Source organism: Pseudophryne corroboree, chromosome 8 (assembly GCF_028390025.1).
Source record: "Pseudophryne corroboree isolate aPseCor3 chromosome 8, aPseCor3.hap2, whole genome shotgun sequence".
Lineage (NCBI taxonomy): Eukaryota > Metazoa > Chordata > Amphibia > Anura > Myobatrachidae > Pseudophryne > Pseudophryne corroboree.
Window position 1 is genome coordinate 342,321,338 of NC_086451.1, and position 144,179 is coordinate 342,465,516.

Here is a 144,179-nt window from a genome sequence, read left to right on the forward strand (position 1 = left end):
GCACTGACACCTGTTTTGGTTTTAATAGATTCCTGACCAGTGTCATGAGCTCCTGAGCTCTCCTATCGGGAGATAAACCCTTTTCTGGTCTGTGTCTAGGATCGTGCCTAGGAGAGGCAGATGAGCTGTAGGAACCAACTGCGACTTTGGAATATATAGAATCCAGCCGTGTTGCCGTTACACTTCCAGAGAAAGTGATACGCTGTTCAGCAACTGCTCTCTTGATCTAGCTTTTATGAGATCGTCCCAGTACGTGATAATAGTGACACCGTGCTTCCGCAGGAGCACAATCATATCCGCCATTACCATGGTGAATATTCTCGGGGCCGTGGAGAGACCAAACTGCAACATCTGAAATTGGTAATGACAATCCCGTACCGCAATTCTGAGGTACGCCTAATGAGCTGGATAAATGGGGACCTGAAGGTATGCATCCCTTATGTCCCGATTCACAATAAAGTCTCCCCCTTTTGAGGCTTGCACTGACCGTTCTTAGCGATTCCATCTTGAACTTGAACCTTCTCAGGTATATGTTCAGTGATTTTTAATTCAATATGGGTCTGACCGAACCGTCTGGTTTCGGGATTATAACATGGTCGAATAATAACACCCTCTTGTTGAAGGAGGGGACCCTTGACCACCACCTGTTAAAGATACAATTTGTGAATTGCAGTTAACACTGGCTCCCTCTCTTGGGGGGAAGCCCGCAGGGCCGTCGGTGAGGGGGCCTCTTCTCACAGTCCAGCTTGTATCCCTGAGACACAATATCTATTGCCCAGGGATCGAACAGGGAGTGAACCCACTTGTGGCTGAACGTACGAAGGCGTGTCCTCACAGGGCCTAGCTCCGCCTGTGGAGCCCCAGCGACATTGGTGGATTTTTGTAGGGGCCGGGGAGGACTTCTGTTCCTGGGAACTAGCTGCCCGGCTCTGACAAGAAAGGACGCACCTCAGACTTTCTTGTTTCTTTATTCGAAAGGCTGCATTTAATAATGTCGTGCTTTCTTAGGCTGTGCAGGAATATAAGGCAAACTAGCAGAATTACCAGCTATAGCTGTGGAGACCAGGCCCGAGAACCCTTCTCCACACAATCCTCAGCCTTCCATATGCCTCTTAAGTCGGCATCATCTGTCCAATGCATATTCAACAGGACACGTCAAGCAGAGATCGACATAGCTTTGACTCTAGGACCCAGTATACTCATGTCTCTTTGGGCATGCTTTATAACTATATATCTATCACTTAAGACAGCATCTTTAATATATTTATATTGCATACTAGGGTCTCATCTCTGCTGATAAGGTACCTGTCCACGCTGCCACAGCGCTATAAACCCATGCTGACACAATCGCCGGTCTGGGTAGTATACTAGAATGTGCACGCTATCTGCAGGATCCCTGAGAATAGCAAGTGCTACCATCTGTGCAAACAGGACACCCTAGGGGAAGATTCGCAACATATCCTGGCCCTAGTGGGGAAAGGATACAGCCTGAGAATTCTCTTGTGGGAAGCTGCCGTCTCTTGTCTAGAGATTCCCGCTCTTTTTCCTCATGAGAGGAGGGAAATTTACCTCAGCATTCTTCCCCTTAAACATGTGTACTCTCGTGTCAGGAACAGATGAGTCATCAGTGATATACAAATCATCTTTTATTTCAATAATCATATATTGAATACCTTATAGCCATCTTGGCTGTAACTTTGCATTATCGTAATCGACAGTGGAGTTAAACTCCATGTCGATACCAGTGTTTGTTATTATGGATAGTGAGCATTGTGAGACTCTGAAGGTCTCTGTGACATAGGAAATCTACCCATGTCTGTCCCTGTCTGTTCCCTAACCTTTTGTGCAATAAAATAAGATTTTACTTACCGATAAATCTATTTCTCGTAGTCCGTAGTGGATGCTGGGGACTCCGTCAGGACCATGGGGATTAGCGGCTCCGCAGGAGACAGGGCACAAAACTAAAGCTTTAGGATCAGGTGGTGTGTACTGGCTCCTCCCCCTATGACCCTCCTCCAAGCCTCAGTTAGGATACTGTGCCCGGACGAGCGTACACAATAAGGAAGGATATTGAATCCCGGGTAAGACTCATACCAGCTACACCAATCACACCGTATAACTTGTGATCTAAACCCAGTTAACAGTATGACAAACGTAGGAGCCTCTGAACAGACGGCTCACAACAATAACAACCCGATTTTTTTTTTTTTTTTTTTTTGTAACAATAACTATGTACAAGTATTGCAGACAATCCGCACTTGGGATGGGCGCCCAGCATCCACTACGGACTACGAGAAATAGATTTATCGGTAAGTAAAATCTTATTTTCTCTGACGTCCTAAGTGGATGCTGGGGACTCCGTCAGGACCATGGGGATTATACCAAAGCTCCCAAACGGGCGGGAAAGTGCGGATGACTCTGCAGCACCGAGTGAGAGAACTCCAGGTCCTCCTCAGCCAGGGTGTGCCCCTGACCAAGTAGCAGCTCGGCAAAGTTGTAAAGCCGAGACCCCTCGGGCAGTTGCCCAAGATGAGCCCCCTTCCTTGTGGAATGGGCATTTATATATTTTGGCTGTGGCAGTCCTGCCACAGAATGTGCAAGCTGAATTGTACTACACATTCAACTAGCAATCGTCTGCTTAGAAGCAAGAGCACCCAGTTTTTTGGGTGCATACAGGATAACAGCAAGTCAGTTTTCCTGACTCCAGCCGTCCTGGAAATCTATATTTTCAGGGCCCTGACAACATCTAGCAACTTGGAGTCCTCCAAGTCTCTAGTAGCCGCAGGTACCACAATAAGCTGGTTCAGATGAAACGCTGACACCACCTTAGTGAGAAACTGGGGACAAGTCCGCAGCTCTGCCCTGTCCGAATGGACAATCAGATATGGGCTTTTGTGAGACAAAGCCGCCAATTCTGACACTCGCCTGGCCGAGGCCAGGGCCAACATCATGGTTACTTTCCATGTGAGATATTTCAAATCCACAGATTTGAGCGGTTTAAACCAACGTGATTTGAGGAATCCCAGGACTACGTTGAGATCCCACAGTGCCACTGGAGGCACAAAAGGGGGTTGTATATGCAGTACTCCCTTGTCAAATTTCTGGACTTCAGGAACTGAAGCCAATTCTTTCTGGAAGAAAATCGACAGGGCCGAAATTTGAACCTTAATGGACCCCAATTTGAGGCCCATAGACACTCCTGTTTGCAGGAAATGCAGGAATCGACAGAGTTGAAATTTCTTCGTGGGGCCTTCCTGGCCTCACACCACGCAACATATTTTCGCCACATGTGGTGATAATGTTGTGCGGTCACCTCCTTCCTGGCTTTGACCAGGGTAGGAATGACCTCTTCCGGAATGCCTTTTTTCCCCTAGGATCCGGCGTTCAACCGCCATGCCGTCAAACGCACCCGCGGTAAGTCTTGGAACAGACATGGTACTTGCTGAAGCAAGTCCCTTCTTATCGGCAGAGGCCCTGAGTCCTCTGTGAGCATCTCATGAAGTTCCGGGTACCAAGTCTTCTTGGCCCATCCGGAGCCACGAGTATAGTTCTTACTCCTCTACGTCTTATAATTCTCAGTACCTTTGGTATGAGAAGCAGAGGAGGGAACACATACACCGACTGGTACACCCATGGTGTTACCAGAACGTCCACAGCTATTTCCTGAGGGTCTCTTGACCTGGCGCAATACCTGTCCAGTTTTTTGTTCAGGCGGGACGCCATCATGTCCACCTTTGGTCTTTCCCAACGGTGCACAATCATGTGGAAACAACTTCTCGATTAAGTCCCCACTCTCCCGGGTGGAGGTCGTGCTGAGGAAGTCTGCTTCCCAGTTGTCCACTCCCGGAATGAAAACTGCTGACAGTGCTATCACATGATTTTCCGCCCAGCGAAGAATCCTTGCAGTTTCTGCCATTGTCCTCCTGCTTCTTGTGCCGCCCTGTCTTTACGTGGGCGACTGCCGTGATGTTGTCCCACTGGATCAATACCGGCTGACCTTGAAGCAGAGGTCTTGCTAAGCTTAGAGCATTGTAAATTGCTCTTAGCTCCAGTATATTTATGCGGAGAGAAGTCCCCAGACTTGATCACACTCCCTGGAAATTTTTTCCCTGTGTGACTGCTCCCCAGCCTTTCAAGCTGGAATCCGTGGTCACCAGGACCCAGTCCTGAATGCATAACTGTGGCACTTTAGTAGATGAGCACTCTGCAGCCACCACAGAAGAGACACCCTTGTCCTTGGAGACAGGGTTATCCGCTGATGCATCTGAAGATGCGATCCGGACCATTTGTCCAGCAGATCCCACTGAAAAGTTCTTGCGTGAAATCTGCCGAATGGAATCGCTTCGTAAGAAGCCACCATTTTTCCCAGGACCCTTGTGCAATGATGCACTGACACTTTTCCTGGTTTTTGGAGGTTCCTGACTAGCTCGGATAACTCCCTGGCTTTCTCCTCCGGGAGAAACACCTTTTTCTGGACTGTGTCCAGAATCATCCCTAGGGACAGCAGACGTGTCGTCGGAGACAGCTGCGATTTTGGAATATTTAGAATCCACCCGTGCTGTCGTAGAACTACTTGAGATAGTGCTACTCAGACCTCCAACTGTTCTCTGGACCTTGCCCTTATCAGGAGATCGTCCAAGTAAGGGATAATTAAGACGCCTTTTCTTTGAAGAAGAATCATCATTTCGGCCATTACCTTGGTAAAGACCCGGGGTGCCGTGGACAATCCAAACGGCAGCGTCTGAAACTGATAGTGACAGTTTTGTACCACGAACCTGAGGTACCCTTTGTGAGAAGGGCAAATTTGGACATGGAGGTAAGCATCCTTGATGTCCAGGGACACCATATAGTCCCCTTCTTCCTGGTTCGCTATCACTGCTCTGAGTGACTCCATTTAGAATAGGTCTCACCGAGCTGTCTGGCTTCAGTACCACAATATAGTGTGGAATAATACCCCTTTACTTGTTGTAGGAGGGGTACTTTGATTATCACCTGCTGGGAATACAGCTTGTGAATTGTTTCCAATACTGCCTCCCTGTCGGAGGTAGACGTTGGTAAAGCAAACTTCAGGAACCTGCGAGGAGGAGACGTCTCGAATTTCCAATCTGTACCCCTGGGATACTACTTGTAGGATCCAGGGGTCCACTTGCGAGTGAGCCCACTGCGTGCTGAAACTCTTGAGACGACCCCCCCACCGCACCTGTTTGTACGGCCCCAGCGTCATGCTGAGGACTTCGCAGAAGCGGTGGAAGGCTTCTGTTCCTGGGAATGGGCTGCCTGCTGCAGTCTTCTTTCCTTACCTCTATCCCTGGGCAGATATTATGGGGACGAAAGGACTGAGGCTGAAAAGACTATGTCTTTTTCTGCTGAGATGTGACTTGGGGTAAAAAAGGTGGATTTTCTAGCTGTTGCCGTGGCCACCAGGTCCGATGGACCGACCCCAAATAACTCCTCCCCTTTATACGGCAATACTTCCATGTGCCGTTTGGAATCTGCATCACCTGACCACTGTCGTGTCCATAAACATCGTCTGGCAGATATGGACATCGCACTTACTCTTGATGCCAGAGTTTCGCATATATAGAAATGCATCTTTTAAATGCTCTATAGTCAATAAAATACTGTCCCTGTCAAGGGTATCAATATTTCCAGTCAGGGAATCCGACCAAGCCACCCCAGCGCTGCCCATCCAGGCTGAGGCGATCGCTGGTCGCAGTATAACACCAGTATGTGTGTATATACTTTTTAGGATATTTTCCAACCTCCTATCAGTTGGCTCCTTGAGGGCGTCCGTATCTGGAGACGGTAACGCCACTTGTTTTTATAAGCGTGTGAGCGCCTTATCCACCCTAAGGTGTGTTTCCCAACGCGCCATAACTTCTGGCGGGAAAGGATATACCGCCAATAATTTTCTATCGGGGGAAACCCACGCATCATCACACACTTCATTTAATTTATCTGATTCAGGAAAAACCACATGTAGTTTTTTCACACTCCACATAATACCCTTTTTTGTGGTACTCGTAGTATCAGAAATATGTAACATCTCCTTCATTGCCCTTAACAAGTAACGTGTGGCCCTAAAGGAAAATACGTTTGTTTCTTCACCGTCGACACTGGAGTCAGTGTCCGTGTCTGTGTCGACCGACTGAGGTAAAAGGACGTTTTAACGCCCCTGACGGTGTTTTAGACGCCTGGACAGGTACTAATTGGTTTGCCGGCCGTCTCATGTCGTCAACCGACCTTGCAGCGTGTTGACATTATCACGTAATTCCTTAAATAAGCCATCCATTCCGGTGTCGACTCCCTAGAGAGTGACATCACCATTACCGGCAATTGCTCCGCCTCCTCACCAACATCGTCCTCATACATGTCGACACACAAGTACCGACACACAGCACACACACAGGGAATGCTCTGATAGAGGACAGGACCCCACTAGCCCTTTGGGGAGACAGAGGGAGAGTTTGCCAGCACACACCAAAAACGCTATATTATACAGGGACAACCTTTATATAAGTGTTTTTCCCTTATAGCATTTTAATATATATATACATATCGCCAAATAAGTGCCCCCCTCTCTGTTTTAACCCTGTTTCTGTAGTGCAGTGCAGGGGAGAGCCTGGGAGCCTTCCCACCAGCCTTTCTGTGAGGGAAAATGGCGCTGTGTGCTGAGGAGAATAGGCCCCGCCCCCTTTTCGGCGGGCTTCTTCTCCCGTTTTTCTGAGACCTGGCAGGGGTTAAATACATCCATATAGCCTCCAGGGGCTATATGTGATGTATTTTTAGCCAGAATAAGGTATTATACATTGCTGCCCAGGGCGCCCCCAGCAACGCCCTGCACCCTCCGTGACCGTTGGTGTGAAGTGTGTGACAACAATGGCGCACAGCTGCAGTGCTGTGCGCTACCTTCATGAAGACTGAAAAGCCTTCTGCCGCCGGTTTCTGGACCTTCAATCTTCAGCATCTGCAAGGGGGGTCGGCGGCGCGGCTCCGGGACGAACCCCAGGGTGAGACCTGTGTTCCGACTCCCTCTGGAGCTAATGGTGTCCAGTAGCCTAAGAAGTCAATCCATCCTGCACGCAGGTGAGTTGAACTTCTCTCCCCTAAGTCCCTCGATGCAGTGAGCCTGTTGCCAGCAGGACTCACTGAAAATAAGAAACCTAAAAACTTTTTCTAAGCAGCTCCTTAAGAGAGCCACCTAGATTGCACCCTGCTCGGACGGGCACAAAAACCTAAATGGGGCTTGGAGGAGGGTCATAGGGGGAGGAGCCAGTACACACCACCTGATCCTAAAGCTTTAGTTTTGTGCCCTGTCTCCTGCGGAGCCGCTAATCCCCATGGTCCTGACGGAGTCCCCAGCATCCACTTAGGACGTCAGAGAAATTCACCTTAGCACTTACACATATCCAAACAGGTGTCTGCGTTGTCGACGGAGACACCCTCTCACACACATATCCGCTCTATCACCTCTTTAGAGGAGCCTTTTACCTCAGACATGTCGACACGCGTACCGACACACCACACACACAGGGGATGCTCTATTTGAGGACAGTTCCCCCACAAGGCCCTTTGGAGAGACAGAGAGAGAGTATGCCAGCACACACCCCAGGGCTATATAACCCAGGGATTACACTACAACTCAGTGTTTACCCAGTAGCTGCTGTATATACAAATTTTGCGCCTAAATTTATGTGCCCCCCCCCCCTCTCTTTTCACCCATTGTGTACCAGGATACTGCAGGGGAGAGCCTGGGGAGCTTCCTTCCAACGGAGCTGTGAAGAGAAAATGGCGCTGGTGTGCTGAGGAAGAAGGCCCGGCCCCCTCAGCGGCGGGCTTCTGTCCTGTTTCTGACTAAAAATGGCGGGGGTTTTACACATATACAGTTTTCCAGACTGTATTATGTGTATATATTGCCAAAAGGTATTCTTATTGCTGCCCAGGGCGCCCCCCCCCCCCAGCGCCCTACAGTGACCGGAGTGTGTGGTGTGCAGTGGGAGCAATGGCGCACAGCTGCAGTGCTGTGCGCTACCTTAATGAAGACAGGAGTCTTCTGCCGCCGATTTCATCTCCTTCTCTTCTGTCTTCTGGCTCTGCAAGGGGGACGGCGGCGCGGCTCCGGGAACATACGATCGAGGTCAGGCCCTGTGTTCGAACCCTCTGGAGCTAATGGTGTCCAGTAGCCTAAGAAGCACAAGCTAGCTGCAAGCAGGTAGGTTTGCTTCTCTCCCCTCAGTCCCACGTAGCAGTGAGTCTGTTGCCAGCAGATCTCACTGAAAATAAAAAACCTAACAAATACTTTCTTTTCTAGCAAGCTCAGGAGAGCCCACTAGGTGCATCTAGCTCTGGCCGGGCACATATTCTAACTGAGGTCTGGAGGAGGGGCATAGAGGGAGGAGCCAGTGCACACCAGATAGTACCTAATCTTTCTTTTAGAGTGCCCAGTCTCCTGCGGAGCCCGTCTATTCCCCATGGTCCTTACGGAGTTCCCAGCATCCACTAGGACGTCAGAGAAATACTATTTTTGGCAGAAAAGGTTTATATGCTGACCAGGGCGCCCCCCCCTGCGCCCTTACAGTGACTGCCGTGTGTGAGGTGTATGGGAGCAATGGCGCACAGCTTCACTGCTGTGCGTTACCTCAGTGAAGATCATGAAGTCTTCTGCCGCCTCTGAAGTTTTCTTTTCTTCTCATACTCACCCGGCTTCTATCTTCCGGCTCTGTGAGGAGGACGGCGGCGCAGCTCCGGGACGAACTCCAGGGTGAGACCTGTGTTCTGACTCCCTCTGGAGCTAATGGTGTCCAGTAGCCCAAGAAGCAGAGCCTTGAAACTCACAGAAGTAGGTCTGCTTCTCTCCCCTCAGTCCCTCGATGCAGGGAGTCTGTTGCCAGCAGGCTCCCTGAAAATAAAAACCTAACAAATATACTTTCTGTCAGAAAGCCCAGGAGAGCTCCCTGAAAAGCACCAATTTTCCTCTGGGCACAGTAGTAAACTGAGGTCTGGAGGAGGGGCATAGAGGAGCCAGTGCACACCCAGATCTAAAGTCTTTCTTAAAGTGCCCATGTCTCCTGCGGAGCCCGTCTATCCCCATGGTCCTTACGGAGTCCCCAGCATCCTCTAGGACGTAAGAGAAACAAGGATAGAGCAAATATCATCAAGCTATAGAATTTAACAAACTGTACTGTATACATCAAGTAGACACATCATTAAAGGGGTGGTGTTTTTCAAAGATCACAAATTCCTATTGCTGGACAAAACAAGTTTTCACAGGCGACAGGGATACAAAGAAGTAGAATTTAAAAGCAAAGCTTTCCCCATGACTTTGCAGGGAAAGAGTGTTTTGTCTACGGAAAGAGTAATCTCCGCCCATTTGTGTATTCCTGGTTCAGCGTCACATGTACAGTATGCAGCGATCTGCATACTGTGTACAACGCAGTCCCCGTACATCTATTACTGAAAACGATGAGTATGTCTTGTAGGAAAGTGCACCATAGGATACATATAGTAAGCACAAAAGAAAAGAATGTATTTTCTTATTGGGCACTCACTCACATATATACAGTATATCCTATAAAACAAACGTTACAATAATGATTTTCTTGAAAAAAGGACAGTCTTTAGAAATGAACTTCTTTAATACTTACCTGGCATGGTACAAGACTGCAGCCAGCTGGGTTTTAGCTGACATGGCCATATTCCATGTGACCTTGCCATCCCACTGAGCCCCCATCTTTTATAAAGGAAAACCGTTCTGCACATGTGCAGAATGGATCTCCACCTCCTGCCGCCTGAGCGTGATGTAGTTGTCTGTGGCTGCCGCCATCACTCCTGAAATTGTGGCCCAGAATGCTGTGCGGACGACACTATGGGGCGCATGCGCCACAAACAGTGTGTGAGGAGGGGAACACGAATATGCTGATCTGCTATGGTGAGTCACACACACTAGAGTCTGCTCTCAAACTTCTGCGGACCACTTACCTACCCTTGTTCTTTGGAGAGGGGCGGATAGATTCCTAATTCAGCCCATACCTTGTTTTTCTTGTTCTTATTCAATTTTAACCATGTGTGTTGTTTATATTTATACGCTGTATTGTAAAAGACTTTCATAAAAGTGTACAAAGTAAAACAACAAAAAAAAAACTTACGGGTCTATGTATTTTAGACACAAAGTGGACGGAGATAAAGTACCAACTAACCAGCTCCTGTTAGTTTCAAAAACAAGTCTAGTTTCAAAAACAAGTCTGTAACATGGGAGTTTGGAGCCGACTACTTTCTCCCTCCTTAAGGCTTCATACATAGACCCCTAACACACTGTAGTAATAACAAATTTTACATCAAGACCTTGTTTTCTTTAAAAAAAAAAAAAAAATTGAAAGCATCAAACAGGCATCAGTTTGAATTTAATAAAAAAGAAAAAAAAAAAGCTTTATTATATATCTTTATGTATATAATATATTTATGTACAAGACCAAAACCTCTATATACAAGTTAAAATGTCACAAAAATACAGAGCTAATAACAATACTGTCCAAAATATGTTTTCTGTACAAACATTAAAAGTACACAAAAAAAAAAAAAATTATAAAAAAAATGAAAAAAGGAGTTCTCCTTTTCTAGTGCTTCCAAAGCACAGCGAGTGCAAGGCCACCTGACGAGTCTCCGTCCTGCTCACAGGATGAAAGAAGTCGGGGACCTGGGGAGTCTCAGGTGCACTTTCTTAAAGTCTGCAGACAAAACAGAAGAGAGTCTGAGGTAGTTTGTTTAGTGACCCATAGGGGGGATACAGACACATGGCTGTCTTTAATGTCCCTCAAAACAAAATGTCAGTCTATTCTGAAAATGGGACAAGCTACCTCATGTACTCGTAGATGCGCCATGCAGAGCTCACCACCTAGATCAGAGACAGCAAATTAGCGATGCTCCAGAAGTCGAACGACGAGACCTAGCATGCCCAGTTGTTTGCCAATGAATGACTGTCACTGTGTCCAGGCACGCCGGGACTCAAAAGTTGAACGCCACCTGGACCATCACCAATTAACTTCCACTGATCAAGGTGCTGACCTGTGCTAGAGCATTGTTTTGCCTCTCGCTCCCTCAAGTGCTCTCTACTGCATTACAATAGTGTATTACTGACAAATAAGTACATTCATCACCTGTTGGAGGGCCACCAAGGGTTATCATTTCCAGCCTGCTCTGCGGGCAGCACCCTCCACACAGAAAAAGCCTCACAGTTCATAGTAAGTCCTGAAGCCTAGAGCAGCTTCTTAAACCTGTCATTCCGTCTCTTGTCCTCTGTCTCTGGCCAGAAAGTGTCCCGAGATGCAAGGTGTTGGAGGTCACCATGTCCTCTCTCTTTCTTCTGCGACAGCAAACTCATCCCTGGTCCTCATGGTCTTCCAAGCAGACTGTTATCTGCTGTTGACATGATTCACAATGTTTGGCAGACCGTTGGAATCCAGTTCGGATAGAAATCTTTCCAAGTGCTGTATTAACACTCTCTTTTTAAACCTGATGAGCAAAAACGCACAACATGGCTGTATTTATAATACTAATTTCAAGATGTTACCTAACTAGCCTCCAAGTCTCCCTGCAACACCACACAACCTATTGTAAAATATGTTCTAAATCCTGCTTTGGCCTTTGGAAATGTTAATACACACACACACACACACACACACACACACACACTAAATTCCACTCACATACTTCCGTGACCCACTGACTTTCCATACAGAATGGAGAAACCATCCGCATTGCCTCACCTTGCAGCTTCCTTCATCGTGAATTCAATAAAAGTCTTTTGTACGTCAGATGGTCCTTGCACTTCTTCAAGGAGAGCAAAGATTTTTTCATAGTCTGAAAGTAGAAAAATACGTAAATACTAGTTTGTGACGTGGAGTGCAGCAATGATGAAAGACTTTTGCAAATATTCTCCAAAATACTTGCCATGAATTCCTACCTGTGAAACATACATAAGGGTATTAACTTGGACCATGTGCAGGAAAATTATATATTTACAGCTCTATACTTGTCGTTTAAACATCTAAACATAAACCATTAATCTCGGATGGGCAATTTACACTAACACACAAAAATACTACCAAACATTTTTGTACTTGTACATTCAAGAACATGTTGATGACCAGCAGCCATTTTGTTTATGCAAAAGATTTATTAGATCTGTTAAAATGGGGAAAAGTAGTTTGGTAATGGGTACGCCAGGTGCTTTGTGGACTTAGGCTGAATGCTAGTGAATATAAATTATCAACTTAATAGGAGACTGTGCTGAGTGAGGCATGAAGCATTTATTACCTGTTGCCTACACATAGCAGAGGCAGCAACTACTCTGCAGGTTACTGACTGGGACACTTCATTCCAGCTCTAAGACCTTTCTAATTCACTTTTAAAGAGACAAATTTCAAAGACATCCCTAATTATCCATTTAATTTCCAAATCAGTACTATACAGACAAGATGCTTATACAGTGCATCCGGAAAGTATTTACAGCGCTTCACTTTTTCCACATTTTGTTATGTTACAGCATTATTCCAAAATGGAATAAATTCATTTTTCCCCTCAAAATTCTACACACAATACATACATAATGACATTGTGAAAAAAGTTTTTGTTGATATTTTTGCAAATTTATTAAAAATAAAAAACTAAGAAATCACATAAGTATTCACAGCTTTTGCCGCGAAGCTCAAAATTGAGCTCAGGTGGGGGCGTGGCTTGACACAGCATGGTGTAGGCAGCTTCCTGCCAGAGCTCCTGCTAATATCCTGATCTATCTCCTGTTTCCCTGGTGTTCTGTGGCTGAAAATTTCTGCAAGAGTGCAGTACCCCCCTCTGCTCCTGTAGTGTGAATTTGGGGATCCTCGGTGCCAAGAGTCCTAACTTACTGGCTGGTGAAGTCTGTGACTAGATCCTGAGGCAGACTCTGCTCTCAGTGTGGCTGTTGCTCCTGCTGCATCTCTGCCCTCACTCAGCTGCTGGGGCCAGTGTGCTCTGCAGAGGTTTTGGTGACAGTATCCTGTGGATTTCTGTGCCCTGTCTCCAGCTTTTTCATAATGTGCAAAATCTACCACAACTCTGTAGCTGGTGAGCAGGGTGGCTTTGCTTCTATGTCCTTTTATCCTGATTCAGTGCAGCAGCTCTCAGGGCCCCTTAGTGAGACTTTATCTGCACCACTTACTATTACACTACAGCAGGTGCTTACCGCTGTGGGTTCTTCCGAGCAACGAATTACTAATAGACTGGAGGAGCTGAGGGATGACCTTACGCATATTCACCGTGAACTACGGCTGGTGATGGCGCGTGTTGATCCTCCAGCGGTCTCTGTTTCTTTAGTGGTGATTCCATGGTCCCGCGTGAAGATTCAATCTGCAGTCACACAGAGTCACTTACCCGATGAAGAGGGAGAATGGCGACGTAACATCAAACAGTTTGCTGGCAGTCCGCGAGAGGGAATAGCTTTCCGCTCTAATATTTATTTGGAACAGTGGTTCGGTGTAACCCGTGGATGGAGGTTTTTGTCCCTAATCCAGTTTTCTTCAGCTGCCACTTGTCCCTATACATTTATTTTGACACAGTTGTGTGTGACGGCTGCTGGCCCAGTTTATCCTTCTGCCCACTCTCGAGGGACTGTCATTTGGCTGGATTACTTTGCTCCAGGGTGGAGTCATCCTCCGGACTGATTTTGCTCCCCTTGGGACTGGGAACCATTTCACTGGCCGCTGAGACCCTTACTGTGCTCTGTTCTGTATACTGATTCTCGTTAGCTACTGCGTAATTTCATATTGTTTGTACATCCTTTCAAAGCTCCAGTTGTGTTATACTGCTATTCTTGTCTCATTCTAAATAATTATTTGCATACAACTAATTATTTTCCAGGAGAATTCTGCTATAATGATTAAGGCCATTTATTTAGTGTTATTGTCACTTATATAGCTATACGTCTGTTTTCCGGCTCAGTGTATCTAAACCTACTGTGTGTGCATTTTTCACTATTTTGCAGGAGCAACTTCCCATATATAGGTTGTGGTCATTTATTTTAATGCTGCAGCCACTTCTATTTATATTATGTCTGTTCTTTACACTCCGTTATCTTGGTATTTGCATAATACTTTACTATTCTATGGGTATAACCTGCTCTATTTAGTTTATGGTCTTTTATTTAATTGCTCCTTTCATTTACAGTAAATCGTGTGCTTATCCTGTAGCTACAGTTTTGTTGTTCTGCTATCCTCGTGCTCATTATAGCTAAATATTTGCGTGCAACACTTACTTTCCGAGAGAATCCTGTTCTAATTGGTGTATGGCCCTTTATATAGTGTTACATCAGTATTATGTCTGTTTTCCAGCTCCTTGTATCTAAGAACTTGTGCACTTTTAACCATTTTGTCGGAGAAGCTTGACATAATTAGTCTGTGGTCGCTTGTTTTAGTTCCACAGCCATTTAAAGTTATATTCTGTCTTTAAGCTCAGCTACCTCAGTATTTGCATACTACTTTACTATTCTGTGGGTATAACCTGTTCCACTTAGTTTATGGCCATTTATTTTAGCTGCCCCTGTCAATTATACGATATACTAATCCTGTGTTATGGGGTTGGGGGGTGGAGGGATGTTAGGCATTTAGGTGTAGTGTAGTTAGGGATGGGGTTCTTATGGGGATCCAGGTATGCCAAGGTTGGGGTTAGGTTATACAGGGTGGGGGGTTCTTGGGAGGTTTGCTTTGGGTGTCTTTATTTTATTTTGTGTATTTGTTTTGTTTGTAGGTTAGGGTATATGGGGTGGTGGTGGGGAATGTGAGGCTTTTTGTTTTGATATTCTGATGGATGCGAGTTATTTATATTTTCATTTATGGTATGTCACCTATGCCCCATTATAAATCTGGTTCTCTCATGTGTACACCCGAATGGCGCCTTCGGGTGGCGATTACGTTATCAGTGTTTGATGTGGGGTATTCCGTATGTCATTGTTTTTACTATATCCTGCTATTGTTCCATTTCTCATGTCCGATGGCTTGGTGGCTAATCTTTATTTTGTCATTTATACACTGTTTATGCCCTCCTGTATGCCTTACAATTCATATGCCTCTTTAATGTCTGGGTGTAACTTTTTAAATTTCCAATAAAAATTACACAATTAAAAAAAAAAAATTGAGCTCAGGTGCATCTGGTTTCCACTGATCATCCTTGAGATGTTCCTACAGCTTAATTGGAGTCCACCTGTGGTAAATTCAGTTGATTGGACATGATTTGGAAAGGCACACACCTGTCTATATAAGGGCCCAGACTTGACAGTGCATGTCTGAGCACAAACCAAGCATGAAGTAAAAGAAATGGTCTGTAGACCCCCAAGACAAGAATGTCTCGAGGCTCAAATTTGGGGAAGGGTACAGAAAAATATCTGCTGCTTTGAAGGTCCCAATGTGTAGAGTGGCCTCCATCATCTGTAAATGGAAGAAGTTCGGAACCACAAGGACTCTTCCTAGAGCTGGCTGGCCGTCTAAACTGAGCGATCGGGGGAGAAGGGCCCTAGTCATGGAGGTGACCAAGAACCCGATGTCAGAGCTACAGCATTCCCCTGGAGAGAGGAGAACCTTCCAGAAGGACAACCATCTCTGCAGCAATCCTCCAATCAGGCCTGTATGGTAGAGTGGCCAGATGGAAGCAGTTCCTTAGTAAAAAGCACATGGCAGCCAACCAGGAGTTTGCCAAAACGCACCTGAAGGACTCGTAGACCATGAGAAACAAAATTCATTAGTCTGATGAGACAAAGATTGAACTCTTTGACGTGAATGCCAGGCGTCATGTTTGGAGGAAACCAGGCACCGCTCATCACCAGGCCAATACCATCCCTACAGTGAAGCATGGTGGTGGCAGCGTTTTTCAGCGGCAGAAACTGGGAGACTAGTCAGAATAGAGGGAAAGATGAATGCAGCAATGTACAGAGGAGACATCCTGGATGAAAACCTGCTCCAGAGCACTCTTGACCTCAGATTGGGGTGACTGTTCATCTTTCAGCAGGACAACGACCCAAACCACACAGTCAAGATATCAAAGGAGTGGCTTCAGGACAACTCTGTGAATGTCGAGTGGCCCAGCCAGAGCCCAGACTTGAATCCGATTGAACATCTCTGGAGAGATCTGAAAATGGCTGTGCACCAACGCTTCCCATCCAACCTGATGGAGTTTGGGAGGTGCTGCAAAGAGGAATGAGCAAAACAGCCCAAAGATAGATGTGCCAAGCTTGTGACAGACTTGAGGCTGTAATTGCTGCCAAAGGTGCATCAACAAAGTATTGAGCAAAGGCTGTGAATACTTATGTACACGTGATTTCTCAGTTTTTTTTATTTTTCAATAAAATTGCAAAAATCTCACATAACAAAATGTGGGAAAAGTGAAGCGCTGTGAATACTTTCTGGATGCATTGTATGTATGCTACTGATACACAATAGGGGGGGGGGGGGGAGGGTTGTAGGTCAATTGTACGAGAAACATAAAAATCCACTTTGTAGGCAGTATCCAATTGACTCGTCCAGGGCTATCCTATTTGCCCAGATGCCACGTTTTTCGCAGGCACAAAGTTATCAAGGTAAATGGATACCTCCTATATGTGACACACATGTCCTTACACAGGGAGACCTCCTGACAGTGGACTGTCTTGGGAAGATTGGTGGGGATATACAATACGCCAAGGCCACTGCAGCATTACACTGAAACATAACCTTGAGGTACATCATTAATTGGCTTCAACTTACTTCTTCCCGGTTTCCGTACTTCTTTCATGACCCTGATCTTAATATCTGCATTTGTCCCATTGATAATGGTTTGCATTTCCTGCAGTGAGTTTGGCGAAGTCATTCCTGATGTACATCCCTGAGTCACAAGGGAATCCTCCAGAGCCATATAGCTATCCAAATGAGCCTTAATAAGTGTGTTGTTAACAGGCTTGTGGTCTAAGATATCCTCATTTAAGCAATTTAGTTCATCCGTAACAGAATCAAAGTTATTAGGCAGCAAATCGCCATCATCCAAAGCAGCAGGGATTATTAGTGGTGACAGTCCATCTATTTGTCTTTCCACAGTCTGACCATTGTCTGTTCTCTCTCCATTTCCTTCTGGAGTCACTATGTTATTGGCATCTGGAAAATAACACAAGGTAAGGTAGACTAAACATTTCTGCATAACTGTCAATATATAGGAGTTATGCCTCATTATGTGTACATGGACAATGGACATTTATACAATGGATATTGTATCTATTAGTGTGTACCCAGCTTTAGTTCAGTTCAACGTTACACTGCATAAGACACACAGCACAGCCCAGGCATCTGGTTTCCAATGTCTATGGCATGTTCAGTGATCTGATCGTATTTTTTCCCCCTTGGGCATACCCACGTTAAACATTTTGCCAAATAATCCCACTTAATCAGATTAAATCCTATCCAATGAAAAAAGTGTAAGGCCAGGAGCAGCAGGTAAGAGATGAAATGAACAGAAAGAAATTAGTTTCCTGCTCACTACAGAAGTCAATACCGGGATCCCAAAAATACCTGGGCTTATAATAGCTAAATCCCAGGAATGGACGGGATAATACTTACATTCTTGGTTTCGGTTGTATTGCCCAGTCCTCTCAGACTCTCCCAGCTGCCCATATAATAGATGGAGTCTCATGATTCAGTTGCTCTCAGTCACGGGATAGGCTGGGAGCACACTGCACGGAGACATAAGCACTGTGTGGCGCACTTTCAGCCAATCAGTGATTGAAAAGCAGCTGAATCACAACTCCAGCTTTTCTACTGCATCTGAGCCTGGGAGAGGATGGATAATGCAACCCCAGTCAAGATAAGCTGCTTCTGACCACTGCTGTGACACTAAGACAAGTGAAAGGGGAGGAGGGAAGTGAAAGAGGGACGCTGGGAGGGAAAGGAAAGGGGGAGAGACAACCTCTTATAGCATCTTCTCACTCTTATCTCAAAGACTTCTTATAATTGCTCTGCACCCATCAGACTTTCTTCTCCATGAGTCTACATAAACCTCCTCTCACATCTTCTCTACTGGGAATATACCACCACAACCAGCACTGGTGCCTCACAGTACTTGACCATCATGCATATAAACTGCCAACATACATTTATATCTTACCTTTGTGTATGGCAATAGGCTTGATGAGGTTGTGTGGAACCGGGCTGCCAGGAGCTGCAGGGGGACCTTTCCCCCCTACATGATTGCTTATGATAGGAGGAGTCAGGGGTCGTCTTAGCAGCAGGGGAGACATACTTCGCCTTCTCTTGAGGGACGCTGGAGTGTTGGCCTCGCCAGGACGTTTTATCTTATTTTGAGGTCCAGCAACGAACTCATCAGCTTCATCAATCATCATACCCTGTGGATGGAAGGAAATAAAGACAATTATAGAGGCTAGAAATATAGCATAAAATAGAAATTTCTATGAACCTTAATAATGGACTTTGTACTTAATAAAAGCTATAGTTCTAGAATTTGTATTACAAATGACAAAACTTAATAAGAATAATGAAATATTACTATTCAAAACATCTGCACTATACACAATCTAAAGTCGACTAATGTATAGACTTCGCTAATCTGTAAAACATAAATTTTTATGGATTTTTCATTTCATACAGCGCGTGGCTTTGCAAATAAGGGACAAAAAAAAGGTAATTTAGGCCCTTGAGTGCTCTTTAAAAGGGAAATGTATGTCACTCTATAGAGCATGAATCATAAATGAAAACAATCTAAAGTATATGTTCATGAGGGGTGGTCTTCAGTTTGCCGGCTGTTGGGAACCCGGCGCACATTATACCGGCGCTGGAATACAGACACCTTTTCTTCCTCTTGGGGGTCTAAGACCCCGCTGGAGGGAGAATAGATATCGTGGTGCGCGTAGCACGCCACCGTGCCCGCAAGGGGCTCATTTGCGCCCGCCCAGCTGTCGGGATTCTGGCGCCGGTATGCAGGCCGCTGGGAGCCCGGCCGCCGGCATACCATACGACACTCGTTTATGAGGATTATTAGGGTCAGTACTCAACACTTCTCATGCACCAAAATTCTAAAAAGCAAAAGATTATTGTTCCTGAACCAACTACACCCAACAGCATTGCACAACCCCAATGTGCCCGTTCACTGCACTAGAGGGCTCTGACTCCAATGCGCCAATCTCCGGGAAAATGACAGTGTGGATATTTTCCTGGCGATTTCTCTACTGCGCATAACGCTGGGAAAATGGAGCAGTGATTTCTGCAGCGCTGCTGCCATCGGCATGGGATTCAGGATGGGTAAGTATTCAAGAAATGGGCGCAGCGTATAGTGTGGGGCCCCTGGACTCAGGGGCCCATGTGCACCACACTCATTATAAATACACCAGTGCTAAGCAGTAACTATTAACTGGCAGGGAACAGCAGCTGCTGCAATAAAGTCACTGGCTTGCTCTCCACCAACAGCCTTCTCTGCCCCAGGAGACTGTAAAAGAGCAGTAATGAGGTGAGGGAGATAGGACGCAAGCCATGAACCTCCCGTCAACAGCCTTTTAAAAAATGGGAGCATTTTATTTTTTGATACATATCCCCCCTGTATTTGTTACTGCAGTATGTTTTTATCTTTAAAGGGGTGATCATCTGATCATAATAACCCATGTCAAACACTCGGCCTACAAGACCAAGCAGACAACAGTTGACAGTAAATAAATTGTAGCTACCCTAAGCGGATCTTTCAAATTCCATTTTACTAAGAAAAAAAGAAAATAATAAAAACACACATTTGTGTTTGGGAGATGTAGTATTGCAATGAAATATATCATTCTTACACCATGTGCCATTTACTTGTATTATTTATTAGCAGTTTCTTATATAGCGCAGCATATTCCGTTGCGCTTTACAATTAGAACAACAGTTATAGAACTAAACTGGGCAAAGACAGACAGACAGACAGACAGAGGTAGGAAGGCCCTGCTCGCAAGCTTACAATCTATAGGGACACAATCTATTAATACCTTCTTATCCTGTTTAAATGGATTTCCAAAAGTGTGAAGCCTCTTGGGTTGATCAGGATCGATCTCTCTGAGAGGGGAAGGCATTAGCTTCAAGTATTCTTGGTAGTTACCCATCTGAGCCACTGGTACACTATGTAGACAGTCTGCAATATGAATAATATATAGGTCACTGTTAATAGTGGAGAAATATATATATATATATATATATATATATATATATATATATATATATATATATATAATAAGAATTTACTTACCGATAATTCTATTTCTCATAGTCCGTAGTGGATGCTGGGGACTCCGTAAGGACCATGGGGAATAGCGGCTCCGCAGGAGACTGGGCACAAAAAGTAAAAGCTTTAGGACTACCTGGTGTGCACTGGCTCCTCCCCCTATGACCCTCCTCCAAGCCTCAGTTAGGATACTGTGCCCGGACGAGCGTACACAATAAGGAAGGATATTGAATCCCAGGTAAGACTCATACCAGCCACACCAATCACACCGTACAGCCTGTGATCTGAACCCAGTTAACAGCATGATAACAGAGGAGCCTCTGAAAAGATGGCTCACAACAATAATAACCCGATTTTTGTAACAATAACTATGTACAAGTATTGCAGACAATCCGCACTTGGGATGGGCGCCCAGCATCCACTACGGACTATGAGAAATAGAATTATCGGTAAGTAAATTCTTATTTTCTCTAACGTCCTAAGTGGATGCTGGGGACTCCGTAAGGACCATGGGGATTATACCAAAGCTCCCAAACGGGCGGGAGAGTGCGGATGACTCTGCAGCACCGAATGAGAGAACTCCAGGTCCTCCTCAGCCAGGGTATCAAATTTGTAGAATTTAGCAAACGTGTTTGCCCCTGACCAAGTAGCTGCTCGGCAAAGTTGTAAAGCCGAGACCCCTCGGGCAGCCGCCCAAGATGAGCCCACCTTCCTTGTGGAATGGGCATTTACAGATTTTGGCTGTGGCAGGCCTGCCACAGAATGTGCAAGCTGAATTGTACTACAAATCCAGCGAGCAATAGTCTGCTTAGAAGCAGGAGCACCCAGCTTGTTGGGTGCATACAGGATAAATAGCGAGTCAGATTTTCTGACTCCAGCCGTCCTGGAAACATATATTTTCAGGGCCCTGACTACGTCCAGCAACTTGGAGTCCTCCAAGTCCCTAATAGCCGCAGGCACCACAATAGGCTGGTTCAAGTGAAATGCTGAAACCACCTTAGGGAGAAAATGAGGACGAGTCCTCAATTCTGCCCTGTCCGTATGAAAAATTAGGTAAGGGCTTTTATAGGATAAAGCCGCCAATTCTGAGACACGCCTGGCTGAAGCCAGGGCTAACAGCATTACCACCTTCCATGTGAGATATTTTAAGTCCACAGTGGAAAGTGGTTCAAACCAATGTGATTTTAGGAATCCCAAAACTACATTTAGATCCCAAGGTGCCAATGGAGGCACAAAAGGAGGTTGTATATGCAGTACCCCCTTGACAAACGTCTGTACTTCAGGAACTGAAGCCAGTTCTTTTTGGAAGAAAATCGACAGGGCCGAAATCTGAACCTTAATGGACCCTAATTTTAGGCCCATAGACAGTCCTGTTTGTAGGAAATGCAGGAAACGACCCAGTTGAAATTCCTCTGTAGGGGCCTTCCTGGCCTCGCACCACGCAACATATTTACGCCAAATACGGTGATAATGTTGTACGGTTACATCCTTCCTGGCTTTGATCAGGGTAGGGATGACTTCATCCGGAATGCCTTTTTCCTTCAGGATCCGGCGTTCAACCGCCATGCCGTCAAACGCAGCCGCGGTAAGTCTTGGAAGAGACCGGGTCCCTGCTGGAGCAGGTCCTTTCTTAGAGGTAGAGGCCACGGGTCCTCTGTGAGCATCTCTTGAAGTTCCGGGTACCAAGTCCTTCTTAGCCAATCCGGAGCCACGAGTATAGTCCTTACTCCTCTCCTTCTTATGATCCTCAGTACCTTGGGTATGAGAGGCAGAGGAGGGAACACATACATTGACTGGTACACCCATGGTGTTACCAGAGCGTCCACAGCTATTGCCTGAGGGTCCCTTGACCTGGCGCAATATCTGTCTAGTTTTTTGTTGAGGCGGGACGCCATCATGTCCACCTTTGGTTTTTCCCAACGGTTCACAATCATGTGGAAGACTTCTGGGTGAAGTCCCCACTCCCCCGGGTGGAGGTCGTGTCTGCTGAGGAAGTCTGCTTCCCAGTTGTCCACACCCGGAATGAACACTGCTGACAGTGCTATCACATGATTTTCTGCCCAGCGAAGAATCCTTGCAACTTCTGTCATTGCCCTCCTGCTTCTTGTGCCGCCCTGTCTGTTTATGTGGGCGACTGCCGTGATGTTGTCCGACTGGATCAGCACCGGCTGACCTTGAAGCAGGGGTCTTGCTAGGCTCAGAGCATTGTAGATGGCTCTTAGCTCTAGGATATTTATGTGAAGTGATGTCTCCAGGCTTGACCACAAGCCCTGGAAATTTCTTCCCTGTGTGACTGCTCCCCAGCCTCTCAGGCTGACATCCGTGGTCACCAGGACCCAGTCCTGAATGCCGAATCTGCGGCCCTCTAGAAGATGAGCACTCTGCAACCACCACAGGAGAGACACCCTTGTCCTTGGAGACAGGGTTATCCGCTGATGCATCTGAAGATGCGATCCGGACCATTTGTCCAGCAGATCCCACTGAAAAATTATTGCGTGGAATCTGCCGAATGGAATCGCTTCGTAAGAAGCCACCATTTTTCCCAGGACCCTTGTGCATTGATGCACTGACACTTGGCCTGGTTTTAGGAGGTTCCTGACTAGCTCGGATAACTCCCTGGCTTTCTCCTCCGGGAGAAACACCTTTTTCTGGACTGTGTCCAGAATCATCCCTAGGAACAGCAGACGTGTCGTCGGAATCAGCTGCGATTTTGGAATATTTAGAATCCACCCGTGCTGTCGTAGCACTACTTGAGATAGTGCTACTCCGACCTCTAACTGTTCCCTGGACCTTGCCCTTATCAGGAGATCGTCCAAGTAAGGGATAATTAAGACGCCTTTTCTTCGAAGAAGAATCATCATTTCGGCCATTACCTTGGTAAAGACCCGGGGTGCCGTGGACAATCCAAACGGCAGCGTCTGAAACGGATAGTGACAGTTCTGTACCACAAACCTGAGGTACCCTTGGTGAGAAGGGCAAATTGGGACATGGGAGGTAAGCATCCTTGATGTCCAGAGACACCATATAGTCCCCTTCTTCCAGGTTCGCTATCACTGCTCTGAGTGACTCCATCTTGAATTTGAACCTTTGTATGTAAGTGTTCAAGGATTTCAGATTTAAAATAGGTCTTACCGAGCCGTCCGGCTTCGGTACCACAAACAGCGTGGAATAATACCCCTTTCCCTGTTGTAGGAGGGGTACCTTGATTATCACCTGCTGGGAATACAGCTTGTGAATGGCTTCCAATACCGCCTCCCTGTCGGAGGGAGACGTTGGTAAAGCAGACTTCAGGAACCGGCGAGGGGGAGACGTCTCGAATTCCAATTTGTACCCCTGAGATACTACCTGCAGGATCCAGGGGTCCACTTGCGAGTGAGCCCACTGCGCGCTGAAATTCTTGAGACGACCCCCCACCGTACCTGAGTCCGCTTGTAAGGCCCCAGCGTCATGCTGAGGACTTGGCAGAAGCGGGGGAGGGCTTCTGTTCCTGGGAAGAGGCTGCCTGCTGCAGTCTTTTTCCCCTTCCTCTGCCCCGGGGCAGATATGAGTGGCCTTTTGCCCGCTTGCCCTTATGGGGACGAAAGGATTGAGCCTGAAAAGACGGTGTCTTTTTCTGCTGAGAGGTGACCTGGGGTAAAAAGGTGGATTTCCCAGCCGTTGCCGTGGCCACCAGGTCCGATAGACCGACCCCAAATAACTCCTCCCCTTTATACGGCAATACTTCCATATGCCGTTTGGAATCCGCATCACCTGACCACTGTCGCGTCCATAACCCTCTTCTGGCAGAAATGGACAGCGCACTTACTCTTGATGCCAGAGTGCAAATATCCCTCTGTGCATCTCGCATATATAGAAATGCATCCTTTAAATGCTCTATAGTCAATAATATACTGTCCCTGTCCAGGGTATCAATATTTTCAGTCAGGGAATCCGACCAAGCCACCCCAGCACTGCACATCCAGGCTGAGGCGATTGCTGGTCTCAGTATAACACCAGTATGTGTGTATATACTTTTTAGGATATTTTCCAGCTTTCTATCAGCTGGCTCCTTGAGGGCGGCCGTATCCGGAGACGGTAACGCCACTTGTTTTGATAAGCGTGTGAGCGCCTTATCTACCCTAGGGGGTGTTTCCCAACGCGCCCTAACCTCTGGCGGGAAAGGGTATAATGCCAATAATTTTTTAGAAATTAGCAGTTTTTTATCGGGGGAAACCCACGCTTCATCACACACCTCATTTAATTCATCTGATTCAGGAAAAACTACGGGTAGTTTTTTCACACCCCACATAATACCCTTTTTTGTGGTACTTGTAGTATCAGAAATGTTCAAAACCTCCTTCATTGCCGTGATCATGTAACGTGTGGCCCTACTGGAAAATACGTTTGTTTCCTCACCGTCGACACTGGAGTCAGTGTCCGTGTCTGGGTCTGTGTCGACCATCTGAGGTAACGGGCGCTTTAGAGCCCCTGACGGTGTTTGAGACGCCTGGACAGGTATTAACTGTTTTTCCGGCTGTCTCATGTCGTCAACAGTCTTTTGTAAAGTGCTGACGCTATCACGTAATTCCTTCCATACGACCATCCAGTCAGGTGTCGACTCCCTAGGGGGTGACATCACTATTACAGGCAATTGCTCCGCCTCCATACCATTTTCCTCCTCATACATGTCGACACAACGTACCGACACACAGCACACACACAGGGAATGCTCTGATAGAGGACAGGACCCCACTAGCCCTTTGGGGGGACAGAGGGAGAGTTTGCCAGCACACACCAGAGCGCTATATATATATATACAGGGATAACCTTATATAAGTGTTTTTCCCTTAGATAGCTGCTGTATTATTAATCTGCCAAATTTAGTGCCCCCCCTCTCTTGTTTTACCCTGTTTCTGTAGTGCAGGACTGCAGGGGAGAGTCAGGGAGCTTCCCTCCAACGGAGCTGTGAGGGAAAATGGCGCTTGTGTGCTGAGGAGATAGGCTCCGCCCCCTTTTCGGCGGCCTTTCTCCCGTTTTAAGGAAAAACTGGCAGGGGTTAAATGCATCCATATAGCCCAGGAGCTATATGTGATGTATTTTTAGCCATCTAAGGTGTTTTTATTGCGTCTCAGGGCGCCCCCCCCCAGCGCCCTGCACCCTCAGTGACCGGAGTGTGAAGTGTGCTGAGAGCAATGTCGCACAGCTGCGGTGCTGTGCGCTACCTTATCGAAGACAGGACGTCTTCTGCCGCCGATTTCCCGGACCTCTTCAGTCTTCTGGCTCTGTAAGGGGGCCGGCGGCGCGGCTCTGGGACCCATCCATGGCTGGGCCTGTGATCGTCCCTCTGGAGCTAATGTCCAGTAGCCTAAGAAGCCCAATCCACTCTGCACGCAGGTGAGTTCGCTTCTTCTCCCCTTAGTCCCTCGGTGCAGTGAGCCTGTTGCCAGCAGGTCTCACTGAAAATAAAAAACCTAAAACTAAACTTTTCACTAAGCAGCTCAGGAGAGCCACCTAGTGTGCACCCTTCTCGTTCGGGCACAAAAATCTAACTGAGGCTTGGAGGATGGTCATAGGGGGAGGACCCAGTGCACACCAGGTAGTCCTAAAGCTTTTACTTTTGTGCCCAGTCTCCTGCGGAGCCGCTATTCCCCATGGTCCTTACGGAGTCCCCAGCATCCACTTAGGACGTTAGAGAAATACACACACACACACACACACACACACACACACACCTTTCACTACAGTGCATTTGCTCCAATAATAGTTTTGGTTACTCAATGATCGATTGAATAGATAAAAACAAGAAAGAAAAAAGGCGTTTTATTTTGGTATTTGTTTTCTTATTAAGTCATTCATATATTATCGAGCAGATTAGCAAGCAGAAACAAGACCATACCTTCATCTTGTCCCACAATCAGTTTATGAGTTTTTAACAAATTGGTCCTCATCCTCGTCAACTGATCCAGGAGATTCCTGCGTGGAATGTCATAGGCATTTCTGTATGTCTGGGGCTTCAGTTCCTAAAGACAAGTTAAGAGTGAAACATGCCCTTTGAAATGAATCAATGCACTAGATATAAATAAATGATTATACAGGTTGAGTATCCCATATCCAAAATGCTTGGGGCCAGAAGTATTTCACATATTGGATTTTTCCGTATTTTGGAATAATTGCATACCATAATGAGATACCCAAGTCTAAGCACAGAATGCATTTATGTTTCATATACACCTTATACACACAGCCTGAAGGTCATTTAATATAATATTTGTAATAACTTTGTGTATTAAACAAAGTTTGTGTACATTGAGTCATCAGGAAACAAAGGTTTCACTATCTCAGTCTCACTCAAAAAAACTCTATATTTTAGAATATTCCGTATTTCGGAATATTTGGACATGGGATACTCAACCTGTAATAGGATTATACAACAAGCACACCATTAAGCAGCTGTTTACCATAAATGTTCAAGTACAAAAGGGTAGCAAACCCTGGATAATCACAACAGCAGAGGACCAACAACAACAGAAATCATAGCCAGGGCTACTTAACCGAACATAGGGCCCGATTCAGACCTCAATTCAGGTCTGTGTCTGCACGCAAATTCCTAATTATCGGGAATCTACCGCAGCGCAGAACAGGACTTACGATCTTGCCTGTACTTTCCCACTGCCTGATTGGCAGGCAGTGGCATTGAGGGGGTGGGAAAAGCCTGCGTTTCGCGGGACGCCCCCATTTTGTGGGATAAGGAAAGCCAGGGGTCTGAGTGTTCCTGGTCTGGCAGGCCGCGCTTCCGTGGGCCAGCTGATTAACTGGCTATTACTTAGCTGTCCGATGATCGCGATTTTGGATCCCAGCTAGCGACATCAGTCGCAGTATTGGGATCGCAGAAACATACAGGATGCATCTAATCTACTGAGATGTCTTCTGCATGTCCCTCCTTCAGATTGGATGGCTCAGGCCCATAGTAACACATGCCATTTGTAATACTCCACAATAAAACAATGCTCCTGACACTCATGACCTCTGAGCTCCAATGAACAATCCACTCTCTGAAAAACGTATTTAAAATGAAAGCGAACACTGACATTGTAAGACGTGAAAGTGTGTTTGGTTTAAGTGTAAAGAGCTGCGCGCACCTGCAAAAAGCAATCATGAAAATGTGGTCAGTTTACCTTATTTAAAAGCCCAATTTGAAATCCAGGAAACTCCTTTACATTCATTTCAGACAGTCGGATAGAGGTTTCTCCCGAGATCCCCTGCAGCAGCTGTTTGAAGTCTTTGTTGTGTACTAAAGACAGTCTTGTGGAGTTATTTTTTACTTTAATTCCCGTCTCCTGCGGGACTTTTTTTCCAACAGATGTAATGATTCTTTCAGACTCCATTTTAGTCTGGAACATAAAAAGGAATAGAAAAGCGTTAAGACATTTGTGAAGTTAAAGCCATTACAGCGCCGACAAAACTTCTTTACAGAGAATAAACCAAATGCTGCACCAGGCCAGAAAGAAAAAACCTAACAAGCAGCAGAATGTTTCACTCTCTCTCCAGGAATAAGACCCAGATGCAGCACTGTGACTTGCATCTGTCAAGACGTCAAAGGTTCTGATACCCAAAATACTCAAAGTAGGTTTACAAATGAAAGTTGTGATTTACAAATATGGGATATATTTTATCAACTTCGACCAATCTGTAAATGTGTTTCTCAATGGTATGATTTTAGATTCAAAACTTCATATCTTTTGGAAGACCTGCAATTGGCAATGTATGGGCTACGGCTGAAATAAGGCAAGGGAAAAAAAACAAAAAAAACCCCAAATGTTATCCCATCACTTTTACCGAAGAGATATGTACTAGTCACATAGAAATTATAATTTATTTTGCTTTAAAATACATTGGTTGGCTTGTGCTGGCCTGGGGGTGTCCCGTATCCTTGACTTGAACCTTAGTGTTATGGACCGACCTGATGAGGTCACCTGGTAGCAGTTGGTAGACCCATATTTTTGGGGAAAATTATGCTAAGCACCAAATGTACTCTATGTTATATTGCAGAGTTTATTATAATTATTCTGATTAGCAGTGTTTAGTATTTAGAGTGTGCCCCTGCTTTTTCTCTTTTTTTTTTTTTTTGCATGGTAGCACCACTCATGTTCAGAATTAGGGTGTGCAGCCCCCCCCCCCCCCCCTGCCCCCATATATGCCTTAAAATACATGTAAGGAGATCTTTAAGAAAATTTAAAAAAAGGATCCATTATTTTCCCAAATCGGCAGTCCTTAGCTTTTAACATGTTATTGCCCAATTTAAGTTAAGATTTTGCTGCAGGTTATACATTTTCTCTCGAAGTTGCTTCACTGGGGCTGATTCAATAACACACGATTAACAAATGAACACATGAAAAACAATTGACTAACACACAGACGTATGCTGGATCTTGGGCCAAAATACTTCCAGATTCCAATTTTAACTTTCCAAATTGTATCACAAGCGCTAACATAAATGACAATAAACAATGTTAATTACCTGTTGACTAAGCTTTTTCAGATATGAAATAATACTATAACTAAGACCACAATCCAAACTTTCAGATATTAGATTCGGAGCTCCCATCATTCTCATTGCTTTCTTTAATGGCTGGAAAAAGAAAAGAAGCACGGTGAGATCATACAATACTCCACAAAGCCTTGTACACAGGCACCACTAAGGAGTCAGTGGTACATGCATTGCCTAAAAAAGCAGGTTAGGTCGACAGTGTCTAGGTTGACCACTATTGGTCGACAGTAACTAGGTCGACAGATCAAAAGGTCGACATGAGGTTTTCACTTTCTTTTTTTAAACTTTTTCATACTTTACGATCCACGTGGATTACGATTGGGAACGGTAACCTGAGAGGCACATTGCTTCGCTCGCCATGCGAGGGGACGTGTGTGTGTGTGTGTGTGTGTATGTATGTATGTAGTGTTATGGTAGACTTACCATGGTTAACACTCTTTCTGCGAGGTACATTGGGTTCCATAGGGAAACATTGGGCTGTACAGTGGATCTTGATCCAGAGGCACTAATAGGCTAAAGCTTTAGGCTTGACCAAGGATGCATTGGGGGCTCCTCTATAACCCCGCCTCCAGGCACTGAGAGCTCAGTTTCGTTAACCAGTCCAATGCAGGAGCAGGCAAGAGAGAAGGCAGATGTTAGTCACATAGAACCACATTCTCACGACAGGAGAAGGGACCAGCGGCTAATGCCATACAAACCCATAGAAGCTAGGTGCGTCAGGGTGGGCGCCCTGTGGAACCTAACGTGCCTCGCAGAAAGAGTATTAACAATAGTAAGTACCATAACACTCCTTTTCTGCAGCAGGGTACATTGTGTTCCACAGGGAAGCATTGGGGATGTCCTTAATAAAGCTGTTCATCAAGGGAGGGGACGCGCCTTAGCGGATATGAGAATCCGGCATCCAAAGGAAGCATCCTAGGAGGCGAAAGTATCAAAGGCATAGAATAGAACCTAAGAAACATGTTCACTGAGGACCACGTAGCCGCCTTGCACAATTGTTCTGCAGACGCGCCACGGCAGGCCGCCCAGGGTGGTCCAACAGACTGAGTAGAATGGGCATTAATAGCAGCAGGAGCTGGGAGTCCAGCCTGCGCATAAGCTTGTGCAATCACCATTCTAATCCATCTGGCCAAGACTTGAAAACCAAACAGGACAAAAAGGGTATCTGACCTCCCGATAGAGGCAGTCCTCTCCACATCGATATGGAGAGCCTGTACCACATCCAAAGAACGCTCTTTGGAAGACAGATCTGAAGAGATAAAGGCCGTAACCACAATCTCTTGGTTAAGGTGAAAAGATAACAGCACCTTAGACAAATAATCTGGTGAAGTTCGTAGAACTGCCCAGTCACGGCGATATCTCAAAAAGGGCAACCGACAGGACAAGGCGCCTAAGTCCGAAACCCTTCTTGCAGAGGCAATAGACAGCAAGAATAGGACTTTGGCCGTGAACCATTTAAGGTCCACCGACTCAAGAGGCTCAAATGGAGACTCTTGCAGAGCATTCAGTTCAACAGTCAGATCCCATGGAGCCACAGGAGGGACATAGGGAGGCTGAATCCGAAGGACACCCTGAGTGAAAGTATGAACGTCAGGAATCTACGCAATTTTTCTCTGAAACCATACAGACAAGACAGATATGTGAACCTTGAGGGAGGCCAGACAAAGACCCAAGTCAAGGCCACGTCGCAGAAAAGCCAGAATTCTGGAAGTTCTGAACCTAGAGACATCATAATTCTTATCAGCACACCAGGTGAAGTAAGAATTCCAAACACTGTAATAAATCCAGGCAGAGGTCCGTTTGAGGGCTTTCAACATAGTCTGAATAACCACCTCAGAAAAACCCTTGGCCCTCAGGAGTGATGCTTCAAGAGCCACACCGTCAAGGCCAGTATGGCCAGGTCTGGGTAGACACAAGGGCCCTGTACGAGGAGGTCTGGCCACTGAGGAAGTAGAAGGGGACGCCCCATCGACAGACCCTGCAGGTCTGAGAACCAATGCCTTCTGGGCCATGCTGGAGCTACTATAAGTAGGGATCCTCCTTCTAGTTTGAACTTCCGTAGGACCCTGGGCAGAAGTGACATCGGAGGGAACACATAGGGCAGCCGAAAGTTCCATGGAATTGCCAGTGCATCCACGAACACTGCCCGAGGATCCCTTGTCCGAGATCCGAAGATCGGACCTTGTGATTGTGTCGAGACGCCATCAGGTCTGCATCTGGTAGGTCCCACCTGTCCACGAGTTGAAAGACTTCCAGATGAAGACTCCACCCTCCGGCGAGCACGTCCTGGCGACTGAGGAAGTCCGCTTCCCGGTTTAGGACGCCCAGAATGAACACTGCCGATATTGCTGGCAGATGGCGTTCCGCCCAACAAAGGATTTTTGACACTTCCATCATTGCCATGCGGCTTCGAGTGCCGCCTTGATGGTTTCTGAAAACCACCATGGTGGCGTTGTCTGACCGTACCTGAACAGGCCTGTTCTGTACCAGAGGCAGGGCGAGAGATAGCGTATTGAACACCGCCCTCAGCTTCAGAATGTTTATTGGGAGGAGTGATTACTCCTTGGTCCAGCGACCCTGAAAAGAGTGTTGCTCCAACACTGCATCCCATCCCCTCAGACTGGCGTCCGTTGTCAGCAGGACCCAGTCGGGGATCCAGAAGGCACAGCCCCTGCTTAATCGCTGGTCCTGGAGCCACCAGGTCAGCAACAGATGAACCTCCGGAGTCAAAGTGATCATGTGAGATCTGATCCGCTGAGGTAGGCCGTCCCACTTGGAAAGGATTAACCTCTGTAGTGGGCGGGAATGAAATTGAGCGCACTCTACCATGTCAAAAGCAGACACCATCAGGCCAAGTACTTGCATTGCCGAGTGTATTGACACTCTGGGGCAACAAAGGAAGCATCTTATCCTGCCCTGAAGTTTCAAGCCATCATCATGGCCATGACCTTGGTGAAGATTTGAGGAGCCATAGCCAGTCCAAATGGCAGAGCCTGGAATTTATAGTGGAGGTTGCCAATAGCAAACCGCAGAAACTGCTGATGAGACATAGCAATAGCTATATGCAGGTATGCATTATATATATCCAGGGATACCATATAGTCTCCGGGTTCCATAGCCAGTACAATGGAGCGCAGTCTTTCCATACAAAACTTTGACACTCTCACAAACTTGTTCAGAGATTTTAGGTTGGTTTTGGGACGAGAAACAAGTCAAATAATAACCTCTGCCTCTCTGAGACTGAGGTAACGGCACAACCACTCCTGTACGGACAACTGTTTGTAAAGCTTGTGCCTTTAACGGTTCTGAAGGGAGAACCGCGGTGCAAAACTGGCGAGGGGGACGTCTCGTGAAAGAGACCGTGTACCCGTGAGAGTCAACTTCCAGCACCTATGTGTCTGAAGTGGTCTTTAACCAGACCTGGACAAACTGTAGAAGCCGGCCTCCCACCCTTGGGGTCCCCCATGGGGAGGCCCGCCCCGTCATGCAGCAGGCTGGTCTTGTTTAGAAGCAGACTGACTGGCCGCCCAGGATTGTTTCGCCTTGGGCTTGGTGGTTTTGGGAGCACGAGATTGTCTCGGGTATGCCTTGAGGCCAAAAGGAACGAAAAGTGGTACCTTTTGCCTTCTGTGCAAAAGGATTATTATTTGGGAGAAAAGCAGTCTTAGCAGCTGTTAATTCAGACACAACTTTATTAAGGTCTTCCCCAAACAAAATGAACCCAGTGAAGGGGAGTACCTCTAAAGTCTTTTTAGAGTCTAGGTCCACCTTCCATGACCTCAACCACAGAATACGGCGAGCCCGGAAAGTCGTAGTCGATGCCTTGGCCGCCAACACAGCCCGCTTCAGAGGACGCCTCCTGAATATAATAGGTGGCGGTGGTAATATGAGACGGGTATTGTCTGGCAGTGTCAGAGATATCCTTGGGAAGCTCCTCCTAATGCCTGAACCCAGGCTTCAATGCCTTTTGCAGCGCAGGAGGCAGCAATAGTGGGCCTATGCACAACTCCTGTAAGGGAGGGTATCCGTTTGGATGGTCGACCGTCATTAAGTCGACATTGACATGGTTGACATGGACACATGGAAATGGTCGACATGGCTTTTTATTCTTTCATACTGTACCATCCACATGGACTACGATTGGGAATAGTAACCTGTGCCGAGAGCAGAGGTAGCGGAGTGAGGCACCTTGCCCGCGGCATGGCGTGGGAAGCGAGCCATGCAAGGGGACGTGGTACACTAATTGGGGTTCCTGGTCATGTTACGGAAAAAATTACACAAAACAAACAGTTCAAAAATCCCTATCAATCTTTTCATGTGTCGACCATAACAGTGGTCCACCTAATGACTGTCGACCATTCATACCGGAACCGTAAAGGAGTAAATAGATTTCAGGCATCCCTCTACACGCTTATCTGTCGGTTCCTTCAGTGAAGTGACAGGCAGAGTGGACGACACCACGAGACGGGTGACCTGAGAATCCACCGGTAGTGGATTTTCCCACTTGGTACATAACTCTGCAGGGAGAGGATAGCGAGCCAAAGCCCATTTAAACAGAGGGAATTTCTTCCCGCCTGATGTCCACTAAATGATCAGAATGAGGAAATAGATTTTTAACCACTTTCTGCCATTTAAACATATCAGTTTTCTTAGCCACAGTAGTGGGATTCTCATCATCAGAGATTTGCCTAATAGCAACCACTAGGGCAGGGACATCAATCTGCAAGGGAGAATCCTCATCAGTAACACCTGACTCAGTACCTGACAGGACCGTATGCTCCCCCTTCTCTTTAGATGAAACATCAAAGGGGTATGTGGATTGTGAGGAAGCAGCCAGCTTAGATGACCCAGAGACACGGGAGAGACCTTGGGTGGATTTTTGTCTAACCAAGGACTGATTTAATTGCTGCAGCTGGTTAGATACATTTTCCACCCAAGGCGCATTAACCATAGGAACAATTTGTGGTTGCAGTGGAACAGGTGGCTCCATAGTAGGCACAGGAGCTGCGGACTGACTGGGAGGTGTACGACACATAGTACACAGACTATCATACAAAACTTCCCCCTTTAGTAAATCCTTGGAGCATACTCTGCAAGCTGCAGGATCTTCCACTGATTTTCTGCCCTTTCTGTTAGACATTATGGGGTATATGCAATTGCCGGCGAATCGCGGCAATTTTTCGCCCGTTTTTTAATTCGACACAATTCGACCGTCGAATTCCGGCAAGTGGGTGCCGGAATTCAACATATTCAATAAAAAACGGATTCGACAGTCCCGCTGTCGAAAAACGGCCGATTTGACGGATTTTGATTAGACTTGTAAAAATGTAAAAAAAACGGGAAAAACCATGAAAAAAAATTGCGTGGGGTTCCCCCTCCTAAGCATAACCAGCCTCGGGCTCTTCGAGCCGGTCCTGGTTCTAAAAATCCGGGGAAAAAACTGACAGGGGATCCCCCGTATTTTTAAAACCAGCACCGGGCTCTGCGCCTGGTGCAAAAAATACAGGGGACAAAAAGCGTAGGGGTCCCCCGTATTTTTTACACCAGCATCGGGCTCCACTAGCTGGACAGATAATGCCACAGCTGGGGGTCACTTTTATACAGCGCCCTGCGGCCGTGGCATTAAATATCCAACTAGTCACCCCTGGCCGGGGTACCCTGGGGGAGTGGGGACCCCCTTCAATCAAGGGGTCCCCCCCCCAGCCACCCAAGGGCCAGGGGTGAAGCCCGTGGCTGTCCCCCCCATTCAAGGGCTGCGGATGGGGGGCTGATAGCCTTGAGTAAAATGTAAGACTATTGGTTTTTCCAGAAGAACTACAAGTCCCAGCAAGCCCCCCCCCCCCCTCCCCCTCCCCAAGCTGGTACTTGGAGAACCACAAGTACCAGCATGCGGGTGGAAAAACGGGCCCGCTGGCACCTGTAGTTCTACTGGGGAAAAAATACCCAAATAAAAACAGGAGACACACACTGTGAAAGTAAAAGTTTATTTCATACATACCGACACATACATACTTACCTATGTTGACCCGCCGACTGCCACGCCCCCCTCGTCACTGAAGAATCCGGGGTACCTGTGAATAAAATTATACTCACCTGATCCAGTGTCCGGATCTTTTAAAATAATCCTCGTACTTGGCAAAACAACAAAACGGCAAAACAACAAAACGGCAACCCGGACTGAAAGGGGTCCCATGTTTACACATGGGACCCCTTTCCACGAATGCCGGGACCCCACGCGAGGGTCCCTTCAGCCAATCAGCGAGCACAACTTCGTGGCACTCTGCTGATTGGCTATGCGCGTCTGAGCTGTCAGACAGCGCATCGCAAAGCCTTACCATTATATTCAATGGTGGGAACTTTGCGGTCAGGTCACCCGCGGTCAGCGGCTGACCGCGGGTAACCCCACCGCTGACCGCAAAGTTCCCACCATTGAAACTAATGGAGGGAGCTGTGCGATGCGCTGTCTGCCAGCAGACGTGCATACAGCCAATCAGGAGAGTGCCACGAAGTGGCGCTTCCTGATTGGCTGAAGAGACCTTTCTGTGACAGCAGTCACGGGGGGGGGTCGGTCTCTGCATTCGGGGAAAGGGGTCAGCCTGGTCCGGGTGTTCGGTTTTTTTTTTTTGCCAAGTACGTGGATTATAATAAAAGACCACAGGACACTGGATCAGGTGAGTATAATTTTATTTTCAGTTACACCGTGGATTCTACTTGGACAAGTGGACAGAGGTCGGCGTGTGAACATAGGTAAGTATGTGTGTGTCGACATGTGTGAAATAAAGTTTTACTCTCACGGTGTGCGTGTCCTGTTTTTATTTGGGTATTTTTTTTCCAGTAGAACTACAGGTACCAGCGAGCCCGTTTTTCTCCCACATGCTGGTACTTGTAGTACGACTGGAAAAAACAATATTCTTTCAATTTTCACAAGGCTATCAGCCCCTCATCCGCAGCCCTTGGATGGGGGGGGGGGGACAGCCTCGGGCTTCACCCCTGGCCCTTGGGTGGCTGGAGGGGGGGGACCCCGTGATTGAAGGGGTCCCCACTCCTCCAGGGTACCCCGGCCAGGGGTGACAAGTTGCGTATTTAATGCCACGGCCGCAGGGCGCTGTATAAAAGTGACCCCCGGCTGTGGCATTATCTACCCAGCTAGTGGAGCCCGATGCTGGTGTAAAAAATGTAGAAGGGATTAGATACTTGGTTTGTCTATTTTGGAGGCACAAGTATTATTTATATATTTTTAAAAATATTATTATTATTATTATAATGGTGCAAAAATTATAATTATTATTATAATATTATTATTATAATATTTTTAAAAATATTATTATTATAATGGTGCAAAAAAATACGGGGGACAAAAAGCGTAGGGGTCCCCCGTATTTTTTGCACCAGGCGCAGAGCCCGGTGCTGGTTTTAAAAATACGGGGGATCCCATGTCAATTTCCCCCCCGGATTTTTAGAACCAGGACCGGCTCGAAGAGCCCGAGGCTGGTTATGCTTAGGAGGGGGGACCCCACGCATTTTTTTTCTTCAGATTTTTACCATTCCATTTAAAAAAAAAAATATATATATATATATATATATATATATATAATAATAATAATAATATTTTTAAAAATATATAAATAATACTTGTGCCTCCAAAATAGACAAACCAAGTATCTAATCCCTTCTAATATAAATAGATATGCTATAACCAATAAAAAAAACACAAAAAAAACATGTTTTTATAATTTTTTATTAGATTCCGCCAGCAAAGTGTGGCGGATTGAAAATGACGAATTTACTGTCTAAAAGCACTGTTGTCGAATTTACAATCTTCAATTGAATATACGTTTGTCGAATTGCTGCATTTGTACCATTGCAGAAATGTCGAATTTGACAAATGTCGAATTTCAAAAAGTCGAATTTTGAAAGTCCGTTTTTTTGACGAAAAGTACTGAATTGCATTGTTGAATTTTTTTTTTGGGCGAAAATGTCCCGTTTTTCGACATTTTCGGGAATTCGACCGCAATTGCATATACCCCTATGTATAAATGCAACAACAGAGCGACTTAGTACGGTAAAGCCAGACAATGTACAATACCTGCGAATAAATCCGGTATTATGAGAGTGAGTACACAGTAACTTATACGTATTTGATAAATACTGTGTCGCACTATAATAGCAGACCCAGACACATCTAGATCCTTAGGATACAGAATATAGTAACAGTTATATCTGGGAAACACAGAGCGAAACCACACAGCAGATACAGGCACACACAGTCAATGCAGTAATTATTAGCACAATAAAGCTGCACTGGACTAAATATAAATATTATATCTCTCACAGCACGGTCATTAACCAGATAATATATCAATGTATTCAGTACTAGGTACACTCTCTCAACTAACGTCTGTAGAAAGACATCTAGTATACTTAAGTGTTTGTAAAGGCTCAGCGCTGTATACAGGCGGCTTTACAAAGGAGACCTTGCCCTGTAGTCCCGGAGACCAGCCGCAGCTATGCTCATAAGATGGCGCACAGTGTCTCAGTCAGGGAGTGAGGGAGAGTGTGAGGCAGCTCCAGGGTGGGAAATCAGCAAGGATATGCACCCTGGGCCTGTGGAAGGGTTACAGGTAAAGCGCCACCTCCCCTATGCTGAACTTCCACCCCAGGTACTAAGAGTCTTATTAAATGGGGTGTTAGTACACCCGACCTGTACTCAGGCGCCCCGGTGGTCTAGTGGGGGTACCTGCTCGGTGACAGTGTCCACACCAGTACTGCGACCCGTCTCCCTAGGTTGCGGACGGAATGCGATTTAATGGCAGGGGACCCTCTTACCTCCTCCCCGTAGCAGCCACGCGAACAGTCAGCGATGTGTGCCTAAGCCGGGACGTCTCCGCCGCAAGTATTCAGGAACTGAGCCGCGGGAGTATGGGACGCCGCTTGGGAGGTGATGGAGCTGCAGCGCTGAAGTGTCACCCTGACATACAGCACTGACAGCCCAGAGAAGAAATCTTCTTAGAAAAGCTTTTTCAGGGCTGCCCAGTGCAGCCCCCGTTAAGTGACCTGCTGCTGCTGGCACCAACTCGAAACTGAGCCCTCAGTGCCTGGAGTCAGGGATATAAAGGAGGCCCCAATGCATCCTGGGACAGCCTAAAGCTTTAGCCTGTTGGTGCCTCTGGATCAAGAGCCACTCTACACCTCAATGTTATAAATATATCTCTATCTATCTATCTATATATATATCTATATATATATATCTATATATATATATCTATATATATATATCTATATATATATATATATATATATATATATATATATATATATATATGTTTTGCATTTAATATTGAGGGGAAGGGAGTGACCATTTAAAAAAAATAGTTACAGGTTAATCCCAAACACTTTTGAAAAACCCACTAATGCAGAGTTGTCCAAACTCTGCTCTTACAATCCATGTTGTAAGGATATCCATGCTTAGGTCTTGATGGTTAAATCAAATTCACTGAGGTACTGATTAAGGACCCTGTGCTAAAACAGGGACATCCTCAGAACCTGGACTGTAAGGGCGGAGTTTGGGAAACTCTGCCATAATGTCTTTGGTGGCATTAACTAATTCTGTAAATGCAGAATATACTTGTACACCTAAAGTGTAAATTTAGAAAATATGTACCCAGATAGAAGTACAAAGAGGCCTTTGTGAGAAAGGTCAGCATCACCAGGTTACAAGACTAATTGGAGCAATATCAGTTATTGTTCTAGTGTTACTGCCAGTAGTGCAACACTGTAACGTGGAGTTACAACCGTTGAAGGAGACCTAGACTTTACTGAAGCCAGGCTCAGCGTCTATGTCAGAACACCTGTATCGCCCAGGACTAAGCAACTATACAATTATAAACATTTATTTCATTTTGAATCTAATATGTACCATTATTGGCACATTATAACTGTGTCCTGTTGTGGCTCATACAACCTGCATATATGTGGCCTATATCTATAAAAACAATTGATCAATGACTAGAGCTTACCATTATGAAATACGGTGGCATTGTTTTCAAATAGTTATCAAAGGACTGTCGCCACTTCAGACTGGGCTTTAGTTTGTGCAACTTGAATAAGTCATCTGTAAAAGGAATGTAAGTCATAATAGCAGTGTGAAATGAAAAACAGATACTGAAAATGGATATAGGTCTTGTAACTTCAGTAATGTCCTAAACAGGACCTATACTACAAAATAATGTATGGCATACTTGTCAGGGAACAGATACACCAGCTGCCATACAGCTTAATACCTAGGAGGCTGCAGCAGAAGACATTGGCCTAGAAGACAACCTTAGTAAAAAAATAAAAATAAAAATCAATGAATACTCCTGCCATTTGTTCGCGTACCGTGGAGCCTTTGCTGGTGACTAGAATAATATATACTTTCAATCAACTTTCCAAACTGTGACCACATTCATATGTCTTGTTGTTAAATGCAGTTTACTCTATATAACACCATTTATACCCCTTTCACACCGCATCTTTAACCCGGTAAATTGCCGATTTTTAAGACTTCCAAAACGGTTCTAGTTGCTGTGTGAAAGGGCCACCTTGAATTTACAGTTTTCAAAATACCGGTATTTTGAAACGGTTAAAAAGCAGGGTCCTACACGGTTGAAACCCGTTTCATTGTGCAATGTGAAAGGCTCAGAAACAGTATTTCCAAGCCACAGAAGGTGATAGGCTGTCTCCATGCGTGATGTCACCAGGCAGAAGCAGGAAATAAACTGGAGGAAACACATGAGAGTGAAGGGAGCGTTTTATTATACAGAATACAGTTTAAAATGGCAAATTGGAGTGATGAGGTGGTTAGGGAGCTGCTTAGGATGAGAGGGGATGAAGAAATATGTAGACAAATCACTGGGACAGTGAAGGATGCAGTAATCTACAAAAACATGGTAAAGATGCTGGAATCTGCTGGGTTCCATCATACAACTAGCCAAATTATTAATAATTAATTAATAAATAATTAATTAATAATGTGTGGGCCAGAAAAGTCCATTTATAATGACAACCACTGTTTTCTATGCGTGAAACGGGTTCAGTGTGAAAGGTACCAAAACGGTAATGAAATGGTAATATACTGGTTACAACATGCGATGTAATGTGAAGGGGGTTTAACTGCTCAGACCCGTTTTAAGAACAGTTTTAAAAGCAGGGTTTGCGATGTGAAAGCAGCATTAGATATAGCAGTGCACAACATTTATCAGCTAAACAGACAGCTAATTAGCAGCAAAGTACACAGCTGAGGGCAAAGTCCAAGGCCATGGCCGCTAACTTCAGCTTTACTGTGTTGGCAAATGAAAAATGTAGACTTATTCTCCCTATTAAGTATACTGCAGGCAGGTGTGGCCATGCAAGTACTTTACCAAGTATACAATGACTGCGTCATTTTGAGAAATAAGAGATAGTAGATCGTTGCTTGAACACTTACCAAGCAAAGGAAGTAATACCGGATAGTTGTATGGCATAACAAAGAGGTTCACACAGGTAAGAGTGGTGCTGGCCTTTAAATACCCAAATGGTTGGCCCATCTCACTGTACTTTCCACTACTGCTCACAAAAACCTGCAACAGAAAATATCATATATAAATATAAATAAAACTCCTGCAAGTCTAAACCCAAATCTCTTGGGTTACACCCGCAAGCCATGGATCTGGATCGCTAGCACTGTAGTTAAACCTTCTCATGGGCAAATTCCAAAATTAATCTCCTACCCAGACTGCTCTACACCCCCAGTCAAGATACAGAGGTCTACATTAACTGAAATGCACAGACCGTTTTACAATTTGTCTGGAGACATAACCACAGTGTGGCTTTCAAAGTGCCACCTTCATTGGTGGTGGGACCCCAGTCGTTGCACCCCTTTGGCCACTGAACAAGATATTTGAAATTCCAACTATTATCGTCTTTGCTTATGTTCAAGGGGCCTATTTTTAAGCTCTTTGGCCCAGTAATTAATGTGGATGCAGACGTTTCTGCATTATTTAAGTATATATTTACAATGTCAAAACCACATTCCCATACAATGTAATGTAATGAAGTGATCCTGCTTACCTCTATGGAACTGTGTGCTGTCGCTGAACGCAATGCTCATTGCGAATACATTGCACTACACATGCACAATAGTAATTCTGTTTTCACTGGCATATGATTTGTGCATTCTACCATATAATTTACCTAGGATTTTTGCTTACTGATCTGTTTTTGTATCACCTTGTATTCCAGTTCTGAAGTCTTTATTAATTGACATCATTTTGTATTATTGGAGTACGTTTGAAACTTAAAATACATTTAAAAACAAATCCAATGCACTGATAAACTATTGCAACTGAACAGTGAAAGCCCAGGGGCAACTAAATACAGCAGTTCTTCCATTAATTGCTCACATAACCTTCATAGCTTTCCTATTCAATTACATCCCCACATTTTATTTCTTCACTTTCACATCCTCCTGACTCCGGTTCATCATTGCTGTGTGACCATATCATGCAGCCCACCAAGAATCCTTGCAATCTGGTGGGCAATTACGCAATAGACAGCTCCGATCCTTGTGTATCAATGCCTATTTCCCTATATATTATAAGCTTGCAAACAGGGCAGGGCCCTCCTATTTCTGGGTCTGTTTGCTAATACCCAGTTTTGTTTTATCACTGATTCCAATTGAAAAACACAAAGGAATTTACTGCACTTTATAAAAAAAACTGTTAATAAATAAAATAAATAATAAATAAGTGTCAGCTGTGAGGACGTGCAAGTGAGAAGAATTCTTATAAGCCACTTATAATTGATCCCAGTTATTTTTCCAACCCTGAATAAAAAGGTATCTGAAGCTGGTTACAAAGTGGCAAAATCTTTAGAGAGACATTTGTTAAAAATGTCTCAACATACATTGACTCCTATCCTCCTAGACTTTCTCTCACAGTAGCAGAAAGGTTACCTTTATATGACCACTTGAATAAACACCAACTACAGAGTCCTGCAGATGGCTGGGGGACAGTATAGATTCAAAACTTGACAACACTGCGTAGTCACTGAAGTGTCTCATCTGATTGGACAAACTGTAGCAGCCATCCAAGCAAGTGACTGCTTCAGTGCCAAAGACACTTTTTGGGGTTCTATTACATTTAGGTCTACAAACATTAATGCACGTTGGAATAAACTTATTTCATAGATTAAAAATAAATAAATAAACATGCAATTATACAAGGTGGAGCACACGTGTAATATACTGGTGCTAAAAACATCAGGGAGAAGGATTAGGTCACCAACACAAACAACATTAATAAAATATTTTATTTTTGCTTAGTAGTTAAAAGGTCTCTGGTTTTAATAACGAAATAACAAAAACAGTTTGGAGGACAGGAATTAGATCTATTGCAATCATCCAAAACGGGAAATTAATTTGCCCTTAGAAAGGTTAAGAAAACATTTATTTTTCCATATTTTTTGTGATTCATAAATCACTGCAGTCCATCACACAGCTGACTTTCCTAGATGACATACTCCTGCGGCTAGTGAGCAGATCGGTAACTGGCAAGTCTGCTAGAAATAAACGCCAGTGTTTACATGCAATTAGGATCCTGGTCAGAACACATCTGTTTTACGGGTGGCATTCAATTCCCGGTTGTCGGAATCCGGTATTCAGCATACCGGCGCTGGGATACAGACAACTAATTTCCCTCTTGGGGTGTCCACGACACCCCTGGAGGGAGAATAAATAGCGTGGCCACCGTGACCGCAGCATGGCGAGCGCAAGAGACTCATTTGCGCTCGCCCTGCTGCCGGCATTCTGGCGGTTGGGATCCCGACGCCGGTATGCTGGGCGCCAGGATCCCGACAGCTGGGCAAGCGTAGTAGACCCGTTTTACAGATAATTTGTTGGTATGTATAGCCAGATATCGGCAACATATGTCCTGGAAACCAATATATATATATATATATATACTTGTATATAGTTATTGCTTAAATAAGGGTTATGTTGTGGTTGCATCAGGGTTGATCTGATGCTCCGTTGTTGTTCATACTGTTAACTGGGTAAGTTTATCACAAGTTATACGGTGTGATTGGTTTGACTGGTATGAGTCTTGCCCTGGATTCCAAAATCCTTTCCTTGTACTGTCAGCTCTTCCGGGCACAGTTTCTCTAACTGAGGTCTGGAGGAGGGACATAGAGGGAGGAGCCAGAGCACACCAGTATCCAAATTCTTTCTTAAAGTGCCCTGTCTCCTGCGGAGCCCGTCTATTCCCCATGGTCCTTACGGAGTCCCCAGCATCCACTACGGACTACGAGAAATAGATTTACCGGTAAGTAAAATCTTATTTAAGCAATAACTATATACAAGTATTGCAGAAGAAGTCCGCACTTGGGACGGGCGCCCAGCATCCACTACGGACTACGAGAAATAGATTTACCGGTAAGTAAAATCTTAATTTCTCTAACGTCCTAGTGGATGCTGGGGACTCCGTAAGGACCATGGTGATTATACCAAAGCTCCCAAACGGGCAGGAGAGTGCAGATGACTCTGCAGCACCGAATGAGCAAACACAAGGTCCTCCTCAGCCAGGGTATCAAACTTGTAAAACTTTGCAAAATTGTTCGAACCTGACCAAGTAGCTGCTCGGCAAAGCTGTAATGCCGAAACCCCTCGGGCAGCCGCCCAAGAAGAGCCCACCTTCCTTGTGGAGTGGGCTTTTACTGATTTTGGAAGCGGCAATCCAGCCGCAGAATGAGCCTGCTGAATCGTGTTACAGATCCAGCGAGCAATAGTTTGCTTTGAAGCAGGAGCACCCAGCTTGTTGGATGCATACAGGATAAACAGCGACTCAGTTTTCCTGACTCTAGCCGTTCTGGCTACATAAACCTTCAAAGCCCTGACCACATCTAGTAACTCGGAATCCTCCAAGTCACGAGTAGCCACAGGCACCACAATAGGTTGGTTCATATGAAAAGATGACATCACTTTTAGCAGAAATTGTGGACGGGTCCGCAATTCTGCCCTGTCCATATGGAAAACCAGATAGGGGCTTTTATGTGACAAAGCCGCTAATTCTGACACACGCCTAGCTGAAGCCAAGGCTAATAGCATGACCACCTTCCACGTGAGAAATTTTAACTCCACGGTCTTGAGTGGCTCAAACCAGTGTGACTTCAGGAAACTCAACACCACGTTAAGATTTCAAGGTGCCACTGGAGGCACAAAAGGGGGCTGAATATGCAGCACTCCCTTTACAAACGTCTGAACTTCAGGAAGAGAAGCCAGTTCTTTTTGAAAGAAAATGGATAGGGCCGAAATCTGGACCTTAATGGAACCCAATTTCAGGCCCAAAGTCACTCCCGACTGTAGGAAGTGAAGGAAACGGCCCAGCTGGAATTTCTCCGTAGGGGCATTCCTGGCCTCACACCAAGCAACATATTTTCGCCATATACGGTGATAATGTTTAGCCGTCACGTCCTTCCTAGCCTTTATCAGCGTAGGAATAACCTCATCCGGAATGCCTTTTTCTGCTAGGATCCGGCGTTCAACCGCCATGCCGTCAAACGCAGCCGCGGTAAGTCTTGGAACAGACAGGGCTCCTGCTGCAACAAGTCCTGTCTTAGAGGCAGAGGCCATGGGTCCACTGTGAGCATTTCTTGCAGATCTGGATACCAAGTCCTTCTTGGTCAAACCGGAACAATGAGTATTGTTCTCACTCCTCTTTTTCTTATGATTCTCAGCACCTTGGGTATGAGAGGAAGAGGAGGAAATACATAAACCGACTGGAACACCCACGGTGTCACTAGTGCCTCTACAGCTATCGCCTGAGGGTCTCTTGACCTGGCGCAATACCTCTGTAGCTTTCTGTTGAGGCGGGATGCCATCATGTCCACCTGTGGCAGTTCCCACCAACTTGCAATCTGCGTGAAGACTTCTTGATGAAGTCCCCACTCTCCCGGGTGGAGGTCGTGCCTGCTGAGGAAGTCTGCTTCCCAGCTGTCCACTCCCGGAATGAACACTGCTGACAGTGCTCTTACGTGATTCTCCGCCCAGCGAAGAATTTTGGTGGCTTCCGCCATCGCCACCCTGCTCCTTGTGCCGCCTTGGCGGTTTACATGAGCCACTGCGGTGATGTTGTCTGACTGAATCAGCACCGATTGGTCGCGAAGCAGGGTCTTTGCTTGACTTAGGGCGTTGTATATGGCCCTTAGTTCCAGGATATTGATGTGAAGGCAAGTCTCCTGACTTGACCACAAACCTTGGAAATTTCTTCCCTGTGTGACTGCCCCCCACCCTCGGAGGCTTGCATCCGTGGTCACCAGGACCCAGTCCTGAATGCCGAATCTGCGGCCTTCGAGAAGGTGAGCACTCTGCAGCCACCACAGGAGAGACACCCTGGCCCTGGGGGATAGGGTGATCAGCCGATGCATCTGAAGATGTGATCCGGACCACTTGTCCAACAGATCCCATTGAAAGGTCCTCGCATGGAACCTGCCAAAGGGAATGGCCTCGTATGATGCCACCATCTTTCCCAGGACTCGCGTGCAGTGATGCACCGACACCTGTTTTGGTTTTAATAGGTCTCTGACCAGTGTCATGAGCTCCTGAGCCTTCTCCATCGGGAGATAAACCCTCTTCTGGTCTGTGTCCAGAATCATGCCCAGGAAGGGCAGACGAGTCGTAGGAATCAACTGCGACTTTGGAATATTCAAAATCCAGCCGTGCTGTTGTAACACTTCCCGAGAGCGTGCTACGCTGATCAGCAACTGCTCTCTGGACCTCGCCTTTATGAGGAGATCGTCCAAGTATTGGATAATTGTTACCCCTTGCTTTCGCACCATCATTTCCGCCATTACCTTGGTAAAAATTCTCGGTGCCGTGGAGAGACCAAACGGCAACGTCTGGAATTGGTAATGACAATCCTGTACCACAAATCTGAGGTACGCCTGATGAGGTGGATAAATGGGGACATGACAGTATGCATCCTTTATGTCCAGAGACACCATAAAATCCCTCCCTTCCAGGCTTGCGATGACCGCTCTGAGCGATTCCATCTTGAACTTGAACCTTTTCAGGTATATGTTCAGGGACTTTAAATTCAATATGGGTCTGACCGAACCGTCCGGTTTCGGAACCACAAACATGGTCGACAGGGTGTCCTTTCCTTGTTGAAGGAGGGGAACCTTGACCACCACCTGCTGAAGATACAATTTGTGAATTGCAGCTAACACAATTTCCCTCTCTAAGGGGGAAGCTGGCAGGGCCGATTTGAGGTATCGGTGAGGGGGCATCTCCTCGAATTCCAGCTTGTATCCCTGAGACACAATCTCTATTGGGATCCGGACTGAAAGTCAACAGTAACTAGGTCGACAATGTCTAGGTCGACCACTATTGGTCGACAGTAACTAGGTCGACAGGGTCTTTAGGTCGACATGTTCTAGGTCGACAGGTCAAAAGGTCGACATGAGTTTTTCACAATTGTTTTCTTTTTTTGAACCTTTTCATACTTAACGATCCACGTGGACTACGATTGGAACGGTAATCTGTGCCGAGCGAAGCGAAGGCACGATGCCCGAAGCATGGCGAGCGAAGCGAGCCATGCGAGGGGACGCGGTGCACTAATTGGGGTTCCCGGTCACTCTACGAAGAAAACACCAAAATAACATTAAAAACTCATGTCGACCTTTTGACCTAGAACATATCGACCTAAAGACCCTGTCGACCTAGACACCCTGTCGACCTAGTTACTGTCGACCAATAGTGGTCGACCTAGACATTGTCGACCTAGTTACTGTCGACTTTCAATACCACACCTATCTCTATTACCCAGGGATCCACCTGGGAGTGAACCCACTCGTGGCTGAATTTCGGAGACACGCCCCCACCAGGCCTAGCTCCGCCTGTGGAGCCCCAGCGTCATGCGGTGGATTTAGTAGAAGCCGGGGAGGACTTCTGTTCCTGGTAACTAGCTGTGTTGTGCAGCTTCTTTCCTCTACCCTTGCCTTTGGCAAGAAAGGACGCACCTCGGACTTTCTTGCCTTTTTGTGAACGAAAGTACTGCATTTGGTAATACGGTGCTTTCTTAGGTTGTGAGGGAACATATGGCAAAAAATTTGACTTTCCAGCAGTAGCTGTGGAGACCAGGTCCGAGAGACCCTCCCCAAACAATTATTCACCCTTGTTAGGTAAAAACCTCCATGTGTCTTTTTGAGTCGGCATCGCCTGTCCATTGCCGAGTCCACAGGACCCTTCTGGCAGATATCGACATTGCATTTATTCTAGAGCCCAGTAGGCTAATGTCTCTTTGAGCATCTCTCATATATAGGACAGCGTCTTTTATATGCCCCAGGGTCATTAATATAGTATCCTTGTCTAAGGTATCCAGTTCCTCAGATAAGGTATCCGTCCATGCTGCTACAGCACTACACACCCAGGCCGACGCAATTGCCGGCCTTAGTAAGGTACCTGAATGTGTATAAATGGACTTCAGGGTACCCTCTTGCTTTCTATCCGCAGCATCTTTTAGGGTGGCCGTATCCTGTGACGGCAGGGCTGCCCTCTTGGATAAGCGTGTTAGAGCTTTACCCACCCTAGGGGAGGATTCCCAGCGTAACCTGTCCGTTGGCGGGAAAGGATACGCCATAAGCATCCGTTTGGAAATCTGCAGTTTCTTATCTGGAGATTCCCAAGCCTTTTCACATAACTCATTTAGCTCATGTGAAGGGGGAAAGGTCACCTCCTGCCTTTTTCCCCCATACATATGAACCCTCTTATAACGTATAGCTTTAGCCAATTTAGGCTGTAACTTTGCATCATCATAGCCGACACTGGAGTCAGACTCCGTGTCGGTGTCTGTGTCAACAATTTGGGATAGTGGGCGCTTCTGAGACCCTGACGGCCTCGGCGACATAGGATCAGGCATGGGCTGAGACCCTGACTGTCCTAAGGTTTCAACTTTATCCAACCTTTTATTCAAGGAATTAACATTATCATTTAAAACCTTCCACATATCCATCCAATCAGGTGTCGGCGCCGTCGGCGGCGACCCCACATTCATTTGCTCCAGCTCTGCTTCCACATAGCCTTCCTCGTCAAACATGTCGACACAAGCGTACCGACACACCACACACACATACAGGGGATGCTCTTTTTGAAGACCGTTCCCCCACAAGGTCCTTTGGAGAGACAGAGAGAGAGTATGCCAGCACACACCCCAGCGCTATATGACCCAGGACTCACACAGTAACTTAGTGTTAACCCAGTAGCTGCTGTATATAAAGCTTTTTGCGCCTAATTTATATGCCCCCCCCTCTCTTTTTGCCCTCTTTCTACCGTGTTTCTGCAGGGGAGATCCTGGGGAGCTTCTTCTCAGCGGAATTGTGGAGAGAAAATGGCGCTGGTGAGTGCTGAGGAAGAAGCCCCGCCCCCTCAGCGGCAGGCTTCTGTCCCGCGTTTGTGTGTAAAATAATGGCGGGGGCTCATGCATATATACAGTGCCCAACTGTATATATGCTAATTTTTCCAAGAGGATCCTTATTGCTGCCCAGGGCGCCCCCCCCTGCGCCCTGCACCCTACAGTGACCGGAGTGTGTGGGTTTAATGTGGGAGCAATGGCGCACAGCTGCAGTGCTGTGCGCTACCTCAGTTTGAAGACTGGAGTATTCTGCTGCCGCTTTTGAAGTCTTCTTGCTTCTGTCACCGGCTTCTGTCTTCCGGCTCTGCGAGGGGGACGGCGGCGCGGCTCCGGGATCGGACGACAAAGGGTGAGATCCTGTGTACGATCCCTCTGGAGCTAATGGTGTCCAGTAGCCTAAGAAGCAGGACCTATCTTCAGTGAGTAGGGCTGCTTCTCTCCCCTCAGTCCCACGCTGCAGAGAGTCTGTTGCCAGCAGATCTCTCTGAAAATAAAAAAACCTAACAAAATACTTTCTTATAGCAAGCTCAGGAGAGCTCACTAAGTAGCACCCAGCTCGTCTGGGCACAGATTCAAACTGAGGTCTGGAGGAGGGACATAGAGGGAGGAGCCAGAGCACACCAGTATCCAAATTCTATCTTAAAGTGCCCTGTCTCCTGCGGAGCCCGCCTATTCCCCATGGTCCTTACGGAGTCCCCAGCATCCACTAGGACGTTAGAGAAAATAGAAATAAAACTGGTTCTTATAAAACAGGGATTAACTGATATACATCAAGGGCCACATGTTCAACCCTTCAACCTTCAAAAGGGGCCGCTCAATACCCTTCATTTCAAGAATGAATAAACAGCCAGGAAAGTACCATGGCACTCCCACATCACTCACCCATAAAAATTCCACCACATATCAGTCAGACTTTCCACTTGCTACAAAATAGCCCCACAGGCACGAACACCTCCCACTTGCCACAAAATACATTCACCTGCACTCAGACCGCCACAAGCCATCAGCTCTCACAAGTACTCCAAATGTCACCTACATGCCCATCACACCTTTTATAGCCAGTTCTAATAGCACTGCGATCTGTCCTCTCTGTGTTGTGCAGAGGGGGTCACATGACAAGGACGCTGCTCCCGTTCAGCATTATTATATAATAAAACACAGGCTACATGCAATTAGAGCAGACAGCTGTTGCAGGTGAAGTGTCATCGGGCTGTCTATTCCCTAACACGGTTACTTGATAATATGAAAAATACAAAGAAGATATTATAAGTATTTATAACTTTGGAGTATACTTGAGTATGACAGGTGAGGCCCTGCCTCCTCTGTCTACACTGTCCGCACATCTCTGATCAGAACCCACCAAATTTCCAGCAGTAAATACGGCCCTCATATATTCATATATATTCATATATGTGTGTGTAAATCTGGCTTTGGCACTAGCCAGTGCCTCCCCAGCCATTTATCTCACTGAATGTCACTGTCTCACTATTATAAAACCTCTAACAGGGTGTAAGCTGCACTTTTGGTGCTCATTTGTGAGTTAATAGCAGTGAAGGAAGTTTCAGTTAATCATGCTGTAGCTATTATATACTCATGTACAGAAGGCCAACAGAAGATACTCCAAGCATTTTAGGGACATGTCAAGTTAAAGTGAAGTAAGAATAATACATAACTGGTTTACCTGCTGGCATTACATGATAGGCAGGTTACCAGTCCACCTCCAAGTGACTGACCACTATGGGAGTCTGTAATTGCCTATACCCCCACATAAAGGATTACTCAGGCAATTATTAAGGAGTAGTACATAGAACCATAATATGCCTGAAAATTTTATGAAATGCACCAACAAGCCTCATATGCTGGTGCAGATTCCTAGAAACAATACTTCCAAAATAAAGAAGAAACATACAATAAAACAGGGTTTCATTCCATATATCTTGCTAGTGTAGGTCATCAGGTGCTTGAAATTAACCAAAGTTTAATACTTCTGACCAACTTTAGTCTTCTTGCTCTCTCAGCATAGCAAGTCCAACCTTCCCCTATAATTTAGACAACCATCACCCTCCGAGACGGAATGCGGAACTAACCTGCCAGCAGGTGTGAGGAGACTTTCGTTCCAAAATATATTGGGTTAGCGGAGAAGGTTCAAGCTCATATTTGTCAAACGGTAGCTTATCAATGACCATTGGTTCGCAGTCTACACAAGAGAACCTCACCACAGGATGTGCAGTGCGAGGAGGCTGGGATAGGAGGAGGAAAGAAGACAGCGAGTAAGACATTACATGTGGGAAGACCGAAATTATCTCAATACGACTACAAACTATTTGGGGAGATTTAAATATTAAACTTATAGTCACATTCTAAAGCAATTACAGTAACTATTTCAAAGCGTAAAGCAGTATTTTTGATTAACTACTACACCAGGGGTGTCAAAGACAAGGCCCGCGGGCCAAATCCGGCCCGCCAGACCTCCTCTGATGGCCCGCGGTGCCGCCGCCATGAAACCCCCTTCTCCCGAGTGCCCAGCTCGGGGGGGGGGGGGCGGGGTTTCGCGGAATGACGCGATTGCGTCGTGACGTCACGGCGCAAACGCGTCATTCAACGAAACCCCGTCGGAGGAGGGAGAAGGGAGCCGCGCAGACGAGGAGGGAGAGGCGGCTGAAGAGCGGCGAGAACCGCTTCAAATGTAAGTCAGCCCCTCTCCCTTCCTCTCTTTCTCTCTCTCTCCCTCCTTCCACCACCTGCCGCAATGTGTAAAATGGGGACCTGTACCTGCCGCTGTGTGTAAAATGGGGACCTGTGCCTGCCACAATGTGTAAAATGGGGACCTGTGCCTGCCACAATGTGTAAAATGGGGACCTGTACCTGCCGCTATGTGTAAAATGGGGACCTGTGCCTGCCACAATGTGTAAAATGGGGACCTGTGCCTGCCACAATGTGTAAAATGGGGACCTGTGCCTGCCACAATGTGTAAAATGGGGACCTGTACCTGCCGCTATGTGTAAAATGGGGACCTGTGCCTGCCACAATGTGTAAAATGGGGACCTGTGCCTGCCACAATGTGTAAAATGGGGACCTGTACCTGCCGCTATGTGTAAAATGGGGACCTGTGCCTGCCACAATGTGTAAAATGGGGACCTGTACCTGCCGCTATGTGTAAAATGGGGACCTGTGCCTGCCACAATGTGTAAAATGGGGACCTGTGCCTGCCACAATGTGTAAAATGGGGACCTGTACCTGCCGCTATGTGTAAAATGGGGACCTGTGCCTGCCACAATGTGTAAAATGGGGACCTGTGCCTGCCACAATGTGTAAAATGGGGACCTGTACCTGCCGCTATGTGTAAAATGGGGACCTGTGCCTGCCACAATGTGTAAAATGGGGACCTGTGCCTGCCACAATGTGTAAAATGGGGACCTGTACCTGCCGCTATGTGTAAAATGGGGACCTGTGCCTGCCACAATGTGTAAAATGGGGACCTGTGCCTGCCACAATGTGTAAAATGGGGACCTGTGCCTGCCACAATGTGTAAAATGGGGACCTGTGCCTGCCACAATGTGTAAAATGGGGACCTGTGCACTATAAAAGGGGGCACATGGCTGGGCACTATAAAAGGGGGCACATGGCTGGGCACTTTAAAAGGGGGCAGATGGCTGGGCACATATAAGGCAGGTGGAGCGGTAAATTTTGGATAGACCTACAGATACAACCGGCCCTTTGATGGGGACCAAACTGCTGATGCGGCCCCCGATGAATTTGAGTTTGACACCCCTGTACTACACCATTAATAGCCAAAATGAAACCTTCTATTGGCTTATTCAGCTACGAGCTAGTCAGAGCAGCCCGCAGCAGCCTAAACTCATTCTGCTTACAATAGCATGTGACAGAAGCTGCGGATGTGGCTTTAAGTTGGAAATCTACTTACTTCACTGTACACTATAACTGGCATCCTGAAAATGCACTTACCAATGTTGGAGAGTTCTGATCAGGCCAAAAGGATTCAGGGATTGGCCAGTGTCCAACAGGAACGCCAGTTTTTGGATTAGGTCGCACGTAGATAAGTTTATGACAGTTATGCCATGCTTGCTGAGCAAATGAATTAATGGACCTGAGGGAATCTGTAACTCCATCTACAGAGATTAAAAAGGCAGAAAAGAAAAAAAAAAAAAAAAGTTTTTTTTTATTATTTTTTTTTAGAAAGTCTCGTTAATTACTGAAAGCAGGCTTTGGATCATAAGGACAGTGGCTTCTTAAGCACAGGATTGCTCTGCAGATAGAGAATTAAGTGTTATAAAGCGGAAAAGCTGCTGCTTCCACTCAGCAATTTGCTGGAAGCTGGCATTAGACTTGCTCATCCACCAATTTGCTTACAACAGTGAAAGGTTTGCAGACTTTATATGGAAGAAAATCAGCTACGCCAATAGGTAACCAGAGAGGGGTACAGGGAGAAATGCGGCAGGCGTGCCTCAACTAGAAAGACACTTTCCTGGGAAATCAGGAATTTGGTCTATAGCCAATGTTTTTCCTAACAAAAATGGCCACTAGGTAGCTGCACTAACTTTATTTAGGTACATTTATTAATATGCGGCAGCTACAATAATGTTTGCTGTGCCAACGTTAAATTTAGTACCATCTGCCAATATAAACAGAACAGCGCTGACTATTGGCCACTGTATGAAACTATATTACCACCAAGCTATAAGATCTTAAGAAGAACATCATACAAAGGAAAGCCATAATTTTACTCATAAAGAGATCAACAACAAACGCATAATTCCACTTATCCACTACAGAAATGGGTAGCGGATAAGTGGAATAGTCTACCATCCGAGGTGGTAGATGCTAAGACAGTAGAGCAATTTAAACATGGTTGGAATAGGCATTAGAAAATTCTTAGAAAGACCTAAGGAACAAATAGGAATGAAGTTACCAAAAGGAAAAAAGAAAGACGCAGACTAGATGGGCCAAGACGTTCTGCTCTGCCATCAAAATCTATGTTTCTAGGATAAGGTTAAGTATAACACCCAATACACTAGCCGTAAGATGTCTGTACCTTCTCCATTAGGAGCTGGGTCAGGGCCAGTCTTCTCAAAGTTGATTACAACTCCGCTCTGAACCTTTTGAACCAGTGATTCTAAACACTGATTTAACATCCTTTGTGTCCGCACGCAATATGAACGACCTAAAAAATAAATAAAAAAAGAGTGAACCTTAAATAGGTTAAACTGACCCATTATTTTTAATATAGCATAACTTTCACCGGATGGTGTCCAGTGGGTGAATAAAGGGTTAACAGGCAAATCCATAAAACCTAAAATAATTGCAAATCATACACCCAGGACGTACAAAATGCACAAACAAATCTGTGCCTCTTACATGAGCTTTTATATCATCTGTGTAATGTAACATAGTGGTAATGGGTAGAGCAAACATCTTACCTCCAGTGACTTCACACATCTGAGTAACAGCAGACTCATCAGAGGGTACACTGCCCAGCTGTTCCGGCTCCACAGAGAATGCGCCTGGAAGGCGAAGTACAAGTGCAAACAACCTCTGGTCCCACCGAAACGGTTCTTTAGTAAGCTCGCTTCCAGGCAACGGTGAGTTTAGAGGAAGATGGAGCTAAAGGTGACAGAGGATTTAAGTTTAATTGACAATGTTTCCTAACAATTGTCCAGTCCACTATCATGTACAAGGATAATTTAGTAATGGATTACAAAGACCAAAAACAATGCCATATAGATTATAGTGAAACATTCACTAACAGACATGAAGGCGCAAGCTCACCTCTTCCTGCACACCTGACGGACATGTAAGCTTGTTGCCGTCTGTAATTGTAATTAAAATGGAAGGCTCCAGAAAGAATGGATTTCTTCCCTTTAAGACAAAGAGCACACAGTTTCATATGAGAAAAAAACATTTAGAAGCACATGTATAGTTTTCTATCAAAGACACCTGAGACATGCAGTCTTCCTGCAACCGTTCAGTAGAGCAGTCACCCATGACCTGCCTGAGAACACCAGTCAAAGGTCAGCACCTGGGGGACACAATGCTCAGCAGCTGTAACATATCCGACTAGTACCATACACAATGTCCAAGACCAGAAACATCAGGCCTAAAGCAGCCCAGTACACATGGTAACACCGGACAGTGCCTGCGGCATGAGCAGACAGCCAAATGTTCAATACTGGAGCCACTGTTATATCATTGTATATTTTTATTATATATCCATACTTGTTTTATTACTAAATCTCTTTTGCACATAATACTTCACAAGATCTACGTCTTTCCTCCATACATATTATTCGCTCTCATTCACGACTGCAGTACTTTCTGGGCTGCACCGACTCTGTGGAATGCCCTCCCATGCACAATAATACTCTCTTCTAGTCTCTAAACCTTCAAGCGTTCCTTGAAAACTCACATCTTCAGGCAAGCTTATCAATTCTGGAACCACCCACATAACCTTCATAAACTTTCTTATCCAATTACATCCCCACATATCTTCACATTTATTCTTTTTCTTCACTTTCCCATCCTCCTGACCCCTGGCCAACATTGCTGAGTGACCATATCATACAGCCCGGTTCCGGTATGAATGGTCGACCACGTTATGGTCGACAGTCATTAGGTCGACCACTATTGGTCGACATTGACATGGTCGACATGGACACATGGTCGACATATGAAAGGTCGACATGAGTTTTTTAACTTTTCTTGGTGTCGTTTTTTTGCGTAAAGTGACTGGGAACCCCAATTAGTGCTCCGCGTCCCCTAGCATGGCTCGCTTCGCTCGCCATGCTTCGGGCATGGTGCCTTCGCTCCGCTACCTCTTCGCTCGGCACACTTTACCGTTCCAATCGTAGTCCATGTGGATCGTAAAGTATGGAAAAGTTCCCCAAAAGAAAAAAAAAGTAAAAAAACTCATGTCGACCTTTTCATGTGTCGACCATGTGTCCATGTCGACCATGTCAATGTCGACCAATAGTGGTCGACCTAATGACTGTCGACCATAACATGGTCGACCATGTGAACGGATACCATACAGCCCACCAAGAACCTAGCAATCTGGTGGACCATTATGCAATAGACAGCACCTATCCTTGTATATCAATGCCTATTTCCCTACATACTGTTAGCTTGTGAGCAGGTCCTTCCTACCTCTATGCCTGTTTGTAATTACCCAGTTTTGTTTTATCACACTTGCTTCCAACTGTAAAGCACAAAGGAATATGCTCCACTATATAAGAAACAGTTACAATATAATGATAAAACAGTCTACTGGTCATGGACCAGCCAGTTGAGTATAAACCGGGTCTTGCTCAACTACATTGTTTTATTCATTGGTTCTAAAAGAGAAACATTTTCCTGCTCAATCATAACACTCCTAATGAATTCTAGTTATACTTATCAGGATTACAATACGTTTTTGCTTAGACCGAGTTCTAGAGCTTCAGGAAGTGTTATAAACCCAAAACAGAAAGTGATATACAGATACGTAAAACACAACTCTAATCTGCATGAAGAAAAAGTAAAATGTCACATTATAACTATAGTCACAGCACATTTTTTTATATTCTATTGTTATACATACCTGTCCATAGTTATCGATTCCAGACACCAACCTATTCAAATTGAGTAAATCAAAAGAGGATCTCAGTGCCTGGCCGAGAGTGCTGAGTCCTGTAGCTTGTAGGTTTTTCAGCTCATTCATAAACGTTGCATGATTCTCCTTCCAGCCAGCCTGCGGATAAATGGACAATTAATATCAAATTACATACTTGAACAAACTTGTAGCACTGATATAGGTATAAACTTCTGGAGATAGGTGTATAAACCAAGTTCTGAGGTCATTGCTTTATTATGAGGAATAATGTTCTCTCTACTGTCAATTATAATGAATATTAGAAATCACATTGGAGATGCAGGACATGTATAAAAGCATTTAATTCCTGAGACAAATAATATTCTCCTAACTTACTGTACAGGATGCATACAGATGTGTCCTTATACACTGTGGCACCACAGTCCCTCTTGGCGCTCTAGGCCCCGCACATCTTTGTAACGCAGCGCACCTTACTCGCTAAAAATTTCTTATTCGCTTAAATAAAACTGGGAGTGATAAAAATATATTACTAGCTTACACTCAGGGGGTCATTCCGAGATGATCGTAGCTGTGCTAAATTTAGCACAGCTACGATCACATTCACACTGACATGCGGGGGGACGCCCAGCACAGGGCTATCTTGCCCCGCATGTCAGTGCCGCCCCCCACCCCGCAGAAGTGCAAAGGCATCGCACAGCGGTGATGCCTTTGCACGTCAAGAGCAGCTTCCGACCAGCGCAGCTTTAGCATGCCGGCAGGGAGCTACTCATCGCTCCCCGGCCCGCAGCGGCTGTGTGTGACGTCACACAGCCGCTGCGGACCGCTTGCGTTGGCCGGACCGCGCCCACAAAACGGCGGCCAAACGCTGCGGTTCCGCCCCCCCCCCCTGCCTGTCAATCAGGCAGAGGCTATTGTAGCGACCAGACACTGGCCGCAGTTCTGACCCAATCGCACCGCTGCGATAAACTGCAGTGTGCGATCGGGTCAGAATTACCCCCTTATTGTTATGCGCGACATTTGTACATCGGTGTGTGGTCTAAATCTGTGTAAAAGGGACTACGATGCAAGAGGCTGCAGCTTTATCGGATGTCAAATTCTGTTGTGCTTGATCGATGACTTTGTATGTGTGTAAAACTAATTCCTGCACGCCCAATATTGCAGCTCAGTGTCTCTAGGGGTGTAGTAGGGTATGCCGGCGGCCGGGCTCCTGGCGGCCAGCATACCGGCGCCGGAATCCCAACCGCCGGCATACAGGCAGCTGGGCGAGCGCAAATGAGCCCCTTGCGGGCTCGTGGACCCCCAAGATGGAGAAAAGGTGTCGGGATTCCGGCGCCGGTATACTGTGCGCCGGGATCCCAACAGCCGACAACCTAAATACCACCCGTCTCTAGTGTATATTTACTAAGGTGCGGGTTTATAGAGGTAGAGATGTTGCCCAGATTGTAGCTATTATCTTCAAGAAGGTGTTCAATAAATGTAATAAGTAAAATCTCATCTCCACTTCTATAAACCAACACCTTAGTATATATGCCAGATAGTGTATTTTCGCTAAGTCTGGTAGGCATATGTAAAGAAAGGCATGGTGCACTATTCCTCTTGGTGCATCTCAGTGGTGACAGGCATTTCGCACTATATGGCATACAGGTGTATGAGGATGCTTGTAAGACACTGTTGCATATTCCCATTATGCTATGCAAGAATTATTAATAGCTAAGAGGAATAAAATAAAACTGAGTTCAATATCTATTATATACACAGAATTAGAAAATACCAATGATAAAGGTAATGTTACACACCATCTCAAGATAATTGAAACCTCTAACTTATACCCCTTTCAGACTGACAGCTATAAACACGGGTTATTGGCACGAGTGCACAAACCCCATGTCCATGTGCGAGCTGAAAGGTGCCAGGGGCAAAATACCGGGTCAAGCGACCCAATATGTCAACCCTGGTACTATGCCGATGTGACCCGGACCCGTTTCCCGTTCACTGCGTGTGCGCGGGCGGCGTTTGGAGATCATGTGATCTCCCACCATCGCGCCCGCCGCTTCACAACCCCAGCAATATGCCGGGTTGCAGAAAATGGCACGCCTGAGGCGGGTCACACCCTGGGAGCTCCCATGTCAGGCTCCCGGTTGCGACCCGCCTCAGGTGGTGTGAAAGGGTTATTATTTGATTCTAATGAGTTGTGTCAATGAAATTGTTAAATATGCAACAAATAGCTACATGAACTATGCATACAGACATCATTCCTGCAGTGTAATATACGTGGGCTGTAGCAGGTGACATTAGCACATTGGATGTATGCATTTCATACACAGACATGTTTGACCCCAATCTTCCCTCACATTTCTATTCTGGCCTGCTCACAGAGCTGCTACAGCTTGTTTTGTTTTGTACCACCAGTCACTATGTCCTACACACTCAAGAAAGAGCTATCGTTGTCATGTTACTAATCACTGTTAGGCATCTTCTACTTTAATGATGTTATAACAACATCCCAGTTGTTCAATGCTGTACGGTGAGTCAGGGTTGTCTCCTTACAGCTATCACTCTCAATTTAGCAATCGTATGCACTTAAAATATTGTATGCATGCTGGAGATTAGCTCAATTGTGGAGTGCAATGAGAGTTTACTGGCGCTATATAAATGTTAATAGTCAAGAACCCATAGGTATTAGAAAGGTGTATATGTACACACACAGAGAATATTATATATATATCTAGCTATTATATACGAGTATATATAAACAAAACAGAGCTTGGAGTGTGGCAAGGTATGTATGATGACACTGGGTGGGTGGACATAGAGAAAAACCAGGTAAAGGGGACATGGATGCAGGTTTAATCCTCGCGGTATAAAAATTAGCCACGGAAATTTACTATGACTAACTTCAGGCAGGTGAAACCAAATCCCTGATAAGCAGCCAATTTTTCCGATATTGCAGCAGTGGAAACACATGGAATCTGAGAAAAGCTGATGATCTATGTATTTTTGTGAGAAAACAGGAAATTTTTTACGCAGAATAAACAATCTATAATTGGATAGCACGATAATGACCACTGTGCAAAAATCACATAAAAGCCAATTTTTTTTCCATACGAAAAATGACAGCGGCTAATTAGAATACCATAACCTCTTCCAAGAGGTAACATAAGTTTGTATAGAACAGACTTGGTCAAATTGATCTGGAAAGACTTGGCCACAAAAATGTTAAGGAGCACAACCAAACAATGCTGTGGACACCATTATAATACTGGCATAAAACAATGCCCATAGCCAAACTGTATTAGCCTGCACACAACAGTCTCATAATACTCTGCATTACTACCATGGCCACAACTCCAGTTGGATTGTGAAATGCCACTTGCAAAGCACTCACCGCTTTAAATGTTATGATTTAGTATATTGTCCCCTAAATCATAGACACTGCCTCAACTGCAGCTCTATTTACCATCAACAGAACATGTAGCATGCAGCACTGCAACAAGAGAGGAAAACAGGCACTGCAGAAGTGTATCATGAAGTAGTAGTATAAATAAAATAAAAAGGATATAGATATATATAGGATTTGGGGCACACTCGTTATCCTGACACACTTATTTGATCTGAGCATTGCAGTATTGAAGTCAACTGTTGTTAAGGACTAGCACAGCATGGATGATGAATAAGACATATGGCTGTTGTAGTATAGTTACTCTCTATATCCACATATAAAATATATATATATATATATATATATATATACACACACATATATATATATATATATATATATATATATATATACATACATACATACATACATATACACACACACACACACACACACACACACACACACTAAAGAAGAAGAAAAAAAATCTGCCATGCAAAGTGCAAGCAGAAGTGACACTTGTACAACACAGGGGGAGCAGACAAGCAGTATGTAATGTTGGCATTTTGCAGTCTTTCACCTTACAGACTCTTTCTTTAGGAAGAACATAATTAAGGCTTCAGAGCAGCAGATGCATACAAAATCTGGGAGCAATGAACTTCCGACATGAGCTGTCCTTGAGAAACCAGACAGGCGGGCCGTACAGTCCCTGTGTGACCCAATACTGTAGCTGCCCATATGAATGCAGAAAGAGTAAGGAATAAGCAACAACAATTCTAAGGCAATATAAACTATTTTTACTGACAATTATTAGTTAAGTATGGGCCTTGATAAACCTAAGACTACCAGGCCTTGACCACTACGATACATTCCAATCTCCCTAACGGCTCGGGACTGTGTTTTCTAGAAAGAAAAAGTTGTTTTTGCTTCCCTGTATGTGGAAGAATTAAAGCAAACGTTTAAAACATCTTTAATGGATACGCATCTTTGCCCACACTGCCCCTAGCAAAGCCTTTCCTTATTTATCTGGCAGCTGGAAGGGTTAATGTAAACAAATGACCCAACAAACAGTAGAAGACTGATGTGAACTCAAGCACTCCATGTACTTTATATTTCATTTGGTCAATTCACCTTTTTTTTTTTTTCAGGACTGCTTAAGAGCAAAAGTTTCTCTATCATTCCCTCAATGCCACTTAAAATTTAATTAGTACCTGCTTTCCTTAGCAATAATTGAACTAAATGGTGTGGGTTATTGGCCAATTTCTTGAGACGGTAACACTCATCTCCTAGAGCATATAAATTACCTCCACTTCTCAAAGTGGTTTAGGTCCTCATTAAAACAGAATGCTGATTAGACGAACACACACCTATGGCAGTTTGGACAGATTGTTTATCAGATAACTGGACATGTATTCAAGAACATACGTAGTTTTTTTAGTGGGGGGGTTTAATCTGCAATTTTTTTAATACAACTTTTAATTTTATGGGCAAATACACCATCAAATATTTCTGATTACTGCAGACCTTGTTTAGATAATCTGCATTTCAGAGGATTGGTGTATATACAGGTTGAGTATCCCATATCCAAATATCCGAAATACGGAATATTCAGAAATACGGACTTTTTTGAGCGAGACTGAGATAGTGAAACTTTTGTTTTCTGATGGCTCAATGTACACAAACTTTGTTTAATACACAAAGTTATTAAAATAAGAATTTACTTACCGATAATTCTATTTCTCGGAGTCCGTAGTGGATGCTGGGGTTCCTGAAAGGACCATGGGGAATAGCGGCTCCGCAGGAGACAGGGCACAAAAAGTAAAGCTTTAGGATCAGGTGGTGTGCACTGGCTCCTCCCCCTATGACCCTCCTCCAAGCCTCAGTTAGGATACTGTGCCCGGACGAGCGTACACAATAAGGAAGGATTTATGAATCCCGGGTAAGACTCATACCAGCCACACCAATCACACTGTACAACCTGTGATCTGAACCCAGTTAACAGTATGATAACAGCGGAGCCTCTGAAAGATGGCTCACAACAATAATAACCCGATTTTTGTAACTATGTACAAGTATTGCAGATAATCCGCACTTGGGATGGGCGCCCAGCATCCACTACGGACTCCGAGAAATAGAATTATCGGTAAGTAAATTCTTATTTTCTCTATCGTCCTAGTGGATGCTGGGGTTCCTGAAAGGACCATGGGGATTATACCAAAGCTCCCAAACGGGCGGGAGAGTGCGGATGACTCTGCAGCACCGAATGAGAGAACTCCAGGTCCTCCTTAGCCAGGTTATCAAATTTGTAGGATTTTACAAACGTGTTTGCCCCTGACTAAATAGCCGCTCGGCAAAGTTGTAAAGCCGAGACCCCTCGGGCAGCCGCCCAAGATGAGCCCACCTTCCTTGTGGAATGGGCATTTACATATTTTGGCTGTGGCAGGCCTGCCACAGAATGTGCAAGCTGAATTGTATTACACATCCAACTAGCAAAAGTCTGCTTAGAAGCAAGAGCACCCAGTTTGTTGGGTGCATACAGGATAACAGCAAGTCAGTTTTCCTGACTCCAGCCGTCCTGGAACCTATATTTTCAGGGCCCTGACCACATCTAGCAACTTGGAGTCCTCCAAGTCCCTAGTAGGCGCAAGACACCACAATAAGCTGGTTCAGGTGAAACACTGACACCACCTTAGGGAGAGAACTGGGGATGAGTCCGCAGCTCTGCCCTGTCCGAATGGACAAACAGATATGGGCTTTTTTGAGAAAAAAACCACCAATTTGACACTCGCCTGGTCCAGGCCAGGTCCAAGAGCATGTTCACTTTTCATGTGAGATGCTTCAAATCCACAGATTTGACTGGTTTTAAACCAATGTGTTTTGAGGAATCCCAGAACTACGTTGAGATCCCACAGTGCCACTGGAGGCACAAAAGGGGGTTGTATATGCAATACTCCCTTGACAAACTTCTGGACTTCAGGAACTGAAGCCAATTCTTTCTGGAAGAAAAATCGACAGGGCCGAAATTTGAACCTTAATGGACCCCAATTTGAGGCCCATAGACACTCCTGTTTGCAGGAAATGCAGGAATCGACCGAGTTGAAATTTCTTCGTGGGGCCTTCCTGGCCTCACACCACGCAACATATTTTCGCCACATGTGGTGATAATGTTGTGCGGTCACCTCCTTTCTGGCTTTGACCAGGGTAGGAATGACCTCTTCCTGAATGCCTTTTCCCTTAGGATCCGGCGTTCCACCGCCATGCCGTCAAACGCAGCTGCGGTAAGTCTTGGAACAGACATGGTACTTGCTGAAACAAGTCCCTTCTTAGCGGCAGAGGCCATAAGTCCTCTGTGAGCATCTCTTGAAGTTCCGGGTACCAAGTCCTTCTTGGCCAATCCGGAGCCATGAGTATAGTTCTTACTCCTCTACGTCTTATAATTCTCAGTACCTTAGGTATGAAAAGCAGAGGATGGAACACATACACCGACTGGTACACCCACGGTGTTACCAGAACGTCCACAGCTATTGCCCGAGGGTCTCTTAACCTGGCGCAATACCTGTCCCGTTTTTTGTTCAGACGGGACGCCATCATGTCCACCTTTGGTAATTCCCAACGGTTTACAATCATGTGGAAAACTTCCCCATGAAGTTCCCACTCTGCCGGGTGGAGGTCGTGCCTACTGAGGAAGTCTGCTTCCCAGTTTCCATTCCCGGAATGAAACACTGCTGACAGTGCTATCACATGATTTTCCGCCCAGCGAAAAGTCCTTGCAGTTTTTGCCACTGCCCTCCTGCTTCTTGTGCCGCCCTGTCTATTTACGTGGGCGACTGCCGTGATGTTTTATCCCACTGGATCAATACCGGCTGACCTTGAAGCAGAGGTCTTGCTAAGCTTAGAGCATTATAAATTTACCCTTAGCTATATTTATGTGGAGAAAAGTCTCCAGACTTGATCACACTCCCTGGAAATTTTTTCCTTGTGTGACTGCTCCCCAGCCTCTCGGGCTGGCCTCCGTGGTCACCAACATCCAAAACTGAATGTCGAATCTGCGGCCCTCTAGAAGATGAGCACTCTGTAACCACCACAGGAGAGACACCCTTGTCCTTGGATATATGGTTATCCGCTGATGCATCTGAAGATGCGATCCGGACCATTTGTCCAGCAGATCCCACTGAAAAGTTCTTGCATGAAATCTGCCGACTGGAATTGCTTCGAAGGAAGTCACCATTTTTTTTTTTTTTACCATGGCCCTTGTGCAATGATGCACTGATTTTAGGAGGTTCCTGACTAGCTCGGATAACTCCCTGGCTTTCTCTTCCGGGAGAAACACCTTTTTCTGGACTGTGTCCAGAATCATCCCTAAGCACAGGAGACTTGTTGTCGGGATCAGCTGCGATTTTGGAATATTTAGAATCCACCCCCGCTGTTGTAACAGTATCCGAGATAGTGCTACTCCGACCTCCAACTGTTCCCTGGACTTTGCCCTTATCAGGAGATCGTCCAAGTAAGGGATAATTAAGACGCCTTTTCTTCGAAGAAGAACCATCATTTCGGCCATTACCTTGGTAAAGACCCGGGGTGCCGTGGACAATCCAAACGGCAGCGTCTGAAACTGATAGTGACAGTTCTGTACCACGAACCTGAGGTACCCTTAGTGATAAGGGCAAATTTGGGACATGGAGGTAAGCATCCCTGATGTCTCGGGACACCATATAGTCCCCTTCTTCCCGGTTCGTTATCACTGCTCTGAGTGACTCCATCTTGATTTGAACCTTTGTAAGTGTTCAAATTTTTTTAGATTTAGAATAGGTCTCACCTAGCCTTCTGGCTTCAGTACCACAATATAGTGTGGAATAATACCCCTTTTCTTGTTGTAGGAGGGGTAATTTAATTATCACCTGCTGGGAATACAGCTCGTGAATTTTTTCCCATACTGCCTCCTTGTCGGAGGGAGACCTTGGTAAAGCAGACTTCAGGAGCCTGCGCAGGGGAAACGTCTCGACATTCCAATCTGTACCCCTGGGATACTACTTGTAGGATCCAGGGGTCCTGTACGGTCTCAGCGTCATGCTGAGAGCTTGTCAGAAGCGGTGGAACGCTTCTGTTCCTGGGAATGGGCTGCCTGCTGCAGTCTTCTTCCCTTTCCTCTATCCCTGGGCAGATATGACTCTTATAGGGACGAAAGGACTGAAGCTGAAAAGACGGTGTCTTTTTCTGCAGAGATGTGACTTAGGGTAAAAAACTGTGGATTTTCCAGCAGTTGCCGTGGCCACCAGGTCCGATGGACCGACCCCAAATAACTCCTCTTCCTTTATACGGCAATACACCTTTGTGCCGTTTGGAATCTGCATCACCTGACCACTGTCGTGTCCATAAACATCTTCTGGCAGATATGGACATCGCACTTACTCTTGATGCCAGAGTGCAAATATCCCTCTGTGCATCTCGCATATATAGAAATGCATCCTTTAAATGCTCTATAGTCAATAAAATACTGTCCCTGTCAAGGGTATCAATATTTTTAGTCAGGGAATCCGACCAAGCCACCCCAGCTCTGCACATCCAGGCTGAGGCGATCGCTGGTCGCAGTATAACACCAGTATGTGTGTATATACTTTTTATGATATTTTTCCAGCCTCCTGTCAGCTGGCTCCTTGAGGACGGCCCTATCTATAGACGGTACCGCCACTTGTTCTGATAAGCGTGTGAGCGCCTTATCCACCCTAAGGGGTGTTTCCCAACGCGCCCTAACTTCTGGCGGGAAAGGGTATACCGCCCATATTTTCTATCGGGGGGAACCCACGCATCATCACACACTTCATTTAATTTATCTGATTCAGGAAAAACTACGGTAGTTTTTTCACATCCCACATAATACCCTCTTTTGTGGTACTTGTAGTATCAGAAATATGTAACACCTCCTTCATTGCCCTTAACGTGTGGCCCTAATAAGGAATACGTTTGTTTATTCACCGTCGACACTGGATTCAGTGTCCCTGTCTGTGTCGACCGACTAAAGTAAACGGGCGTTTTAAAACCCCTGACGGTGTTTTTGAGACGTCTGGACCGGTACTAATTGTTTGTCGGCCGTCTCATGTCGTCAACCGACCTTGCCGCGTGTTGACATTATCACGTAATTCCCTAAATAAGCCATCCATTCCGGTGTCGACTCCCTAGAGAGTGACATCACCATTACAGGCAATTGCTCCGCCTCCTCACCAACATCGTCCTCATACATGTCGACACACACGTACCGACACACAGCACACACACAGGGAATGCTCTGATAGAGGACAGGACCTACTAGCCCTTTGGAGAGACAGAGGGAGAGTTTGCCAGCACACACCAAAAACGCTATAATTATATAGGGACAACCTTATATAAGTGTTTTCCCTTATAGCATCTTTTTTTATATATTTCTAACGCCAAATTAGTGCCCCCCCTCTCTGTTTTAACCCTGTTTCTGTAGTGCAGTGCAGGGGAGAGCCTGGGAGCCTTCCCTCCAGCCTTTCTGTGAGGGAAAATGGCGCTGTGTGCTGAGGAGATAGGCCCCGCCCCTTTTTCGGCGGCCTCGTCTCCCGCTCTTAACGGATTCTGGCAGGGGTTAAATATCTCCATATAGCCCCCGGAGGCTATATGTGAGGTATTTTTAGCCAAATTAGGTTTTCATTTGCCTCCCAGGGCGCCCCCCTCCCAGCGCCCTGCACCCTCAGTGACTGCCGTGTGAAGTGTGCTGAGAGGAAAATGGCGCACAGCTGCAGTGCTGTGCGCTACCTTTAGAAGACTGAGGAGTCTTCTGCCGTCGATTCTGGACCTCTTCTCGTTTCAGCATCTGCAAGGGGGCCGGCGGCGAGGCTCCGGTGACCATCCAGGCTGTACCTGTGATCGTCCCTCTGGAGCTAATGTCCAGTAGCCAAGAAGCCAATCCATCCTGCACGCAGGTGAGTTCACTTCTTCTCCCCTAAGTCCCTCGTTGCAGTGATCCTGTTGCCAGCAGGACTCACTGTAAAATAAAAAACCTAAGCTAAACTTTTCTAAGCAGCTCTTTAGGAGAGCCACCTAGATTGCACCCTTCTCGGCCGGGCACAAAAATCTAACTGAGGCTTGGAGGAGGGTCATGGGGGGAGGAGCCAGTGCACACCACCTGATCCTAAAGCTTTACTTTTTGTGCCCCGTCTCCTGCGGAGCCGCTATTCCCCATGGTCCTTTCAGGAACCCCAGCATCCACTAGGACGATAGAGAAAAATTAATCTGCATTTCAGAGGATTGGTGTATATACAGGTTGAGTATCCCATATCCAAATATCCGAAATACGGAATATTCCGAAATACGGACTTTTTTGAGCGAGACTGAGATAGTGAAACTTTTGTTTTCTGATGGCTCAATGTACACAAACTTTGTTTAATACACAAAGTTATTAAAAATATTGTATTAAATGACCTTCAGACTGTGTATATAAGGTGTATATGAAACATAAATGAATTGTGTGAATGTAGACACACTTTGTTTAATGCACAAAGTTATAAAAAATATTGGCTAAAATGACCATCAGGCTGTGTGTATAAGGTGCATATAAAACATAAATGCATTCTGTGCTTAAATTTAGGTCCCATTGCCATGATATCTCATTATGGTATGCAATTATTCCAAAATACGGAAAAATCCGATATCCAAAATACCTCTGGTCCCAAGCATTTTGGATAAGGGATACTCAACCTGTAGTACTATATACACTAGAGAAACAGGAAATGTAAGCTGTCTGCAAGAACTAGCGATTTAAAAAGCATTCTACACACAAAGAAAGGCACATTTAAGTCAACCTGAGCAGCGAGTGACGTCGTGCAGACTGAATGTGTCCAATGCGTTTAGTCTTTGTTGGCTTCATCAGGGATATGTAATTTTGGGGCAGATTTATTAAGCCTGGTGAAGTGATAAAGTGGAAGGTGATAACACACCAGCAAGTCAGCTCCTGTTATTTTTCAAACCCAGCCTTTAACATGGCAGTTAGGACCTGATTGGATGGTGAGTTATCACCTTCCACTTTATCACTTCACAAGGCTTAGTAAATCTGCCCCACAATTCTTTAAGGAAACCACAATGCATGAAGAACTCATTGTAGGTATGTTAATATTTATATAAATACTTGTTAGTTTTATTTATTTTTAAATACACCCATGCAATCATGTTATTTGTTACTCCTACTTCCAGACATTTTTATTATTTTTTAATCTAACGCAACCAAGCACTGAAAAAATAAAGCAGGGAGACTTGGATGTCAGAACCATTCTGCCAAAGACATTTTCATTCATGGAGCAAGTCCTCCATTGACTATGTGTTGCTGGAAGGAGCAAAGAGCCTCTCTCCTGCCCAGCACAGAGCTCACGCTGGATTGATGGACCACCAGACTTCAGATGAGTAATAATCTGCAACTTTGCTTGTTTTAGGTAATTGTATGCATTAACCTGATAGAACAAAAAGGCGCTGGCCAATGCACACAATCACATTTACCTTTATTTTCTGAACTCCACCTGAAAATGTTAGAATTCAGGCGGATACGGCCGACGGGTGACCCGGCGGCCGGGGGGCAGTGACGGGGGGAATGAAGTTTCTTCACTCCCCCCGTCACCCGGCTCCATAGCAGTGCAGGCAAATATGGACGAGATCGTCCATATTGGCCCGCATGCACAAGCGACGGGGCACCAGCGATGAAAGAGCGCGGGGCCGCGCATCGTTCATCGCTGGAGCCTCCACACTGGAAGATATGAACGGTATCTCGTTAATTAATGAACGAGATCGTTCATATCTTTCAGTATTCTCGCCCAGTGTCGGGCCCTTTAGAGTCGGACACTTGTGCCTGCTCCCTATGTGAGAGGCGAGCCTGGTTTCAAAGCATCAGAGAGCAAGAATGGCATATTTGTATAGTGTGAAGTTATTATTATTAACAGTTTCTTATATAGCGCAACAAATTCCATTGCGCTTTACAACGGGACACAATTAGAAGACAAAACTGGGTAAAAACAGTCAGAGGTAGGAGGGCCCTATTTGCAAGCTTACAATCTATGGAAGTTACATCAATTGTAGTAGTGTTCACTCTAGGTGTCTTTCACAGGGCGCTGCGCCCTGACCCTTTTTTAGACACCTGAATGCCGCCCTGTCCGTTTGTGTGCGCCCTCCCACCCCGCACTTTGCTGCCCGCCAGACCCCGCCGGACACATTTTGCACACTGCAGTAATCACACTGTCTTCCCTGCATGAGAGACAGAGACCTCCGCGGCCTGCCTCGTCCTGCCCGTCCTTAGGTGTCAGCCGCCGCAGCTCCCCTCCTCTCTGCTCATGATCTGGTGAGACAGGAGGGCTGGGTTTGCCTCTCCCGCAGAGGCAAACCCAGCCCTCCCTCCTCTGTGTACATGGATCAGTGTGGTGGCCATTTTCAACCAGCTCCGCGGTGTGTGAGGGGTAACCAGCACGATCAACTCCTGCAGCATCAGCCCCCAGTAAGTAAAATTGGCACAAAAAAGCGGATATCAAAAATGTGCCCTACCTGGGGCAGTGTGTCTCAGTGCTCTCTACCTGGTGCAGTGCGTCTCAGTGCTCTCTACCTGGTGCAATGTTTCTCAGTGCTCTCTACCTGGTGCAGTGTGTCTCAGTGCTCTCTACTTGGTGCAGTGCGTCTCAGTGCTCTCTACCTGGTGCAGTGCGTCTCAGTGCTCTCTACCTGGTGCAGTGCGTCTCAGTGCTCTCTACCTGGTACAAGGTTTCTCAGTGCTCTCTACCTGGTGCAAGGTTTCTCAGTGCTCTCTACCTGGTGCAATGTGTCTCAGTGCTCTCTACCTGGTGCAAGGTTTCTCAGTCCTCTCTACCTGGTGCAATGTGTCTCAGTGCTCTTTACCTGTTGCAGTGTGTATAACGTGCTCTATCTGGCGCAGTATGTATAATGTGCTCTACCTGACGCAGTGTGTATAGGAGGTTCTACCTGGTGCAGTGTGTATCTAGCACCGTCCTTGACTGGTTTACCTCATAGCTCACTAACCGCTCCTTCTCTGTGTCTGCCTCCGGAACCACCTCACACCCTTCCATCCTTCCTGTTGGTGTCCCTCAGGGTTCTGTCCTAGGCCCCCTTCTGTTCTCCCTCTACACCTCTTCCCTGGGTGCGCTCATTAACTCATTTGGCCTTCAATACCACCTCTATGCTGATGACACACAACTCTACCTCTCCTCTCCTGATCTGTCCTCTCTCAGGTCTCCAGCTGCCTCTCTGCCATCTCCTCCTGGATGTCTGAGCGCTCTCTGAAGCTCAACATGGATAAAACTGAACTTATTATCTTTCCCCCAGCCAGAGCAACACCCCCTACAAATATCTCTATCACTGTTGACAACACTATCATCTCCCCTGTTCCCCAACTCCGCTGCCTGGGCGTCACTCTTGACTCCTCCCTCTCCTTTGCACCCTACATCCAAGCTCTGGCGCAATTTTGTCGGTTCCAGCTACGCAACATTGCTCGCATCAGGCCATTTCTCTCCCAGAGTGCAACTAAACTTATCATCCACTCACTGGTCATCTCACGACTTGACTACTGCAATGTGCTCCTCACTGGCCTCACTTGCTCCCACATCGCTCCCCTCCAATCTGTCCTCAACTCTGCAGCTAGGCTCATCTTCCTCTCCCGCCGCTCCACATCTGTCACTCCCCTTCAACAAAATCTACACTGGCTCCCATTCCCCTACAGAATCCTCTTCAAACTCCTCACCCTCACATACAAGGCCATCTCTAATTCCACTGCTCCCTACATCTCCAACCTCCTCTCCCTTCATACTCCCTCCCGCCCACTACGGTCGGCTGATGACCGTCGCCTCTCCTCTGCCTTGGTCACTGCTTCCCATGCACGAGTTCAGGATTTTGCCCGTGCTGCACCCCTTCAGTGGAATGCGCTCCCCCGCTCCATTAGACTCTCCCCGACCTTGCAAAGCTTCAAACGGGCATTGAAAACCCACCTATTTATCAAAGCGTACCCCTCCAATGCATAACCTAGTCCTTAGGCTGCTCCTCCATCCCCCTGCCTTGGACATCTCTGCTTTGCTCGCATACCACCATCAGGCTTCTACCTGCTTGCTTGCACCTCATGTCATCTGTCTGTTGCCCCTCCCCACTAGATTGTTAGCTCTTCAGAGCAGGGCCCTCTTTCCTCTTGTCTAAACCCTCTTCTTGACACATTTCACTCAGCGACCATCTTTACCTGCTTTCTCTCCTGCTGGTAAAGGCTCATCTCTATCTATGGCCGCCAGCCCCAAGTAGTACAATGATTACTCCTTCGCTACTTTCATCTAAGCTGTATTATGTTTTGAGAACTGTGTTGCTCTTTGTTACCTGCACTCCATTTTTGTTATTTATTTACTGTTATGCTAAGTTTTGTCTCCCTGTACTGTCCTTTGTACGGCGCTGCGAAACACTTGTGGCGCCCTATAAATAAAATGTAATAATAAGAATTTACTTACCGATAATTCTATTTCTCGTAGTCCGTAGTGGATGCTGGGAACTCCGTAAGGACCATGGGGAATAGCGGCTCCGCAGGAGACTGGGCACAAAAGTAAAGCTTTAGGACTACCTGGTGTGCACTGGCTCCTCCCCCTATGACCCTCCTCCAAGCCTCAGTTAGGATACTGTGCCCGGACGAGCGTACACAATAAGGAAGGATTTTGAATCCCGGGTAAGACTCATACCAGCCACACCAATCACACCGTACAACCTGTGATCTGAACCCAGTTAACAGCATGATAACAGAGGAGCCTCTGGAAAGATGGCTCACAACAACAATAACCCGATTTAGTTAACAATAACTCTGTACAAGTATTGCAGACAATCCGCACTTGGGATGGGCGCCCAGCATCCACTACGGACTACGAGAAATAGAATTATCGGTAAGTAAATTCTTATTTTCTCTGACGTCCTAGTGGATGCTGGGAACTCCGTAAGGACCATGGGGATTATACCAAAGCTCCCAAACGGGCGGGAGAGTGCGGATGACTCAGCAGCACCGAATGAGAGAACTCCAGGTCCTCCTCAGCCAGGGTATCAAATTTGTAGAATTTAGCAAACGTGTTTGCCCCTGACCAAGTAGCTGCTCGGCAAAGTTGTAAAGCCGAGACCCCTCGGGCAGCCGCCCAAGATGAGCCCACCTTCCTTGTGGAATGGGCTTTTACAGATTTTGGCTGTGGCAGGCCTGCCACAGAATGTGCAAGCTGAATTGTATTACAAATCCAACGAGCAATAGTCTGCTTAGAAGCAGGAGCACCCAGCTTGTTGGGTGCATACAGGATAAACAGCGAGTCAGATTTTCTGACTCCAGCCGTCCTGGAAACATATATTTTCAGGGCCCTGACTACATCCAACAACTTGGAGTCCTCCAAGTCCCTAGTAGCCGCAGGTACCACAATAGGTTGGTTCAGATGAAATGCTGAAACCACCTTAGGGAGAAAATGAGGACGGGTCCTCAATTCCGCCCTGTCTGAATGGAAAATCAGATAAGGGCTTTTACAGGATAAAGCCGCCAATTCTGACACGCGCCTGGCCGAGGCCAGGGCCAACAGCATGACCACTTTCCATGTGAGATATTTCAACTCCACAGATTCAAGTGGTTCAAACCAATGTGACTTTAGGAACCCCAAGACTACATTGAGATCCCAAGGTGCCACTGGAGGCACAAAAAGGAGGCTGTATATGCAGTACCCCTTTTACAAACGTCTGAACTTCAGGAACTGAAGCTAGTTCTTTCTGGAAGAAAATTGACAGGGCCGAAATTTGAACCTTAATGGACCCCAATTTTAGGCCCATAGACACTCCTGTTTGCAGGAAATGCAGGAATCGACCTAGTTGAAATTCCTCCATTGGGGCCTTACTGGCCTAGCACCGCGCAACATATTTTCGCCAAATGCGGTGATAATGCTTTGCGGTTACATCCTTCCTGGCTTTGATCAGGGTAGGGATAACTTCATCCGGAATGCCTTTTTCCTTCAGGATCCGGCGTTCAACCGCCCTGCCGTCAAACGCAGCCGCGGTAAGTCTTGGAATAGACAGGGTCCTTGCTGTAGCAGGTCCCTTCTTAGAGGTAGAGGCCACGGGTCCTCCGTGAGCATCTCTTGAAATTCCGGGTACCAAGTCCTTCTTGGCCAATCCGGAGCCACGAGTATAGTTCTTACTCCCCTCCGTCTTATAATTCTCAGTACTTTTGGTATGAGAGGAAGAGGAGGGAACACATACACTGACTGGTACACCCACGGTGTTACCAGAGCGTCCACAGCTATTGCCTGAGGGTCTCTTGACCTTGCGCAATACCTGTCCAATTTTTTGTTTAGGCGGGACGCCATCATGTCCACCTTTGGTTTTTCCCAACGGTTTACAATCATGTGGAAGACTTCTGGGTGAAGTCCCCACTCTCCCAGGTGGAGGTCGTGCCTGCTGAGGAAGTCTGCTTCCCAGTAGTCCACTCCCGGAATGAACACTGCTGACAATGCTATCACATGATTTTCCGCCCAGCGAAAAATCCTTGCAGCTTCTGCCATTGCCCTCCTGCTTCTTGTGCCGCCCTGTCTGTTTACGTGGGCGACTGCCGTGATGTTGTCCGACTGGATCAGCACCGGCTGACCTTGAAGCAGAGGTCTTGCTTGGCTTAGGGCATTGTAAATGGCCCTTAGCTCCATTTATGTGAAGTGATGTCTCCAGGCTTGACCACAAGCCCTGGAAATTTCTTCCCTGTGCGATTGCTCCCCAGCCTCGCAGGCTGGCATCCGTGGTCACCAGGACCCAGTCCTGAATGCCGAATCTGCGGCCCTCTAGAAGATGAGCACTCTGCAACCACCACAGGAGAGACACCCTTGACCTTGGTGACAGGGTTATCCGCTGATGCATCTGAAGATGCGATCCGGACCATTTGTCCAGCAGGTCCCACTGGAAAGTTCTTGCGTGGAATCTGCCGAATGGAATTGCTTCGTAGGAAGCCACCATTTTTCCCAGGACCCTTGTGCACTGATACTTGGCCTGGTTTTAGGAGGTTTCTGACTAGTTCAGATAACTCCCTGGCTTTCTCCTCCGGGAGAAACCCCTTTTTCTGGACTGTGTCCAGGATCATCCCTAGGAATAGAAGACGTGTCGTCGGGATCAGCTGCAATTTTGGAATAATGAGAATCCAACCGTGCTGCCGCAACACTACTTGAGATAGTGCTACCCCGACTACCAACTGTTCCCTGGATCTTGCCCTTATCAGGAGATCGTCCAAGTAAGGGATAACTAAAACTCCCTTCCTTCGAAGGAGTATCATCATTTCGGCCATTACTTTGGTAAAGACCCGGGGTGCCGTGGACAAACCAAACGGCAGCGTCTGAAACTGATAGTGACAGTTCTGTACCACAAACCTGAGGTACCCTTGGTGTGAAGGGTAAATTGGGACATGTAGGTAAGCATCCTTGATGTCCAGAGACACCATATAATCCCCTTCTTCCAGGTTTGCAATCACTGCTCTGAGTGACTCCATCTTGAATTTGAACCTCTGTATGCAAGTGTTCAAGGATTTTAGATTTTAAATAGGTCTCACCGAGCCGTCCGGCTTCGGTACCACAAATAGCGTGGAATAAATAAGATTTTACTTACCGATAAATCTATTTCTCGGAGTCCGTAGTGGATGCTGGGGTTCCTGAAAGGACCATGGGGAATAGCGGCTCCGCAGGAGACAGGGCACAAAAAGTAAAGCTTTTCCAGATCAGGTGGTGTGCACTGGCTCCTCCCCCCATGACCCTCCTCCAGACTCCAGTTAGGTACTGTGCCCGGACGAGCGTACACAATAAGGGAGGATTTTGAATCCCGGGTAAGACTCATACCAGCCACACCAATCACACCGTACAACTTGTGATCTAAACCCAGTTAACAGTATGATAACAGCGGAGCCTCTGAAAGATGGCTTCCTTCAACAATAACCCGAATTTGTTAACAATAACTATGTACAATTATTGCAGATAATCCGCACTTGGGATGGGCGCCCAGCATCCACTACGGACTCCGAGAAATAGATTTATCGGTAAGTAAAATCTTATTTTCTCTGACGTCCTAGTGGATGCTGGGGTTCCTGAAAGGACCATGGGGATTATACCAAAGCTCCCAAACGGGCGGGAGAGTGCGGATGACTCTGCAGCACCGAATGAGAGAACTCCAGGTCCTCCTTAGCCAGAGTATCAAATTTGTAAAATTTTACAAACGTGTTCTCCCCTGACCACGTAGCTGCTCGGCAGAGTTGTAATGCCGAGACCCCTCGGGCAGCCGCCCAAGATGAGCCCACCTTCCTTGTGGAGTGGGCCTTTACAGATTTAGGCTGTGGCAGGCCTGCCACAGAATGTGCAAGTTGGATTGTGCTACAGATCCAACGAGCAATCGTCTGCTTAGACGCAGGAGCACCCATCTTGTTGGGTGCATACAATATAAACAACGAGTCAGATTTTCTGACTCCAGCTGTCCTTGCAATATATATTTTTAATGCTCTGACAACGTCCAGTAACTTGGAGTCCTCCAAGTCACTTGTAGCCGCAGGCACTACAATAGGCTGGTTCAGATGAAATGCTGACACCACCTTAGGGAGAAAATGCGGACGAGTCCGCAGTTCTGCCCTGTCCGAATGGAAAATCAGATATGGGCTTTTGTAAGATAAAGCTGCCAGTTCTGACACTCTCCTGGCCGAAGCCAGGGCTAGAAGCATGGTCACTTTCCATGTGAGATATTTCAAATCCACCTTTTTTAGTGGTTCAAACCAATGAGATTTTAGGAAGTCCAAAACCACATTGAGATCCCACGGTGCCACTGGAGGCACCACAGGAGGCTGTATATGCAGCACTCCCTTAACAAAGGTCTGGACTTCAGGGACTGAAGCCAATTCTTTTTGAAAGAAAATCGACAGGGCCGAAATTTGAACCTTAATAGATCCCAATTTGAGACCCATAGACAATCCTGATTGCAGGAAATGTAGGAATCGACCCAGTTGAAATTCCTCCGTCGGAGCACTCCGATCTTCGCACCACGCAACATATTTTCGCCAAATTCGGTGATAATGTTGCACGGTTACTTCCTTCCTTGCTTTAATCAAAGTAGGAATGACTTCTTCCGGCATGCCTTTTTCCTTTAGGATCCGGCGTTCAACCGCCATGCCGTCAAACGCAGCCGCGGTAAGTCTTGAAACAGACAGGGACCCTGCTGAAGCAAGTCCCTCCTTAGAGGTAGAGGCCACGGATCTTCCGTGATCATCTCTTGAAGTTCCGGGTACCAAGTCCTTCTTGGCCAATCCGGAACCACTAGTATCGTTCTCACGCCTCTTTGCCGTATAATTCTCAATACTTTTGGTATGAGAGGCAGAGGAGGAAACACATACACCGACTGGTACACCCAAGGCGTTACCAGCGCGTCCACAGCTATTGCCTGCGGATCTCTTGACCTGGCGCAATACCTGTCCAGTTTTTTGTTGAGGCGAGACGCCATCATGTCCACCATTGGTCTTTCCCAACGGGTTACCAGCATGTGGAAGACTTCTGGATGAAGTCCCCACTCTCCCGGGTGAAGATCGTGTCTGCTGAGGAAGTCTGCTTCCCAGTTGTCCACTCCCGGGATGAACACTGCTGACAGTGCTATCACATGATTCTCTGCCCAGCGAAGAATCCTTGCAGCTTCTGCCATTGCACTCCTGCTTCTTGTGCCGCCCTGTCTGTTCACATGGGCGACTGCCGTGATGTTGTCCGACTGGATCAACACCGGTTTTCCTTGAAGCAGAGGTTCTGCCTGGCTTAGAGCATTGTATATTGCTCTTAGTTCCAGAATGTTTATGTGAAGAGACGTTTCCAGGCTCGTCCATACTCCCTGGAAGTTTCTTCCTTGTGTGACTGCTCCCCAGCCTCTCAGGCTGGCGTCCGTGGTCACCAGGATCCAATCCTGTATGCCGAATCTGCGGCCCTCCAATAGATGAGGACTCTGCAACCACCACAGAAGAGACACCCTTGTCCTTGGAGACAGGGTTATCCGTAGGTGCATCTGAAGATGCGACCCTGACCATTTGTCCAACAGATCCCTTTGGAAAATTCTTGCGTGGAATCTGCCGAATGGAATTGCTTCGTAAGAAGCCACCATTTTTCCCAGGACTCTTGTGCATTGATGTACAGACACCTTTCCTGGTTTTAGGAGGTTCCTGACAAGCTCGGATAACTCCTTGGCTTTTTCCTCCGGGAGAAAAACCTTTTTCTGAACCGTGTCCAGAATCATCCCTAGGAACAGCAGACGAGTTGTCGGCATTAACTGGGATTTTGGAATATTCAGAATCCACCCGTGATGTTTTAGCACTTCTTGAGACAGTGCTAATCCCATCTCTAGCTGTTCTCTGGACCTTGCCCTTATTAGGAGATCGTCCAAGTATGGGATAATTAATACGCCTTTTCTTCGAAGAAGAATCATCATCTCGGCCATTACCTTTGTAAAGACCCGAGGTGCCGTGGACAATCCGAACGGCAGCGTCTGAAACTGATAGTGACAGTTTTGTACAACGAACCTGAGGTACCCCTGGTGTGAGGGGTAAATTGGAACGTGGAGATACGCATCCTTGATGTCCAAGGATACCATAAAGTCCCCCTCTTCCAGGTTCGCTATCACTGCTCTGAGTGACTCCATCTTGAACTTGAACTTCTTTATGTACAGGTTCAAGGACTTCAGATTTAGAATAGGCCTTACCGAGCCATCCGGCTTCGGTACCACAAAAAGAGTGGAATAATACCCCTTCCCTTGTTGCAGAAGAGGTACCTTGACTATCACCTGCTGAGAGTACAGCTTGTGAATGGCTTCCAAAACCGTCTCCCTTTCGGAGGGGGACGTTGGTAAAGCAGACTTCAGGAAACGGCGAGGTGGATCTGTCTCTAATTCCAACCTGTACCCCTGAGATATTATCTGCAGGATCCAGGGATCTACTTGCGAGTGAGCCCACTGCGCGCTGTAATTTTTGAGACGACCCCCCACCGTCCCCGAGTCCGCTTGAGAAGCCCCAGCGTCATGCTGAGGCTTTTGTAGAAGCCGGGGAGGGCTTCTGATCCTGGGAAGGAGCTGCCTGTTGCTGTCTCTTCCCTCGACCTCTGCCTCGTGGCAGATATGAATAGCCCTTTGCTCTCTTATTTTTAAAGGAACGAAAGGGCTGCGGTTGAAAGGTCGGTGCCTTTTTCTGTTGGGGAGTGACTTGAGGTAGAAAGGTGGATTTCCCGGCTGTAGCCATGGCCACCAAATCTGATAGACCGACTCCAAATAACTCCTCCCCTTTATACTGCAAAACTTCCATATGCCGTTTTGAATCCGCATCGCCTGTCCACTGTCGCGTCCATAAAGCTCTTCTGGCCGAAATGGACATAGCACTTACCCGTGATGCCAGTGTGCAGATATCCCTCTGTGCATCACGCATATAAAGAAATGCATCCTTTATTTGTTCTAACGACAGTAAAATATTGTCCCTGTCCAGGGTATCAATATTTTCAATCAGGGACTCTGACCAAACTACCCCAGCACTGCACATCCAGGCAGTCGCTATAGCTGGTCGTAGTATAACACCTGCATGTGTGTATATACTTTTTTGGATATTTTCCATCCTCCTATCTGATGGATCTTTATGTGCGGCCGTCTCAGGAGAGGGTAACGCCACTTGTTTAGATAAGCGTGTTAGCGCCTTGTCCACCCTAGGAGGTGTTTCCCAGCGCTCCCTAACCTCTGGCGGGAAAGGGTATAATGCCAGTAATTTCTTTGAAATTATCAGCTTTTTATCAGGGGCAACCCACGCTTCATTACACACGTCATTTAGTTCTTCTGATTCAGGAAAAACTATAGGTAGTTTTTTCACACCCCACATAATACCCTGTTTAGTGGTACCTGTAGTATCAGCTAAATGTAACGCCTCCTTCATTGCCAAAATCATATAACGTGTGGCCCTACTGGAAAATACGGTTGATTCGTCACCGTCACCACTGGAGTCATCGCCTGTGTCTGGGTCTGTGTCGACCGACTGAGGCAAAGGGCGTTTCACAGCCCCCGACGGTGTTTGAGTCGCCTGGACAGGCACTAATTGATTGTCCGGCCGTCTCATGTCGTCAAACGACTGCTTTAGCGTGTTGACACTATCCCGTAGTTCCATAAATAAAGGCATCCATTCTGGTGTCGACTCCCTAGGGGGTGACATCCTCATATTTGGCAATTGCTCCGCCTCCACGCCAATATCGTCCTCATACATGTCGACACACACGTACCGACACACAGCAGACACACAGGGAATGCTCCTAACGAAGACAGGACCCACTAGCCCTTTGGGGAGACAGAGGGAGAGTTTGCCAGCACACACCAAAAGCGCTATATATATATATATCAGGGATAGCCTTATAATAAGTGCTCCCTTATAGCTGCTTTGTTATATCAAAATATCGCCATAAATTTGCCCCCCCTCTCTGTTTTACCCTGTTTCTGTAGTGCAGTGCAGGGGAGAGACTTGGGAGCCGTCCTGACCAGCGGAGCTGTGAGAGGAAATGGCGCCGTGTGCTGAGGAGATAGGCCCCGCCCCTTTTCTGGCGGGCTCGTCTCCCGCTATTTAGAGAAATCAGGCAGGGGTTAAATATCTCCATATAGCCTCTGGGGGCTATATGTGAGGTATTTTTAGCCTTTATATAGGTTACATTTGCCTCCCAGGGCGCCCCCCTCCCAGCGCCCTGCACCCTCAGTGACTGCCGTGTGAAGTGTGCTGAGAGGAAAATGGCGCACAGCTGCAGTGCTGTGCGCTACCTTTAGAAGACTGCAGGAGTCTTCAGCCGCCGATTCTGGACCTCTTCTGACTTCAGCATCTGCAAGGGGGCCGGCGGCGCGGCTCCGGTGACCATCCAGGCTGTACCTGTGATCGTCCCTCTGGAGCTTGATGTCCAGTAGCCAAGAAGCCAATCCATCCTGCACGCAGGTGAGTTGACTCCTTCTCCCCTCAGTCCCTCGCTGCAGTGATCCTGTTGCCAGCAGGAATCACTGTAAAATAAAAAACCTAGCTAAACTTTTTCTAAGCAGCTCTTTAGGAGAGCCACCTAGATTGCACCCTTCTCGGCCGGGCACAAAAATCTAACTGGAGTCTGGAGGAGGGTCATGGGGGGAGGAGCCAGTGCACACCACCTGATCTGGAAAAGCTTTACTTTTTGTGCCCTGTCTCCTGCGGAGCCGCTATTCCCCATGGTCCTTTCAGGAACCCCAGCATCCACTAGGACGATAGAGAAATACCCCTTTCCTTGTTGTAGGAGGGGTACCTTGATTATCACCTGCTGGGAATACAGCTTGTGAATGGCTTCCAATACAGCCTCCCTGTCGGAGGGAGACGTCGGTAAAGCAGACTTTAGGAAACGGCGAAGGGGAGACGTCTCGAATTCCAATTTGTACCCCTGAGATACCACCTGAAGGATCCAGGGGTCCACCTGTGAGTGAGCCCACTGCACGCTGAAATTTTTGAGACGGGCCCCCACCATGCCTGAGTCCGCTTGTAAAGCCCCAGCGTCATGCTGAGGACTTGGCAGAAACGGGAGAGGGCTTCTGTTCCTGGGAACTGGCTGTTTGCTGCAGCCTTTTTCCTCTCCATCTGCCACGGGGCAGAAATGAGGAGCCTTTTGCCCGCTTGCCCTTATGGGGCCGAAAGGACTTATGTTGACAGGCTACCTGGGGTAAAAATGTGGATTTCCCAGCCGTGGCCACCAGGTCTGTTAGACCTACCCCAAATAACTCCTCCCTTTTATAAGGCGATACTTCCATATGCCTTTTCTGGCAGAAATGGACAGCGCACTTACTCTTGATGCCAGTCGGCAAATATCCCTCTGTGCATCATGCATATATAGAAATGCATCTTTTAAATGCTCTATAGTCAGTAATATACTGTCCCTATCTAGGGTATCAATATTGTCAGTCAGGGAATCCGACCAAGCCACCCCAGCACTGCACAATCAGGCTGAGGCGATTGCTGGTCGCAGTATCACACCCGTGTGAGTGTATATACATTTTAGGATATTTTCCTGCTTTCTGTCAGCAGGTTCCTTAAGGGCGGCCGTATCCGGGGACGGTAGTGCCACCTGTTTAGACAAGCGTGTGAGCGCTTTATCCACCCTAAGGGGTGTTTCCCAACGTGCCCTATCCTCTGGCGGGAAGGGGTATGATGCTAATAACTTTTTAGGAATTAACAGTTTTTATCGGGGGAAACCCACGCATCATCACACACTTCATTTAATTCCTCAGATGCAGGAAAAACTACAGGCAGTTTTTTCTCACCCAACATAATACCCTTTTTAGTGGTACTGGTATTATCAGAAATATGTAAAACATTTTCCATAGCCTCAATCATGTAACGTGTGGCCCTACTGGAAGTCACATTCGTCTCTTAATCGTCGACACTGGAGTCAGTATCCGTGTCGGCGTCTGTATCTGCCATCTGAGGTAACGGGCGTTTTAGAGCCCCTGATGGCTTTTGAGACACCTTGACAGGCACAGGCTGAGTAGCCGGCTGTCTCATGTCATCAATCTTTTGTAAAGAGCTGACACTGTCACGTAATTCCTTCCATAAGCTCAGCCACTCAGGTGTCGACTCCCTAGGGGGTGACATCTCCATTACAGGCAATTGCTCCGCCTCCACACCATTTTCCTCCTCATACATGTCGACACAATCGTACCGACACACAGCACACACACAGGGAATGCTCTGATAGAGGACAGGACCCCACTAGCCCTTTGGGGAGACAGAGGGAGAGTATGCCAGCACACACCAGAGCGCTATATATATACAGGGATAACCTTATAGAAGTGTTTTTCCCCTTATAGCTGCTGTTTTATTAATACTGCGCCTAATTAGTGCCCCCCTCTCTTTTTTTAACCCCTTTCTGTAGTGTAGTAACTGCAGGGGAGAGCCAGGGAGCTTCCCTCCAACGGAGCTGTGAGAGAAAATGGCGCCAGTGTGCTGAGGAGATAGGCTCCGCCCCTTTTTCGCGGACTTTTCTCCTGCATTTTTATGGATTCTGGCAGGGGTTAAAATACATCCATATAGCCCTGGGGGTTATATGTGATGTATGTTTGCCAGCCAAGGTGTTTTTATTGCTGCTCAGGGTGCCCCCCCCCCCAGCGCCCTGCACCCTCAGTGACTGCAGTGTGAGGTGTGTATGAGGAGCAATGGCGCACAGCTGCAGTGCTGTGCGCTACCTTGGTGAAGACTGATGTCTTCTGCCGCCGATTTTCCGGACCTCTTCTTGCTTCTGGCTCTGTAAGGGGGCCGGCGGCGCGGCTCTGGGACCGAGCTCCGAGGCTGGGCCTGTGTTCTGTCCCTCTGGAGCTAATGGTGTCCAGTAGCCTAAGAAGCCTTCTCCCCTTAGTCCCTCGATGCAGTGAGCCTGTTGCCAGCAGGTCTCACTGAAAATAAAAGACCTAAAACTAAACTTTCACTAAGAAGCTCAGGAGAGCCCCTAGTGTGCACCCTTCTCGGCCGGGCACAAAAATCTAACTGAGGCTTGGAGGAGGGTCATAGGGGAAGGAGCCAGTGCACACCAGGTAGTCCTAAAGCTTTACTTTTGTGCCCAGTCTCCTGCGGAGCCGCTATTCCCCATGGTCCTTACGGAGTTCCCAGCATCCACTAGGACGTCAGAGAAAATAATAATAATAATATCAGCTGCACTACTGTGTGGTGTAATGTGAACTGCCACTATTATGTGGCCATGCCCCTTCCCCACGAAAAACAACAGCCCTAAATTTACATATGGGAATGGGAGGACTAAGCATTACCGTATGTACCTAATTTTGCCCTTCTAACTGAAAAATGTGCCCTACCCGTGATCAGCACCCTGCCCTAAAAAAATCCTAGAGTGAACACTATGTAGGTGCCTGAGGAGAAGGCACCAACTAGTAGGTTCTGATTTGCTGTCTGCAGAATCAACACTAAAAAGAGAATAGGCGCTTCATGCATTGCTCAAGCATGTATGATTTTGTGCACATATTTTCCCCCACCTCAAAACACATGGCAAAACTACATGGAAGTTTAAAAAAAAAAAAAATTTATATTTATTCAATCCTAGTGCTACTGGGCAAGACCTGCACACATCTACAAATTTTCAAAGGGATGTTAAGTAACTCTTTTTAAATCAGTAAATTAGACCGCTAATAAATCCAACATCAGCATAAGCTCCATTGGAGAACATTTAATAACTGTTGCATGCTAGATTTGCACAAAACCAAGTCAATTGCCAACTGGTTGCTATGAGCCAAGTAGGCTAAAAGCGGCACCTAATGAAACTTAACGTACAATTCAGGGCACCAATGATGTTATGCTGTACAAAGTACAATGACCATATAGTGATCATTGATCGACAGGTTGTCCTTTGTAGTTTGTTGAATTCATTCATAGATATTCAAGAAAAGTACCCACCAACTGTGCTCAGCACCTAAATCATGAGTAACAGAATGAGGGGGTATTCAATTAGTGCCGTTTTTTCGGCAAGTCGAAAAAACTGTACTTTTCGGACGTTTTTAGGACGAATTTATATATTCGACCTATGCAATGCCCTGGTCGAAAAATTTGGTACTGGCGAATTTGTGGGTGTTTTTCACCATTTTTGGCATAATTTTCAACCAAGCCGATTTGACAGACCAAAAAAAAAAAAAAAAAAAAACGGGCAAAATGCCCGCAGGGTGTCGAGTTAGTGCCGTTTATGGACCAGTCGAAAAAAACAGCACTTAATTGAATAACCCCCTTAGTGGTTTATAACTATTTGGGAATTACAGAGAACACTTTGCATTCAGTTTTAATGCATTTGTTTAAATTATTTTATAGACCAATATCTGGTGTCATTCAAAATATTAAAGCTGGTCCGTACGTATTGTATGGTATTTATGTGGATTATATCCACCAATTATGACTAAAGCTGTTTTCAGGGTGACTGTGTGATAAAACAAAATGGCGTCTGACCACCTGCCATTGCAGCCAGGGGTCAACCTTAAATCGATGTGTCCACATGATGGGCGACCTTGCCCTGTGCTGAGCGGCCCCAGCATTTGAGTAGATGGACGCAAATCTTGTTGTGGGAAGCACGATCTGCTTTCATCTCTGAATAACCCCTAAAGGTTTGGGCAGTATGGATGGTGTAATGGTTAGCATTACTGCCTCACAGCACTGAGGTCATGGGTTCCATTCCCACCATGGCCCTAACTGTGTGGAGTTTGTATATTTTCCCCATACTTGCATGGGTTTCATCCGGATACTCCGGTTTCCTCCCACAATCCAAAAATATACTGGTAGGTTAATTGGATCCCAACAAAATGAACCCTGGTGTGAATGTGTCTGTGTGTACATGTGGTAGGGAAAATAGATTGTAAGCTCCACTGGGGCAGAGACTGAAGTGAATGGCCAAATATTCTCTGTAAAGCGCTGAGGAATGTGTGTGCGCTATATTAATAACTGGTAGTAATAATAATAATAATACTGGGCATACATTATACCATTATCTGGCAGATCATCTGCCAGATCTAGCTGCGTGGAATGAAAATCTGGTAACAACAATCTACCATTTGCACCCAGACATTGGAAAATGGACAAAACCTGTCATTCAGGCAAATTGGTTAAATCACGGATTTAACCAATTTGTATGAACAACAGGTTTTGTCTATTTCCCAGTGTTTTGGAGAAAATGGTCAATTGCCATTTGCTCTCATCCATTACCAGGATTGTCATTCCAACCAGTGAGATCTGGCAGATGATCTGCTAGGTAAGTGTATAGTGTATGCCCAGCTTTACTATATACATTCTTTTTTATTTTATTTTTTTGAGGGCCCTTCACAGTTTAACATCATGAGGCTCATATGACTTAGATAAATACTAACATTTACTAAAAACGTATGCAGCTATTACACCTATTTCGTATTGCTATATACCGCTAAGTTCCAGAGAATGAAATAAATATATAAAATATTTCACCACATCTGTCTCTCGCTGCGATAGTATAAAAACATAAAGCTCACTGTGAAAAAATTCTAATTCCTGGAGTAACTAGAACATGAAAGGACCCTGGACTTTTTCGCTAACTGCATAGGACGCAAGGCACCATGTAAAAAGTAAATAACAAGCTGGTGTAAAACTTTGTGACATGTTGTCTTTAATGAGACGTTACAAAGGCTGCAGTGACCAGAACCAGAGAGCTCCAGTTGTACTTCTACTGTAATAATTGGGAATGATAGGCTTTGTAGACAAAAAAAATAAGATTTTACTTACCGATAAATCTATTTCTCGGAGTCCGTAGTGGATGCTGGGGTTCCTGAAAGGACCATGGGGAATAGCGGCTCCGCAGGAGACAGGGCACAAAAAGTAAAGCTTTTTCCGATCAGGTGGTGTGCACTGGCTCCTCCCCCTATGACCCTCCTCCAGACTCCAGTTAGGTACTGTGCCCGGACGAGCGTACACAATAAGGGAGGATTTTGAATCCCGGGTAAGACTCATACCAGCCACACCAATCACACCGTACAACTTGTGATCTAAACCCAGTTAACAGTATGATAACAGCGGAGCCTCTGAAAGATGGCTTCCTTCAACAATAACCCGAATTAGTTAACAATAACTATGTACAATTTATGCAGATAATCCGCACTTGGGATGGGCGCCCAGCATCCACTACGGACTCCGAGAAATAGATTTATCGGTAAGTAAAATCTTATTTTCTCTATCGTCCTAGTGGATGCTGGGGTTCCTGAAAGGACCATGGGGATTATACCAAAGCTCCCAAACGGGCGGGAGAGTGCGGATGACTCTGCAGCACCGAATGAGAGAACTCCAGGTCCTCCTTAGCCAGAGTATCAAATTTGTAAAATTTTACAAACGTGTTCTCCCCTGACCACGTAGCTGCTCGGCAAAGTTGTAATGCCGAGACCCCTCGGGCAGCCGCCCAAGATGAGCCCACCTTCCTTGCGGAGTGGGCCTTTACAGATTTAGGCTGTGGCAGGCCTGCCACAGAATGTGCAAGTTGGATTGTGCTACAGATCCAACGAGCAATCGTCTGCTTAGACGCCGGAGCACCCATCTTGTTGGGTGCATACAATATAAACAACGAGTCAGATTTTCTGACTCCAGCTGTCCTTGCAATATATATTTTTAATGCTCTGACAACGTCCAGTAACTTGGAGTCCTCCAAGTCACTTGTAGCCGCAGGCACTACAATAGGCTGGTTCAGATGAAATGCTGACACCACCTTAGGGAGAAAATGCGGACGAGTCCGCAGTTCTGCCCTGTCCGAATGGAAAATCAGATATGGGCTTTTGTAAGATAAAGCTGCCAATTCTGACACTCTCCTGGCAGAAGCCAGGGCTATAAGCATGGTCACTTTCCATGTGAGATATTTCAAATCCACCTTTTTTAGTGGTTCAAACCAATGAGATTTTAGGAAATCCAAAACCACATTGAGATCCCACGGTGCCACTGGAGGCACCACAGGAGGCTGTATATGCAGCACTCCCTTAACAAAGGTCTGGACTTCAGGGACTGAAGCCAATTCTTTTTGAAAGAAAATCGACAGGGCCGAAATTTGAACCTTAATAGATCCCAATTTGAGACCCATTGACAATCCTGATTGCAGGAAATGTAGGAATCGACCCAGTTGAAATTCCTCCGTCGGAGCACTCCGATCTTCGCACCACGCAACATATTTTCGCCAAATTCGGTGATAATGTTGCACGGTTACTTCCTTCCTTGCTTTAATCAAAGTAGGAATGACTTCTTCCGGCATGCCTTTTTCCTTTAGGATCCGGCGTTCAACCGCCATGCCGTCAAACGCAGCCGCGGTAAGTCTTGAAACAGACAGGGACCCTGCTGAAGCAAGTCCCTCCTTAGAGGTAGAGGCCACGGATCTTCCGTGATCATCTCTTGAAGTTCCGGGTACCAAGTCCTTCTTGGCCAATCCGGAACCACTAGTATCGTTCTTACGCCTCTTTGCCGTATAATTCTCAATACTTTTGGTATGAGAGGCAGAGGAGGAAACACATACACCGACTGGTACACCCAAGGCGTTACCAGCGCGTCCACAGCTATTGCCTGCGGATCTCTTGACCTGGCGCAATACCTGTCCAGTTTTTTGTTGAGGCGAGACGCCATCATGTCCACCATTGGTCTTTCCCAACGGGTTACCAGCATGTGGAAGACTTCTGGATGAAGTCCCCACTCTCCCGGGTGAAGATCGTGTCTGCTGAGGAAGTCTGCTTCCCAGTTGTCCACTCCCGGGATGAACACTGCTGACAGTGCTATCACATGATTCTCTGCCCAGCGAAGAATCCTTGCAGCTTCTGCCATTGCACTCCTGCTTCTTGTGCCGCCCTGTCTGTTCACATGGGCGACTGCCGTGATGTTGTCCGACTGGATCAACACCGGTTTTCCCTGAAGCAGAGGTTCTGCCTGGCTTAGAGCATTGTATATTGCTCTTAGTTCCAGAATGTTTATGTGAAGAGACGTTTCCAGGCTCGTCCATACTCCCTGGAAGTTTCTTCCTTGTGTGACTGCTCCCCAGCCTCTCAGGCTGGCGTCCGTGGTCACCAGGATCCAATCCTGTATGCCGAATCTGCGGCCCTCCAATAGATGAGCACTCTGCAACCACCACAGAAGAGACACCCTTGTCCTTGGAGACAGGGTTATCCGCAGGTGCATCTGAAGATGCGACCCTGACCATTTGTTCAACAGATCCCTTTGGAAAATTCTTGCGTGGAATCTGCCGAATGGAATTGCTTCGTAAGAAGCCACCATTTTTCCCAGGACTCTTGTGCATTGATGTACAGACACCTTTCCTGGTTTTAGGAGGTTCCTGACAAGCTCGGATAACTCCTTGGCTTTTTCCTCCGGGAGAAAAACCTTTTTCTGAACCGTGTCCAGAATCATCCCTAGGAACAGCAGACGAGTTGTCGGCATTAACTGGGATTTTGGAATATTCAGAATCCACCCGTGCTGTTTTAGCACTTCCTGAGACAGTGCTAATCCCATCTCTAGCTGTTCTCTGGACCTCGCCCTTATTAGGAGATCGTCCAAGTATGGGATAATTAATACGCCTTTTCTTCGAAGAAGAATCATCATCTCGGCCATTACCTTTGTAAAGATCCGAGGTGCCGTGGACAATCCGAACGGCAGCGTCTGAAACTGATAGTGACAGTTTTGTACAACGAACCTGAGGTACCCCTGGTGTGAGGGGTAAATTGGAACGTGGAGATACGCATCCTTGATGTCCAAGGATACCATAAAGTCCCCCTCTTCCAGGTTCGCTATCACTGCTCTGAGTGACTCCATTTTGAACTTGAACTTCTTTATGTACAGGTTCAAGGACTTCAGATTTAGAATAGGCCTTACCGAGCCATCCGGCTTCGGTACCACAAAAAGAGTGGAATAATACCCCTTCCCTTGTTGCAGAAGAGGTACCTTGACTATCACCTGCTGAGAGTACAGCTTGTGAATGGCTTCCAACACCGTCTCCCTTTCGGAGGGGGACGTTGGTAAAGCAGACTTCAGGAAACGGCGAGGTGGATCTGTCTCTAATTCCAACCTGTATCCCTGAGATATTATCTGCAGGATCCAGGGATCTACTTGCGAGTGAGCCCACTGCGCGCTGTAATTTTTGAGACGACCCCCCACGGTCCCCGAGTCCGCTTGAGAAGCCCCAGCGTCATGCTGAGGCTTTTGTAGAAGCCGGGGAGGGCTTCTGATCCTGGGAAGGAGCTGCGTGTTGCTGTCTCTTCCCTCGACCTTTGCCTCGTGGCAGATATGAATAGCCCTTTGCTCTCTTATTTTTAAAGGAACGAAAGGGCTGCGGTTGAAAAGTCGGTGCCTTTTTCTGTTGGGGAGTGACTTGAGGTAGAAAAGTGGATTTCCCGGCTGTAGCCGTGGCCACCAAATCTGATAGACCGACTCCAAATAACTCCTCCCCTTTATACGGCAAAACTTCCATATGCCGTTTTGAATCCGCATCGCCTGTCCACTGTCGCGTCCATAAAGCTCTTCTGGCCGAAATGGACATAGCACTTACCCGTGATGCCAGTGTGCATATATCCCTCTGTGCATCACGCATATAAAGAAACGCATCCTTTATTTGTTCTAACGACAGTAAAATATTGTCCCTGTCCAGGGTATCAATATTTTCAATCAGGGATTCTGACCAAACTACCCCCGCACTGCCCATCCAGGCAGTTGCTACAGCTGGTCGTAGTATAACACCTGCATGTGTGTATATACTTTTTTGGATATTTTCCATCCTCCTATCTGATGGATCTTTAAGTGCGGCCGTCTCAGGAGAGGGTAACGCCACTTGTTTAGATAAGCGTGTTAGCGCCTTGTCCACCCTAGGAGGTGTTTCCCAGCGCTCCCTAACCTCTGGCGGGAAAGGGTATAATGCCAATAATTTCTTTGAAATTATCAGCTTTTTATCAGGGGCAACCCACGCTTCATTACACACGTCATTTAGTTCTTCTGATTCAGGAAAAACTATAGGTAGTTTTTTCATACCCCACATAATACCCTGTTTAGTGGTACCTGTAGTATCAGCTAAATGTAACGCCTCCTTCATTGCCAAAATCATATAACGTGTGGCCCTACTGGAAAATACGGTTGATTCGTCACCGTCACCACTGGAGTCATCGCCTGTGTCTGGGTCTGTGTCGACCGACTGAGGCAAAGGGCGTTTCACAGCCCCTGACGGTGTTTGAGTCGCCTGGACAGGCACTAATTGATTGTCCGGCCGTCTCATGTCGTCAAACGACTGCTTTAGCGTGTTGACACTATCCCGTAGTTCCATAAATAAAGGCATCCATTCTGGTGTCGACTCCCTAGGGGGTGACATCCTCATATTTGGCAATTGCTCCGCCTCCACACCAATATCGTCCTCATACATGTCGACACACACGTACCGACACACAGCAGACACACAGGGAATGCTCCTAACGAAGACAGGACCCACTAGCCCTTTGGGGAGACAGAGGGAGAGTTTGCCAGCACACACCAAAAGCGCTATATATATATCAGGGATAGCCTTATAATAAGTGCTCCCTTATAGCTGCTTTGTTATATCAAAATATCGCCATAAATGTGCCCCCCCCTCTCTGTTTTACCCTGTTTCTGTAGTGCAGTGCAGGGGAGAGACTTGGGAGCCGTCCTGACCAGCGGAGCTGTGAGAGGAAATGGCGCCGTGTGCTGAGGAGATAGGCCCCGCCCCTTTTCCGGCGGGCTCGTCTCCCGCTATTTAGAAAAATTAGGCAGGGGTTAAATATCTCCATATAGCCTCTAGGGCTATATGTGAGGTATTTTTAGCCTTTGTAGGTACTCATTTGCCTCCCAGGGCGCCCCCCTCCCAGCGCCCTGCACCCTCAGTGACTGCCGTGGGAAGTGTGCTGAGAGGAAAATGGCGCACAGCTGCAGTGCTGTGCGCTACCTTTAGAAGACTGCAGGAGTCTTCAGCCGCCGATTCTGGACCTCTTCTGATTTCAGCATCTGCAAGGGGGCCGGCGGCGTGGCTCCGGTGACCATCCAGGCTGTACCTGTGATCGTCCCTCTGGAGCTTGATGTCCAGTAGCCAAGAAACCAATCCATCCTGCACGCAGGTGAGTTGACTCCTTCTCCCCTCAGTCCCTCGCTGCAGTGATCCTGTTGCCAGCAGGAATCACTGTAAAATAAAAAACCTAGCTAAACTTTCTCTAAGCAGCTCTTTAGGAGAGCCACCTAGATTGCACCCTTCTCGGCCGGGCACAAAAATCTAACTGGAGTCTGGAGGAGGGTCATAGGGGGAGGAGCCAGTGCACACCACCTGATCGGAAAAAGCTTTACTTTTTGTGCCCTGTCTCCTGCGGAGCCGCTATTCCCCATGGTCCTTTCAGGAACCCCAGCATCCACTAGGACGATAGAGAAAAGTACTTGGCGTTCTCACAACAAAGAAAACATTTACAGGATAAGACTTCTAATCCAACTACTGCTGATTACTACCGATACTGCTTCGTGCAGCAATTAATTTCATTTGGGTAGGCATTTTCTGCAATTATAGTTTAACAATGTTAAAATCAGTTTTCCCAGACTCCAATTAAAGAAATGAACAAAGTGTAAAGAAGAGGACCAGGACTCTTTTCTCAGGGTGGAAACAATGGGTTTTCTTTTCTAGAATTGAAAGATCTGAATTTTGGGCCAAATCAATACAGAGAGGATGGGGTAAATTGACTAAGATGGGAGTTCTAGTTAAGATGGGATGTTGCCCATAGCAACCAATCAGATTCTACTTCTCATTTATCTAGCACCTTCTAGAAGATAATACCTGGAATCTGATTGGTTGCTATGGGCAACATCCCATCTTGAATAAAACTTCCATCTTAGTAAATTTACTCCAATGAGTTTATGCTAAAACGCTGAAGTGCACGACTGATCTACTCCAGTTCTAGCTTTCTAAAGCAAGACCCTAGTCTCATGTGATCATTTACAGCCACTACACTTAAGGCCGTCAGGGACCAGATCTGCTGTTAGTTCCACCAACAAATTGGCCTAGAGACAGGGCATCATTGTACAGCACATTTTCTCCAGAGTCCTGTCTATTGCAGATGGCTTTTCTCAAAGATGTATGATGGATCCATTTCAGAAGGTAGTGTATATAGTCCAATTTCATTTATTTAATGTGGTTAGAACATGTATATACCTGTACTAGCTCTTTAGGTGAAAGCCATCAGAGTTGTTTTTCTAATAAAGTCTCCGCTCTCTAGTTAATAAGATGCTGACTTAAATAAAATGAAAACAAAAGGACAAAAAGAAAACAAAATACGTTTTTTTTTGTTTGTTTTTAAAGTGAAGTGTGAGGGTAAGGCTTCAGATATCTTGCATTTAATGTGCATTTCATCATGTAGACTTTCAGAGATCTGAAAGTGTACATTACAAAAACACATTGATTTTGGCACCTACTACTGACATTTTGGAAGCAGAAAGTATTCCAACCTGTGAGCGCGGCTTCTCTGCTTAGAAAACCGCCATCCGGCAAAAAAAAACCATGACTGAGCAAAACATAGGAAGAGAAAGTGGTACAGGGTAGGAGATTTACTCAATTCTGACATTAAAGGGAAAGTATGCCTTTTTGCAGATGACACAAAGGTATGCAACAGGGTAGACACACCAGGAGGGATAAAACAAATGATTGAGGTAGACTAGAGGAATGGTTAAGAGCATGGCAATTACAGTTTCATGCCAAAAAAAAAATAAAAAAAATTGTGCACTCGGGTCTCAAAAATCCAAAAGCTAAACATAGTATTAATGGCACTATACTAGAAACTACTGAGGAGGAAAGTGATCTAGGAGTCACTATTTCAGGTGACTTAAAGGCAGGTAAGCAATATAACAAAGCAATGAGGAAGGCTAGTCAGATGCTTGGTTGCATAGGGAGAGGAGAGGAAAGACAGGCAGACAGACAGAAAAAAGTAATAATGCCACTGTCATTGGTACAGCCTCATCTACAATACTGTGTTCAATTCTGGAGGCCATCTCTTTAGAAGGATATTAATACATTAGAGACTGTACAAAGAAGGGCATTTAAAATGGTGCATGGCCTACATCACAAAACATACCCAGAAAGACTAAAAAATCTGTATAGTCTGGAGCAGAGAAGAGAAAGAGGGGACATGATAGAAACTTTCAAATATATCCAGGGTTTTAACAAAGTCCAGGAGGGAAACACTCTCCAAATGAAGAGAAGTATTAGGACACGAGCACATGCACTGAAACAGGAGGGAGGTAGGTTCCAGGGAAATTTGAGGAAGAGTTACTTCACAGAAAGAGCAGTGGACAAGTGAAATAGCCTCTACCACCCCTGATGGGAGGCTAAGACAGTAGAGCAATTTAAACATACATGGGACAGACATAGGGATAGCCTTACAAAAGAAATAAAGGATCTAAAAAGGTTTAAATTAAAAACATAGTAACAAAGAGGCAGACTAGATGGGCCAAGTGGTTCTTATCTGCCATCACATTCTATGTTTCTATGTTACTTTATGAGGAGGGGGGGGGGGGGGAGAGAAGATCTGCAACTGGGCAAACAAAATGATCTCTCAAACAAAACAAACGAGCTAGAAACATGGGGGTATATGCAATTGCGGTCGAATTCCCGAAATTGTCGAATTTCGGGTCATTTTCGACCAAAAAAAAAATTCGCCTATGCAATTCAGTGCTTTCCGACCAAAAAACGGACTTTCAAAATTCGACTTTTTGAAATTCGAATTTTTGCAAATTCGACTTTTCTGCAATGATACAAGTGCTGCAATTCGACCAAAGCATATTCAATTCAAGTTTGGAAATTCGACAGCAGTGCTTTTAGACAGAAAATTCGTCATTTTCAATCCGCCACACTTTGGAGGGTGAAAACAAATAAAAAAATTTTAAACATGTTTTTTTTTGTGTTTTTTTGGGGGGGAATAGCAGATCTATTTATATTAGAAGGGATTAGGTACTTTTTTTTTTTTTTTTGGAGGCACAAATATTATTTATATATTTTTTAAAATATTATTTATTTATTTTTTTATGCTGGAACGGTGAAATCATTAAAAAAAATGGCGTGGGGTCCCCCCTCCAAAGCATAACCAGCCTCGGGCTCTTCGAGCTGGTCCTGGTTCTAAAAATGCGGGGGAAAAATTGACAGGGGATCCCCCGTATTTTTAAAACCAGCACCGGGCTCTGCGCCTGGTGCCAAAAATACGGGGGACAAAAAGAGTAGGGGTCCCCCGTATTTTTAACACCAGCATCGGGCTCCACTAGCTGGACAGATAATGCCACAGCCGGGGGTCACTTTTATGCCGTGCCCTGCGGCCGTGGCATTAAATATCCAACTAGTCACCCCTGGCCGGGGTACCCTGGGGGAGTGGGGACCCCTTCAATCAAGGGGTCCCCCCCCCCCAGCCACCCAAGGGCCAGGGGTGGAGCCCGAGGCTGTCCCCCCCCCATCCAATGGGCTGCGGATGGGGGGGCCGATAGCCTTTTGTGATAATAAAAAGATATTGTTTTTTCCAGTAGTACTACAAGTCCCAGCAAGCCTCCCCCGCAAGCTGGTACTTGGAGAACCACAAGTACCAGCATGCGGGAGAAAAACGGGCCCGCTGGTACCTGTAGTACTACTGGGAAAAAAATACCCAAATAAAAACAGGACACACACACCGTCGACAGTAAAACTTTATTTCATACGTCGACACACACATACTTACCTATGTTCACACGCCGACATCGGTCCTCTTCTCCATGTAGAATCCACGGATACCTGAAAAGAAAAGATCAATATACTCACCTCAGCCATGGTCCAGAGATAAATCCACGTACTTGGCAAAAAAACAAACCGAACACCCGCTCCATGCCGGACTGAAAGGGGTCCCATGCTGACACATGGGACACCTTTCCACGAATGAGACCTGTCAGTGACAGCTGTCACAGAAAGGTCTCTAAGCCAATCAGGAAGCGCAACTTCGTTGCGCTCACCTGATTGGCTGTGCGCTGTCTGTACTGTGACAGCACATCGCAAAGCCGCTCCATTACTTTCAATGGTGGGAACTTAGCGGCTAGCGGTAAGGTCACCCGCCGGTCAGCGGCTGACCCCACCGCTACCCGCAAAGTTCCCACCATTGAAAGTAATGGAGCGGCTTTGCGATGTGCTGTCACAGTACAGACAGCGCACAGCCAATCAGGTGAGCGCCACGGAAGTAGCGCTTCCTGATTGGCTGAAGGGACTTCAGTGACAGGAGTCACGTGATGTCCCGGCATTCGGGAGAAAGGGGTCTGATGTGAAAGCATTGGACCCCTTTCTAGTCCGGTATGGAGCGGGTATTTGCGTTTTCTTTTTTTTTTTACAAGTACGTGGATTTATCTCTCTGGACGTGGATTTATCTCTGGACGCTGGAAGGTGAGTATCATTTTTTCACAGGTACCCTCGGATCGTCGGAGACCGTGGCAGTCGGCGTGTCAACATAGGTAAGTATGTGTGTGTCGGTAGTGTGTAATAAAGTTTTACTGTCACGGTGTGTGTGTCCTGTTTTTTTTGGGGTATTTTTTCCCCAGTAGTACTACAGGTACCAGCGGGCCCGTTTTTCTCCCGCATGCTGGTACTTGTGGTTCTCCAAGTACCACCTTGCGGGGGAGGCTTGCTGGGACTTGTAGTACTACTGGAAAAAACAATATCTTTTTATTATCACAAAAGGCTATCAGCCCCCCCATCCGCAGCCCATTGGATGGGGGGGGACAGCCTCGGGCTTCACCCCTGGCCCTTGGGTGGCTGGGGGGGGGACCCCTTGATTGAAGGGGTCCCCACTCCCCCAGGGTACCCCGGGCCAGGGGTGACTAGTTGGATATTTAATGCCACGGCCGCAGGGCACGGCATAAAAGTGACCCCCGGCTGTGGCATTATCTGTCCAGCTAGTGGAGCCCGATGCTGGTGTTAAAAATACGGGGGACCCCTACTCTTTTTGTCCCCCGTATTTTTGGCACCAGCACCAGGCGCAGAGCCCGGTGCTGGTTTTAAAAATACGGGGGATCCCTGGCCAATTTTTCCCCGGATTTTTAGAACCAGGACCAGCTCGATGAGCCCGAGGCTGGTTATGCTTTGGAGGGGGGACCCCACGCCATTTTTTTTTCCGGGTTTTTCCCGTTTTTTAAAATCGCGGCAAAATCCGCCAAATCGGCCGATTTTCGCCCGCGACTCTGGCGAATCCGTTTTTCATTGAATATGGTGAATTCCGGAAGCCACCTTCCGGAATTCACCTGGCGAATTTAGTCGAATTAAAAAACGGCGAAAAATTGCCGCGATTCGCCGTGAATTGCATATACCCCATGACCTTCACACCTTCTCATTTTTACCTTTCCTATCTTTCCAAATCTTGCCTCATTCTATATGTGTCATCATTTCTGTTCCTGGCCAATGAGTTTGCACAGCTGTGGCCACTGGGTATTGTACTATGAGGTTTTTTGCACTCGAATAAGAGGGACATGATAGCTATAGGAGAACAAGGGGTTCCTTTTTTTTGGGGGGGGGGGGGGGGGGGGGATTTGTAGGATGACCAGATATATTATACATACAACTACCATTTTAGATATGCATACACAATTTATAAACCCCCCCTCTGCCATTTATTTCTCTTACATCAAGGCCACAGCATAGATTATGGGCCTAATGCAGCATGGATCGCAAAAGCAAAATCTTTCTCTAATGGGCAAAACCATGTGCAGTGCAGGTGGGGCAGATATAACATGTGCAGAGAGAGTTAAATTTGGGTGGGTTATATTGTTTCTGTGCAGGGTAAATACTGGCTGCTTTATTTTTACACTGCAATTTAGATTTCAATTTGAACATACCCCAACCAAATCTTAAACTAGGCATACACTATACAATTATCTGTCAAATAATCTGTGGTTGGAATGAAAATCTGGTAATGGATGAGAGCAACTGATAATCGACCATTTGCTCCCAAACACTGGAAAATGGACAAAACCTGTCCGTGATTTAACCAATTTGTATAAACGACAGTGTTTGTCCATTTTCCAGTGTTTGGTAGCAAATGGTTGATTGTCAGTTGCTCTCATCCATTACCAGGTTTTCATTCCAACCACAGATTATCTGCCAGATAATTGTATAGCGTATGTCCACCTTAAAACTAGGTACACACTAAACAATTATCTGGAAGATAATCTGCCAGATCTCGCTGGTTGGAATGAAAATCTGGTAATGGATGAGAGCAAATGGCAATAGACCATTTGCTCCCAAAATCTGTAAAATGGACAAAAACAGTTGTTCATCCAAATTGGTTAAATTTGTGTTTAACCAGTTTGTATGAATGACAGGTTTTGTTAGTTTATAGTGTTTGGGAGCAAATGGTCGATTGTCATTTGCTCTCATCTATTACCAGATTTTCATTCCAACCAGCGAGATCTGCCAGATAATTGTATAGTGTGCACCTAGCTATAATAACTCTCACTGCACGTTATGTTTGCCCCACCTGCAGTGCATTTGTTTTGCCCATTAAAGAAAGATTTTGCGATCCATGCTGAATCAGGCCCTTAGAACAGTATCCTAACCCTTACCAGAACAAAGTATATTGCACTGTGAAACAAACAAAACTGAATTTCTTTGTCTTTGATCACAAATACATGAATGGATTACAAAAGTACCTCCCCTCTGTTTTAATACTCTGTAGAAGCACATTATGGGCCTGATTCAGCAATCGGCCAATGTTTTCAGCCTGCACATGCATCCCAATAGTTATCACCGTGACACAGAACTCATATCTATCAAGAAAGATTGACTTTCAGTGGGCATTTCTGGGGGGAAGCCGGTAACAGCATGGTGTTCAGCCATATGTGGGTGTGTCACTGACAGACTGAAGCCAGGTAAACACTAGAGATGAGCGCCTGAAATTTTTCGGGTTTTGTGTTTTGGTTTTGGGTTCGGTTCCGCGGCCGTGTTTTGGGTTCGAACGCGTTTTGGCAAAACCTCACCGAATTATTTTTGTCGGATTCGGGTGTGTTTTGGATTCGGGTGTTTTTTTCCAAAAACACTAAAAAACAGCTTAAATCATAGAATTTGGGGGTCATTTTGATCCCAAAGTATTATTAACCTCAAAAACCATAATTTACACTCATTTTCAGTCTATTCTGAATACCTCACACCTCACAATATTATTTTTAGTCCTAAAATTTGCACCGAGGTCGCTGTGTGAGTAAGATAAGCGACCCTAGTGGCCGACACAAACACCGGGCCCATCTAGGAGTGGCACTGCAGTGTCACGCAGGATGTCCCTTCCAAAAAACCCTCCCCAAACAGCACATGACGCAAAGAAAAAAAGAGGCGCAATGAGGTAGCTGTGTGAGTAAGATTAGCGACCCTAGTGGCCGACACAAACACCGGGCCCATCTAGGAGTGGCACTGCAGTGTCACGCAGGATGGCCCTTCCAAAAAACCCTCCCCAAACAGCACATGACGCAAAGAAAAAAAGAGGCTTTTTACTGATATTTGGTGTTTTGGATTTGACATGCTCTGTACTATGACATTGGGCATCGGCCTTGGCAGACGACGTTGCTGGCATTTCATCGTCTCGGCCATGACTAGTGGCAGCAGCTTCAGCACGAGGTGGAAGTGGATCTTGATCTTTCCCTAATTTTGGAACCTCAACTTTTTTGTTCTCCATATTTTATAGGCAGAACTAAAAGGCACCTCAGGTAAACAATGGAGATGGATGGATTGGATACTAGTATACAATTATGGACGGACTGCCACGGTTAGGTGGTATAAAAAAACCACGGTTAGGTGGTATATATTGTAATACAATTATGGATGGACGGACTGCCTGCCGAGTGCCGACACAGAGGTAGCCACAGCCGTGAACTACCGCACTGTACACTGGTTGATAAAGAGATAGTAGTATACTCGTAACAACTAGTATGACTGACTATGACGGTATAAAGAATGAAAAAAAAACCACGGTTAGGTGGTATATATTGTAATACAATTATGGATGGACGGACTGCCTGCCGAGTTCCGACACAGAGGTAGCCACAGCCGTGAACTACCGCACTGTACACTGGTTGATAAAGAGATAGTAGTATACTCGTAACAACTAGTATGACTGACTATGACGGTATAAAGAATGAAAAAAAAACCACGGTTAGGTGGTATATATTGTAATACAATTATGGATGGACGGACTGCCTGCCGAGTTCCGACACAGAGGTAGCCACAGCCGTGAACTACCGCACTGTACACTGGTTGATAAAGAGATAGTAGTATACTCGTAACAACTAGTATGACTGACTATGACGGTATAAAGAATGAAAAAAAAACCACGGTTAGGTGGTATATATTATAATACAATTATGGATGGACGGACTGCCTGCCGACTGCCGACACAGAGGTAGCCACAGCCGTGAACTACCGCACTGTACACTGGTTGATAAAGAGATAGTAGTATACTCGTAACAACTAGTATGACACTATGACGGTATAAAGAATGAAAAAAAAACCACGGTTAGGTGGTATATATTATAATACAATTATGGATGGACGGACTGCCTGCCGACTGCCGACACAGAGGTAGCCACAGCCGTGAACTACCGCACTGTACACTGGTTGATAAAGAGATAGTAGTATACTCGTAACAACTAGTATGACACTATGACGGTATAAAGAATGAAAAAAAAACCACGGTTAGGTGGTATATATTATAATAATACAATTATAGATGGACGGACTGCCTGCCGAGTTCCGACACAGAGGTAGCCACAGCCGTGAACTACCGCACTGTACACTGGTTGATAAAGAGATAGTAGTATACTCGTAACAACTAGTATGACTGACTATGACGGTATAAAGAATGAAAAAAAAACCACGGTTAGGTGGTATATATTGTAATACAATTATGGATGGACGGACTGCCTGCCGAGTTCCGACACAGAGGTAGCCACAGCCGTGAACTACCGCACTGTACACTGGTTGATAAAGAGATAGTAGTATACTCGTAACAACTAGTATGACTGACTATGACGGTATAAAGAATGAAAAAAAAACCACGGTTAGGTGGTATATATTATAATACAATTATGGATGGACGGACTGCCTGCCGACTGCCGACACAGAGGTAGCCACAGCCGTGAACTACCGCACTGTACACTGGTTGATAAAGAGATAGTAGTATACTCGTAACAACTAGTATGACACTATGACGGTATAAAGAATGAAAAAAAAACCACGGTTAGGTGGTATATATTATAATAATACAATTATGGATGGACGGACTGCCTGCCGACTGCCGACACAGAGGTAGCCACAGCCGTGAACTACCGCACTGTACACTGGTTGATAAAGAGATAGTAGTATACTCGTAACAACTAGTATGACTATGACGACGGTATAAAGAAAGAAAAAAAAATACCACGGTTAGGTGGTATATAATTATACAATTATGGATGGACGGACTGCCTGCCGAGTGCCGACTGCCGACACAGAGGTAGCCACAGCCGTGAACTACCGCACTGTACTGTGTCTGCTGCTAATATAGACTGGTTGATAAAGAGATAGTATACAACAATATACTACTATACTGGTGGTCAGGCACTGGTCACCACTAGTCACACTGGCAGTGGCACTCCTGCAGCAAAAGTGTGCACTGTTTAATTTTAAATTAATATAATATTATGTACTCCTGGCTCCTGCTATAACAACCTGCAGTGCTCCCCAGTCTCCCCCACAATTATTATAAGCTTTTATACATTGATGTGCAGCACACTGGGCTGAGCTGAGTGCACACAGACTGAGTCACACTGTGTGACTGCTGTGTATCGTTTTTTTCAGGCAGAGAACGGATATAGCAGAGAACGGATATATTAAATAAAAGTTAACTTAACAACAACTGCACTGGTCACTGTGGTAAACTCTGTCTGCACAATCTCTCTCTCTCTCTCTCTCTTCTAATCTATTCTAATGGAGAGGACGCCAGCCACGTCCTCTCCCTATCAATCTCAATGCACGTGTGAAAATGGCGGCGACGCGCGGCTCCTTATATAGAATCCGAGTCTCGCGAGAATCCGACAGCGTCATGATGACGTTCGGGCGCGCTCGGGTTAACCGAGCAAGGCGGGAAGATCCGAGTCGCTCGGATCCGTGAAAAAAAACATGAAGTTCTGGCGGGTTCGGATTCAGAGAAACCGAACCCGCTCATCTCTAGTAAACACTAGGCGATATATACACGGTCGAGTGGCTTGGTGGGTATATAAGGTGTGTGATAGGCTGTGTGCACATATCACTCGTTGCTGTCATAGGTAAAAGGGGCGATTTATCACAGTTGCAGAAAAGGATGCTAATCGGCTTTCTGGCCAAGGATGGCAGCATATTTGAAACAGCGCAGTTTGTGAACTGTTCGCATGCTGCTGTGGGGAAGGTGTATCGTGACAAATGGCACCACTAAGAATAACCTATGTGGAAACTGCGGAGAACTACATGCTATTGATTTGAGAGGTTAATGTCGGCTAAGAAGGTGCGGGAGGGACAACCAACACGCTACAGTGGCACTGCTCACCGTCAAAATGAACCTACCAGACGTGTGTCTAAAACGACAGTTCAGCTTGACTAGCTGCTATCCGTGCTGCACACGGCAGTAACTCTGGCTATTAGCTGGTGGTCATAAAAATATAACTCGAGCATGTACCATACGCACCAAATAGTGCACAAGCAGCCGTTCACTGCATCTTCACATCTGATAAGCTGCATATCAGATGGGACACGCAACAAAAGACAGCATTGCATGAATTAATGCAGCATGCACATTGCACAGACGCATCCCTGGGACACACAGCGTCCTAGTGTGTGCCCAGCTTTAGTCTAAAGACACAGTAGTGGGTATTAAGGAGTGATGCATGACTGATGGTGTACCCAAGTACAGACTAACACGGAATAGCATCACTGCCAGTGGGCAGCTCAGTAGGCTCTCAAATGGTTACATAAGCATAAATACGCAGATGCAGTTGCGGCAAAAGATGAACTTGCGTCTGCGTGCACCTCAGATTCAGGCTCTATAATTGCAATAAGTTTGTCAAATCTCTCCTGGCATTGCACATATGGACGCTACAATATTGCTCAAGTTCATATTGGACAGGAAGTAGTGGTTCTATTGTGTATGGCATAGGTTCTCAAACTCTGTCCTCAGGACCCCACACGGTCCATGTTTTGCAGGTCTCCTCACAGAATCGCAAGTGAAATAATTTGCTCCACCTGTGGACCTTTTATAATGTGTCAGTGAGTAATTCATACACCTGTGCACCTGCTGAGTTACCTGCAAAACATGCACTGTGTGGGGTCCTGAGGACCGAGTTTGAGAACCTGTGGTGTATGGTATTGTAGACTGGGCTTCAAAAAGGGCCATTCCAGGACATGGATCTCAGTTACTCCAGCCTGGCTTTTTCTGCATGCTTTGGATCATTAACTTGCATATAAAACTACATAATGGGTCTCTTGCAGAATGCAGGTAATCTCCTTAAAGAGGTTCTTACATCTTTCATTATCTATTACACGCCCTATTCTGCAGGCCCCTCCAGTGAAGGTGCATCTAATTACCATGCTTCAAAGCAGAACCTATATTAAATGGGAAAGTGTACTGGCCAAATACGAATTTGATCAGATCAGAAAATCTTCCTCGACCTGGAGAGTCTCCTGCGTGCTTCCTGGCAAACTTATTTTCACTAGTTTTCTTTTTGCTACCCTCTTTCTGCAGATCTGTGAAATACTGCCAGCTACTGGCATTACTGGTGTCTAGTGGACAGCTTCTCCTAACTCCGTTTTAGTGTACACAGGCCTTCCTAATGGAGACTGCTTGTTCTAGAGGTTAAAGTTATGCCATAATCCCTACATTTCGCAATGATGGATTTGACAGTGCTCCACAGAATATTAAGAATCCTTGGAAAAGATGAAATAAGACAGGAGGCTCCAATCTGCAAATACTAGCACTTATAGCCCAGAAATTAGCAAAAATACAAAAAAAAGGGATGTTTTCTCCCATAATAACCACATTGTGCACAACCACACAATGCAATATTATTTAACTGAACATATCTCTTTGAATTCTAAACCTTTTCCCCTAATTGGCACTTGTCATTCACCCTTTCGAAGTGGATTCAAACTGCCGGTAAAGAAATAAAATCTCTCCACTAGCACCAGGACCCCGCCAGGTTACCAACTGCCAAATACGCAAGTAGGTTCTATGAACCAAAGATGATCAAAGAAAAGGCAGGACTCTAGAAAGGTGCACTTGCTGCAAGTAGCAGCTTATAAGTGTCGCTGTAATACAACCATCCTGACCGCCAGCATACCCTGCAATGCTCTGACTGAGCTGCTGGTAGCACAAAGATGCACAAGATGTTACAGTACAGTAGGTACCAAACCCTAGTAACATCTCTGCTGCCTAGCAAGGGAGTGAACTAAAGCTACAATTAGACTTGTGACCCTGCCAGCGCCTATGTGATGGAAGAAGGGTAATCAACCAAAACTAATGCATGTCTGAAAATAAAACAACCAACAGGAAGGGTCAAGCTAAGAATAAATGAATGACAGAGACACCAAAACAGACCCCTCCCCATAAAAAATAAAAAAAACAACAACACCCAGAGCTATCCAATTACAAGCCCATTTGCTGACTGTTAACTCAGATCCCGAGTTAAGTGCCCAGAGTGATAGGCAAACATACTTCTATTGGTGCCCATACACTTGTGAGATATCTGGTTCAACCCTTCGATTTCGACCACATCGATGCGATAAATCGCAGGATTGTATGCACATCGAATGTCGAATGTGTCCCTCCATGCGATGCGCGAGCATGCTGGTCAAATCTCGATCTCAAGATATTATGCACTGCACTTAATATTTATCGGATAGCACGTGCAATCGCATGCTGTTTTTAACACAATCGATTTATCGCACTGCGATGTGCGATGTGCGAGTTATTTAGCTCACTTCCTGGACACTCCCCTCCACCCATTTCTGATCACCCGATTTCTGGTCGCAAGGGGCATGCGATATGCACAAAAAAGCACTTTCAATGTGATTTATCGCACGGGGAGCTTCAAGGGAAATCGAAGCGCGATATCGCATCACACTCAATCGCACAAGTGTATGTGCACCATAAGTATAGGAGATAATACTAAACACCAAAAGCACGCAGCGGGCTCACCACAGGTCCTATTCCCACTTTATGGGTGTCGTGGGAATAGTCCCGGCCAGTTGGCATGCCGACTGTCGGGCTGGTAAACAGGCGGTATCCCGGCGTCGGCATGGTGACCGCCGGGATCCCGAACGCCTGTCACATGACCGGATTCTGTGAAAAAGGCAGCATCGATTCCGGCTAATAAATGCAAACAATACTAAAAAAAAAAAAAAATAAGTTACCAACAAAAGACAAAATAATGTATTAGGCAGATTTAAACAAGACCTGGGAGAGGTGTGCACAAATATGGCCAAACTACAAGTATCAGCAATCTATATGCACTGCAGCTAGCATACTGATGGGCTTTCTACAGTTCTGCTGCCTACTACTTACATGGACACGTCTCAGCTTTTCTCTCTTGGCTGCTGTAACGATCCTTACATATGTAGGTCACAGCTATACATTTACCTGCTTGCATATTGCATACATAGCATGACCGCCACTAGTGAGTTATGTTACTGTCACTGCAAGCATATTTACAAGTATAAGAGGAGTAAGTCAAGCCATGACAACGATTACTAAACTAAATGAGGGTTAGGGAGGGTGGACCATGTGTGTTCTGTAGAGTTATAGATTTAATTAACATGAATGGGAGTTGCTATATTGCAAGCTTAAATTAAATCGTGTGACGTGTCCATAAAACAAGTCGAAGAACCCAGTCTATTAAATTATCAGCAACATATTCTGAACAAAACGTTAGCAATTAGTTATGTGCTTCACTTTGTCTTAAATCCCCAGATAAGTCAACATGAACAGGCAAAAGCACATATTATAGGTTGCCATATATTAGCCCCGTCATAGTGCTACATTGTAATTAGTGGCAGACTGAAGGGCAGTATCTGCAAAACATTTATTTATTTGTAATGAAGGGCATTTTAAGACATTTGGTTTTAAGGTGCATACACATTGAGCGCTTTTTCCCCCTGCTCAGCGATATGGAAAGCCGTTCACCCCGCCATTGATGAAGCGGGAGCGCGCATCAGAACTCATCGCCGGGGCATACACACTGGGCGGTTTTGAGCTGAAAGCAGCTCAAAACACCAAAAGTTACCTGCTTTCAGCTCAAAATCGCCCAGTGTGTATGGGCCTTTACTGGCAGGATATTAATTGTTCATGCCGGAATAGTAATTAACATTCTTTCTCAAAAATGCCAAAAGAGTTATAAAAGTCTAAAGGACACATGGCCTGCTCAGATTACCAAAACATTAAATTATCAAAGTTCTTAATGCCTTATTAACCTGCAAATAAGTAAGGCATTTAAAACCCAGTGCAGTGCCATTTATGTGGTACCACTATACAGAAAAGTCACCAGCTAACAGCAGATATGTTCTATTAAATACGCACTGAACTGTAAAGCTTATAATTTGTAGGGATCCCAGGAACAATAGGACCCCCAAGACCGAAAGAGCCCTTTATTGTAAACTAATTATGCAACCATTGCCTGCTGCCTTCTTGCAACAGGCATAATCAGTCTTGCTGTGCTATGCCTCCACAGACAGTACAGCTGCAAGCCACTGGACCGTGCAGGATAGCTGGGAAACAGTGGATGTAGGAAGCGACGTCACTGACGCCACTATTTTAGTCCAAAATTCCAGGATCCCACTGATCACTATCGCTGTGCGGCATGCTCTCGGGCAATCAGTGACTGATAACAGCCACATCACAGATTACCGCTACTGTCTGGTAAACTTAGAGCCGAATCATCCACAAGGCACTCTCTGCTTTCCAAGGTGCCCGGAGTATTGAAAAGGTTTGTGTTAATGCAGCAAGAGTCTGCAGGTAACACTCAGGGAGTTGGTGTGTGCCTAGGAGGTGGTACTGGCTGTACAACCATGTCTGTACTGCTGCTCGCGCATGCAGGAGGTGCTGGCTGCACTCACCCGCATGCAGGAGGTACTGGCTGTACTCACCCGCATGCAGGAGGTGCTGGCTGTACTCACCCGCATGCAGGAGGTGCTGGCTGTACTCACCCGCATGCAGGAGGTGCTGGCTGTACTCCCACGCATGCAGGAGGTGCTGGCTGTACTCCCCCGCACAGGAGGTGCTGGCTGAACTCCCCCGCACAGGAGGTGCTGGCTGTACTCCCCAGCACGCGCACTGGCGGTGCTGGCTGTACTCCCCAGCACGCGCACTGGCGGTGCTGGCTGTACTCCCCAGCACGCGCACTGGCGGTGCTGGCTGTACTCCCCAGCACGCGCACAGGAGGTGCTGGCTGTACTCCCCAGCACGCGCACAGGAGGTGCTGGCTGCACTCCCCCGCACAGGAGGTGCTGGCTGTACTCCCCCGCACAGGAGGTGCTGGCTGTACTCCCCAGCACGCGCACTGGAGGTGCTGGCTGTACTCCCCAGCACGCGCACTGGAGGTGCTGGCTGTACTCCCCAGCACGCGCACTGGAGGTGCTGGCTGTACTCCCCAGCACGCACACAGGAGGTGCTGGCTGTACTCCCCAGCACAGGAGGTGCTGGCTGTACTCCCCCGCACGCGCACAGGAGGTGCTGGCTCTACTCCCCCGCACGCGCACAGGAGGTGCTGGCTCTACTCCCCAGCACGCGCACAGAAGGTGCTGGCTGTACTCCCCAGCACGTGCACTGGAGGTGCTGGCTGTACTCCCCCACACAGGAGGTGCTGGCTGTACTCCCCCACACAGGAGGTGCTGGCTGCACTCCCCCACACAGGAGGTGCTGGCTGTACTCCCCCACACAGGAGGTGCTGGCTGTACTCCCATTGCGAACACTTCAGAGGCGGCGCTGGCTATACTCGTGTGTGTTTACAATGCAAGCCCCCCCCCCCCCCCCCCAATCCCACACCTTGGTATGTACTTTTATTGCATACATAGACCCAAAATAAACGATTGGGTTCAGAGCTGGGATTCAGATGGACAGGACGTAATGTACATCTGGGAGATCACATGTGCTCAGGGAGTATTGTCATCATGGAATATCACAGAAGAAAAGCTGCTATATACCTCATCATTATCCTTTATTTACATAGCGCCACAACGGATGCGCAGCGCCCAATTACAGAGTACATAAATTAAAAATCAAAACAGGACAATAGTGAATTTCAGTAGAAGATCGTGTAGGACAAGTACAGGGTAAATAAACACAGCTACAGCAGCAGACGACACTGACATAAGAATCAGGGTGGCAGAGAACAGCGGGACTAGGTGCCGTCGAGCATGGTTTAAGTAAGAGAAGAATAAGCACATGAGAGTTAAGGGCCCTGCTCGTGAGAGTTTACATTCTAAAGGGAAGGGGCAGAAAGACAGGGGTGATACAGATGGAACAGACAGTGAGCGTGGAACAGAGGGTTAGGGGGAGGGTTGGATGGGCTTGGGGAAGAAGTGTGTCTTGAGAGCCCGTTTGACGTTTTGTAGAGAGGTGGATAGTTTAAGAGGTAGAGGTAGGGAATTCCAGAGAAAGGGAGTAGCATGTGAGAAATTTTGAAGGTAGGAGTGGGAGAAAGAGGATTTTGGTACTTACCGATAAATCCATTTCTCTGAATCCTCTAGGGGACACTGGAGTCTTATACAGTAGGGGTGTGAAGCTTGCAACCGGAGGTGTGGAACAATCTAAAAATTAGCATTGTCTGCACAGCTGGCTCCTCCCCCTTCACATCCCTCATCCCCCAGTTTGAATAATTGTGCTGGAGGTACAGCACGTGGGAGCACCGAGCTCCTGACTAATCTAAAGAATCCTAATAGCTGCGTCAAACTAATGAAAAGGGGGAACAAGGCTGATTCACATGAGAGATACAAAGATCCCTTTTGAAGGGGCCTGCATCTCTCTACAAGGAGATCCTCAGACAGAAACTCAGAGTGAGTACTGGTTTGTTTTTACTTTTTTAAATAAGGACCCAGTTAGGTTTTTTATTTTTATTATTTAATCCCCTTGTTAGCAGTTACTCTCATGACATGGATGTCACCAGAGCACGGCCAGCGATCAGCGCGGGGCTGGAGGAGCGCGCCGGCGGGATGTCAGTAAGCCGCCTACAATGCAGCCGCTGACTAGCGCTACGGGACTTAGTGACAGGGACCGGAGCGTGCACACCAGGGGGCAGACAGCCGCGTGAATGCCGAACCTTCAGCCGCGCACCGCTACGGGACTTAGCAGAAGGGTTTTTTTAATTATCAATTTATTTTGTCCTGCTCCTTTTCTATATACAGAAAGGAAAGGTAATTTCAGCCGGATTAGATACCTTTGCTTCCGTCATCTCTCACAGTCTTTCTCTTCTTAGTTTAAAGGGTGAAAGCGCTGCGTAGTACCTTGGTAAGGGGTTCAAACAACATGTGTGAAGCACCAACCAAGACCTCCAAGACCTATTATGTTTGTACGAAATGTAACAAGGAGAGCACACGGGTTGGAAGCTCCGGGGTGTGCGACTCCTGCTTAGACAAGGACGCTCCACCAGGGAGCAGTGCTCTGGCTAGGTCATGGGAAGATAACCTTGCAGATAGAATCTCCAAGGAGATGGCGGAATCACGTCAGAAATCGGAATGGGCTGCGGGATTCTCAAAGACGATAGAGGAATTTCTCATCAGATTAACACCACCCACACAAGTAGAAACGAATGTGCGCAAGGCAGTTAAAAAGGCCTCTTCCTATTGTATCAGAAACAGAGGAGGAAGAGGGTCTTCTCATTGATACAGAGGAAGGCGAGTTAATTGAATCTAACTTAGACGCCGGTTTTTCGGAAGAGGACATGGCAATCTCTGGTCTTGATTCTTTAACTGACGCGGTAAAGGAGATCCTAAACTTTAAAGTAGAAGTTAAGGAGCCAGAAGATTTCAAATTATTAGAATCCCAAAAACCGCGTTCAGCAGTGTTTCCCATTCTTAAATCTCTCCAATCACAAATGGAGGAGGCTTGGAAACAACCTGACAAACGCTTTCAATTTCCGAAGAGGTTTCAAGTAACTTACCCTTTACCTAAGGGTGTAATGGATAAGTGGGAGACTCCACCAGTAGTGGATGCTTCCCTAGGAAGGTTGTCGAAGACAATAAAAGTTATAAGTCGGCAAGAGGAGCAGCGCACATTGGCGGAGCAAAGAGGATGCGTGGGAGTGTATAGGGGAATAAGGTCAGAAATGTAAATGGGAGAGGAGTGGGTGAGGGCTTTGTAAGCGAGTGAGAAGTTTGAATTTGATTCTGGAAGGGAAGCAGTGAAGGGCTTGTGGGAGAGGAAAGCTGGACATAGCGAGTTTAGTCCCTGTGTGAAAGGGGGGGTTCAGACAGGGACCGGCAAGACTACCCGGTACTCAAATGACAGGATTTTCAGACATTTCTGTCTGAAAAGGGTAAGAGTGACGATCACTAAATACAATTAAGTAGCAACTTTTCTTTCTGAAGGAAGCCAGCACACAAATCATGGAAAGAAGATATGCTGCGCATTACAGAACCACCATAGCTTCTATGGTGGAAACAAATACTCCTATTTATATTATTCTTTTCAATGGTACTACACGGGCATATATCAGTTTGTCAAGAAGCTGCTCAAACATACATCTAATCATATGACCATCATCCACTGTGTGGTTATCCACTGCATCACTAAAGTGGCCAATATGCAGTGCAAGGTGTGATTAGCAAGCAATATGGCGTGCTCATTGGAAAACTGGCTGCTTTCTACATAGGCTAAAGTTTGCAGTCACTTAAACCCCTTTCAGGCATGCAGCTAAATCAGGTATAAAGTCACAGGTCCTCGACCCTGCTCCCAACCAGGGTCACGGAGCAGAGACCCAGGAATTTGAGGGCTGCCAGACCCGGCAAATTCCCAGGACACATGTTTGAAAGGGGTATTAGTCTGCAGTCATTTGTCTATTTTGCTCTCCAATTAATCCATGGATATTCCAACCCTGGAATATGTGCTACTGACCACTACTTTCTCAATTAGTCTCATACAGACAACACATTGTTTGCAAAAATAATCTAGTTGAGTGGTCTTCACGGAGGCTCCTGCCATACATATTTAGCGGTTATTCCTTACTTAGGTGTCTGTGGTAAACAGGACTCCTGTCTAAACCAGTTTGCTTCTGATCAAGACAAACCAGCTCAAAGATCCAAGTTTGTAGGGGAGATGTATTAATCATTGGAAAGGGATAAAGGAGATCGATAACTTACCAGTAAATCAGCTCCTAACTCTCATTTTACAGGCTGTGTTTGAAAATTAACCAAAGCAGATTGGTTGGTAGTTTCTCTCTCTCCACGGCTTAGTACATCTGCCCCTCTGTGTTTAACAGACCAGTTCAGGACACTCAGGGGGGAATTTAGTTGTTGTTTTTTGCAGCCGTTAGTAATGGACACCCAACTGGGGGAATGGACTATTAAGTGGTTAACAATCTTCTGAATACCCCCCAAATACCACTACTATTCCAAAGATCGAGGTCTGATCTTGAACAAATATATACGTGATCCTGGCTACATTGGGATGTTAATTGCATAACCGACACACAAGCCACACTTGTGAGGAAGTATGAGTATATAGGCAACTCATTTAGCCAAGCGGTTTGAATAGTTTCTTTTATTATAAACGCAGGTCCATAAAAGAAAGACTGAAAAGTGTCCCACACAGCCATGATATAATTTATCATGCTGTTAAAAAAAAAAAATTATAATATGACATTAGTAGGAAGGCCAGGCTGTGTAGTGATTTTTATAATTGAATTACATTTAATAGAGACCATACAAGCCAGGACACAAAAGGAGGTTATTCCATACCATTATCCCCAACTAAAACAATCTTCACGGTTGGGTTAGCATTACTGCCTCACAGCACTGATGTCTTGTGTTCAACCCCCATCAAGGTTCCAACAGTGTGGTGTTTGTATGTTCTCCCCATTCTTGCATGGGTTTCCACCCACAATCCAGAAACATACTGGTAGGTTAATTAGAATGACAAAAACATTTGTACCCTGGGAATCTGTACGCATGTGTAACATGTGGCAGGGAAGAAACAGGGTGATTCAAAAGTCTCATGTACACCCTTTTGTTTAAAAAAAAAAAAAAAAAACTGTGCAGGACATTGGAAAACTGAATACTACAGTCAGGTATGGGTGAGGTAGGCTATCTTTTAGGGTATGTATCGAACATGGGCGCCATCTTGAAATCAGCCATCTTGAATCCAAGTCAGTTTTTTCAATTGGAAAAGGGGTCGTGTAACATGTCAAACATCAGAATTTTCTGAAACGTTTATTGCTGTAAACAGATTTGAAATAGCAGTTATGGTTCAAAAGTTACAACACTTTTTTGTTGCAGGTATCTGAAGATGGTTTTGACAAAAGAGGAGAGAATTGAGGTCATTTGATGTCATACATTATGTGCTGCATTGTGGACTCTTCACAAAGGATGACAAAACCATTGTTGAGGTTGTCTCATCAGTAGCACTTTTTGGACGACCACTCTGACTTGTCAGCCACAGTCCCAGTTTCTCTGAATTTGGAAATTAGGCACCTGACAGTTTTATGTGAAATTGGATGTCTTTCTGGGTGCCGGTTGTTAAAATCTGCAGCGATGACATGGAAACTTTGTTCTCCAGACATCAAAGTGACCTCAATTCTCTCCTCTTGTCAAAGCCATCTTCAGTTACCTGCAACAAAAAATGTTTTGTAACTTCTGAACAATAACAGCAGTAAACTTTTCAGCAAATTCTGATGTCATTTGATATGTTACACTACACCCTTTTTATTTGAAAAAAACTGACTTATATTCAAAATGGCCGATTTCAAGATGGCATCCATGTTCGGTACATACCCTAAAAGATAGCCCACCTCATCCATACCTTACTGGAGTATTCAGTTTTCCCATTTCCTGCAGTTTTTGAAACAAAAAGGGTGTACATGAGACACTTGAATCACCCTGTATATTCCCTGCCACATGTTAAGCTTCACTGTGGCTGGGACTGACGTGATGCTCTATAAAGTGCTGCTGAGTATGTATGTGCTATATAAAAAATGTAATATAAAATAAAAGTAAGAGACTGTAGAACTCCTCTCCCTAATAGTACGTGTATTGAGAAATGTTTTGAGAATGCTGAGCATGCAACGTGCTCAAGACAAGCTATGGACGTTCTTTAGGAAAAAGCCTTTTGAACTGTCTCAACTCTCTTATATTCCCATATATAAAGCTGATCTGCACTGCCAAGTACATGCAGAGGGATGTAGATCTTTGTTTATATATTGTGATCACAACACTTGCACCCCATATATACACGTTTTAATTTTTTCATTAAATCCAACTTCTGCCAGGCAGTTCCCTAGGTGTCAAACTGCTGCTATTTTGTGGGGGGTTTTTTTTCCCCCTTTTAGGTAGACTAGAGTTCAAAAGCATTGACAGGTAAGCCTCAACCCTAATAGAACACGGACGTGAGACGGTACTGTTTTAGTGTTCTTTGCCCATCATTGCATCAAGTGCCCAACATTCCCTTATACTACTGAAACCCACCATGCTTTGCATCTTGTCTACAAGAGCTGGTGTGACTGTACTACATTTGCATTTTGCAAGGAATAATAGCACAATGATGGACAACCCAAAAATCATGTAATAAAATACTGAAAAATCAAAAAGGTATTAAGTTAATTATTGAAAGTTACTCATAGTACACGTGTTCTCAAACATGGTCCTCAAGGCACCCTCAAGTCCAGGCTTCAAGTATATCCATGGCTCAGCAAAGATAGTTAAATCAAATTGACAGATGTACTAATTATGTCACCTGTGGCCAAGCATGGAGCAGCTTAAGACTTGGGACCATTGGGATGCCTTGAGGACCGCGTTTGAGAAATTGTCATAGTAATTTAATTTGTGCCCAAAACATGTTTAAACAAGATAGTATAAACTATCCCTTCCTCAGAAAATAGAAGTGTAGATATTACTTAGGGCAGTATCCAATTAGCTACTGTAATTTTCCGCAACGAATGGATCCTGACTACTTTGCAATAGGAGCCCACCTTTACAAAGAAAGAATTTAAAGAACAGGGCACAAATGTAATAATTCATCAATTAGGACACTTGTGTCAAGTGATTAGAGTAAATTAAATTCTGTCCGACCAAGCTAATACACAAGAGATGAAATCAAACAGTAGATATTTAAAATATTTTGACTCAATTTTAAGTTTGAGTTTTTATTAATCACACTTCAAAAAAATAAAAATAAAACTAAACCAAAAGGTTATGTTCTCATACTCTTGTGCTATTTTCTAAAGGCAATGTTTTGTCATTTTTTTGTTGCTGCCATCATGCCAAGAGGTGTTTTGCAAATTAAATTATTACAGGGCTGACATTCAGTGACACATAGACATGATGTAATTCAAGACAAGAGGGACAAAAGAAGTGGTGCGCAGGTACAGGTACTAAAAATTCAATACCACCAGGGGTGGAACCATCCATTCTGCGGTTTCAGATGTCACCTAAATGACGCCTTTACATCATTATATGAATCAACATATTAATGTACAGATGTGTCCACGTACATCTAGCCTCCTGGCACGTTAAACAGCTCTTCTAGTCACATCATGCTGTGGCGTGACTTGGCACAGCCGAGCGTCTTCATGTGACTTTCCATTAAAATAAGTCTTATTTGCAAAACGATGCAAATAGGACACACAAGCAGCTTATGTTGATTTAAATATGTGGCATGCCTATATTCTGCAACCGAAGCTGTAACTGCATAGGGAATGCTGTAACTGCATAGGGAATGCTGTAACTGCATAGGGAATGCTGTGCTACAGTGTTTTCCTAGGAAACATTAATATACCATTTTGTATGCAGATCCAGCCACAGTCACACACAGAATATAGGCATGTCACATACCATTTTGATCAGCAGCGTCTGATTGTGTGTCATAATGATGCAAATAAAGACATTTTTCTGCAAAAAAAAAAAAAAGAAAAGAAAAAAAAAGACGCACAATGCAAATAGAGTTGCGTGGGACCCGTCAGCTCACTCACGCCAGGCATATTCCGCTGCATGGAGTATTGAGGCAAGATGTATGAGGACACATCTGTAGAGTCCACTGTGAAAGTCACTATTTCTAGGACTATCAACAGAGAAACCACCACACATTAAGGGGGGTAATTTATCATTGATCGCATATTCCATGCAATCTAGGCAGAATCTTACCGAAAAGGATCGCATTGCAATATGCGATCTCACTGGGCTGATGTATTCATCAGCAAGTGCCGGAACAAGGGCTCTAAAAGCAGCCCATCCCTGCGATGTGCTGTGACAGCTGCAGTCTGCGCATGCGCTATCAGCTAAGACGACACTGCACAGCATCCACTTGCGAGAGGGTTCCGTCTGCATAGGCTACTGCGCTGCAGGGGCCAGTATCAGGAATGCATCTCATTCCAAACATTGGTAAATCGGGCAGCATTGCATCCCCCATAGAAACCTATTGAGGATGCAGCATGTAGTCAAATTGCTGGCAGTCGGTATCCCGGTGGTCAGCATACCGATGTCAGAATCCCAACTGCTGACAATGCTGCCCACCAGAATCCCTGCTCACGGGTTCACTACGGCTGGCCGGCGGTCGGGCTCCCGGCGACCAGCATCCCGGCGCCGGGAGCCCGACCGCCGGCTTACCGACAGCTTGGCGAGCGCAAATGAGCCCCTTGCGGGCTCGCCACGCTACGGGCACGGTGGCGTGCTACGCGCGCCACACTATTTTATTCTCCCTCTATGGGGGTCGTGGACCCCCACGAGGGAAAATAAGTGTCGGTATGCCGGCTGTCGGGCTCCCGGCGCCGGTATACTGAGCGCCGGGAGCCCGACCGCCGGCAAACAGAAGACCACCCCTGCTCACAGCGGCTATTCCCACTCGTGGGTGTCTATGACACTCAGAGTGGGAATAGAACCTGAGGCAAGCGCAGTGAGTCACTGACCCCGCAAGGAGAACTCTGGGCTCACCCCGCTGCCGGCCAGCATCCCGACCATCAGTATTACATACTGATCCCGCGGGCAGCAATAGAGGGATTGCGGCAGGGGGTGTTTTTGGGGGACATAGCCACATATATTGTTTGATAAATAGGCCCCTAAGAGATTTGAGCAAATTATATCTTTAGTGGTTCCTTCTTTTGTCTCATGCCACACTGTCCAACTATGTGAACTGATCATCACTATGGCCAGTGGAGTGCCTTTGTGGAGATCAGCCTAGAGACCCCCATCCCAGTGATTTAGGTCATTCTTACATTGTGTACCAAGCCAGTTCTCCAACATTCATGGCTGGAACAAAAAGGAGGAATGCCAGGCAAAGGCAGTATGGCAGCTATAGACGCTGCTAATTAGTACGTGCAATTCTATAAGCAGAGAATTGGGAGGAAGGAGGAGGGGCCACAGTGGCACAAGGTGGGTGGGGGAGTCAACAGCAAATGATACACAAAGGTGGAGGTACCAGCAGGAGAGGGTATATGGGGAGGGGGTTTGTGGGTGGCAAAGCAGCAGAGGGTACACAGGGTTGTGGGGGGCACCAGCAGCAGAGGGTACACTGAGGTGGGGGTCACCAGCAGCAGAGCGTAAAGGGGGCTGTGGGTGGCAAATCAGCAGAGGGTACACTGAGATGGGGGCACCAGCAGCAGTGGGTACGGGTAGATCTCTACGGTACTTGTCCCACCGCCCCGTACTACTGATCACTGTGTAGCCCAGCCACTCAGCTTGGCATCATGAAGAGGAGGGATAGGGGGTTCGGGATCTGCCCTCCACCAATCAGGCGGCGGCTCAGCTGACGTCAACCAACCACGCCCCTCCTTCACTCTCCTCCCCGCTTCCATCTCGGGAGTCGGGCGCCTCATAGCCCATACAAAAGCAAGATGTCCGCCATCTTCCGTGGCTGCGAGCCGGCTACTCCCGCCGAAATATCCCCCCACACACCCCGCCCGTGCCCGCGGGTCCCCCGCCCTCCGTTTGGAGAGAAGCCCCGCGAAGGGCACTTTGTCTTCACGGAGGAGGGGGGCGGTGTAGCGATCCTGACATGTCCCCCCGCTGCCCGCAGCAAGCCGCCGGGTGGCGGAGGGAAGGGATGATTACCTTGATGCAGTATGGAGGCTCGTCATATGTAACCAGCATGTACCTGTCGCCCCTACTAGCCGGATCCCGGGCACGCAGCTGCGGGGACACAAACACAACAAGTCAGCAGTCAGTACAGCGCCCACACACAGCCCGCGTCCCCCTCCCCGGCCGGGCACAGGGGGCACCAGGTCCCCTTACCTTCATAAATAGCTCAACCGCGCCTTTGGCAATATCCAGACACGTCGTGCCCAGGTAAGTGCGCTGGTTCATAGAGGCGGACGTGTCTATGAGGAACAGTAAGATCGGCATGGTCAGCGCATACCGCCGCCCTACCACTGCCCCGGAGCCGCTGCTGCTGTACACTGTGGGCACGGACGGGGGGGTCGCCCCCTGGCTATACGCTGCGGCTCCCCGGCCCCAGGACGGGCCGCCCCCTGTGCTGCTCACTACAGCTCTGAGTCCCTGCACCGTGCTCACTGATAGATAACTTCTCCTTCCGAGCCTCCCCGGCGCACCACGTGACACTGCGGCGCCCCCATTGGCCGCCGAGCCCCGGCCGCCGCTCACTTATTCATGAGCTCTTCCTCGCTGCGCTTTGCCAGGCGGACACGTGACCTCCCGCCGCCCCATTGGTCGGCGGGCGCTTTGCATAGATGAATATGTATGAGCGGGAGGAGAGGGCGCCGCGCCTTGTGGGAGTTGTAGTCGTCGGGAGGCGGCCATGCTTATTGGGGGCTGCGATTTTGCTCCTTCGCAGGAGCCGGGTGTAAACTGGAGGCTACCGGCGTTTTGTGTCCTCGCTGGGCAGGGCTGGGGATCTGCTCTCCGCGTTTCCGCTGCTTTGTAGTGGCTCCCAGAGTGTCTGATGCCGGGCTGCAGGCGCTCATGGCATAGCTGGTGTCCTCTTACCGAGTTATCAAGGACAGCTGTGCGTGCCCTGGCTAGGCCTGAGTGCCCAGAGGTAGTAAGACGCTGTGCTGGGCGCACATTGCACCTTCTCCGTACACAAAGCATCACTCCTTTGCTATAGAAGCTGGTTTTGCACATTTTTTTACCCTTTACAAAGGGGATAGAGAGTTGATCGCAGCAGAGAGAGTAAAGGGCCCTACACACTGGCCGATTTTTGGAAAGATATGAACGATCTCGTTCATAAATGAACGAGAACTCGTTCATATCTTTCAGTGTGGAGACTCCTGCGATGAACGATGCGCAGCCCCGCGCTCGTTCATCGCTGGTCTCCCGTCGGCTGTGCATGCAGGCCAATATGGACGATCTCGTCCATATTTGCCTGCACTTCAATGCAGCCGCGTGACGGGGGGAGTGAAGAAACTTCACTCCCCCCGTCACTGCCCCCCCCCGCCGCCGGGTCGCTCGTCGGCCATATCCGCCGTCGGGTAGCTCGGCGGCGGGTCGGCCAGTGAGTAGGGCCCTTTAGATTTGGGTGGGGTGTGTTCAAACTGAAATCTAAATTGCAGTGTAAAAATAAAGCAGCCAGTATTTACCCTGCACAGAAACAACATAACCCACCCAAATCTAACTCTCTGCACATATATCTGCCGCACCTGCAGTGCACATGGTTTTACCCAACTGCTAACAAATTTGCTGCTGTGATCAGCTCTGAATTACTCCCAAAGTGCCTTGTTATTATCGCATGTGTTGTAAGTAGCCACCAGTGTGTGTCACTGACATGCTCTGTGTCTGAGGGTTCCTAATTACTAATACCCCTTTTCCACTAGCTCAAAAAACACGGGTAAATGCACGGGGGCGCGCATTTACCCGTGTTTTTTGCAAGTGGAAAAGGGTAAACCCGGATCAAGTGATCCGGGAATCCTACCCTGGTAGCTAGCCGGGTTGAACACGTGTTCAACCCGGCTAGCTGTCTAGTGTGAACAGGAGCCGTGTCGAGGTGACACGGCTCCCGTTCACAGTGCATAGGTAAGGCGGCGCTGGGAGATCATGTGATCTCCCTGCGCCGCCCCTGCCGTGTCACTAGAAGCGTCACCAACCCGGCATTTGCCGGGTTGTGACTGCTAATGGGAAAGGGACCGAGCACGGGTCGCAGCAGGGGGCAGCTCCCGTGTCAGGCTCCCGGCTGCGACCCGTGCTCGTTAGTGGAAAAGGGGTATAAGCCTTGGATGAAGATAAAGTGGATGGAGGCAGACTACCAACCAATCCTCTCCTGTCGTTTTTTCAAACTCGGCAAGTAATATGACGGAAACTGATTGGCTGGTACTTTATCTACACTTTATCTCTCTCCGATGCTTAGTAAATAGACCCCTTATGTCCCTTTTCCACTAGCTTTTTAAACACAGGTAAATGCGTGGGGATGCGCATTTACCCGTGTTTTTCCCTAGTGGAAAAGGGTCCCCCTGCAGATTCCCGGATCAAGTGATCCGGGTAGCTAGCCGGGTTGAACACGTGTTCAACCCGGTAAGCTGTCTAGTGTGAACGGGAGCCGACACGGCTCCCGTTCACAGTGTATGGGAGGGCGGCGCTGGGAGATCATGTGATCTCCCAGCGTCGCCCCTGCCGCGTCAGCAGCAGCGTCACCAACCCGGCAATATGCCGGGTTGTGAGCTCTGTGGGAAGGGGTCTGTAGCACGAGTCGCAGCCGTGTCAGGCGACATGGCTGCAACCCGTGCTACAGAGGTGGAAAAGGGGTATTAGTTAGCACGTAGACCCCTCAGTGTTTATATACCGTACAAGGATTGACAAGGTGAGCGATGTACTGAATAGGGGGGTATTCAATTAGCCGCAGGGATAGCCTGTGGCTAATTGCCAAGAAAAATCCCTGCAGCGCAGGGAAAGGTTATTCAATTAAATAGCCTTTTTCCCAATCCCCAAAAATTGAGTTTCATGCGTGTAAACACACTGATTCCGCATAAACTGCGGACTCAATGGCTTTTATTTCTGCGAGCGACCAGATATTTTGGGTTTTGCCACGGACGGTTCAGTCCATCTATGGGGACTGGCGCATGGGGTATTCACCACTAATTGAACATCTCCAGCGAGGTGACTAGCGCCTGCTGCTAATTGAATTCTCCCCTATGTGACACAGAGACAAACAGTGCCTGGGCAGGTTTTAGGTTAGGCCATAAACCATACATGGCCAGCAAATATCAACAGGTTGCTGTCAATGGTTATGCAATTCTTGGCAGAGATATGATGATGACAAAGCATTTTTATGTTGTTTTAGTCACATGCTGCTCAACCCGGCCCCTTTTGCACACTTCAAAACCTACAATCACCTTATTGGCTCCCCACATCATGTGATACCAATTGATGGAAAGTATCGAAGGAGACCATCAGTGGTGAACTGTGATGGAAAATTCCATCTTTTTTATACTAAAATTACTAATAAAGGGGCATATTTAATAATGAATGATATTCTTGTTATTCCTTGTTACTAATCGTAAGTGGTGCTCTGACCAATCAGCTCCTGTCACGTGTTTGAAAAATTATAGGAGCTGATTGGTTGGATTACCATTTATGATTAGTAATGACTGATAAAAATCAGTTGAAATTAAATATGCCCCTAAACTAGGACACATCTTGGTTGCAAGTCTCTGTACACTTTAAATCTGCCCTACCTGCAGTGCAAAATGATTTCTCTAACATCCTAGTGGATACTGGGGTTCTGTACTTTAGTACCATGGGGTATAGATCGGGTCCACTGGAGCACACCTTTAGTGTGTGTATGTGTGTGCTGGCTCCTCCCCTCTATGCCCCTCCTACCAGACAGTTTAGAAAAATGTGCCCAAGGAGTCGGGTGCATCTCTATGGAGCTCCAGAGAGTTTCCTTCAATTTTGTTTTAGTTTATTGTTTTTCAGGTAGTCCTGGTTGGCAACCAGGCTACCTGCTTCGTGGGACTTAGAGGGGGGACCGAACCAACCTCCTGAGGTTTAATGGTTCGTAATCCCAGCTGACAGGACACTGAGCTCCTGACGTGCTGATTACACATCGTTAGTATGTGTGCCCACACCAGCAGCAAGCCGCCACCCTCTAACACAGGGATGGGGAACCTTCGGCCCTCCAGCTCTTGTTGAACTACGCTTCTCAGCATGCCCTGCAACAGTTTTAGCATTGCCAAATAGCAAAACTGTAGCAAGGCATGCTGGTATGTGTAGTTCAACAACAGCTGGAGGGCCAAAGGTTCCCCACCCCTGCTCTAACAGATGCTGAAGATCGCAGGTGCGCTGAGTGTTAACATCGGGGTCCCAATTAGCGGGTCCCCGGTGCAGTTTGGCGGTAGCCACGAGCTGCGGTGCCCGCCATGGACATAACTGTCTCAGGGCTTGTGCCCCACAGTGCTCACTGCCCCTAAGGGCTTGTCTGTTCTGATATACATATGAATCTCACTCATAGCCAGTATAATATTGTGAGGGACCTCATGCCATTGCAAGGGGCAGGGCTTCCCGGAGCGGGACCAGAGGTGGGAAGGCGCCATTTCCTGCTGTTGCAGATCATTAAGGCTGCATGCACACTGCTCCTCCAGGGACCCACGCTGTTACAGACTGTGTACTGGTACCAGGGGGTCATAGCAGGGAGGAGCACTACAGCGGTAGCGCTACTGCACGTTTTATCAGGTTTATTCCTATTATTTCACACACTGCGCTGCTGTGTGGGTGTGCTGGTCTCCTCTCCTCAGTGTCACTCCAGGGGCTCTCTAGGGTCTGTGTGGGGGTGTTGTACAGTGAGCTGCGCTGTTTTACAGTATTTAAGGATGTCTGTGAACATGGTTATGTGTACTGCTTGTAACTCTACCCCTTCATCAGCGGGGTCTCTCATGTGTGAACAGTGCTTCTTGTTACCTCAGGGACACAGTTCACAGGCACCTGACTGGTTAGATAATTTTAAAAGCATGATTCAGAATGTAAATTCAGAATTAGCTGCAGCTAAAAAGGAGAGACAGGTGTTAAAACAGTCTATTGATTGTATGGCTAAAGCAGCAGATACCAAAAAGGGTTCTCAGCCCCATCTGTTGGTTTCACATAAATGCTCACTGCCACAGGTGCTCCAGTCTGAATCTGATCAGCCTGATGTCGTTGATGATGATATGGATGAGGACAGCTCTCTGTTCCCTGGTGTGGAAGCTTTTATTTATGCTGTTAAGTTCTTCACATACCGGATCAGGACGCAGGACCAGATGAGGAGTTGTATTTTAATGTTAGACCTAAGACCTCAGTCACCTTTCCTGTGTCTAAAGAATCAAATTCTCTGGCTAAGGAGGCATGGTTAAACCCTGATAAGAAATTTAAAATTCCCCAGAAGTTTTTAGCTACTTTTCCCTTCCCAACAGAGGACAGGAAGGTATGGGAAAACCCCCCTATCAGTCGATCAGTCTGTATCCAGACTGTCTAAGAAATTGGTACTACTGGTGCCAGGGGCTATCTCCCTTAAAGAGCCGGCTGACCGTAAAATTGAGACCACTCTCAAGGCAATATATACAGCAGCAGGGGTAGCACAGCAACCCACAATTGTTTGTGGGTGTTATTCCAGGGCAGTAGTCAAGTGGTTTGATTCTGTTATTGATGGTTTGGACTCTGCCCCGGGATGAGGTCATTACTCTGTTGCAACACATACAGGATGCTGCAAATTTCTTTTACGTCCTAGAGGATGCTGGGGTTCCATTTAGTACCATGGGGTATAGACGGGTCCCTTGGGAGCCATGGACACTTTAAGAGTTTAATAGTGTGGGCTGGCTCCTCCCTTTATGCCTCTCCTACCAGACTCTAGAAACTGTCCCCGAGGAGACGGACATACTTTGAGAGAAGGAAATACACAGATAGTGGTGAGATTCACACCAGCTCACACATACCAAAAGGAAAGCTAAGCTAACCAACTTGAAACGATTCAGCTACGGCTGAACAACAGTACTTAACCAAGTAACAATGCAGTACTTAACTAAGTAACAATGCAGGAAAACGAAGCACTGGGCGGCCTCCCAGCATCCTCTATGGACTACGAGAAAAGGATTTACTGGTAGGTAATTAAAATCCTATTTTCTCTTATGTCCTAGTGGATGCTGTGGTTCCATTTAGAACTATGGGGATGTACCAAAGCTCCCAGTACAGGAGGGAGAGCGCGGAGGCTCCTGCAGAACAGATTGACCAAACTGAAGGTCCTCAGAGGCCAAGGTATCAAACTTGTAGAACTTTGCAAACGTGTTCGACCCTGACCAAGTAGCTGATCGGCAAAGCTACAAAGCCGAGACACCCCGGACAGCCTTCCAGGAAGAACCCACTTAACGGGTAGAGTGGGCCTTAACAGAATTTGGACATGGCAAGCCTGCCGTAGAATAAGCATGCTGGATAGTGAACCTAATCCAGCGAGAAATCGTCTGCTTAGAAGCAGGACACCCACCCTTATTGGGAGCATAAACGACTTCCTGTGATGAGAAGTCCTCTTCACATAAATCTTCAAAGCCCTCACAACATCCAAGGACTTTGATGTGATTGAGGAGTCAGTAGCCACTGGCACCACAATAGGTTGGTTGAAATGAAAAGCCGACACAACCTTCGGAAAAAATTTCTGACGCGTTCTGAGCTCAGCCCTATTTTCATGGAAAATTAAGTAGGGGCTCTTGTAGGACAATGTCCCCAATTCTGACACAAGCCTAGCAGATGCCAATGCCAACAGTGTGACAGCTTTCCAAGTTAGAAACCTGACCTCAACCTCCTGTAGAGGTTTGAACCAATCCGATTGCAGGAACTGCAGCACCACATTAAGATCCCACCATGCCGTAGGAGGCACAAAAGGTGGTTGGATGTGCAGAACCCCTTTCAAGAAAGTCTGAACCTCAGGGAGAGCAGCCAATTGTTTCTGAAAGAAAATGGACAGGGCCGAAATCTGGACTTTTATGGAGCCCAAGCATAGGCCCACATCCACACCTGCTTGCAGAAAGAGGAGAAACCGTCCCAGTTGAAACTCCACCGTAGGAAACTTCTTGGATTCACACCAAGACACGTACTTTTTCCAAATCCGATGGTAATGTTTAGACGTTACTCCCTTCCTAGCCTGTATCAGGGTAGTAATGACCTTTCTCGGAATGCCCTTCCGAATTAAAATCAGGCGTTCAACCTCCGTGCCGTCAAACATAGCCGCGGTAAGTCCTGATAAGCGAACGGCCCCTGTTGCAGAAGGTCCTCGAGGAAGAGGCCTCGGATCCTCCAGCAGTAATTCCAGAAGATCCGCATATAAAGCCCTTCTTGGCCAGTCCGGAGCAATGAGGATCGACCTGAACTCTTGTTCGTTTTATTAGTTTGAGAATCCTTGGATGAGCGGAAGTGGAGGGAACACATACACTGACTGGAACACCCATGAAGTTACCAGGCCGCCACTGCCTGTGGGTCTCTCGACCTGGAACAGTACCTCCGAAGCTTCTTGTTGAGGCGGAAGGCAAGGTGATTTTCACCTTGCAATCTGCACTAAATATCCTTGCGTTTTTGACTATATAGTCAAAATTGCAAGAAAATATCTCACTGTGTGTACACACCTTAAGTAGTATAGTATTCCCTCTGCATCCGTCTCACTGTGTCTTTTAACCCAAGCATTATGGCCAATCCATCAATGCCTCCTTGGCATCTAACTGATCTGTTTTTACAGTGTACATACAGTATATGTATTTAAAAAAAATGTAAATACATCAACAGCAAGAGATTAAAGAAAGAGAGTATAGGCCCTTTAAAAGACAAGTTGGGAGTCTTACTCAAAAATGATAATGACATAGTGAACAAACGAAATGTTTTTTTTTCAACGGTATTTACCAGAGAGGACCAAATGCAGGGTCTAACACACAATCTCAGCAAAGATAATGTCCCACCGCTAAATGCTTATTTTAGTGAGGAGGTAGTCTGTGACCGATTAAAAAAATTAAAGATTAATAAGTCGCCCGGTCCCGATGGAATTCACCCAAGGGTTCTTATGGAGCTACACGCTGAAATAGCAAGACCACTATTTTTGATCTTCATGGATTCAGTTAAATCAGGTATGGTTCCCAAGGACTGGCGTATAGCAGAGGTAGTGCTGATATTCAAAAAGGGGAGCAAAGCTGAACCAGGTAATTATAGACCAGTTAGTCTTACATCCATTGTGAGGAAAGTACTGGAAGGTATTCTAAGGGATAGTATTCAGAAGTTCCTAGAAGCCAATAAGGTCATTAAAAGGAACCAACATTGATTTGTGAAGGACAGATCATGTCAAACCAACCTACTTGGATTTTAGGAAACAGTAAGTGCGAACCTTGATCAAGGTAAGGAGGTGGATGTAATATTTCTAGACTTTGCCAAAGCTTTCGACCAGTACCACACATGCGACTTATCTATAAGCTACAAGAAATAGGGCTTGGGAGTACAATGTGTGCTTGGGTCAGTAATTGGTTAGATAATAGGGAGCAGCGCATTGTGGTTAATGGATCTTTTTCAAATTGGACTAAAGTGCTAAGTGGGGTGCCGCAAGGCTCTGTACTCAGACCACTATTGTATAACATTTTCATTTACGACCTAACAGTAGGTCTAGAGATCATGGCGTCAATTTTTGCTGACGATACCAAATTGTGTAAGGTTATAAATACGGAGGGGGATGCTGAGTCTCTTCAGAATGACTTAGTTAAACTAGAAGTATGGGCAGCAAAATGGAGAATGAGATTCAATACAGACAAGTGTAAGGTAATGCACTGTGGTAGCAAGAACAAAAATAACACCTACATACTAAATGGAGTAATATTAGGAGATTATGTACTGGAAAAAGACTTAGGTGTTCACATAAACAACAAACTAAGCAGCAGTACCCAAAGTAGGATTGCAGCAAAAAAGGCTAATAAGATATTAGCATGCATAAAACGGGGAATTGATGCAAGGGACGAGAGTGTTATACTCCCATTATACAAATCACTAGTGAGGCCACACCTTGAATACTGTGTGCAATTTTGGGCACCATACTACAAAAAGGATATCCTGGAGCTAGAAACGGTTCAGAGGTGGGCGACCAAACTAATTAAGGGCCTGGAGACGCTGGAATACGAGGAAAGGCTTGCAAGACTAGGCATGTTTTCATTGGAAAAGAGGAGACTAAGAGGGGACATGATCAACATCTACAAATATATAAGGGGACAATATACAGAACTTGCGAGGGACCTGTTTTGAATAAGATCAGCACAGAGGACACGTGGACACTCGCTTAGGTTAGAGGATAGGAGATTCCGCACAATGAGGCAAAAAGGTTTTTTCACAGTAAGGACAATACGTGTTTGGAATTCCCTGTCTGAGAGTGTGGTAACGGTGGACTCAGTTAACACCTTTAAGAATGCGTTCGATAAATTCCTACTGGATAAAGATATTCAGAGACATGGTGCTAGACAAGTATTATAGTTAATATATCTAGTCCTAGACTAAAATAACTAGTCCTAAAATAAACTGTATAGGAGACCTCCAACAGGTTGAACACGATGGACAAATTGTCTTTTTTCAACCTTAGATACTCTGTTACTATGTTAGTATAGTTGATGATACCTTAATAATTTAGAATTGACATTTATCTATGATATGCAGGCTTATGGCTAAAATCATGTTTTCCATATGTCTTTCTTATACCTATTGATCATCTGGCTAGATATTTCTGGTGCTATGTGCCCCTTCAGTAGCACCTGACAGGTGGCGCTGCCCAACATGAGGAACAGCGGTAAATGTAGTCCGAGTATGAAACTTCGCTCCAATACACATTAAATGTCATTGCCTTTTGTATTTATTTTTACTATAAAACAACATTTACCCACAATGCATCTTGTATTTGTTGCTTCCTTTCAAGAAACTGCATCCGGGATTTCGCTGAGAAGACTGTTTTTGCCTAGTGTGAGCAATTATGTCTCATGACTGCAGTAAAAATCTTACAAGGCTTTTTTTGTGTATGTGCACTAATTTCTTACATTTGAAATAAGACCGAGCTTTATAAGAAGGAAGATCACACAGCTAACAGATGTGCTAGAAATGTAATTATGTTTCAAAGAATCAAAATGACACTCTGTATTCCACCATGCCTAAAGGGGTGAAATATACACAGTACTTTAAATTGTATCACTCAAATTTTTTTATTTTATTGCAAACATACATGTATAAAAATAAAACGGGATAAAAGTCATAGTTAAAACAAATCAGATAATATGCTTTTAGGGGCTCATGTAGAGTTGGACTTACACCAGTTTATGTAGCATAAGACTCTCACATTGGTTCTGTGCATGAACAGAAAGTGATGCCCAGGGAGATGCATATACACCATCAGAACTGTATCAATGGTCGGCGCCTAAGGGCTGGTGAAAGTCAAGTACGTGCTTATAATGAGGGTCACCACCATTAACCAAGCTGCTTCTGTTTGCAGATTCACTGCTAAAGCAAAGCTTTCTTGAATGTGTATGATTTTGTGAGAGTATTCTAGTGAGTTGTTTTTTTTTTTTCTATTCATGCATTTTGCAACGTTTGTAACTTTGCATATGCAGGCAAGTAATTATTTACTTTTTGCAAACGCATTTTACATCCGATGATTTGGGCACAAATGCCTCCTAATTCCACATCGGTTCCACAGTCTTAGAATGGTTATCATCCCTCCTCCAGTTTTTGTTTTCTGGCCCCTGGTAAAATAATGGAAAAACAGGATTTTAATATCTACTGGTAAATCCTTTTCTTCTAGTCCGTAGAGGATGCTGGGGTCCACTTCAGTACCATGGGGTAAAGACGGTTCCGCAGGAGCCATGGGCACTTTAAGACTTTTCTAGAGTGTGAACTGGCTCCCCCCTCTATGCCCCTCCTCCAGACCTCAGTATAGGAACTGTGCCCAGGGAGACGGACATTTAGAGAAAAGGATTTACTTTTAAATTACCGGTGAGATTCATACCAGCTCACACTTCAACCATGCCGCACAACATGGCATTCAACAAAACTCATGCCAACGAGCATGAACATTACAGCAACCGTGCTGAAACAACTTAACAAAATAATAACTGCAGGTAAAGAACGCACTGGGCCGGGTTCCCAGCATCCTCTACGGACTAGGAAAAAAGGATTTACCGGTAGGTATTAAAATCCTTTTTTCTCATACGTCCTAGAGGATGCTGGGGTCCACTTCAGTACCATGGGGTTATACCAAAGCTCCAGTACGGGAGGGAGAGTGCGGATGACCCTGCAGCACCGATTGACCAAACGAGATCCTCATCGGCCAACGTGTCAAACTTGTAAAACTTAGCAAACGTGTTTGCCCCTGACCAAGTAGCTGCTCAGCAAAGTTGTAATGCCGAGACCCCCCGGGCAGCCGCCCAGGATGAGCCCACCTTTCTAGTAGAATGGGCAGTCACCGAATTCGGTATCGGCAATCCTGCCGTGGAATGAGCGTGTTGAATCGTACCTCTGATCCAGCGCGCAATAGTCTGCTTAGAAGCAGGACACCCAATCGTATTGGGAGCATACAGGACAAACAGAGCCTCTGTTTTCCTTATCCGAGCTGTTCTAGCGACATAAATTCTCAAAGCCATGACCACATCCAGAGACTTTGAAGCAGCAAAGGTGTCAGTAGCCACTGGCACCACAATAGGTTGGTTTATATGGAAAGAAGAAACCACCTTCGGAAGAAATTGCTGACGAGTTCTTAACTCAGCCCTATCTTCATGGAAGATCAAGTAAGGACTCTTGTGAGACAAGGCCCCTAACTCGGACACCCTCCTTGCGGATGCCAAGGCCAACAGCATGACCACTTTCCAAGTAAGAAACTTCAACTCTATCTCCTGTAGTGGTTCAAACCAATCCGATTGAAGGAACTGCAACACTACGTTAAGATCACATGGTGCCACTGGAGGCACAAATGGAGGTTGGATGTGCAGAACCCCTTTCACGAATGTCTGAACTTCTGGAAGGGAGGCCAATTGTTTCTGAAAGAAAACGGACAAGGACGAAATCTGGACCTTGATTGAACCCAATCTTAGGCCCGCATCCACCCCTGCCTGCAGAAAATGGAGAAAACGTCCTAACTGAAACTCTTCCGTAGGAGCGTTCTTGGATTCACACCAAGACACATATTTTTCTCCAAATACGGTGATAATGTTTAGACGTTACTCCTTTCCTCGCCTGAATCAGAGTGGGAATGACTTCTTTGGGAATACCCTTTCGGGCTAGGATCCGGCGCTCAACAGCCATGCCGTCAAACGTAGCCACGGTAAGTATCGATACATGCACGGCCCCTGCTGCAGCAGGTCCTCGCGAAGAGGAAGAGGCCGAGGATCTTCTATGAGCAACTCCTGAAGATCTGGATACCAAGCTCTCCTTGGCCAGTCTGGGACAATGAGGATCGCTCGAACCCTTGTTCTTCTTATGATCTTGAGCACTTTTTGTATTAGTGGAAGTGGAGGAAAGACATACACCGACCGAAACACCCAGTGGGTCACCAGTGCATCCACTGCTATTGCTTGAGGGTCTCTCGACCTGGAACAATATCTCTGAAGCTTCTTGTTGAGATGAGATGCCATCATGTCTACTTGAGGAACTCCCCAAAGACCTGACACCTCTGCGAAAACTTCTTGGTGGAGGCCCCATTCTCCTGGATGGAGATCGTGTCAGCTGAGGAAGTCTGCTTCCCAGTTGTCCACTCCCGGAATGAAAATTGCAGACAGAGCTCTTGCCTGTCTTTCTGCCCAGAGGAGGATCTTTGTCACCTCTGCCATCGCCGCTCTGCTTTTCGTTCCGCCCTGACGGTTTATGTACGCGACCGCTGTTACATTGTCCGACTGGATCTGTACGGGTTGATCTTGAAGAAGATGCCCCACTTGTAGAAGGCCGTTGTAAATGGCTCTCAACTCCAGAACGTTTATGTGAAAACAGGTTTCCTGACTTGAACATCTTCCTTGGAAGCTTTCTCCCTGTGGGACTGCACCCCAGCCTCGGAGACTTGCATCCGTGGTTACTAGGACCCAGTCCTGAATCCCGAACCTGCGTCCCTCTAGTAGGTGAGAACTGTGTAGCCACCACAGGAGCGAAATTCTGGCTTTGGATGACAGGATTATCTTCCGGTGCATGTGTAGGTGGGATCCGAACCACTTGTCCAACAGGTCCCACCGGAATACTCTGGCATGGAATCGGCCAAACTCTGTGGCCTCGTAGGCCACTACCATCTTTCCCAACAACCGAATGCATTGATGAATCGACACTCTTGTTGGTTTAGAATTTGTTTGACCATTCTCTGGATTTCCAGAGCCTTTTCTACTGGAAGAAATACCCTCTGTACTTCTGTGTCCAGTATCATCCCCAGAAAGGACAATCTTGTCGTCGGTTCCAACTGTGACTTTGGAAAATTTATGATCCAACCGTGTTGTTGAAGTACTGTCAGGGAGAGTGCAATGTTCTGCACCAACATTTCCCTGGACCTCGCTTTTATCAGGAGATCGTCCAGGTAAGGAATTATATTGACTCCTTTCTGTCGAAGGAGGACCATCATCTCCGCTATCACCTTGGTGAACACCCTCAGTGCCGTGGAGAGTCCAAACGGCAACGTCTGAAATTGGTAATGATACTCCTGTATCGCGAATCTCAGATAAGCTTGATGTGGAGGATAAATGGGAACATGTAAGTAGGCATCCTTTATGTCCACTGACAACATGAAATCCCCTTTCTCCAGACTGGAAATCACTGCCCTCAGAGATTCCATCTTGAACTTGAACCTTTGCAGGTAGAGATTCAGAGATTTCAGGTTTACAATCGGTCTGACCGAGCCGTCCGGCTTCGGAACTACAAAGAGGCTTGAATAAAACCCTTCTCCTTGTTGTGACAAGGGAACCAGGACAATGACTTGATCCTGACATAATTTTTGTATTGCTGCTGCTATTACTCCCTGTCTGGGAGAGAAGCTGGTAAGGCCGATTTGAAAAATCGGCATGGGGGAACGTCTTGAAACTCCAGTTTGTACCCGTGGGACACAATTTGTAAGAGCCACGGGTCCAGGCCAGATTGAACCCAGAACTGACTGAAAAGTTTCAGACATGTCCCCACCTGAGCGGACTCCCGCAAGGGAGCCCCAGCGTCGTGCTGAAGATTTGGCAGAAGCAGGGGTTGTTTTCTGCTCCTGTGATCCTGGAGACACTGTGGACTTTTTTTCCTTTTCCCTTTCCTCTACCCGCAAAGAAAGGGGAACCTTTACCCTTTTTGTATTTATTGGGCCGAAAGGACTGCATCTGAGAGTGATGTGTCTTTTTCGCCGGCGCAGGAGCATAAGGCAAGAATGTCGACTTACCTGCGGTAGCCGCACAGGCTAAAGCATCCAGCCCATCTCCAAACAGAGCCTCACCTTTATACGGGAGAGCATCCATATTTCTTTTGGAATCTGCGTCAGCATTCCATTGGCGAATCCACAACGCCCTCCTTGCTGAAACAGCCATGGTAGCGGCTTTTGATCCCAAGAGCTCAATATCTTTCATGGCTTTTAGCATATACGCAGCAGCGTCTTTGATATGACCCAACGTTAGGAGAATCTCGTCTCTATCTATTGTGTCAATCTCTCATGACAAGTTTTCTGACCACTTTTCAATAGCACTACTCACCCACGCACAGGCAATGGTAGGCCTGAGTAGTATCCCATTGGCCACATAAATAGATTTTAACGTAGTCTCTAACTTGCGGTCTGCCAGCTCCTTTAGGTTAGCCGTCCCAGGCGCAGTGAGAATCACCTTTTTTGTTAATCGTGACAGGGCACTGTCTAAAACGGGGGGTGACTCCCACCTTTTCCTGTCCTCTGCCGGGAAAGGATGAGCTACCTGAATTCTTTTGGGAATCTGAAATTTCTTCTCAGGGTTTACACAGACTCCCTCAAAGAGAGTGTTCAGCTCATGAGATGGAGGAAAAGTTACGTTAATTTTCTTTTTATAAAAGTAAGTCTTCTCCTGAGGTAAAGGAGGGGGCTCTGTAACTTCTAAGACCTCCTTTATAGCAACAATCATGTACTGAATGTTTTTCGCTAATTTTGGATCTATTCCCCTGGAATCACTAGTGTCGACACAGGAATCAGAGTCCGTGTCGGTATCAGTTTGTACTACTTGTGCAAATGACCTTTTATGTGACCCAGAGGGGTCCCCTGTGGATGAAAAGGCAGAACTATGAAAAATCACATCTTCCACGGATTTTCTCCAGGTTTCTGCATGAGACTCAGACTTATCCAATCTCTTACTGATATGATTCACACTATCACGTAATTCTTTCACCCATTCAGGCTCGTGGTGTGCCGGCAGCGCCACCACATTACAACTCTGTGTCCCTAAAATGGCACCCTCAGGGGATGAGCTCCCTGCCTCAGACATGTCACACATGTGCACAAACACACCACAGACACTCCGGGGCTTATAGGGGACAGACCCACAGTAAAATCTGTCAGAAGGACACAGAAGGGATTTGCCAGCTCACAACTCAGCGCTAATGACTAAACTCCCTGTGTAATATAAAATGTCCACAGAGACCTGTAGCACTTTTATAATGCCTAATTAACAATACAGCACCAATTTAAACTGTGCCCCCCCACTTTTTGCACCCTGATACTTGGTTCAGAAGTGTAGGAGGACCAGCGTTTCTTCCCCTGCAGCTTGCTTGAAGAAAGTGGTGCTGAGCAGTGTGCTGGCTGACTGAGGAGGAAGCCCCGCCCCCTGTAATGGCTCGTTTCCCCTCTAAAATATTTATAGTGGCGGGGGTGTAGGATTGTGCCACGGCCCAATATACTACCTTTTTGCCAGTCTCAGTAGGTTTTCATGCTGCCTAGGGTAAAAATAAAGCAGCCAGTATTTACCCTGCACAGAAATAAAATAACCCACCCAAATCTAACTCTCTGCAAATGTTATATCTGCCCTCCCTGCAGTGCACATGGTTTTGCCCAACTGCTAAAAAATTTCCTGCTGCGATCAACTCAGAATTACCCCCAAAGTCTTTTCAGTGAAACTCAATAGAGCTCCACTGGAGTGCGACCAGTCTGCCTGGGCACATTTTCTAAACTGAGGTCTGGAGGAGGGGCCTAGAGGGAGGAGCCAGTTCACACTCTAGAAAAGTCTTAAAGTGCCCATGGCTCCTGCGGAACCATCTATACCCCATGGTACTGAAGTGGACCCCAGTATCCTCTAGGATGTATGAGAAATAGTGGGGGTAATTCCAAGTTGATCGCAGCAGGATTTTTGATAGCAATTGGGCAAAACCATGTGCACTGCAGGGGAGGCAGATATAACATGTGCAGAGAGAGATAGATTTGGGTGTGGTGTGTTCAAACTGAAATCTAAATTGCAGTGTGAAAATAAAGCAGCCAGTATTTACCCTGCACAGAAACAAAATAACCCACCCAAATCTAACTCTCTCTGCAAATGTTATATCTGCTCCCCCCTGCAGTGCACATGGTTTTGCCCAACTGCTAAAAAATTTCCTGCTGCGATCAACTTGGAATTACCCCCAGTATTTTTTTAAGACTGGCTAGAGGCATACTAACCAAAATTTCTATAAGAGTAATTTTTTAATTTTTTTTTTCAAATTAAATTGTCTCTTCTTGACATTCAGACGTTCTTACATGGTGTTTTACATTTCCAGATGTATTATAGCCCACTGATAATTCCTTTGGACCTACATTTTGTCACCTTGCCACTACAGAGGCAACCTTTAGTTTTAAGCCATTGGAATTGGTTGATTTCTGATTTCTTACATTACTACTTTATATATCCTCAACGAGAAGGATATCTGAATTGGCTTCTATATCTTGTATCTTCCTCAAATTGTCAATATTGGCCCTCATTCCGAGTTGTTCGCTGGCTAGCTACTTTTAGCAGAAATGCAAACACAAAGCCGCCGCCCTCTGGGAGTGTATCTTAGCATAGCAGAATTGCTAACTAAAGCAATTTCCTTGCAGTTTCTGAGTAGCTCCAGACCTACTCCTAGATTGCGATCACCTCAGTCCGTTTAGTTCCTGGTTTGACGTCACAAACACGCCCTGCGTCCGACCGGCCACTCCTCCGTTTCTCCAGCCACTCCTGCGTTTTTACCTGGCACGCCTGCGTTTTTTAGCACACTCCCTGAAAACGGCCAGTTTCCGCCCAGAAACACCCACTTCCTGTCAATCAGCAGAGCGATTGAAAAGCTTCGTTCGCCTGTGAGTAAAATAGCATATTTTTGTGTAGATTTGCTTAGCGCGTGCGCCCTGAGATGCATACGCATGCGCAGAACTGCCGGATTTTAGCCTATTAGCAATTCTTCTAAAATTAGCAGCGAGCGAACAACTCGGAATGAGGGCCATTGTCCCTGCTCTAGTGCAGAGTTTGTAATTGGGAAGTAAAGAGTCTCTACATTTATTAGATGTGGTCAGAGCCTTGAGGATCTAGGACCTATGTTAATAGAACATCATCCTTTATAAGACTAAAGGGACATACACACGAGAAGATAAAAGTGGACGATAAGCAAGATAAAGACGTGGATATCGTCCAGTGTGTATACATGATAAAGATGCTCGCTCCAATGGGTCTTTATCGTTTGTCTTTATCAACTGATCAAGCAGTCAAAATTAAGCTATAGGGTGATTCTCCAGAAAGTGAACATAAAGTCCTGTGCATCACATGCTTTAATTTTTTTTTTTCCTTTTAAACTGGTCTGTTAAGAAATTATTGTTATATGAAAACGTAATTGCTTAGTAGCAATGCCTTACCCTATAACTTAAGACCCCCTAAAATCAGTGGCGTGCGGTGAGGTCAGTGGCTGGTGAGGCACTGCAGCCATAATGTCCGCCAAGTCCTGCCGACGACCCCAACCCAGGATAAAATTACCGGGACTTCGACCCAGGACTTCACCAGGGTCGGAGACACTGGAATTTAGACCCTGGTTGACCATTTCACACAGACGAAATACCCGTTTTGGTCTGTAATTACCGTGTCGAAATTCTTGACCCGGTCATTTGTTCTTCTGGGTGAAAGGGGGGGGGGGGGGGGGGGATCAGACAGAGCCCGGAAAAACAACCCGGCACTAAAATGTCGAATAATTGCCGGGATTTCTGTCTGAACAGGGTATGAGTGTCCCATAAAAAAATATATATAATATCCATCTGGAACGGGGAAAAACATGAGGAGACCACAGGGGGATGGGATGAAAATAGGGGAACAACAGGCAGAGACCAGAGGAAAATGGGAAAAATCAGGCAGATGGGAAAAAAGAATGATAAACAATCAAAATGCATATATACATCATAAATCAGAGAGTGCCTGATAACAGATGTGTGTAATATACAGTATGTGTGTGTGCCCATCCACCGCAGATATAGCCAGGAGCGTGGCTACATCTGTATCTATATATATATAGAGAGAGAGATAGTCCTCCAGCGTCCCGCACCCGCAGGCCGAAGCAGATAGGTAGGTAGGTAGATAGATAGATAGATAGATACACAAACATCATGTGGGAGTGAGAGTGTGGTCACTACCTGGGCCGGTGCAGATCTTGCAGTGTCAGCTTAGCTCCCAGCCAGGGGCGGATTGGGAAGGAAAACCAGCCCGGGAAATTTCTGGAAGCAGCTCTAAATAGGGGGTGGGGTCAGAGCAGCGGAGAGTGGATATGGGTTGCAGTACAGGTAGGGTGTGGCCAAATAGGGGGAGGTGTGACCACCCCCTCAAAATAAAAGTGGAAGAAAAATAAAAATACGGTGCGAGTAGGGGAGATCTATGTGGGGGAGATCTGAGTGAATTGGAGATGAGTGGGGGGGGGGGGGCTGTGTAAGGGGGTAGAGAGCTGTTTTGGGGGGATCTGAGTGAGTGGAAAGAGGCTGAGCTGTGTGTGTGGGGGGTGCTGTGTGAGAAGGGAGATCTGAGTGAGGGTAGAAAGGATGAGTTGTGCATTTGGTCTGTGAGAAGGGGTGAGCTATGTGAGGGGAGGAGAGCTGTTTAGGGGGATCTATGTTTGGGGGTGAGGTTGAGCAGTGTGCATGGGGGGGTGAGAGAAGGGGAGAGCTTTGTCAGGGGGAGAGCTGTGTAAGAGGGAGTGAGGTGTATTGGGGGGATCTGAGTAAGTGTGAAGAGTCTGAGCAGTGTGCGTAAGAGGATGTCTGTGTGAGAAGGGGAGCGCCCTGTGAGGGGGATCTGAGTGAGGGGGAGAGCTGTTTGGGGGATCTGAGTTAGCGAGAAGAGGCTGAGGTGTGTGTGGTGGTGGTGGTGGTGGGGGATCTGTGTGACAGGACAGAGCTGTGTGAGGGATATATACTGTATTAAGTATTTATAATGTACATTAATATGGTGCCCAAGGCGGTATATTTCCTGTGGGGTCTTTATCTGGCTCTGCCACTTACACATTTTATATGCTGCCACTGTCACACACTAATTTAATTTACCTTTGGTTGGCTGTGGCTGGGGGCAGTTCTTCCAGGATGGCAGGTTCCTTCTCTAAGTTATTTCTCAAGGGCCAACAAAGAGTGCAGGAGGTAGAGCCGGCAGAGATAAGAATATGACAAGAGCCAGGAACAGCTGAGGCCATGAGCGTGTTCAGCGTGGTGGGTCACTGATCAGCTGGCTGCACTACTCTCCCAAAGGCTGCTGCCTCTACTTTTTTACAGCCAGCGCAGCCAGACTCTGAGCCTGGGCTGCAACGCTGGTTAGACTTGTGTAGTGTGCGACGCAGCCCAGGACACAGAGGTAGCGGCAGCCGACAGCGGTGGGGACCCCTGTCCTGTGAGGAGCGAGGGAGGGAAAGCAGCGCAGCTGAGCCCATTTAACTTCTGCGCATGCGCAGAAGCTATTTCCCAACGCTGCCCGATCGGAGCTGAGCCCCGGTCGCGGCAGCCAGCCAGGCAAAGGAGTTAGTGAAGGCCACAGAGGGGGAGTCGGGACCGGCCAAACGGGGACCGTCCCGAAGTTCTTGCGTCCCAATCCACCCCTGCGAGTCCCCGCCGTAGATCCACGGGTAACACCACCAGTTAGATACGCCCCTGCCCCCCTCTACCGGTGCTGCCACAGTGTAGGGAGACGGGCTGGGGGACAGGCAGACGGGGATGGCCGCAAATGGTATAATGTAAATTTAATATAATAAACTAGATGACAGGCGGGCTCGTTCTGTGGTGCCCCCTCCCCAAATCGACCACTGCCCAATCATAGCTTGCTCAGAGACAGGGGCATGCTTTCCAAATGAGCTGAAAGCACACCCCTGTCAAAGCGGCACTTCAGCTAGGTGCCGCTTATAGGGATTTTTTCAATGGGTTTTTGCTGGCCAATGCCTGGCCCCGCCCCCCGCTTCCAGCCTTATACACTGACAGCTGGAGGCACCGAAACACTTTTAAACTGCGTTTTTACAAATGTAACGATGATTAAAATAATTTAAAGTCTAAAGCATATACTTATGACACAGTATATGTGTCATAACTATCTTCTTTGTATTATTTTAATCATTAATATCAGGGGAGGCACTGCCTCCCCTGACTGCACATCCCTGCCTAAAATCTTGATATTTTGGAGAAGTAAGTAGGTTGAATTTGTGTAGCTGTCCCGTGCATCACGGAGAATCGCCCTAGGGCCCTCATTCCGAGTTGTTCGCTCGCTAGCTGCTTTTAGCAGCATTGCACACGCTAAGCCGCCGCCCTCTGGGAGTGTATCTTAGCTTAGAATTGCGAACGAAAGATTAGCAGAATTGCGACTAGAAAATTCTTAGCAGTTTCTGAGTAGCTCCAGACTTACTCAGCCATTGCGATCAGTTCAGTCAGTTTCGTTCCTGGTTTGACGTCACAAACACACCCAGCGTTCGCCCAGACACTCCCCCGTTTCTTCAGACACTCCTGCGTTTTCCCCAGAAACGCCAGCGTTTTTTCGCACACGCCCAGAAAACGGCAAGTTTCCGCCCAGAAACACCCACTTCCTGTCAATCACACTACGATCACCAGAACGATGAAAAAACCTTGTTATGCCGTGAGTAAAATACCTAACTTTTGTGTAAAATAACTAAGCGTATGCGCTCTGCGAACCTTGCGCATGCGCAGTAAGCAACTAATCGCAATATAGCGAAAATCGGCAACGAGCGAACAACTCGGAATGACCCCCTATATCTTTCATGACTGCATGTTCAGGAATGGGAGGGGTGACATCACTGAACGATATCTTTAACTATATCGTTTAGTGTGTATGCTCTCTATTGTTCATTCTGCTGCTGGGGACATGTCAAGGGAAATCTTTATCAAGGCAAAATCTTCTTGTGTGTATGCCTGGTCCCTGAGATCATTCTGTCTCATTCTACCAGTTTATGCTATACCCCTGTTTGTTCACACTGATTTTGTTTGGGTATTGGGATCATGTTCCCCATGGCATGATGTCATTTACCATATATACGTATTTGTGAGGGATTGGCTGTAGGGGTTAGGATTGGGATAATCTCCCCATACATGTTCACTTGGGGTTGACTACACTGGCAGTGCATGGTATACACTGGGAACAATGGCCAGATAGTACTTAGGAGGGAATATACTCTTATCAAACCATCCATTAAACCCATTGATCAGTGGTGGAACTTGTGATTGGTGGGCCCAGGTGCAAAAATATAATTTGGGCCTACCTCCTCCACCCAAACCCAAGTGCACAATACGCCACACGGCAATGGGGGACAGGGAGAGGCAGAGAGTGACAGTGTAAGGCAGAGGGAGGTGGTGGTGGGCACACTGTAGAGAGGCAGGGGGTGACAATGAAATGCAAGGGGAGGCAGAGGTTGACCAGGAGAGGCAGTGAGTGACAGGGGTAGTCAATGGGTGATGGGAGAGGCAGTGGGTAACAATGGTACAAGCACAATGTCCAGTGTGGAACAGGAGGCATGTACCTTGGTGGGACTTGTGACAGGGGCAACAACCCCTTGTGCTTTCCTCAGTTTGCAACTCTGTCAGGGAGACTCTGACAGTGCCAGTTACACAATAGTGAGCTGCCTTTAATTTACACATAGAAGTGAAACAGAAAAGTTGTAGCTGTATGTTAATTAGAGGCAGTTTATGGCTGTGATCATCTGAGCTGATAGGTGGCAAGACTCCTCTATCAGTCCATCACACACACATAAGGTCAGTCCTGCCTCCCTAAGGTAAGGAGTAAGTCCCTCAGGCAGTGCGGCCCATCCTGCTCACTGCACTGGTCCATTCAACCAACATTGCTCAAAATGGTCTGCATAGGGGCCAGGGTAGATAATTTATTGCTGAGCTTAGCAGCACTGGGCCCCTTAGTCCTCAGGGGCCCCGGTGCAATACACCTGCTGCACCAATGGTAGTTCCGCCCCTGCCATTGATAAAACATGAACCTTAACTCTTCACTCCTGGAATCCCAAACCTGCATTATTACTCCCAGACACTATCAACATTAAAACCTAGTATAACATTGATAAAACAAACATCATACGATGGGCATTACATCTTGCCAATACGGAGATTAAGAGGTCTATTCATGAAGCAGAGAAAAGAATGGAGAAGTGAGCCAGTAGAGAAGTTGCCCATGGCAACCAACCAGTGTTGAGGTAACATTTATAAAGTTATATAAAAATACGTACAGCTCATTGGTTGCCATGGGCAACTTCTCCATTGGCCCACTTCTCCACACTTTTCACTGCTTCGTTAATAGACCCCTAAGAACCTTACATTAATTTGGTTGTTTAGTGCAGCCGGAACCCCAGGTGTTTTTTTTAAGTGCATGATTTGACTCCATATTTGCATTGGTAGAAGTGAAAGCTATATATAGTACAAAAAAATATATAATGCTTCCTCATCTGAAGGAAAATTAAATATAACCTAAAAACTTCAGTGGAAGAGAGCTGAGTATCCCATCTAGGTGAACAATGTTAGAATACTTGCTGTAATTTACAGAGGACAGGAATGATAATATCATTTGGCAAGATTTCATCTGACTGTCACTACAACTGATGGTGTAATAATGTAACAATTAAACTGTGCGGTTCTTAAATATATTGGTTTAATGATGGCATTAATTAATAGTTGTCTGGGGATGATTCTTCATTCGTTGAGAGAAACATATCTATTAGTTATATATCATTTTATCTAGTGAGGTGATCAACCACTTTGTCCTGAGGAATATAACGTGAGCCTGTTGGGAACCATCTGTGTGCATGCTCACGTCATTTCATTTAGAGGTGTATCCAGAGGCGGATTGGCCATAGGGTCTACAGGGAAGATTCCCGGTGGGCCGACGCACCCGCGGGGCCTGTTTTGTTTGAGGACATGCGGTCCTAGTTATAGACATAATGAATAAGATGCCAAACAATTTGCATATATGAATATGACTTTGCCACTTAGCCTGTGATTGCAGATGATCTAGTGTATGCCCTGTCTGCCTGCTTGGCTGACATATAAGATTGAGTGAATAGTGATTCGGATACGGTTGGTGTAATAAGCAAGAAAATATATCTTTCTAAAGAATTATATAGTTTCCTAAATTCTAAAGGTGTATCATATAAGGTTGCAGGATAGGAAACAGACAGTTGTAGTATATGGAGTGCAATCTATGGAGGGAAATGTTACCAGTGGAGTACCCCAGGGATCTGTACTCGGACCAGTTCTTTTTAATATCTTTGTTGGTGACATTGCAAATGGTATTGAAGGGAAAGTATGCCTTTTTGCAGATGATACAAAGATATGCAACAGGGTAGACACACCAGGAGGGGTAAAACAAATGATCGATGACCTAGCTAGGCTTGAAAAATGGTCAAGAACATGGCAACTACAGTTTAATGCTAAAAAATGCAAAATCATGCACTTGGGTCTCAAAAACCTAAAGGCTAAATATAGTATCAAGGGTACTATAATGGAAACTACTGAGGAGGAAAGGGATATAGGAGTCACTATTTCAAGTGACTTAAAGGCAGGAAAGCAATGCAACAAAGCAATGAAAAAGGCAAGTCAGATGCTTGGTTGCATAGGGAGAGGAATCAGTAGCAGGAAAAGAGAAGTAATAATGCCACTGTATAGGTCATTGGTGCGGCCTCATCTGAAATGCTATGTCCAGTTTTGGAGACCATATCTCCAGAAGGATATAAATACATTAGAGAGTGTACAAAGAAGGGCAACTAAAATGGTGCATGGCCTACATCACAAAACGTACCCGGAAAGGCTAAAAGATCTTAACATGTATAGTATGGAGGAGAGAAGGGAAAGGGGAGACATGATAGAAACTTTCAAATATACCAAAGGTTTTAACAAAGTTCACGAGGGAAACATTTTTCAAAGGAAGAGAAGTATTAGAACTTGAGGACATACACTGAAACTAGAGGGAGGCAGGTTCAGGGGAAATTTAAGGAAAAATTATTTCACAGAAAGGGTAGTGGATAAGTGGAATAGCCTCCCATCAGAGGTGGTAGAGGCTAAGACTGTGGATCAGTTTAAACATGCTTGGGATAGGCATGTGAATAGCCTTACAAGGAATTAAGGTTCAAAGAGGGTTGCGAGTACCTAAAGGATAAAAAAAATGGGCAGACTAGATGGGCCAAGTGGTTCTTATCTGCCGTCAAATTCTATGTTTCTATGTTTCTATATAATGTGCTCATAATATTTAATTTTATTTCCTATTAACTTCCCCTTGATGCTGGACATCCCCACTATCTGGAAAGTCTTAGGGGGAGGGTGTCTTGGGGGGAGAGTGCTGCTGCCATGGCCCATGGCTAGACCTTACACCTCTGGTGCTGCCCAAGTGGGGCCACTAGTACAAATTTTTCCAGGGCCGCTTTTTGTTCCCAATCCGCCCCTGGGTGTATCTGACACCATAATCTCTCTGCAGTTTTCTTGGAGCTTCTTATCATTATCTAACTCTCTGCCTGTGGCTTCTTGCTTGCCTCCAAGTACGCCCAATTCAAAACTGAGGACAAGCACCCAGATGTGTAGGAGATAGAGATGGAATATTAAAAGACGTTGAAACCCCTGTAAACAAAATCAAATATAACATCTATCTCACATTTAAAGAACTCTGCTTTGGTACGGTCATTTTCTCTTGAATTCCCAGTGTACTTTTGTATTCATTGAACTTTGGGCTACATTGATTCGTTCCTGCCTTTTTGAGTGTGTGTCACCTGGACCTGGCTGGTGGCTGCGCAGAATAGTGGCATAGAAAGGATGGGGCATGTGTCCACTGGGTTGCTTGGTCTGGCTTGTGAGCGGATGTAGACTGGTGTCCATAGTATAGAGTATATCATGATGATCTCAGTCTGGTTATACTGTGATGCTGGAATATAGTTGGAGATTGTAATGGATCTGATAGGTAGATTATAAATGGATGATGCTTTGATGTCCTGGGACATATTGATCAGACTTCTATTACTGTCTCAGAAATGTCTTCTATTTTCACAACATGAGAAAGGAAGGGAATGGTATTGAGACATGTTTCTCTCCGCAGATTGGCTCATTCTAGTGCTATTGGCCATTGATTGGCTACATCCCATTGCACAGCTATATTATGTTCCAAGAGTCTAGTATACAGACCGTTGGGTAATCTGCAGCCATCCCCTTTTTAGGAAAACCTCAACATTGACAAGCATGACCCACTGTGAACAGCTTGTGTACCTGGAGATTCTATCATGTCCTGGTGAATTACAGAGCACAATTAAAGCTGGAGCAGTTGTCTGGGCAGGATGAGCCAATTACAGTGTTATTCCCTGAAATTTTTGAAACCAGGGTGGCATTATGAGGAGGGAGGACTGAACACTATTGCTGGATAGGGAGGTAAGCAATAGCCCATTGTGCACCCTCTCTTTCCACTCAGCGTCTCACAGGTGGGTTCTGGTTAGGAAAGGGGAAGGCTGTGAGTCTGAATTGCTTGCATCCAGGGCAGGGTGGGCCAGGTCCCCCTTACAGTGGAGGCTGCTTCATACAGTGATAATTTCTGTTGCTCACAGCACCCCGTGCTGGTTGGCGCCAGTGGACTCCTCTTTGGTAAGTTGGCCTGGCCCCAGGTGGCAGGAACATGATGCTGCAGCTGTGAGCTGGGTATTGTAACCAAGCGTACTCTCCACTTCTGTAAGTTGGGCCTACCCTGGATGCCTGGGGCCATGACTGTATGTTGGGTGTTGTAAGAAATGTGCCAGTCAGAGCACCCATCAAAAAGGCCCTTGGGAAAACACAGCAGTAAGTGAAGTGTGTGGTGAAACAAGCAGAGGAACATGTAACAGGTAAAACATTTTAACAGTTTTGAAGGGCCACCATTTTTTAATGCAGTGAGTGCCCTCAACCTCAGTTATGCTTCTGGCACAGAGCCTTTGCTACCTTACTGTTACGACATACTGGGCGATATTCAATTTTTAAAAAGTCATTTGGGAGTCTGTTTTTTGCTATCTAACAGACAGGAAAAAAAACAGACACCCAACCGACTTTTCAAACAATTGAATTCCACCCACTATGTCCAAACCTAATTATGTGCCTAAAATTCTGGTGTCTATGGATTTTGTAATATTTATACTGTAGTAAAATAATTGCACTAGGGGGTAAACATAAGGTTCTAAGGGGCAGACATACTAAGTCTTGTAAAGTCATAAAGTGAAGAGAGATACAGCACCAACCAATCAGCTCCTGTCATTTTTCAAACACCTATAACATGGCAGTTAGGAGTTGATTGTCTGGCACTTTATCTCTCTCCACTTTATCACTCTCCAAGGCTTCGTACATTTCCCCCTAAGTCTTTTGCTAAGTCAGTACTATAAAATTGTGGATGTGCTACGTGGGGTAACTAAGTACAAATAAGGAGGAAAGAGCAGAGACTTTCTGATCTTTCTTCCATATTTGGCTGATTTGTGCATTTATCCATTGGGGAGAGGTGCAGGGGAAAAAGTCAGCTGGAATGAGATTAATGTATATCATGTGATGTGTTGTACTGTTGTACGCACAGAGGAGGTCAGTTCTACTGTACATGTAATACTGTATATATGGAGTCAGTGCTGTGATTCTCAAGTGCACTCTGCAGGTGACATAAGGGCATAAGTTGCATATAGTAACATAAGGTCTGATTCAGAGGTGTAAGCAGTTGCATGTGCAGCTGCGATTTCATACACTGCGACTTTTAACAATATGCTAATGACTCAGGCGCTGTCTTGTGCACCAAAACACCCACTGCTAGCATCTCACAAACAGTTTATGTACAATAGTAGAAACATCGGGTGCACAACGGTTGCACCAATATACCTCTAAGCAACCTTATACTGTCTTAAGGGGACTACACACTGGGCAATGTTTTCGTCCATTGATATTATCAACCAACGATATTATCGATGGTCGATTTTATGCTACACACTGGACGATATCGATGGTCAATTTGGACGATCTGAGAGTACATACATCTATGTCCTCCAAATTGACTGGGATGTATCAACGATGATTGTTCAATGATGAACGATTGCAGGCACGCACATCGTTCATCATTGATGCATCCACACTCAAAGATATGAACGAGCTATTGCCCAGTGTGTAGGCCCCTGTAGAATGAGTGTGTCCGCTAAGGTACAGTGCATCCGGAAAGTATTCACAGCGCTTCACTTTTTCCACATTTTGCTATGTTACAGCCTTATTCCAAAATGGAATAAATTTATTTTTTCCCTCAAAATTCTAAACGCAATACCCCATAATGACAACGTGAAAAAAGAGTTTCTGAGATTTTTGCTAATTTATTAAAAATAAAAAACTAAGAAATCACATGTACATAAGTATTCACAGCCTTTGCTCAATACTTTGTTGATGGACCTTTGCCAGCAATTACAGCCTCAAGTCTTTTTGAATATGATGCCACATGCTTGGCACACCTATCTTTGGGCAGTTTTGCCCATTCCTCTTTGCAGCACCTCTCAAGCTCTATCAGGTTGGATGGGAAGCATCGGTGCACAGCCATTTTCAGATCTCTCCAGAGATGTTCAATCGGGTTAAAATCTGGGCTCTGGCTGAGCTACTCAACGACATTCACAGAGTTGTCCTGAAGCCACTTCTTTGATATCTTGGCTGTGTGCTTAGGGTCGTTGTCCTGCTGAAAGATGAACTGTCGCCCCAGTCTGAGGTCGAGTGCTCTGGAGCAGGTTTTCATCCAGGATGTCTCTGTACATTGCTGCATTCATCTTTCCCTCTATCCTGAGTAGTCTCCCAGTTCCTGCCGCTAAAAAACATCCCCACAGCATGATGCTGCCATCCTCATGGTTCACTGTAGGGATAGTATTGACCTGGTGATGAGCGGTGCCTGGTTTCCTCCAAACATGATGCCTGGCATTCACACCAAAGAGTTCAATCTTTGTCTCATCAGGCCAGAGAATTTTGTTTCTCATGGTCTGAGAGTCCTTCAGGTGCATTTTGGCAAACTCCAGGTGGGCTGCCATGTGCTTTTTACTAAGGAGTGGCCTCCGTCTGGCCACTCTACCATACAGGCCTGATTGGTGGATTGCTGCAGAGATGGTTGTACTTCTGGAAGGTTCTCCTCTCTCCACAGAAGAATGCTGTAGCACTGACAGAGTGACCATTGGGTTCTCGGTCACCTCCCTGACTAGGGCCCTTCTCCCCCGATCGCTCAGTTTAGACGCCCGGCCAGCTCTAGGAAGAGCCCTGATGGTTCCAAGCTTTTCAATTTACGGATGATGGAGGCCACTCTACTCATTGGGACCTTCAAAGCAGCAGATATTTTTCTGTACCCTTCCCCAGATTTGTGCTTTGAGACAATCCTGTCTTGGAGGTCTACAGACAATCCTTTGACTTCATGCTTGGTTTGTGCTCAGACATGCACTGTCCAGTGTGGGACCTTATATAGACAGGTGTGTGCCTTTCCAAATCATGTCCAATCAACTGAATTTACCACAGGAGGACTCCAATTAAGCTGTAGAAACATCTCAAGGATGATCAGTGGAAACAGGATGCACCTGAGCTCAATTTTGAGCTTTATGGCAAAGGCTGTGAATACTTATGTACATGTGTTATCTTAGTTTTTTATTTTTAATAAATTTGCAAAAATCTAAAAAAAACTTTTTTCACGTTGTCATTTAGGGAGTATTGTGTGTAGAATTTTGAGGGGAAAAATGAATTTATTCCATTATGGAATAGGGCTGTAACATAACAAAATGTGGAAAAAGTGAAGCGCTGTGAATACTTTCTGGATGCACTGTACCGGGGTCTCCCCAGCTGAATACAGTTTCCCAGTGGCTGACTATGGCACGCCCTGAAAATAGTACTGACAGGCCTGTACTTTTCTAGTCACCCCCCATTGCC

General features: G+C 46.2%; 1 protein-coding gene across 2 annotated transcripts; it reads right to left on the reverse strand.

The window, feature by feature from the left end:
* Window positions 1-10,393: 10,393 nt before the first annotated feature.
* Window positions 10,394-115,483, reverse strand: LOC134949087 (integrator complex subunit 6-like). Of its 2 annotated transcripts, XR_010183097.1 has the most exons (19): window positions 115,169-115,483; window positions 114,989-115,066; window positions 55,793-55,942; window positions 53,986-54,075; window positions 53,637-53,820; window positions 53,252-53,380; window positions 52,165-52,328; window positions 50,286-50,438; window positions 40,242-40,374; window positions 38,794-38,888; window positions 28,748-28,858; window positions 27,405-27,620; window positions 26,126-26,249; window positions 20,018-20,160; window positions 18,154-18,391; window positions 16,767-17,150; window positions 11,763-11,856; window positions 11,154-11,508; window positions 10,394-10,724 (listed from the first exon to the last, which is right to left on the reverse strand). XR_010183097.1 is itself a non-coding variant. In XM_063937456.1 (18 exons), exons 1-18 carry the CDS (start codon window positions 115,277-115,279, stop codon window positions 11,409-11,411), a joined length of 2,697 nt encoding a protein of 898 aa, XP_063793526.1. In that variant the 5' UTR covers window positions 115,280-115,483; the 3' UTR covers window positions 10,394-11,408. The 2 variants fall into 2 exon arrangements, 1 of the variants encoding a protein (XP_063793526.1); XM_063937456.1 differs by having other exon boundaries at window positions 10,394-11,508.
* Between the last annotated feature and the right edge of the window lie 28,696 nt (window positions 115,484-144,179).

Coding starts and splice junctions, on each gene's coding strand:
- LOC134949087 (XM_063937456.1), bottom strand. CDS start 115,279: ATGCCGATCTTACTGTTCCTCATAGACACGTCCGCCTCTATGAACCAG. Junction 52,329..53,251: donor CCCAGCTCCTAATGGAGAAG/GTACAGACATCT, acceptor TAATCTCTGTAG/ATGGAGTTACAGATTCCCTC. Junction 27,621..28,747: donor TGAAAAAGCTTAGTCAACAG/GTAATTAACATT, acceptor TTTATGTTCCAG/ACTAAAATGGAGTCTGAAAG.